This window comes from Pseudorca crassidens, chromosome 7 (assembly GCF_039906515.1).
Source record: "Pseudorca crassidens isolate mPseCra1 chromosome 7, mPseCra1.hap1, whole genome shotgun sequence".
NCBI classification, from domain to species: domain Eukaryota; kingdom Metazoa; phylum Chordata; class Mammalia; order Artiodactyla; family Delphinidae; genus Pseudorca; species Pseudorca crassidens.
In genome coordinates, this window is record NC_090302.1 from 9,515,335 (window position 1) to 9,659,513 (window position 144,179).

Below are 144,179 nucleotides of genomic sequence, written 5' to 3' on the forward strand. Positions count from 1 at the left end.
CTAAGATGACTATCTCACTAGAAATTAACAATTCAAGGAAGGCTAAAATGTCCATATGCTTGGAAACTTTAATAGCTGATACTTACACAGCACTTGCTATATGCAGGCATGTTCTATGGTGGCCTTTACATGAGCTAGTACTCACTTAAATATTACCATTATAGAAATGAAAAAGGTGAAGCACAGACAGGTTAAGTGATTTTCTCAAGGTCAAACAGCCAGTGAGTAGCGCAGGGGAGGGGGATTCAAACCCAGGCAGACAGGCTCCAGGGCCCCTGAACTTTACCAACTGTAACACAGTCCTAAAAGGATTGAAGAAGTGCTTAGAATTAAATGATAATGGAAACAGTGCTTGTCATAACTATGGACACAACTAACAACAACCGTTAGTGAGAAATTTATGGCATCAAATATATTTATTTATCAAGAAATAAGAAAATGAAAATGAACAAGGCAGCGCAAAGAAACAATAAAGATACTAATCAATGAAATAGTTAAAAAAATAGAGATTAACAAAACCAAAATGTGTGTTCTAGAAAAAACTAATTAAAATAGAGAAGTTAGTAATAATAAAAGAGTATTAGGAAGAGCTAGATGTTAACAAATACAAGAACCTATATAAATTACTTAAACATATAGGAAAACATAAAATGCCAAAATTTGTGCAAAAGGAAGCAAACCTGAACAGACACATAAATAAACCTGAACAAATACATATTAAGAAGATTGAACTGGTAGTCAGATATCTTCTCTTTCTACCCCTCCGCCCAACAAAAAACCTAAGCCCAGATGGTTTTAAATGGCTCTACATATGAATTCTCCTAAACTTCTAAGAAACTGATATCTTCTATTTTATTCAAGTTGTTCCAGAAGAAAGAAAAATAGAGAACTTGGCCCAGCTCATTTTGTGAGGTAATATAATCCTGCTTCCAAAATCAGATAGGAACAATGCAAAAAGGAAAATCACAGGCCTATTTCTCTTATAAGCAGATGCAAAAACCCAAACAAAATATTTGCTAACAGAATCCAGCAACTTATTAAAAATAATAATCATATTCAAGGAATACAAAGATAGTTCAGCACTAGAAAAAATTTCCATTTAATTCAACATTAATAGAAGGAGAAAAACAATACATGATAATCTCAAATGATACAGAAAAGACATTTGATAACTTACAATACCTTCTTATGATTAAAAAAAAACTCATAAAACTTGGAGTAGAGGGACTTCCCTGGTGGTGCACTGGTTAAGAATCCGCCTGCCAATGCAGGGGACACAGGTTTGAGCCCTGGTCCAGGAAGATCCCACGTGCCATGGAGCAACTAAGCCCGTGCGCCACAACTACTGAAGCCTGCGTGCCTAGAGCCCATGCTCCACGAGAGAAGCCACCGCAATGAGAAGTCCGTGCACCGCAACAAAAAGTAGCCCCTGCTCGCCGCAACTAGAGAAAGCCCGCGCGCAGCAACGAAGACCCAGCGCAGCCAAAAATAAATAAATAAATAAATTTATTTAAAAAAAAACACTTTGAAGTAGAAAAATATGTACTTAATTTGATAAAGTTTTTACATCCCCAAACAAGTAATATACATAAGAGAAACTTTAGACATAACATCTTTATGTCCTAGAAGAACAAGATGTCCCTAATAACTGATAGCATTTAACATAGTATTAAAAATTCTAATTAATACTATAAGGAACTAAGATTGTGAGGTTTGGAAGGGAAGCCATAAGACTGTCATTATTTGTAGATATAATTACCCATTTAAGGTACCAATAGAATTAACAGACCAATTATTAGAACTAATATGAAAATTCAGTTAAGGTTGCTCAGATACAAGATTTACCTACCAAAAAAAATCAACAGAATTTTCTACACCAGCAATTACCAACTAGAAAATGTAATATAAAAAATGAAATACAAAAAAAGTAATAAGTGTAATATGTAATGAAATCATAAATGTAAGAAAATGTAATATGAAATACATCACAACTGCAACAAAAATTATACAGTATCTGAGAATTAATCCAAGAACCTACAAGACCTCTATGAATTGAACTTTTTTTTAATATGAAAATTTCACTTTTTATTCTATTAATAGATTACCTTCTATGGAGTTACAGTAACAGATTTCCAGATAGTAAACCATTTAATTTCCAAACATTAAACCATCTTTAGAATACATTCTACTTGATCGTTTGTATTATTCTTCTGGTGAAATCGTCAGCTAATATAGTTTTTAGGATTTTTTAATAAGTGAGACTGGTTTGTAGGGTTGATGTGTGTGTGTGTGTGCATGTGTGTGTGTTGCTTTCTTTGACAGGCTTTGGTATCATTGCTATGTTCACTTCATAAAAAGAATTTTGAAGATTTCCTTCTATTTCTATGTTCTAGAAGAGTTAGATAACTGTTCCTTAAATGTTTGGTAGAATTCTTCTGCAGGACTATCTGGTGCTTCTTGAGGGAGCAATTCTTTGACATCTCCACTCTATTAAAATCAGTCTATTAGTATTTCTCTTCTGGGGTAAATTTGGTAATTTGTATAATAATAATAATAAACTGGGTTTCTGGATCCGCCAAGTCAAGGCCTCTAAGTGCAGTGACAGCATCAAGATCACAAGCGCCCAGGAATCATACAGTATGTATTTTTCGTGTCTTCCTTCTTTCTTATGAATTGAACTTTAAATCTTGAATAACTGCCAACTTGGATAGTAAGACTTAACATTATACTCAAGTCAACTTTCCCCAGATTAATTCATAAATTCACTACAATCCCAATCGTAAGTACAATTATATATATACATATGTATATGTGTATATGCGTGTGTATTTGCTTTGAAAACTTGGTAAATCCAGTCCAAAAATTACATGAAGTAATGGAAGGTACATGAAGAACTAGGTCAACTCTAAAAAGAAAAAAAAAGGGGGGAAACAGGGGGGTGACTTTCCTTCCAAATAGTAAGACCTACTATAAAGCCACCATAATAAAATAACTGTAGCGTTGGCACAAGAATAGGTAAGTGTATCAATGGAACTAAATGGAGACCTCAAAGACCTACCTCTGTACAATGGGAAGTTAATAGGGACAAAAGAGGTGGCACTGCACACTAGTGGGAAAAGGATGGATTGTTTTGCACACAGGGCAGTGAAAACCAGCTCAGTCGACTAAGAAAATTACAACTGGGTCCCTGTTTAGACTCACATGCAAAGAGGACTCTAGGTGAATTAAAGATCTCAGTGTGAAAGTTAAAAATCGTAGGGTTAATAGAAACAAATGTAGGAGGATACCTTTGGGGTTAGGGAAAGGCAAGGAGGATTATTTTCCAAAATTTTAAAAGCACAAACCATACTGCACAAATTTGCTGAATTTGATTACATCAAAATTAAGAGGTTGTGTTTAATAAAAAAATATATATAACATGGGCCAATTAAGAGTCAGATGATAGGACTGAGATTTTTTTCAAAGTCTGAAATTGACAAGGGATTAACATCTAGAATCTACAAGGAACTCTGTAAAGCAACAAGAAGAGGACATCAACTCCAATAGAAAAATGGGCAAATGATATGACAGGCAATTTACAGAAAAGGAAACCCCAAAAGCTAATAAGCACATGAAGCGATGCTCAAACTCATTAGTAGTCAAAGAAATGCAAATTAAAACGAGATAGCACTTTACACCTTTAGACTGGCAAAAACTACAAACCTGGGTAATACCAATTAATGGCAGAAATGTGGAAGATAGGACCCCTCACACATGGCTGATGGGAGTGTAAATTGGTAAAGGCTTTTTAGAAAGCAATCCCAAACTACTTACGCAAATTATGCGTGCACACGCATGCCCCCACACACACACACAAGGACCCAAAAAAATTCTAACAGGTGCACAATGGGAAATCTACAAGGATGTTTGCTGCAGGTTCCTTGGAAGAGAGATAATAGCAATCTGGGTTGGCCCTCACTATTATTAGGAAGCAAAGGAGCATATGTACAGATGACAACTTGGACAGATCTTAAAAAACAGTGCCAATTTGAAAAATAAGAGAATGGTAATATGATACAATACCACTTACATAAATTATAAATACCTGCACACACTCTGGTATGCACGCATCTTTCCAAAACCTCCAGTGAACTAGCCACTCTTTGATTGTCTGTATCATGATGTCATTAATGTAACAGATCAATGGGATGTTCTGTGCAATATGGAAGCAGGCTGGATCTCCTTGGACTATCTGATGATAGAGGATGGAAGATTTAATAGAGTCCTGGGGCAAAACTACAAATAACTACGGTTGTTCTGTTTCAGATCCTCTTTTCTGATCAGAATAGAAAGAATGAGTTCACCAAATCAATGGCCACACACCATACACCTGAGGCTTTATTAACCCACTCCAGCAATGATACCACCCCCACCCCCACCGCCCCCCCCCCCAGCAACATGGCAGCTGCAATTAGGGCCACAGTGATTGACAGGTGGAATGAGATTCTTTTGGGAGAGGCTGCCTCAGAGAAGAGAAGGGGGAGCTCCTGTGTTCAACCTGCTGGGAAAGAAGAGAGTACAGATCCTGTAGCCAAGATGTTGGGTGGCTGAGTTGAGGGACTATGCATCTGATGGCTTCTCTTTCCTTTGTGAAGAACTGCCTTTTATATTTATCATTATTGGAGGAGAATAATTACCTATTTCTTGAAGATGCCATTTTTGAAGGCAACCCATATTCCATCTCACCCCAATCAATTGGCCAAGCTCCTGCTGTTGACATGTGGGCACCGCCTGGTATAGCTGGTGCTCAGCCCACATCCATGGGAGGCCCACCACTTTCAGCATCTCCTTCTCCTTGCGATGCTGCATGAACGGGTTCTCTTTGCCCTGGAGTCTTGCTTCCATGAGCTTCTTGAACCCCCCCAACGCCCCCATCCCCCCCAGCCCAAGACAAGCCCTTTGGCAGGGGGCTGGCCTCCCCAGCACTATTCCTCCAAGGATGTGCACATACAGGTAGATACCCACTCAGGATCTTCTCAAGGACAAAAATGTTTATCCATAGACACAGAAAAGCACATCGACCCATTTGAACTCATAATGCGTCCAAATATATACACAGGCACTCACACAGACTTACTTATATACACTCACATACATACACGTTCACATGTAGCACTTGCACCTATACACATGCCCACACGGACATACCCCCTACACACATGCTTAGACTTTCAAGCCCTGCTCTAGGAACACCTATTCTGAGACACACTGGGATACATGCACACATTCAGTACATGCATGTGCCACAAACATACTATTCCGGTATCTATGGTTGCAGAGCAAACTACCCAAAACTTGGTGGCATGACGCAATAACCATTTTACTATGCTCACAGGGGGATGGCTTGTTTCTACTCCACCATGACCAGGGTCTCAGCTGGGAAGAATCCCATGACTGGAAGCATCTTCACTCACATCTCTGACACCTGAACTGGGATGACTTGAATGGCTGGGTGCTCATCAGGTATCTCTCTCTCTGCCTGAGGTTTCATGGCCTCTCCACGTGGTCTCTCCATGTGGCCTCTCTAGTGTGGTGGCCTGGGAATAGTTGGGGTTCTGAAATGGCAGCTCAGGACTCCAAGAGTGAGTGTTCAAGGTGAGCAAGGTGGATGCTGTATGGCCTTTTATGACCCAGCCTTGGAGTCACATAGCATTACCTCCCTCATCCTATTTAGTCAAGGCGGTCACAAGTCCACCCAGATTCATGGGGTGAGGACACAGACCCCCACCTCCCGATGGGAGAAATGTGAAAGAACTTGCAACCATTTTTTAAAATGGTCACACATCTGCACACATAGGAATGCCTGTACACACACACGCACAGATACGCATATGCATATACATATATATACACACAATACATATCTATACATAAACACACACACACACAGGCTTTGTCCTCAGAACCTCTATTCTGAGAGCAGACTTAGATAAACATACATGTGCATACGAGTACACATGTAGTACAGACACATTCACACAAGTACATCCACAGTCATACCTGGCACACCAATGCACACACACACATGCTCACAGCCGCAGGGCCTGCCCCGGAGATGCTCACTCCAACACCTGCTGCCCCACTTGCTTGCCCCCTGCCCCATGTCTGGCTGAGCTGGGGGCCAGGATGGACCGGGGTGGCTTGGCTGGAATGGGGTGGGCCCTCTCTCCTTACCACCCTTCCCTTGTGGCAGGGGCCTGGCAAGAAGGAAAACAAACAACCTTGCGGTGTTTAAATAAGCAAAGTTTTGTGCAAAGCAGAGGTTAATGTACTTTATTGTTCAATGTCATGTTTATAGTGGATTGGTGGAGGAAAAAATGTGATTAATTGCCCCGAAGCCCACGGATCTACAATTATTTGGTTGTTGTGAACAAATAAAAGACTACAGTATTCATCATATTCAAATGAGGCAGCAGAATAAATGATGGCGGGCCGGGTAGGAACAAAACCCAGGCATGTTCCCGCACAATCGGAAGGCGACTGGCGCCTTGTCAACCAGACACAGGGTGGTGGCGGGAGCCGAACCCGTTTGTCTCTGTACCGCCAGCAAGGGCTGGGCTGACCCTGCAGGTGCCGGCGTTAATTCATGTCACACCTCGCACCTCCATCCTTTCTGATATGAAAACCAGGCGCCAATTTCGTAATAGAGACTTGTTTCTGATGAGGCATAGTTTGGGGCGGGGGCACAGATCTTCATTAGAGCCCCTTTCCCGGGTGCGCTCGTTACAGAGCACAGGTACTGGCTAAATGTGTCCGATCATTCATCATGATTTTGCCCTCCACTTTGTCACAGCGTGGGGATTTAAGGAAGATAGATGGTACAAGATGTTGTCTCCTCCACAGACGCTTTCTGCTCTGGTAAGTGTGTCCGATGCAGAATTATTTTGCCACTTTATTATTTCCTAGTGAGTGTTTGTCAGAGCTTCGCCTCTTGGAAGGAGCGAGTTGTTTCCTGTCACTCAGGGATGTCGCGGGAGCTGTGATGCTTGGCTGGGCTCGCCAGCCAGCTGGAACCCAGGCAGGGTCCCCAGGCAGGACTGCGGGGGGTCCTGGGAGTCTGGGCCACAGGGCGAATGTCAAATCCAACAGAAATGGGGAGAGGCCGGCTTTGGGAGAAGGCAGGGCACGGGGGCTTTGGACATGCTGGGTTGGGGGAGTTAAGGGGGCATCTTTTAGGACCTGGACTGGCTGTAGGCCAGCTGGCTGCACAGGGAGCTGTTCAAACCAGTGTCCAAAAGGCTGTAAGAGCTTGGCCTTGAGCTGAGCCAGCTGGAGAGGGTATGGGCAAGGCTGGGGCCCCGTGGGGCTGCTGATGGCCTTAAGGCGGTGTGGCCAAATTCTCGTGCCCATGGCTGGCACCAGATGAGCTTCCGGACCTGATCAGGACGGCCGAGGGAGCATGGGGTGACCAACAGGGACACCGGATGGGTGAAGATGGGGATGAGTTCGGCTTGAAGCCCGAAGTCCAGCCCAGAGCCCTGGGAACTCCTGGGAACATGGGAACATCATTCCAGGCAGCGCTGGGCCCTGGAATCCAAAGGTGACTCTGACCTCGGGGAGAAGGTGGGGTATCCAGGAGTCACCAGCCTGTCCTGTGGTCCTTCCTCATTTGTGTCTGCTCTGCAGGGGTCTCTCCACTGGCCTCATCCTCCAGGGTACCTGCTTCCCACTGCCACAGCTGGCTGAGCCAGTGACACTCAGCTGTCCCAGCCTTTCGGGCACACAGAAGAGAAATCTACTTTCTCTTGGCTTTCCCCCTCAGTCTAGGCTGGCTGGAGTGGTGAATCCAACAGGAATACTCCTTGGAGGTTCAGGGGAAACTTATGGAGACCAGCTCAGGAGGAGCCCAAGCAGAGGTGCCTGTGGCACAGGGAACTAGGAGAGGGCACCTGGCCTTCCTCTGGCTCCAAGATGCCATTGCTGGGGTCCACCTTGCTAACCTGTCCATGCCTCCCTCCTCAACGTCTCTCCAGAGGCAGGGCATGTAGGATAAAGAGCACAGTTTTGTAATCACACAGGCCTGGGTTCGAAGCAGCTGTAATGTTTTTGAGCCTCTGTTTGCCCATCTGTAAAACGGGGACATGAGGTGGCAGACTCCTTGGAAGCTCTTAGCGTTGTAGTTCCTGGCACATCGTAGGCGTTCTGTCAACTCAGGTGTCCCCTCCCTGCCTCCTCTCTCTGGTTCCGGGCCGCTGGGAGTCCCTGATTCACCCCTCCCCCGAATCCCGTGGGCCTGGGTGGCTCTGCGGCGTGGTCTCCGTGGCCCCTGGCATCCAGAAGGGTCTGCATAAGATGGCGCTGCCTTTCTGCCCATGCACAACCCCGCCTTCCCTCCGTGGAAAGCCCAGTAGGGAATCTTAACAGTTCGCAGCAGCTAACTCCCCGGCCCTTCCCCAGCCCTCCTCCAGCCAGGCCCGGGCTGAGCCCTGGGACACAGGCCCCGCCCTTAGGAGTGGGGTGGTGGAAGAGAAGAAATGTGAGCAGACAGTCACTCCAAACACACGTTCAGGGGCTTCCCTGGTGGCGCAGTGGTTGAGAGTCCGCCTGCCGATGCAGGGGGCGCGGGTTCGTGCCCCGGTCCAAGAAGATCCCACATGCCGCGGAGCGGCTGGGCCCGTGCGCCATGGCCGCTGAGCCTGTGCGTCCGGAGCCTGTGCTCCGCAACGGGAGAGGCCACAACAGTGAGAGGCCCGCGTACCGCAAAAAACAAAACAAAAACAAAAAAACAAACACACGTTCACTCTGCGGGTGCAGGTCCCAGGCCCAAAGTCCCAGGTGATGGGTATTCACTTACCGAGCCCCTACGTCCAGCTGGACCCGGTTCTGGTGCTTTTCCCACAGCTGAGCCGGTGAAGCAACACCGGCCGAAAGGCGCCGCTCTCACTCCCACTTCGCAGCTGAGAAAACTGAATCTGCAGACGAACTAAAGCGCTGGAGATCTCGCGGTAAACAGTCGTGGAGGAGGGAGGGATTCGAACAGGAGAAGCTTCTGGTATTTTCACCTCGTCATTCTGGACCAGCTGATTGGCTCACTGACAGAGCAGCCGCGATTGACACCCACCGCATCCAATCAGAATTCAGCACCGTCCCTGCTCAGGATTTTCTGTTCTTGTTTTATTCCTTGTTCCACCCACTTCTGGAGGCCCCTCAAATTCCTCCTGGCTCACCATTCCTGCCAGGGTTTCTGCTTAGAAACCCCCAATACGCGATTATGTGCAGTTTTATGTTTAAGGTATATTTCCCCCTTTTTTAAAACTCAGTTTATTGGGACGTTTTCTTTTATGACTTGTCTCCCATTCATTCATTCACTCATTCATTTGTTCATTGAGCAAAACTAAGGACGCACTATGTGCAGTGAGATCAAATCAGCAGGTGGTGAGAGCCAGTGAGAGGGGTGGCAGGGCCCCAGCCAGAGGCCCTGAAGGCGGAGAGGCTGGCAGAGCCTCCTCTGGATACCTCCACAAGGTATCTTGTGAGGCAGTGGATCTTGGAGGAACCAGGGAAACACCTGGATCGTGGAAGGGTGGGACGGGCACTGTTCACCACCCAGAGGCTCTCCTGCAGAGGAGCAGCGGCTGGGCCCTTCATCCGCCAAGCTCTGCCCTGGGTTGGGCTGCCTCCACTCTCAGCAAGACTGTGGTCACCGCCTCCTCATAGCCTCTGAGCCGCCTCGTCCCTCCCTCTTTCTATTCTGCAGCCAGAACGATTTTCCTTAAGCACAAATCTAAGTTTAGGACAACTTGTTACACAGCAAAAGATAATGGAAACACAAATGTCACCCTCTGCTTCAAAAATTCAGTGGTTCCCCATTGCCCACCTACTTCAAACCTAAACCTTGAACTTGGCATTCAGCGCCTTTCACGATCCAGCACTAACCTACCCAATGCCACCATTCAGGAGGTTGATCTTGGCCTGTCACTTAAATTCTTTCTCTACCTGTGTTTCCTCAGCTGTAAAATGGGGATAATTATAGTACCTAGGTTACATTTTCCAAAGATATCAGCCACAACACATATCCCATCCAACAAGCTCTTTTTATAAGAACTATTGACTCTTCCCAGGGGATGGTAGGAATGATGTTCCCTTCCCTTGAACTTGAGTGTACTTTTATCACTACCTAGATGGATATGGCAAAAGTGATGCTACATGACTCCCAGGGCTAGGTCGTAAAAACACCAACTTCTTCTGTCTTGTTCTCTTGGGATGCTCACTCTCAGAATCTGGCCGCCATGCTGTGAGGAAGCCAAGGAGTCACCAGGAGAGGCCACTGGAGGTGTTCTGGTTGACAGTCAGCACTAAGCAACGAGCCATCCTGAAAGCCACCTGCCCCAGCTGATACCAGGTGGAGCTGAGTTGAGCTGACCCTGCCAAGCCCTAGAGCAAAGTAAATGATAAATGTTATTTTAAGCCACTAAGTTTTAGGACAACTTGTTACACAGCAAAAGATAATGGAAACACCTACCCCTGTAGGGTTGTTGTGGAGTAGATGAGTGTATTAGTTTGCTAGGGCTGCCATAACAAAACACCACGGACTGGGTGGCTTAAACAACAGAATTTGATTCTCCCCCAATTCTTGAGGCTGGAAATCTGAGATCAAGGTGTCAGTAGGGTTGGTTCCTTTTAAAACTTCTCTCGTTGGCTTGTAGATGGCCGTCTCCTCCTCCCCCCTGTGTAGTCCTGGGGTCTTCCTCTGTACGTCTGTGTCCTACTCTACCCTTCTTCTAAGGATACCAGTCATACTAGATTAGGGCCCACCCTAAGGACCTCATTTTATCAATTTAGCCTGTAACAATAAGTCAATACACAGGAAATACTTAGAAAAGGACCTCACACAGAATAAGCACTCAATTAGCGGTAGCTGTGTTGTTATTCCAACTACCATCCCTACAGCCACCACTGTCATCTGTGTGGCCTCAAGTCACACACACTCCTTCCCTCCAGCCCCAGGACTGCCAGGCCTCCTCTTAGGCTGTCTCCTCGGCCTGCTTCACGCAAAGCTGTCGCCCATCTACCCAAATCCTTTCTGTCTAGGCGGCTCAGCTCCTTCACCATCGCTGCCAGAGCCTCCCTGATTTCCCCTCTTTTTCCTTTGAGTTCCTACAGCTGGGGGCTCTGGTTCGCGGTTATCCTGGTCTGCCGTGTCTGAGAAGCCTTGGCGTTTTTGAGCTGTGCCTTTGTTCTGTTTTCTAATACAGAAATAATATATTTTTCCTGATTATAAAAATAAGTTGTGCTCAGTTTATAATGTTCAGACAGTACAGAAAGTTTAAAAAAGTAAGTGAAAATCACCTAGAGTTAATGACAACATTTTGGTTTATAGCTTTCTGGAATTTTTCATATGTGTATAGGTATGTGTGTGAATGTGTGTGTGTGTATTTTTCTTGATTCTAGCATTTAGTTACACAGCTTTTATGGAAAAAACTACTTCATTAAACATATATATTGTCATGCACACACTGATTTCAGAAATGTTAAAATGTGAAAAATACATACATCCTAGAGTCAAGAAAATATGATATAAGCATATACCTATGTTCTTCAAAAATGGGAATCTCTATGAATACTATTTTATGGCCTACTTTAAAAAACATCTGAGCACAAAATTGGGTCATTTGTAGAGACGTGGATGGATCTAGAGACTGTCATACAGAGTGAAGTAAGTCAGAAAGAGAAAAACAAATATCGTATATTAACGCATATATGTGGAACCTAGAAAAATGGTACAGATGAACCGGTTTGCAGGGCAGAAGTTAGACACAGATGTAGAGAACAAACGTATGGACACCAAGGGGGGAAAGCGGCGGGGGGGCGGGTGGGATGAATTGGGAGATTGGGATTGGGATGTATCCACTGATGTGTATAAAATGGATGACTAATAAGAACCTGCTGTATAAATAAAATTCAAAAATTAAAAAAATAAATCTGAACAACAAAGCTTGGCCAGCTCTTCACATCAATTAATTGATACCCATACAATTAGTTTTAATGGCTGCAGAGTATTCCATTAAATGATAATATATTTATTCCTCACCAAAGGGCATGAATTTTTTTTATTATTCTGACACATTTGTAGACCCTTGTTATTATTTGCCTTAAAGACAAATTCCTCCAATCAGCACTTCTGGGCAGGAGAGTTGAAGCTCTTTGCCCAGGACTTGGCTGCCACAAGCCGTGTGCTCCCCAAGGACAGGAACTGCCCCTGAACCACCCGTGGGTCCTCCAGCATGGGGTCTTGTCATAACGGGGCCCTGGGAATAGTCAACATATATCAATTTCCTAGTAATAACAGGTCAGGAGACAGACCTCACATGAATACCCTGCCTGGAATTGATAAGTGATTAACTCAACATTCTGCACCTGAGATTCAAAAAAATAAAAAGCATGGTTTTGGGGGTCAACCATGGTTTCAAACCCCAGCACGGCTACTAAGTGTAACTTCATCTGGGACCCTCAGTGTCCCCATCTGTACAAGGGAGATAATGCCACCTCCTTGAGGGCCTGCGTGGCTGGGTGTCTGCCCTAGCTCTGCACAGCAACTCAGAGGATGGAAAGCCTGTGCATGGCCCTCCCAGGCACTGCTCTCCAAGGGAGCCCACCCCTGGGGAGATCTAGAGCATTAGGTAGGGTAGGGAGGGGTGGTGCCTGAGGGTTCCAGGGCCTCTGAGAACCAGAGTGAGAACATCTGTGCCTCAGTGGGCGCTGGGTTCCATCAGTGAGCTTGGCCCCAAGTGGCACAGCCCACGGGACGCTGCAGTGGGGGTGGGGGGAGGGGTCCTTTGAGTTTCTAAGGAGAAGGTAAGGACTCGCAGCTGCTATCTGGAGACTACTCATTATGTGTCAAGCACCAACTACGTGCTTTATATTCATTTTCTTATTGCGTCCTTTTTGCAAGGTGGAAATTACAGCCCTACTTTACAGAGGACTTGGAGAGTGGCTGGACTAAACTCTCAACTCTGCCCACTTCTCCCACCAGCACCTCTCACCGCCACTCCCTGGCCCGCTGCTCAGTCCTTCTACGACGAGCTAATTGTGACATTCCTCTGCTTCTGAACTTCTTCAGTGAGTGTCTCCCAGGGCCCTTGGGAAAATGTCCAAAGTCCTAAACATGGCATGTCCAGGGTCCTGCATGGGAAGTCTGGTTCCCCAAACCCCTCCAGCTTCACTCACACCACCTGCCTCTTAGTTCTCGGCTCTAAGTGCTTGGTTTTCACAATATACAAGCTCTCTCCTACCTCAGGGGCTTTGTACAGCTCTTCCACTGCCTTTAGCTACTTAATATGCTCATCCTTTCAAGTTCAGCTTAGATTCACCTTCTCAAGGAAGCCTTCCATAACGTTCCCATTCTGTCCTATTTTGTAACACATATGCTTAGCATCTTTCGGGTGGATCATAGGAAATTGCCAATAGTTGACCATTTAGACCGACACTAATGGTAATTTCCTATGGTTCGACCTAATAAATATTTATTGTGTTATCTCTTCAATGTCAAGCTCCGTGGCATTTAGGAAATGCTCACCGTCGATACAGGGCTCACCATTTTATCACCCCAGCATTGTACTTGGACACAGAATAGAACCTCAATAAATTTTGGTAAATGAATGAATAATGAAGCTGCAGGAGGGGACTGAGCCGCAGTCTCTCTGGGAGAGTGTGAGTAACTTAGCATCCAGCCTACACTAGCATGGGGGCTGCCTGCCCACCGCCTGGCACTAGTCACAGGTCTCAGAGACACAGGCCAAGCAAGGGAAGCAGCCCAGGCCCCGCAGTAGCTGGCTCCAGCTGCCACACTATCTGACCCCAGTTCTCCAGGACCATGTCTGGTTTCACTGGGAAGTGGCCAAGATGGCAGTTGGGCTCATCTAGACGAAGAGGCCCAGGTTTGGGGGCAAGACTTCAGTGCTGTGCTTCCCCAGTCCCAGCCCCACCAGCCAGCCTTCCAGCCTTGTGGCCTGTGCACCGTGCCCCTGCAGCCACACGGTGGCAGTGTTGGCACCAACTGGGCTCCAGAGCCACGGGAGCCTCAGCCTGTCTCCTGCAAGATGCCCTTAGAGGCTGAGTCGCCCAAAGGCGGGGTGTGCAGGGTGGGCTGCTACTGTGCGCTTGTGTCAACGTGTCTGGAGGGTCTGGGTACATAGGTACAAACCTGTACTAGTATTCTTGTATGGGGGGCGTTTGTGCCTGTGAGCAGCCATGTTCATTGGGTGTCTTTGAGTCTCTGGCTTTGCACAGGTATCCCTGTGTGTGCATATCTTTGTACCTAACAGGGTGTGTGTCTGACTGTGTATGGTCTCTTTCTGCCTCTATGCACTTCTGTTTCTTAGTGTGTCTGTCTTTGCTTTGTGACTGTTTTGATCTGAGGGCTGTGTGTGTGTGTGTGTGTGTGTGTGTGTGTGTTTCCCTGGGCCTCTGGGCACAACGAGGAGAGAGCCAGCAGTTGAGGTGTGTGTGTGTGTCCGGGTGCCAGGATACACCAAGGTCATGTGCTCCTGGGACTCCGTCTCCCCCTCCTGTGGCCCCATGTCCTGTTTCCTGCATGGACAGCTGCTCTGATTCTGACCCCTCAGACCCTTGGGCACCGCCTTGAAGTGCCCTTCCCCTTCCCCACCCCCCCAACCCCAGCCCTTACAGCTTTCTCTTTGGAGCCTCCGCCACCAAACACCAGCTCCCGGAGGTTCAGATATCCATCCAGATGCACCAGCAGGGCCCAAATCGCCTCCTGACCCCCTTACCCCACTGGAACCAAATCCGGTCTGCCTGCAGCTGGGCAGGATGAGGTCCTGCCACAGCTACCCTCCCTGGGAAGCCACACCTCATCTCTAGGTCCCAGGTGGGTCCTAAAGGAACAGACTTCAGGGTACGGCGGGTCTCCATCCTCAGACGAGAGGCGCCTGGAGACGGGGCTCTGCCTCTCGCTCTGACCTCAGGGTGGACCACGTCGGATTCTCTAGCCCAGCCCTGGAGAGGATCTGGACACCCTGTCTCCTTCTCCGGGCCCCACCTCTTGCCCTGAGCAGGCATTTCGCGCTATGGGTGCCAGCTCCCTCCCAGGCCTCCCTTCCCCCTGCCAGGCAAGGGCCCAGGGTGCCACGTCTGGCCACCCTTCCCCCGTGGTTATTAATAATTGCGTATTAGGCGAGAGGCGACTATTGATTCTGGCGCAGGCGGCTCTGGGTCGGGGTAATTTATGGAAACACTGGCGTCCCTGGTGATAAATAATGAGGTGATCGCAGAGACGGGTCACTAGTGAGTGGCCTCCAGCCCGCTGCCCTGTGCACTAACACACAGGCTCATAAATGGAAGGAGAGAGCGAGAGAGACCCCGAGCTGGCCATAAAGACAAAGGACACGTTGGTGGTGAGAGGCGCCAGGAAGACAGGAGGAGCGGAAGCACAGGGCAGTGGGGGCCATGCAGTGGGGCTGGTGGGAAAGGGCCAGGATTCACAGAGAGAAGGACAGAATGACAGACAAGAACAGGGACACAGACTGAGAGACAAGGCAGAGGAGAGAGAAGGCGGATGTGAGGACACAGAGACAGGCAGGGAGAGAGGGGAAAAGACACACAAAGCCAGAGAGACTGAGAAATGGAGAGAACAGAGCCCGGCAGGGTAGGGACAGCAGCAGGGAGATACAGGGACGGTGACAAAGTGCCACGGCTGCAGTACGAAAAGCCAGCTGTGTTGAGTGCCTCCTACGTGCCGGCTCTGCTCTGGACTCTCGTCGCCTCGTCCTGGCAGCCCCAAGGAGTGATTCAGAGCAGGGGCTCCAGAGCCAGCCGGCCTGGGTTCAAATCCCAGCTCTCCCCCTGGCCTCAGCTGCATGACCCTGGGCAGGTCCCTTCACTCTCAGTGCCCAGTGCCCCCATCTGGAACATGGAGCCAACATGCCTATGCCAATGGTGGTGGAGAAAGGATGAAACAAGTCAACATCTGTGCCCTTGGGGACCAGTGCCTGGCACTAGTGGGCGCTCCAAAAGCATGTTTGTCCTGGCTCCTGTCACTTTCACGCAATTCCGTTTGATTTGATTCTCTTCCATTTTATGGGGTATCTAGTTTACAACGAGTAAATCAGGAAAAATGAGATTCAGTCTGACTGAGAAGCTTTGGCGAGACTTTCTGCAAGACGTAGGGTTTGATTTGGGCCTTGAGGTGGAATTAGAAGGCAAAGTATTCCAGGTGACAGTTTATGTAAAAACATCACAAATTTCAAGGTTGAAAGGACCCTTGATGGCCTAGAGCACCCTCTGACACGTGCATTCCCTCCAGAATATCTCCCTCAGTGTCACCACCCAGCTTTAACTTGGCTACCTCCAGGAACGGGGGACTCATTACCATCCCTGGGGAACTCTGAGAAGGTCCTTCTTCAAAATCAGCCTGCATGTGCTGCCCCCACTCTGCCTACCCCCTCGCCCACCCCAGTTCAGCTCCCCAGAGGTTTGTAGTCAGCAACTGGGAGCTATTCCCAGCACCCCACCCCACCCCACTTTCTGATCATCAGGTGCCAGCACTTTCAGCTACTCCAAATACTCCTCCTGGGCCGGCCAGCCAGTCCCCTCCTGGTGCCGGCTGCACTCCTGGGCGCTCCAGCCCAGCAGGCCTCTGGGGGCTGAGCCAAGCTCTGTGCTCAGCAGGACAGAGTGGTCTGGAATTTACCCTTGATGACAGTGTTCCGACCCTGCTCTGAGGTTTCTTGGAGAGGCGCCAGGGGCTGCCTCTCCTCTTCCACTTTCTCTGTGATTTGTCCCATGTGATACAAAGTGTGAAAAACCCTAAGCTACAGGCTGTTGAGGGTGCCGCCCCAACGGGAAGCAGTTAGAGCAGCGGGTGCTAATGCAGTGTGTCCTGCGTTTATGTCCTGGTCCTGCCACCCTGTGACCAGATGACCTTGCTAGGCCCTTTGAATTGCCGGAGCCCCAGTTTCCTCCAGTGTCACAGAGCCTGTGTATAAGAGATTTAATACCAGAGAAAAGCCCCGTTAGTGATCACTACTGTTATTATCATCCTCCCTCCCCCCCCCCGCCTCCACGCACAGTGCGTAGGCTGGGACTCTCTCCTTTAAGTCATTTCCAAATATAAGTGCTCCCATGGGATCCTGGCACATGCATCTTGACATGGCTTTGCCCTGGTTCTGGAGCCGGCATAGCTCTCTTCCCCCAGCAAAGCCACCTCTACCTTCACGCACAAGGGACTGAGACCACAGCTGAACAGGACTGAGCCCTGGGGCACGCCGCCAGAGACACCCTGTGTGGACATAGCCTGCCATATTGGCAGTCATTCACTTGGTTCTTGTCCATCCCATGTTTCCCCATCTCTTCTACAAGTATGTCCCAAGAGACCTCATCACCCACCTTCTAGGAATCTAGATGCATTCTCTCAGCCTCCCTTCTCTAACCTACTGGACCAGCTATCCTATAGACAAGAACGTGGGCCAATCAGATGTGGCCATTTCTTAGCAAACCCATCACTCTCCTGGGTTTACACACTTCCTCCTCTTAGGTCCTCACAGATCATCCCTTTATATTCCATTCTAGAATCTTAACTGAGACGTTGAAACTCATACGAAACTACTATTAATGGAATGAACTTATTTACAAAAAAGAAACAGACTCACAGACTTCAAAAACAAACTTATGGTTACCAAAGGGGAAACGTGGCGGGGAAGGATAAACAAGGAGGTTGGGATTAACATATACACACTGCTATATATGAAATAGATAATCATACAAAGACCAACTGTATAGCACAGGGAACTCTACTCAATATTCTATAATAACCTATATGGGAAAAGAATCTGAAAAAGAATAGATATATGTATATGTAAAACTGAACCACTTTGCTGTACACCTGAAACTAACACAACATTGTTAATCAACTATACCCCAATATAAAATAAAAATTAAATTAAAAATTTATATTCTTATCCACTGCACTGGTGGTGCAGTGGATAGGAATCCGCCTACCAATGCAGGGGACACGGGCTCGAGCCCTGGTCCAGGAAGATCCCACATGCTCCGGAGCAACAAAGCCCGTGCACCACAACTGCTGAGCCTGCGCTCTAGAGCCCATGAGCCACAACTACCGAGCCCAGGCGCCACAACTACTGAAGCCTGTGCACCTACAGCCCGTGCTCCGCACCAAGAGAAGCCACCGCAATGAGAAGCCCACGCACCGCAATGAAGAAGACTAGCCCCTGCTCACCGCAGATAGAGAAAGCCCGCGCACGGCAACGAGGACCCGAAGCAGCCAAAAAAGAAAAATGTTTTAAAAAAGAAAATAGCAGCTAGTTAATTAATTGTTGCTGTTTTCCCATTGTATAGATGAGGAAGCGCAGAAAGGTTAAACAACCCATTCCAAGAAATGCACTTTATTGGTCTGTACTCTTCTAATTCCACCTTCTTCTGCCTTAAAAAAATTATACTCATGGGACACAGCTGAAGATGGGTGACCAGGCCTGTGTGTGTGTGTGTGTGTGTGTGTGTGTGTGTGTGTGTGTGCGCGCGCGCGCGCGCACGCACGTGCACGGGCGCTCGGAGTGGGTGCAGAAGGAACTATCTTTAGAATAAAGGGTCAGGACCAGCTGTTGGGTGGGGAGGGCATTGAATGTCAAGTTACCGAGCCTGAGTTTTATTTAGTGGGCAATGGAGAGCCATGGAAGCCGTCTGTGGTTACACCTGAGTGGTTGGCAGATTAATCTCACGGTGGATGTAAGATGAATGAGGCTGGGACAGAGCAGACGCAGGAAGACCTGGGAAGGGTCTGGGGAAATAGGCCAAGTGACAGAGAGGAGAGGTCAATGCCAGGGCAGTGAGAGCAGGTGGAAAGGAGAGGAAAGATTTGAGAGCCAGGTCAGAGGCAGGACTGGCTGAATTTCAGCTGTGTGGATGGGGTTGGGGGGCGGGAGAGGGAGAAGTCACACGATCTGATCCCATCGATGGAGGGGTGATGCTGCCCAGCATAAGGAGAAAGCAGTTTGATTGAGACTAAAGGCCAAGGGGCAGGTGGGAAGTTCAATGCTGACCCTGTGGAGTTGAAGGGCCTGGGAGACGTCATGTCCGGGGGGCCCTTGGAGACGGGGTCTGATGCTCAGGGGAGTGGTCTGGGCTAGAAATATGGCGGAGAAGGGCTGGTGGTCCGAGCTGCTGGAGGGAATGAGATGCCGGCAGAACCTGTGCCCGCTCGGCATCCCCGGTGCCCTGTGCCTCCCCCACAAGACTGGGGAGCTCTTCAGGGCAGAGATCCTCGTCTCCACCCAGCCCAGAGCCCTGGAGCTCAGCACAGCCTGGCATCAGGTGGCGAGGCACGGAGGATGCAGCAATGGAGCTGAGGAGTCAGAGGGGCCAGAGAAGGGAGAGCTGCAGCCAGTGGTGCAGTTGGGGTGGGACACCCTAGACTGGTACCCAGTGGGCATCCATTGGAGCCTTGGGGTGGGTGGTGGGTGGGTGGAAGGGATGCACCAGAATACTGTGGTTGCAAGGGGAAGTGACGGGAGCAGACATTGATTAAGCTCCCACTGTGTAACTGTATCTCAGAATGTTCCCTCAACAACCCTGCGAGTTGTTGGAGACTGTGGACACAGTCTACGACTCTACGTTTATAGATGGGGGGTTTGAGTCCAGAACTTGGCTGAGAGAAAGGGATGGACACAGCTGGGCCCCTACCCCGGGCCTCAGTTCCACAGGTTCCTTGCCCTTTCTGCTCCTGGATGAGCCTTCTTGGTCCCCCACACTGCCCCCCCCTACCCTTCCTGCACAGAGAGCTCCTCTCCCGGCCTGTCCCTTGTCTTCTCCGGACCAGCGACAGCGAGGAAACAGCCCTAAGGTCATGTGGCTGGTGGCTGAGGTAGGTTTCACCAGGTCCGGCTGACCCTGGGGTGCCCTACGCCTACAGTCCCTTCTACCTGGAAGGGCTCGCCATGCTCATCCCCAGGGATGCAGGAGGACTTAGAGACAAGGTCTCTCCTGCGAAGCCTTCCCAGCCTCGCTCCTCCGAGCAGCTCGGCCCTTTATGCATCACTTTTTCCTGCACCGGTCACTCCCAAAGAAACCGGTTTGTTTAGGGGTCTGTCTCCCCCATCCCGTTCCCCGGGGGACCCTCAGGGCAGGAACAGGGTCCCACCAATCTCCGTGTCCCAGCGCGCAGGGCCCGGCTGGGGGAGGAACCCTGTGGACGCGTGCTGAAACAATGAACAAACGAGAGACGGACGGGTCCCCTCTAGGCCCTCTGGGGGGCGCGGGCTGAGCTCCTGCCGCCGGGTCCGCCCCCAGCTCCCCAGTCCCCGCCGCAGGCCCGGGAGAGGCGGCGCTTTGTTCCCAACCTCCAACCACAGGGAGAATAAAAGTTTGTGAAATATTAGTTTAATAAGACATGCGACTACTATTAAGGATCCGAGTGGTCCTTATTTATTATTAATGCGGCCGCGTGATTTAGGGGCGAGCTGTCTGCCGAGGCTCCAGCGTGGCCGCCTCTCCCCATCACGGATTCCCCTCCTTCTCGTGCCCCCCACCCCCGTGCTCCCCACTCTAGCCTTTACGCGCCTCCCCCCTCCCCAGCCCACACTGCGCAGGCGCATCCTCCGGCCCATGCAGGGGAGGGGGAGGGCTGAGACCACCGCCCTTCAGCCCCGTCTGGACTCCGAAGTCACCTTCGATTCTCTTTAATGGTAGGGGGAAGGTCCCAAGATGCCCAAGTCCAGCGTGCAGAGGCCTGTCTGCAGCTTTGTGGACAGCCATGCGGGATGGGGTAGGGGTAGGGGTAGGGGGTGGGGGTGGGTGTTGCTCTTTTACTGCATCCCTTCTTTCTGTCTTCCTCCCCTCTTCTCGTTCCCAGGTCGGGGACCTCTGAGGGTAGAGCAGTTGGACAGATTGGGAGGAGGCTGGGTTCTAGCTCTTCCTCCTGCCCCACCTTGCTGTGTGACCTTAGGCGGGTCCCTTGCCTTCTCTGGGTCTTGGGGATCCCTCTAAATCTGGAGGTTGGAATGAATATTCTGAAAGTTTCCCAGCTTTTGGGAGGAAGAGGTGATTACATACAGTGCACAGATCTTAAGTACAGTCCTTGTATACTGTACAATCCTTGAATATTGATAAATGTATATACCCATGAAATCACCACCTGCATGAAGATACAAAACACTTTCATTACCCGGGAAAATTTTTAAAATTTTCTGGCTCCTTTGCAGCCAGCTCCCTCCCTCTACTTTCAAAGGTAACCAATGCTCTGATTTCTTTTGCCACAAATTAGTTTTATTTCTTCTTGAACTTCGTATCAGTGGAATCCTATAGTATGGACTCTTGCGGTTTGTATCGGTAGTTTGTGCATTTTTATTGCTGAATAATACTCTGTTGTATGACTGGCTGTACCCTAGTTTGCGTCTCCATCTGTTCATCATTGGGGTTGTTTCCAGTGGCTTATATGAATAATAGCCTCTTTGAACATTTGTACACAAATCTTTTTGCAGAAATACATTTTAATTTCTCTTGAGTAAATACTTAGGAGCGAAATTGCTAAGTAGAATGATACGTGTATGTTTACCTTTTTAAGTAACTGTCAAACTGTTTTCCTAAGGTTATACTATTGTACACTCTCTCCAGCAAGGTTAGAGTTTTTGGTTGCTCCACATCCTTGCCACCTCTTGATATTGTCAGTCTTTCTAATTTTCACCATTCTGTTGGGTGTAGTAGCATCTCATTGTCATTTTAATTTGCATTTCCTTATGACTAATGCTATTATTGATCACATTTTCATGTGATTATTGGCCATTTATATATTTTCTTTTGTGAAGTGTTTAAATATTTTACTCAATTTTATTTAGTTTTTTATTATTATTGATTTGTAGGACACTTATATATTAAGGATACAAGTCCTCTGCTAGACATATGTATTGTTAATATTTTCTCCCAATCTGCTTTGACTTTTCATTTTCTTATCAGCGTCTCTTGATACATTTTTAACTTTGATAATATCCAATTTATCAACTTTTTCTTTTACAGTTCATGCTTTTTGTGTCTTCTCTAATAAATCTTTGCCTACCCTAAAGTTGTAAATGTATTTTCCCTATATTTTCTTTATAGTTGTAAGCTTTTATGATCTATCTTGAATTAATCTTTGTGTGTGATATGAGGTAGGGGTTGAGGGTTTTTTCCCTATACATTTGTCCAGTTGTTTCAGTGCTATGTGTTGAAAAGACTTTTCCTATTCACACTGAATAGCCTTGCTGCCTTTGTCAAAAAAAAAAAAAAATCAGGGCTTCCCTGGTGGCGCAGTGGTTGAGAGTCCGCCTGCCGATGCAGGGGACACGGGTTCGTGCCCCGGTCCAGGAAGATCCCACATGCCGTGGAGCGGCTGGGCCCGTGAGCCATGGCCACTGAGCCTGCGCGTCCGGAACCTGTGCTACGCAACGGGAGAGACCACAACAGTGAGAGGCCCGCGTACCACAAAAAAAAAAAAAAATCAATTGACTCTATAGGCGTGGGTCTGTTCCTGGACTCTGGTTCTACGGATCCATTTAATCTATCCTTTGCCAGCTCTCAGTGTCTTGATTACTAAACCTTCATAGTTAGTTTTAAAATCAGGTATAATAAATCCTCCCACTTGTCTTCCTTTTACAAGATTGTTTGGACTATTGTAGTTCCTTTGCTTTTCCGTAAATATTTTCGAATGCATTTGTCAGTTTCTAGTAGAAAGCCTGCTGGGATTTTGATTGGGATCTGAGTTTTTCTGTAAGTCACTTTGGAAAGGGTCTCAGGAGGCCACCTGGCCCCCCACTCCTGGCTTCTGTGTCCTACCCGGCTCGTTCAGCCCAAGCTCCAGGTGTGGCGTTCTGAAAGTCCCCGCCCCTGAGCAGTCACCCTCAGCTGCTCTCTTTGCCAGCCTCATTTTCTGAATGATTAGCATTCCACACAAGACCTTGCCTTTTATTGGAAACCCAGCCCAGAGGGTGAAGGCTGGGGTGTCCAAGGGCCCAGAACCCCAAACCCGGCCTGGTGCCTGGACTTGGAGCCCAGAGCCTGAAGCTTAGAGCCCACGCTGGCTCTGGGAGTAAAGAAACAAGAGTCATTGCCTAGTCCATGGGGGCAGCTCCGGATGAAATTGAAACCCAGTATGTCATTAAGATACTTAAAGTTAAAATGTTATTATGTCTGGGATTTGCTTCAAAATATTTGAAGGGGAGCGAAGAATGGTAACGTAGATGAAACAAAACTGGTCATGAGTCGATAACTGTTGAAACTGGGTGATCAGTACAGTGTGTTCATCATACTTCGCAATTTTGAATGTTTGCCACTTTTTATGGTAAAAATTTAAAAAATACACCCTCTCCAGTGAGGCAGCCCCTCCCCCATGGTTTTCCCCACACCAGGGCCTGGACCCTGCTGCTCTCTGGCTAATGACAGCCCCTCTGCCATCTGCAGCGTCCCCAGTGGCTGCCCCACTCCTGTACGGCCTGAGCATCGTGGCGCAGACGCTGGCCCGGTGGGAGCGTGACCTGGCTGTGCAGTTGGCCGTATCTGGGCCTCTCCTGATGTGGTGCTGGCAGGTGGGTTTCCACGTCCCCTCAAATGAGTTTTAAGATGATTGAACTACAACAGCTGCCACCCACAACCCAAAGCAGGGCCCCAGGCCAGCCCGAAGCGGTGACAGCCAGGGAGGCTGGGCAGCGTGAGCAGGGAGGCATGTCGGGGGCGGTGTTAGCGACGTGGGCAGGGACGGGCGTGGGGAGCAGATCGCGCAGGGCTTTCCAGGCCGGGGCCTGACTCTGAGGTGGGGCCCCTGGAGAAGGGCATGGAGCCAAGAAGGGACATTTTCTGGTCTTTGTTTTGAAAGGACGCCTCTGGCTGCTGAGTGAACTGTCTGGAGGAGCCCGATGGAAGCAGACAGACAGGTTAGGAAGCCACTGCAGTAATCCAGGTAGAGATGCTGTGCGCTCGCCCCAGGATGGAGGCCGTGAAGGTGGTCAAAAGTGGTCTGGTTCGGGGTATATTTTGAAAGTATTGCCGGCAAGTTTCCTCGTGGATTGCATGTGGGTGGAGAGAAAGAGGGAGGCGTCAGGAATGAGTCCAAGGGTTTCAGCCTGAGCAACTGGTACAGTGAAGTTGCCATGTATCACACGGGGAGACGGGGGAAGAGCGGGTTCGGGGCGGCCAAGTCAGGACCGTGGTTGAGGATGTTAGTTTTGCGGTGCCTGATATGCAATCACGTAGAGCTGATGGTCGGATACGTGAGCCCGGAGTGCAGGGAGAGGTCAGGACTGGGCTGCCTTCTGGGCATCATGCATACGGTGGGATTTAAAGCTCTAAGGCCAGAAGGTCACTTGGAGAATGAGTGTCCCTAGAGAAGGTATCTGAGTCCTGAGCCTGGACCACGCAAATGTTTTAGGATGAGAAGACGGGGAATCAGCAAAGGAGACCTAGGAGGAGTGGCCGGAGAGAAGAACCAAGAGCATCTTGGAAGCCAAGTGAAGAGAGTCAGATGCTGGCAAGAGCGTCTGAGAGGATGGAGAACTGGCTTTGGACTGGGCAACGTGGCGGTCCCTTTGTCAAGGCCACCTTGACAAAGCTGCTTTGGGGACATGGCGGAGTGAAAGCCCAGTAAGAGTGGGTCCAAGAGAGAACGTTGGACTCCTCGCCCACTCCCTCAGTACTTAGTCCAACTTTTAACTATGTCCTCAAGCCTCCTGCTTCCTCACCCCTCCACTCACTCCAGGAATCCATCCTGTCTCCCTCGCATCAGATCCCCACAGCTTCCATCTATCAAACCCGCACGATCTCTTGCCCTTACCTGCTCCTCCCTGTATCCCTCCTGCGAGGGCGGTGCCTGCACCTGTGACCCGGACCCTATTCCATCTCGCCTTCTCGAGGCCTCATTCCACGAACATCCCTCCTTTCCTAGTGTCCCCATCCACCCTCTCTGCTCACTGGCGTGTCCCAGCACTAAACATTACGCTCCAGTCTGTACTATCTTAAAAATGTTTCCCTTGAGCATATTTCTCTTTCCATCAAAGTTCTCAACTTCCTTTCTCTGTCAGTTTTCTTAAAATAGTCTACATAAGATACCCTTGTGGGCTCACCTCCTGGTCAGGGGTACGTGTGGGGTGCAGCAGGGGGTGCAGATGCTGCCCCTGAGTTCATTCTCACACAGGGGCACCTTTTAAGCCTTGAGATGCATAGACAAGGTGCCAAAGGGTGATGCCCACCTCAGTGGGGTCTGCTCCCCCAATTGTGGATCCTGGCACCCTGCTGTGTCTTTCGCCCACTGCAATCTGACTGTGATTTCCACTGCCACATGAAGACATCTAGAAAGCTGCCTCCTTGTTTCCCTTGTACCCCCTCAAGGAATGGCCAGAGATGGGGGGTGGGCCACTGCAGCAAAGAGAGAAGGCTGGACAAGATGAGGGGGGTGGCAGTGTTTACTTAGGATGCCCCGACAGAGACCAGAAGCCCACCACAGTTACAGCCAAAGCCTGGAGTCTGGCTAGAGTAAGTTGAAAAAAGGCCCGGGTCAAGGTTAGAGGTTCAGAAATAAGGCTGTCAGAGGGACAAAGGAGGTGGAGGCCTTTTATGTGGTACATGGATGAGGCTGAACGTCCAGGTTTAACTGAAGCACGTGCAGGACTGACAGTTTGTACCAAAGAAAGAAGCTGAGTGTCAGCCTTGGGCCACGTTCAGGGATTCAGAGCCAAGCCCTGAACCTGAGCCCCAGTGTCCCCGTCCCCAAATGCGCCACAGAGGAATCAGCTAGAGTTGCAAGTCCAGCGCCCTAGCCCCCAGCCCTCACTGCCCACAGCCACCAATTCGGGGCCTCCTTCCCCTGCTCGGGCTTCTCCCCTTCCTTGGACATTATCCCTGCACCCCCGGCTCCTCGGTCGGAGAGGGGAGCTGAATATTCAGTATCTGGGGAGACAATAAAAATCCCAGGAAGAACCTGGCTAAGGCAATTACCTCTGCATAAATGCATATATTATTCATCCGTGGCTTTGAATATATAAATAATACTGATACAATTTGCATGCGTTAAAAGGAGATGTAATTACCCACTGATGCCTGTGAGCGCCTGGTACCCACCAGCCACATCCGGAGCCGGCTGCCCCGCCCCCAGAACCCACCTTTGCCCTTTCTGGAAGGCAGAATATATCACACATGGGTTTTCTGCACTAGTAAGGAAGCCAATCTTTGATGTCCTTGGGCTTTGGTCAGAGTGTGCTTTTTTAATGATCCCGCGGTCTGCTGTGGCTACCCAACTCTATTCTTAAAACTCTGGGCAATTTTAATATTATTATTATAGTTGTTACTTTTTAAAATCACATTTTTTTGGTGCACAAATAATGCACGTTCCTTGTGTAAAGTTTGGAAAATTCAGAAAAGAAAGACTCAGCCTATCTGCTGCTCAGACATCAGCATAGCCCATATTTGTCTTATTTTCTGCCCGTCTTATTTTTCTATGCACAGATAATCTTTATTTTTACAAACTTAGGATCATATTATATATAATGTTTTGTAACCTGCTTTTATCTTTTGCAATATGTCATGAGCAGATGAAGAAATACAAAAGGCTAATAAATATGAAAAAACGCTCAACCTCAGTAGTAATTAAGGAAAATACAAATGACAATAACAGCGAGATATAAATGTTCACCTATCGCATTGTTAAAGAAAGGTGTAAAATGACAATACCCACCGCTGGTGTACGCACGTTGAAACCGGCTTTCCCAGACAATTGTTGCTGGGAGGAGGGTAAATTGGAATACGTTTTGGCAGGCTAATTTAGCAATATGCTTAAAAATATGCGTGCCTCTCGGCCTCTGAAAATCTAGTTTTTAGAATTTAAATAATCACACAGATGCGAGAAGATATAACCATGTGAACTGTAGTGTTTTATCATAACAAAAAATTAGAAACAACTTTAATAGTCCAGTATTGGGAATTAGTGTAATAAGTTATGGTCTGTCTATATGGCAAAATCCCACACAACCAGCCAATTACAGTGAGAGAAAACACACACACACACACACACACACACACACACTCACACACACACACACTCACACACACACACACACAGAGAGAGAGATGGACAAATACCCTATACAATCAAGGGTAAAGATTTGTTCCCAAAATATTATGTTGGGACTTCTGGCTAAATGTGGGAGGTTGAAAACAAATGTTTTTATTTCTACTTCCTCCTGAAACCCCACTAAAATAAAAGGCATGAAAATGACATAAACCGCGAGGACAAAGTAAATGTAAGAGAAGATGAGAGATGTCGGTACGCTTTTGGGAAATGGAGTGAGGATGAGGAATTAGAAAAGGTGGAAAAGATGAACATCATGAGTCAGCAGAGAGGATGCCAACAAAGAGCTCCCCAAAGCACAGCACAGCACCCCCAGAAAGATGCAGTGACTAGGGCTATCAGCCTTCAAGGAAGACAGAGCTGAGGTGCAGGGCTGAAGCAGGAGGGTCTGTTCAGGCACTCATTCAACAAATGCTGGGGGTTTGGTATACTAGATTTCCACTTTCATGGAGCCTGCATTCTGGTTGGGGAGATAGATAGACCATGAATCAGCGAAACGGGATATTAGACAGTGAAAAGAGCTCAGGAAAAAAAAAATGAGGGAGAGAAAATGATGGGACTATTACATGGGGAGGGGTGCAATTTTAGAGAGAGTGACCAGGAGACCACCCTGAGAAGGTTACGTGTGAGTAAAGACTTGTAGGAAGAAAGGGAGTGAGTCATTCAGAAAGCTGAGGAAAGAATGCTTCCATCAGAGGGAATAGCAAGTGCAAAGGCCCTGAGGCTGGACTGTGTCGGGTGGATTTGGTTGAGAGTCTGTAGAAGGAGCGGTTAGATCTCCCACCCCCTTCCTGGCCTATTTTTCCAACCCACACAGCAAGTATCCCTCCCCTACCCAGGAGGAGACAAGATGTTTGTTGTATGGACAAACCAGAAAAGCTCAGACCCAGGGACCCTGGCCAAGAGGAAGGTGAGAGAGAGGCCCTATGCTGAAAGTGGAACGAAACCAAAGCCTGCATGCTAAATGGTGAGCCTCCATCCCTACCCAGCCCCTCGTGCCACTTGCCTCCAAAGTCTCCAGCAGCCAGGAGTCTATGCCCAGGAGGAGACATGGAGGATTTTTGAGCTTGTTTTTGTTTTCCTTCATTTGTTTTGTTTTTGAGAAATGTAAGGTCCTAGAGAAAAGACTTATGGATACTAACATTTGGGAATCCCCAGTGAAATGGCCACAGCCCCAGCTGCTCACCGCCTGGTGAAGCCCACCGGTCGGCAGACCCCACTTACGCACACAGGGCTTCTAAATTGCTTTTTCAATCCCTACCCTTAAATATGAAAGAAAATGAAAAAGCTCACCACACATCGCCTTCTGGTATTTAATATGGTGTGGACAGTCCTCAAGGTGCAATACAGAGGCTCAAACCAACAGAAGCAAAGGGACCAGAGACAATGGAGGGAGCAGAAGAAAACCTGAAAAGCAATAATTAAATGCCTCAGAGGGATGAGAGAAGATACTGCAACCAGGAACTGCATGCTACATAGAGAAAAAAGGAAAAGACAGACTTCTGCCATACGTGCTAAAAGAAATTTAAAAATTAAATAGATGAATTCAGACATAAAATGGAAGAAATTTCCCAGGTAGGTGCTCATTTCCTCAAAGGAGCAGAAATGAAAAAAAGAGGGGGAAAAGATTAAAAACTTAGAGGATCAATTGAGGAAATTTAACATCTCACTAACAGGGGTTCCAAAAAAGGAAAACAGAGCACACAGCAGGGAGGAAATTACCAAGAAAACAATAGAGGAGCTTACAAACTGAAAGGTCCACTAAAGATGGAGAGCAGTGAATGAAAAAGCCCTACCGCCAGACCCATCCTTGTGAAATTTTAGAGCATTAAACCCCCCAAAATCAATCCAGAAACCAACCACACACAAAGAATGGCATCAAAGTTCTCAACAGTAACAGTGAAACCAGAAGACAACAGAGGAAATGTCATCATAGTTCTGAGGGGAAATGATTTTTAATCCAGAAGTCTATATGCAGTCCAAATAGTAACCAGTTGGGAGAGGAATAAAACGTGTTCAGAAAAGTAAAGTCTTCCCATACACAATTTTCAGGATATTACCGAAGGATGGACTTTATGAAACAGCAGAAGTAAAGAAGGAAGGAGGAAGCCTCAGTGTCTAGGACACAAGAGACGCTTGAGAGCAGCTGTTCCAACAGAGAATGGGCAGTACACCTGAAGTATCTGGCCATGTGAAAAAGAATATTCAAAAGGTCTTCTTTTGAATAGTGATAGAGACATAAAAGTCAGTGAATTTTAACAATCCAAAGTGAACTTTAACAACCATCTGCTGGTTCTTCTTAGTCTTAGCTGGACTCACTGAATTGTCTCTGGTCAGCTGTGGGTTGGGTAGGCAGCTCTGCGGATCAGGGCTATAGGCTGATCTTGGATGGCCTCAGCTGGGGTGACTGGGTTTTGCCTCATGTGGTCTCTCAGCCTCTAGCAGACAGGCCCCTGTTTGTTCATACGACAGCTGGACAGGGTTCTGAGAGAGAGTGGGAGCTGCTAGGCCTCTTGAGCTACTGGAACACCATTGCTTCTGCTGCATTCTGTTGACCAAAGCAAGTCAAAAGGCCCAGCCCAGACTCAAGGGGTGGAAAACAGACTTGTCCTCTTGATAGGAGTTTCTGCAAAGTCACATTGCAATGAGCATAGGCGCTGGAAAGTGGAAAAAACTGGGGCCATAATCAATCTTCCTCACTCTCTCATCCCTGAAAAAACCCTGCTTTGAATCGCGAGTCAACACAACACTAATCTACCCTCTGCCTCTGATTGTTGCTGCAATCTACTGATGCTGAGTCACTCCTCATTTCTCATTGATCGTAGCTCCAGGCTTACCGTGACTCTCTTCAGCATTACTTATGTCTTATTCTTGGTGGTGTCCATATGCCCAAAGATAATCCTTCTAACGTCTGGGCTCTCTGTGTCCAAGTTCTTTTCCTCCTGTGATCGCCTCCACCCTACCTCAGCCACTCTACCCTACGGTCATACTCCAGACTTTTCATTACCAGTAGCCCATCTGTAATTTCCATTTCATGAACCTCACTCCCTGAACATCAATTCTGACTCTGCAGCACATTCCTTCTAGTGCCTCATCTCCAACTACCCATTGACCCCAGAGAGACTACCAATCATTGCTAAACCCAGTGCCTGTCCTGCTTCCAATCAGCTCGATGTAACTGGAGAAAAACACACCACGATGACCACTGCTCTTACTTTACAATTATGAGTTGCAATGGTCCTTGATGTGGCCCAGCAATTGTACTATATTTCCCCCAGTCCATTCCTTTTCCCACCTCCTAGAACCTTTCAAACCTTCTCCAATTTCCACATCCCTCTAACACCTCATCTGCCATCCTCTCTCTCTCAGAACACACCATCACATCTATCCACCCCCCAGAATACGTACCCATCTACCCTCTGGCTTCCTTGCCATCACTCTAAATCAACTCTCCAACCCTCCACTTGAGCCTTAGACTCTACCCTTCTTGCTACTGAAGGGAATTGCCCAGTAATTCTCCCCCCTCTCTCCTACATCACCAAATTTCCCTCCCAGTCGATCATTCCCATCATCCCATGAACATGCTGACATTTCTCCCATCTTACAAAAAACTACTATTGATTCCATCCCCCACCCCAGCTACTGCCCTATTTCTCAACTCCCTTTTGCGGCAAAGTGCCCAAAAGTGTTGTCTATACCCACTTTCTCTGCTTTTCCCCTTCCAGTCTCTCCTAAACCCACCATTCCTTGGAAACCACTCACATACAAGCCATCAGTGACCTCCATGCTGCTAATTCTGGGGATCAGTTCTCGGTCCTCACTTTCCCTGGCCTCTCAGCAGTGTTCAGCACAGTTGTTCATCCCCTTGGAAACATGTTCTTCACTTGGCTCCAGGACAGCACACTCTCCTGGTTTTCCTCCCACTTCACAGCTGCTCACTGCTTTACTAAGACGTCTGCCTAACTGCTTTGTGCTTCCAGGCTTGTTCCCCCATCCTTTCTACTTTCACATCCAGAATGATCTTCCCAAAGCCCAAATCTCACTCCTGTCGATCTCAGTGAGTGCAAACCTTCTTCAACCAGTGCATGGTACAAATATTATCACCTTAGTTTTGTACCATCACAGGAAAAAGGTTAGGAAGAACTGAGCTGGAAATTTTCTTGAAGTATTTTTTTCAGGATGAGCCTAGGGGTATAGACTTGCCGGGTCTTTTCCTATCTGTGAAAGCACGTCAGCTTCTTTCATGCTGGAAAACACAGGTGTAAAATCCTTTGCCACAAAATCTTTTCTTCATAACTCTGCAGGCTTTGCTTCATTGTTCTGTCTTCAGCATTTTGGACCAGTCTGAGCAAGGCTAATTTTGGTTCCTCAGAGACAACTTTTTTATCTGCCAATATCCCTATGGGGTTTTATTCTTATAATAAAAAACATGGAACATGTCTACGTGTATTATCTCTAAAAACTAATTTGTGTGTTTTCATCTGTGAGTTTACCAATTTCTTCATTTTTGAAAAGTTTTCTTCCATTATATCTTTAATATTACTTCTGGTTCATTTTCTTCTCACTTATTCAAGAATATCAATTAATTCAGCAATACCTATTAAGTAATTATTGAGTATTGTTTAATGAGGTCTCTCTTCTCTGTCATTTCTATCAATCATTTTAAAAAAACTGTTTTCCTTTCCCTGGCTTTCAGAAAAGCTCCTCAGGTTTTCCTCTACAACACAGATTCCATTTTCTTCAGTGTTGTTTTTTTTTTAAATCACTATTTCTAACGTTGATATTAACTATGTGATTTTATTTTTATTTCCTTTTACAATATTTCTAGATCTGATGCTACTCTACTTTTATTTCTGCTAACCTCATTGTTAGATTCCTTCTCAACTCCATCCTTGGTCTTATCTTCTGTTTTTGTAATGTTCATGTTTTTCCTCACTTTTTTTTTTTTTTTTGAGAGAGCAAAACAAATACTTTGTAAAATTTACTTTTGCTTCGTATGGTAAAGTTTCTCTTAAAATGGGTGCTTCCCGTACAGACGCCACATGTCACAGTGCAGAGCCCTTTTATAACCCAGTGCAGCCCCCACTTTCCTTGGTTACTCAAGTTTACTGTTGACTTTACCGTGAACAAACAAGCTGGAGGAAGCTCCTTGCTTCCTGGCAGATCTCACACAGGAAGGCTGGTGCCTGGGAACGGGGATCATTCTGATGGATTCTTCTTTCTTAATTTCATTATCTAGTGTGGATGTTGTGACTTGAGAAGGACTCTCCTGGTGGAGCTGCCAGGTCATGAGGAGTACAGTGTATTCCTGGGTACTCTGAACCTCTGTAGTTCCTTCCTTGCAGGAAATAATTAATGAACAACTACAATCCCCAGAATGCACCTCTTCTCTCCTCTCCCTCTGTTCTGTTTCCTCAAGAGCCTCTCAACCCCACATCGGTAGCACCCAGCAGCACTTCACTGCTGGGAAACGTACTTTAGGGAGGTCTTAATTTTGGAGATGGGAGAATGATACAGGGGAAGGGGAGGATTCCTTGTATTGGCTACTGGAAATCTTGCCCGTGGGCTGGCAGATTTTTGAACAGGAGCCCTGGTCCCAAGCACTGTTGAAAGTTGCCTTTCTATTCTGTGTCAGATTTGGGATGGTAGGTGACTATAAGGCCTATCCAGAAAGTCCTCTGGCTTATGTTACAAACCGATAGAGTTTCTGTTATGCTTTAGGTACTCTTAAATCCATCTCATCATTTTATCCAGAACAATATGTTAGGTAAGTACTACTATTACCCTATTTTACAGACAGGAACAGTGAAACTCAGAGAGGTTATAAAAATGTTTCCAAGGTCACCCACCTAGTGAGTGACATCTGGGATTCAAGGGTAGGTACATAAAACAAAACGCCCATTCCTTCTCTAAGTTTCTCTTTCCCTCTCTTTGAATATAAGTGAAATCCACATAACATAAAACCAACCACTTAAAAGTACACAGTTCAGTGGCATTTAGTACATTCACAGTGCTGTACAACCACCAACTTTATCTAGTTCCCAAACATGTCATCACCCCAGAATAAAACCCCAAGTCCATTAAGCAGTCCCTCCGATTTCCCCCTGCCCATGCTCTTAATCACCCCCTCTCAGCCATGCTGGCAACTCCATCTTTGCTGGTGGCCCTGCTGCCATCGGGGTGAAGGCAGGAGGAACCCTGTCTCCACTGCCTGCCTCAGGCCCTTCTCTGATGCTCCCCAGCAGCCTTGCCCAGGCCGGTCACCTCACCAGTGGGGGGAAGAAGCCCTGCCCCGGCTCAGTCCTGCTTCCTGCGTGAGCCCTGTAGCTTGGAGCCCTTCCCTGCTGCCCTGTCCTGCTAGTTGCCTGCCTCAGTTTCCTACCCAGACCAACACTGCCCTTTCATGCAAGGAGTCTTGCCTAAGCAGATTCCAGGCTCTCTGCCCTTACTGCCACCTCCAGGTTAAAATGAGGAGTTGGAGGCTCCCTCAGGCCACACAGCTTGGAGCACAGAGGCCACTTTTCCCAGTCCTGGTCCCGCAGCCCAGCATCTAACCTCCCTTCTTGACCTGTGGTCCTGTGGTCCTGCACAGCCCCCCTCGGGGGTTCCACTGTGCGAGGGGACAGCTCTCAGCCCTGTGATATCCTCCTGTTACCCAGAGCTCCTCAGCATCAGTGGCTGCGGGTGGGCCCTGAGCCTTCTGCTGGGGCTCAGCACAAGTCCATCTACTTGACCATACACAAGGGGCCGCAATCCATGTGTCCCTTTAGAACCCTTTGCCTCCACAGAGAGAGGCTTCTGGAGCCGAATCATCTTCAGTCTGACCTTGCTGCAGCCAGACAGAAACGCTGTGTGACAACTCCCAGATGGGTCTCCTGCTCATGTCTGGATTTAATCCACATTAATGGCCACACAGCAGCCTGAAATCAACGATGAGGAGACCAGAGGACCTCTCCCACTTGCAGGCTTGATGACAGCATGGCTGACGGGGGTCTCTTTGCCCTTCCCTTCCCGGCTGAGGCAGCCAGGTCCGGCTTGTGTAGGGTCTGTGTCAACAAGGTCGCAGGTTGGGAGAGGAATGCCTGCCAGGATTTCTTTTTTTTTAATTTATTTATTTTATCTATTTATTTGGTTGCACCAGGTCTTAGTTGTGGCAGTCAGGCTCCCTAGTTGTGGCTCGAGGGCTCCTTAGCTGCGGCACATGGGCTCCTTAGATGTAGCATGTGAACTCTTAGTTGCGGCATGCATGTGAGATCTAGTTCCCTGACCAGGGATTGAACCCGGGCCCCCTGCATTGGAAGCATGGAGTCTTAACCACTGTGCCACCAGGGAAGTCCCATCTGCCCAGGATTTCTGATGCTTGGCGCTTAGTGACAGTTATCAGCATTACTGTGAATGCCCCATGCAGTAGGCAAGGCCCAGTCGGTGGCTAAGGGTGGGGCTTGGGCTCAGCCAGGTGTCTTCAGCTGTGTCACCTCGTGTGCCTTTCCTGATGCCTCTCCGTTCCCTCTGTGGAATGTCCGTGCTTTTCAGAGTTGTGAAGGCAAAACTGAGACGATGTGTGTGAGACATCTGGCAGAGTGCCTGGCTCATAATCAACTCAGTAAGTGCCAACTGCATCTATTTAGGGTGAGCTGGCCTTGGAGGCATTATTTATCATTATTATTGATTGTAGAACTCTATACACGCTGTCTGTGGGACTTCAGGGTATGAAAGTCCGCATACACACATCTGCAGGTTTATGTACCCATAGTGCACACTCACATCTACATCCACTTGCCCTCTCTCCCTCCCTAGGTCACCAGCCTATCACTGAGCATCTCCTTAGGGCTAGAGGTGTACTAGGGGAGATGCTGCCTGGGTCTAACGAGGTCAGTATGTCTCTGTGTACCTGTGTCTCAGGGTGTGTGAGAATGGGTATATGGCTGGGAGTGCATGTCTGCAGTGATGTCTCCATGTGTCTTTGTTTCTGTGCATGAGTGTGTCCATGTGTCTTTGAGTCTGCTTGGGCTGCCATAACAAAATTCCATGGGCTGAATGGATTAAACAGCAGACATTTATTTTCTCACAATTCTAGAGGCTAGAAGTCCGTGATTGAGGTGCTAGCAAATTTGGTTTCTGGTGAGAACACTCTTCCTGGCTTGTAGACGGCCACCTTCTCACTGTGTCCTCACGTGGCCTTTCCTCTGTGCATGCAGAGAGAGAGAGAGAGATCTGGTGTCTTCCTTTTCTTATAAGGGCACCAGTCCTATAAGATCAGGACCCCATCCTTATGACCTCATTTGACCTTAATTACCTCCCTAAAGGTGTTATGTCCAAATGTAGCTACATTGGGGGTTCAGACTTTAACATATGAATTTGAGGGGGGACACAATTCAGTCCATAGCAATGTGGGACTGGTTGTGTGTGTGTGTGTGTGTGTGTGTGTGTTTGCCTATGTGAATGTATATGCGTCTGTCCTGGGTTAATGCCCATGTGTCTGTCTGCACATGTGTTTGTGTCTCTTCATGCAGCCGTGGGGGGCAGTGGGGATGGTGAGGAGCCACACCTGCCAATCACCCCCTCCCACCTGAGGCCAGGGCGCCAACGGAATCAAGCGTGGGCTCCTCTCTGCCGATCAAGATCTATAAATAAAGTTGTCTCCCTGGCATGTTCCACACCACACGCAGCTCTTTAATAAAATTGGCTGAGATTTGTGGATAAGCCTGAAGCAAAGTCAATGCTTGGTGTCAATCCCACGCTAAGAGGGGCCTTCAGGGGTCAAGCTGCTTCCTGTATATGATTCCATATCAAAGATATGTCAGCCGGGTGCTAACTAGCTCCCTGAATGCAGGGAAAGACCAAGCCCTGACCAGGTTCACGCTGGTGTCCTCGGGCTGGGTTGCCAGTTGGTAAATGGGGAGCGGGTGAGGGGACACAGCCAGAGCTGGCTTCTGCATGGAACTCAGCTACTCCTCATGGGCTTTGGGACTAAGTCCATCTTTCCTGTCTGAGCTGCAGGAAGCGGGGCAGGCGGCAGCTTCTCCCCAGCTACTCCTCAACACCTCCATCTTCCCCGTCTGGAAGGGGCATGTTTTGAGGGTGCAGTCAGTGTCTTCCCAGATTGTTGCTACTCCCCAGAGGCTGCAAGGAGCCTCTGCCCTAAGCCCCATGCACAGTCTTCTGAGGTCGTGTAGGGGTCACCTGGCTGCCCCAAGCTCCCAGGTTGATGGCTGGAGGAACCGGGTGTGCAGAGTCCCGGGGGGTTCTGTCCACTCCAGGCCACTCGGGAAGGAAGGACATCTAACAGGCATGCTGGCCACACTCGGTGAGGCAGAAAGAGGGGAAATCAAAAGAAGTTTGGTTTAATTAAGTATCAGAGAAGATTTATGCAACTTCCTCTCCTTGTCATAAATATTAATGAAGGCAGCCAGCAGCCGGCTCCTGAAGCATCCGCAACCCACCAGCCGGCTGGGGAGAGCGGAGGGGGATGGGGCTGGAGGTGAAGAGGTCAGCAGCTGCCCCTCCACACACACACACACACACACACACACACACACACACACACGTGCACTCGGTGGGTCTAGCAGCTCTTCCCTGGGGCAGATGGTGGGGTGAGTCCCTTTGCAAGTGTTTGGCCACTTGGCCAGTAGGTCCAGGAAAGGGAGACAGCCCCTTCTTACTCCCTGGTCAGGCTGGAGTTTGGGGCAGGGCTCCCCTCAGCAGCCTTGCCCTTGCCCCTCTTGGGACCAGGTCAGCTCTGGCCTGAGGGGAGGCGTGAGTGTGACAGCGAGTGACGGGTGGGAGTGTTTGAGGGACCAAGAAGCAGCACGCCAGGGTCACGGGTCTGGGAGTGGAGTGGGGGTTAAGTGTGTGAGCCTGAAAGGGAGAGAGTAAGAAGGGGAAATGAGGATTCCCATGAAGGAGCTGCATTAGGATGGAAAATGGGGCACAGGACACAGTGAGGCAGGAAGGGAGGGGACCAAGCCAGCTGTGAGAGTGAGCAAAGTCCCACAGAGGGCAACTGCTAGTCAGGGCTCTGCAGAGAAACAGAAGCAACAGAGGCTGATTTTAAGGAATTGGCTCCCAGGATTCTGGAGGCTGACAAGGGCTGCTGTCAGGACTGGACGCTCCGGGAGCCCGTGTGCTGGGAGTGGTAAAGGAAGCTGAGGGGCTGGGGGCCCCGGCAGGTCTGCTCAGCTTGGCCCTGTCCCTGTGTGGGGTCAGGGTGGCATGGAGATCGAGAAGGAGGCCGAGGGGAACAAGAACTAGGCTCCCCTCTACTCGCTGGACAGGTGTGACAGAGCACCCACTTCGTACCAGGCACGAGTTCTGAGCCCCTTTGTGGCTGTGCTCTGTGCGCTCTGCAACACGGCCTTGGGAACCCACAACACCTCGCCAACAGAACTGCTACTGTTCTCCCTGCTACAGGTAAAGGGGGGAGGCCCAGAAGGGTTTCCAAACGTGCCCAAGAAGTGAGTAAGGGCTGGGACCAGAACCCAGGCCTGCCGGCTCTAGCAATGGAAGCAGCTGTTCCCTGGGGATGTGTGTGTCTCGTATGTGTCTCTCTAGCTTCTGTTGGTGGGAACTGGGAAGATGGGGCTTCTAGACTCCCTCCCCTGACTGCAGGGAGCTGGGGTTGGAAGATGGAATTCAAGACACAGCCACCAATCCATCCTTCCATCCCCATCCCCACCTCCAGGCCAGACCAATTATCTCCACTTCTGTCACCCCCCAAGGTCAGTCACGTCCAGACTAAAGCCTCCCCCATGGATGCCAAAGTCCCCGGAGATCGACAACAATCGCTCATAAACTTCTGAGGGCTCCCCAAATGCTAAGTACATGAAATGCATCCTCTCACATAATTCCCAGAATAAGTCTGAAAGGGAGATGATAACATCCCCATTCATTGATAAGAAAGTCAAGGCTTAGAGAGAGATGTTATATGACTTGCCCAGGGTCACACAGACATAAACGATGGATCAGATTAGCACTTTGGAGTCCGTGATGCCAAATCCCTTCAGTTAAGTCCTAGACTGAGGAATGGTGCCAGCTCAGCATCAGTGCCATCTGGGAACTTGGTAGAAATGCAAATGCTCACGTCCTTCTCCAGACCTCCTGCATCAGAACTCTGGGGGTGATTTTGGGACCCACTCAAGTTTGAGAACAATTGACCCAGGTTAAGCTAAGCCATCTTCTGGGCAAGGCTATCCAGGCCCCAGAGCTGGCAGGAGGGCTGTCGTCTCGGGGTCCTGAGCCGACAGGGAGGGCAGGGAAAGAGCAGAGCTGCACCGTCCACCAGATGGTGTCTTCTCCTAAGGTTTATTTACCCACATGCCCGCCCCCCTACAAGTCCCACCCAACTTTCTGCTCTATCCACATCCCTGTCTCTTTTTCTAGAAGGAAATGTCCTTGTCTCCCATCTTTCCTCCTTATCAACAGTCAGAGACAAAGGTAGCCTCGTTTCTGAGTCCTCTAGACCCATGCTTCACCCTGGGCTTGGGCCACCCACTCACAGCTCCCTCCGATTCCCCTGGTCAGTGGGCCTCACGTGCAGGCCCCATTCTGGTGAGTAGCCTCCTGCAGGTCAGCCCCAGAGCCAGCGGGGATCCAGGACTCGTTATACAGCAGCTCTGAACCGCAGACCATTCCCCCTTCCTGCCCCCGAGCCTCCTCCCGGCATCAAACATGAGCCAGCCTCTAGCAATACAGGGGGAAGGCAGCCTGAGGCACCCCTCGGCACCTCTGTGTATCAGTTAGCTATGCTATGTGACAAATCACCCCAAATCTTAGTCACTTAAAATACCACCATTTACCGTTGCATCGTCATCTACAGGTGGCCCAGGCTTGGCTGATCTAGGCTGGCTTCCTTCCCACATCTCCAATCAGAAGTGTGCAGGTTGGCTGGGGGGCTGAGGCAGCCTTGGACATGTCTGCTGCAGCTGCTGTCAACTGCTGTCAGTGGTGATGGGGAACTGGTACGGCACAGGTTCCCCTGCATTCTACTGGCTAAAGCAAGTCACAGTCCAGCCTGGATTCAATGAGCAGGCAAGTAGAGCCACCTCCTAATGCAAGGAGCTGCCAGGCCACACGCCAAAGGGTGTGGATACACTGAGAGGTGAAGGATAGAATTGGAGGCACTTTTGCAATCTCACTAAATCTCACCCTCTAAACTTCCAAACTTTCCAGACCCTGCTTTGGCCCTGCTTTACCCATCAGGTGTCATTCCAACAGAAAGTGACCAGGCCCCCAACATTTGGCCACATCACTGTATTGGAAGCTCCCGTGGTCCCGTCCCCCTCTCCCTTCCACCCTCACCCCCATTATCATTCCCCATTACTGCTCCCCCTCAGTGGACTCAGAGCTGCCATGACAACCATGGGGGAGGGGGAGGGGATTGATAAATACATGTCAAGGTCCAGTGCTGGGCGCGGCTAGGACACAGAGGTCAATATCTCCTTCCTGTAGCCCCTACCTACAGTGTTTGGGCAACCCTCCAAGGAATCACAACTTCTGTGCCAGAGTCACTTGGTATTTGGAGCAGGGGTAGGCAAGAGACCCATGCCAAGCCACCTGCTGAATGTGCCCTGGTACTGTCAGCCAGGGGTGGAGGGGACAGCCACTGCCCTGCCCCACCTGAGACACTGTGCGGTGGGCACCTGACCCCAGGCCTTCCTCGTGTGCCAGTGGTTGAAAAGCTTTTGCAAAGCGAAGGAAACTATAAACAAAACAAAAAGAAAAACTACGGAATGGGAGAAAATAGTTGCAAATGATGCAACTGACAAGGGATTAATTTCCAAAATAAACAAACAGCTCGATATCAAAAAAATCAAACAACCCAATCAAAATTAGACATTTCTCCAAAGAAGACATACAGATACCCAATAGGCATATGAAAAAATGCTCGACATTGCTAAATATTAGAGAAATGCAAATCAAAACTACAGTGAGGTGTCACCTCACAGTGGTCACAATGGCCATCAAAAGTCTACAAATAATAAATGCTGCAGAGGGTGTGGAGAAAAGGGAACCCTCCTACACAGTTCGTGGGAATGTAAATTGGTGCAGCCACTATGGAGAACACTATGGAGAGTCCATAACAAACTAAATTAGAATTACCATGTGATCCAGCAATCCCACTCCTGGGCAGATACCTGGAAAAGGTGAAAAGTCTAATTCAAAAAGATACATGCACCTCAATGTTCATAGCAGCATTATTTACAATTGCCAAGATATGGAAGCAACCTAAGTGTCCATCAACAAATGAATGCATAAAGAATATGTGGTACATATATACAACGGAATACTACTCAGGCATAAAAAAGAATGAAATATTGCCATTTGCAGCAACATAGATTGACCTAGACATGATCATATTGAGTGAAGTAAGTCAGACAGCAAATGACCAATATTATATGATATCACTTATAGTGGAATCTAAAAAATAATACAAATGAATTTACTTACAAAACAGAAAGAGACTCACAGACATAAAAAACAAACTTATGGTTACCAAAGGGGAAAGGGTGGGGGAGGGATAAATTAGGAGTATGGGATTAACAAATACACTGGTATATATAAAAAAGATAAACAACAAGGATTTACTGTATATCACAGGAAACTACTGATATATTCAATATTTTGTCTAACATAATGGAAAAGAATCTGAAAAAAAGACATATATAACTAAATTAGTTTGCTGTACACCTGAAACTAACACAATATTGTAAATCAACTACACTTGAAGAAAGAAGAAAAAAGAAGTAGCTTGGTTTAGCTGTGTTTCTCCTTTTGGGAATATTTTTGGGGTGGGGGAAGGGAGAGAAGCCACAGATAAACATGAACATTTTTCCTCATGTACCTATTACATACTTAAAGATTTTCAGGGAAAAAAAGTTTTAATTTAATTGGTAAGTCATGAAGTAATTTCTAAAACATTGCTTTTATATTAAACATATGTATGTGTGTGTTTAAACAGAGAGACAGATGAAATAGAATGCAAAACGTGAGCGACTTTTTAGAAACAAATAGTCAATATTCCCTTGCTTGCAATAGGCCACTGGAGGCTGTGCTCCCAGACCTTTTGGAAATATTCTCTATTCTTTTGTGCTTGAGGGCCACTTGGGTAGAAATGTTTGATCCATACACCTAGTGTTTCATTAGAGCCAAGCAAGGTCAAGTTCCCGTTCACCTCTCTGAACCTCACTGTTCTCACCTATTGAATGAAGTACTTCAATTTCAACTCAAGCCATAAGATTATAAGGTGACTTTATGATGGGGCTGTGTTCCATTCATCTCTGTATCCTTTGTGCCTATTACGGTGCCTGGACAATAGTAGATGCTCTATCAATAACTGTTGAATAAAACTATGTTAAAGGGCTTCCCTGGTGGCTCAGTGGTTAAGAATCCGCCTGCCAATGCAGGGGACACGGGTTCAAGCCCTGGTCCAGGAAGATCCCACGTGCTGTGGAGCAACTAAGCCACAACTTAGTTTGGCTTAGTGCACCACAACTACTGAGCCTAAACTCTAGAGTCCGCAAGCCACAACTACTGAAGCCTGCGCACCTAGAGCCTGTGCTCTGCAACAAGAGAAGCCACCGCAATGAGAAGCCTGCGCACCAAAACGAAGAGTAGCCCCTGCTCGCCGCAACTAGAGAAAGCCCACGTGCAGCAACAAAGACCCAAGTCAGCCAAAAATAAATAAATAAGTTTACTTTAAGTTGAAATTTGGCTAGTAGTTCTGTAGAATAAACTCCTAAAAGTTAAGTTTCTAGGTCAAAGGGTATGTACTTTTTTTAAAAAAACGAATTATTTCTTAGAGCAGTTATAAAATGGAGAGGAAGGTACAGAGATTTCCCACATACCCCTGCCCTCACACATGTGTAGCCTGCCCCATTATCAACCTTCTCCACCAGAGTGGTCCATTTGTTACCACTGATGAACCTACGCTGATACATTACAATCACCCAAACTCCATGGTTTACATTAGGGTTCAATCTTGGTGTTGTACATTCTGTGGGTTTGGACAAATGTATAATGACATGTGTCCACTGTTATAGTATCATACAGAGTATGCCCTAGAATTCCTCTGCACTCTGCCCATTTATCCATCCCCCAACTCCTACCCCTGGCAACCACTGATCTTTTTACAGTCTCTATAAATTTTGCCTTTTCCACATGTCGTATAGTTGGAATCATACAGATGTGGCTTTTTAGATTGGCCTCTTTCACTTAGTCACATGCATTTAATATTCCTTCAAGTCTTTGCATGGCTTGATACCTCATTTCTTTTTATTACTGAATAGTACTCCATTGTCTGGATATACCACAGTTTATTTAGCCATTCACCTGCTGAAGGACATCATAGTTGCTTCCATGTTTTGGCAATTATGATTAAAGCTGCTGTAAACATCCATGTGCAGGTTTTTGTGTGGACATAAAGTTTCAGCTCCTTTGAGTAAATACTGAGGAGTGTGATTGCTGGATCGTATGGTAAGAGTACGTTTATTTTTATAAGAAACCACCAAACTGTCTTACAAAGTGGCTGTAGCATTTTGCATTCCTACCAGCAATGAATGAGAGTTCCTGTTGCTCCAGATCACTGCCAGCATTTGGTGTTGTCAGTGTCCCAGATTTTGGCCATTCTAATAGGTGTATGGTGGTATTTCACTGTTTTTAATTTGTATTTCCCTGACAATGTATGAGCAGGTATGTACATTTTTAACTTTGACAGATTTTGCCAAATTACTTCCCATAGATATTTTATTCATTTACATGTTTTCTTGCACCTGTGTCAACACTGTATGCTATTAAGATTTTGATGTTAGACAATCCGAAACATGAAAAAGGGTATTTTGCCATAGATTCTATTTCTGTTATTATGAATAGGATTGAGTATCTTTTCATTTGTTTAAGAGGCATTTGAATTTGTCTTTTTAGAAAACTGCCTCTTAAAGCCTTTTGCCCTTAGCTCTTCTAGTTAGTTGTTGGGTTTTTTAAATTTTATTTTTAGGCTTTCTTTATACTGAAAATTAGTCATTTATCGATCAATATGTTACAAATACTTCTAGTATGTTATTTGTCTTCCCACACTATTTTTTCCTTGTACATTGAAATTTTTTTCTTTATTTTAACCTAATAATCTCTTGTATGGCTTCTGGGTTTTGTGTATTGTTTAGAAAGCTCTCTTAAGATAAGACTATTCTTTTGAAGTCACTTTTCATAATAACTTTTATATTTTTCAATTTTTTATATTTAAACGTTTGAGATGTGTGGAATTTATTTTGATGTAAGGAGTAAGGTAGGGATCCAAGCTAACTTTTTTCCAGATGGTTGCCCAGTTGTCTCAATGCCATTTATTAAATACTCGTTTTCCCTCTTTGATAAGAAATGCTGCCTTTATCATACGTTAAAGTCTCATTTCTTACAGGATAAATTGCTGGACTCTACTTGATTAATCAGCCAGTTTTTCTGTTCTTGCCCCATGGCCAGTTGCCACCATGTCCTAACGACAAGCAAAAAAGCTGAACATACTGAAAAATCAACAACTTTCCTTGGATCTGTAAGTGGGTGAGGATACAGGGGAAACCACTGCCCCTAAGATTAGAGGGAGAGAGAGGTGGATGTAGGGAGCCACAGCTTACCAGAGCAGAGATCCACGTGGAAGCCACTGCAGGAACCAGTGCCGAGGAGGAAATCCTGGACTGTAATTGATGAATTGCTGGAGACTCCATGTGGACAAGTCTTAGGGACGAAACCTCCAGGGGGACCCAGTCATGGGGGACCCCCACAGTTCTGTAGACTCCACAAGGTCGACCAGGTTCTCACAGTCAAGAACAGGGACGAATCCCCTCTTCCTTCTGGCAGGGGAAAGAGAAGAGGAACCATTTTGAAACACGCCGGAGTTCTCTGATCTTCTTAACAAGGCCTGCCCTTCCTCAGGAGCAAGTAGTTAACCAGAGCCTAACTGGTCCAGTGGAAGGGAAATACCCAATTCCAGCCCACTCCAGCTACTCTGTCTCACCTAAGCAGGAGAAAGAAATTGAGAAACACTCATGAAACTCACAAACCAGAAGCACAGGCTCAGTAAAAGACTGAGACCTGATGGTAGGACTAAAGAACACTTCCCCTCCCCCAACTCCTCACCACCACATCACTAAAGGTCTATTTACAGCAGTTTCTTTTACCCAGTACATGATGTCTGGCTATCAAGAAAAAAAAAATCACCAGGCATACTAAAAGACCAAAAACACAGTTTGAAGAGACAGAGTGAACATCAGAACCAGACATTACAAGAAGGTTGAGATGGTCAGACCAGCAATTTAAAACAACTCTGATTAATATGCTCAGGGCTCTAATGGATAAACTCAACAGCATTCAATAACAGACAGGCAACGTAAGCAGAGAGATGAAAATTCTAACAAAGAACCAAAAAGAAATGCTAGAGATCAAAAACACTATAACTGAAATAAAGAATACCTTTGATGGGCTTATAAGTAGAGCAGACGCAGCTGAGGAAAGAATCTCTGAGCTTGAGGATATATAAATAGAAACCTCTGAAACTGAAAAGCAAAGAGAACAAAGATTGAAAAAAAGCAGAAGAGAATATCCAAGGAATGTGGGATGACTACAAGAGGTATAACGTACACACAATGGGAATACCAGACAGAAAAGAAAGAGAGAAAGGACCAGAAGAAATATTTGAAATAATAATGACTAAGACTTTCCTTAATGTCAGGCACCAAACCACAGATCCAGGAAGCTCAGAGAACACCAAGTGTGATAAATGCCAAAAAGACTATATGTAGGCATACCACTTTCAAACTACGGAGAATCAAAGATAAAAAGAAAGCCTGACAAAGACACATATTAATAAAACAAAACAAAAATTAAATTCAAAGAAAAAATATTAAAAGCAGCAAGGGCAAAACAAAAAGTAACATACAAAGGAATCCCCATAAGGTTATCAGCTGATTTTTCAGTAGAAACTCTGCAGACCAGAAGGGAGTGGCAGGATATACTTAAAGTGATGAAAGAGAAAAACCTACAACCACGATGACTCTACCCAGCAAGGATCTCATTCAGATTCGATGGAGAAATCAAAAGCTTTTCAGACAAGCAAAATCTAAGAGAATTCAGCACCACCAAAACCAGCTTTACAACAAATGCTAAAGAAACTTCTCTAGGCGGGAAACACAAGAGAAGAAAAAGACCCACAAAAACAAACCCAAAACAATTAAGAAAATGGTAACAGGAACATACATACTGATAATAACCTTGTAAATGGATTAAATGCCCCAACCATAAAAACACAGACTGGCTGAATGGATACAAAAACAAGACCCATATATATGCTGTCTAAAAGAGACCCACTTCAGACTGAGGGATACATACAGACTGAAAGTGAAGGGTTGAAAAAAGATATTCCATGCAAATGGAAATCAAAAGAAAGCTGGAGTAGCAATACTCACATCAGATAAAATAGACTTTAAAATAAAGACTGTAACAAGAGATAAGGAGAGACACTACATAATGATCCAAGGATCAATCCAAGAAGAAGATATAACAATTATAAATGTTTATGCACCCAATGTAGGAGCACCTCAGTATATAAGGCAAATACTAACAACCATGAAAGGAGAAATTGACAGTAACACAGGACTTTAACACCCCACTTACACCAATGGACAGATCATCCAAACAGAAAATAAATAAGGAAACACAAGCTTTAAATGACACAATAGACCAGATAGATTTAATTGATATTTATAGAACATTCCACCCAAAAGTGGCAGAATACACTTTCTTCTCAAGTGCACATGGAACATTCTCCAGTATAGATCACATCTTGGGTCACAAATCAAGCCTCGGAAAACTTAAGAAAATTGAAATCATATCAAGCATCTTTTCTGACCACAACACTATGGGACTGGAAATCAATTACAGGAAAAAAACTGTAAAAAACACAAATACATGGAAGTTAAACAGTGTGCTACTAAATAACCAAGAGATCACTGAAGAAATCAAAGAAGAAATTAAAACATACATAGAAACAAATGACAATGAAAACAGGATGATCCAAAACCTATGTTATGCAGCAAAAGCAGTTCTAAGAGGGAAGTTTATAGCAATTCCATCTCACCACAAGAAACAAGAAAAATCTCAAATAAGCAAACTAACCCTACACTTAAAACAACTACAGAAAGAAGAAGAAAGAAACCCCAAAGTCAGTAGAAGGAAAGAGATCATAAATATCAGAGCAAAAATAAATGAAATAAAAACGAAGAAAACAATAGCAAAGATCAATATAACTAAAAACTGGTTCTTTGAGAAGATAAACAAAACTGATAAACACTTAGCCAGATTCATCAAGAAAAGAAGGGAGAGGACGCAAATCAATAAAATTAGAAATGAAAAAGGAGAGATCACAACTGACACCGCAAAATACAAAGGATTATAAGAGACTACTACAAGCAACTATATGCTAATAAAATGGACAACCACAAAGAAATGGACAAATTCTTGGAAAGGTACAATTTTCCAAGACTGAACCAGGAAGAATTAGAAAATATTAATAGACCTATCACAAGTAATGAAATTGAAACCATAATTAAAAATCTTCCAACAAACAAAAGTCCAGGACCAGATGGCTTCACAGGCAAATTGAATCAACCATTTAAAGAAGAGCTAACACTGATCCTTCTCAAACTCTTCCAAAAAATTGTAGTGGGAGAAACACTCCCAAATTCATTCTATGAAGCCACCATCACCCCGATACCAAAATCAGAAAAAGATATCACAGAAAAAGAAAATTATAGACCAGTATCACTGATGAACATAGATGCAAAAATCCTGAACTAAATTCTAGCATCCAACAACACATTAAAAGGATCATACACCATGATCAAGTGGGATTTATCCCAGGGATGCAAGGATTCTTCAATATACACAAATCAATCAATGTGATGCACCACATTAACAAATTAAAGAAGAAAAATCATATGATTATCTCAATAGATGCAGAAAAAGCTTTTGACAAAATTCAACACTAATTTATGATAAAAACTCTCCAGAAAATGGGCATAGAGGGAACCTACCTCAATATAATAAAGACTGTATATGACAAACCCACAGCAAGCATCATACTCAATGGTGAAAAACTGAAAGCATTTTCACTAAGATCAGGAAAAAGACAAGGATGTCTGCTCTCATCACTCTTATTCAACATAATTTTAGAAGCCCTAGCCACAGCAATCAGAGAAGAAAAGGAAATAAAAGGAATACAAATTGGAAAAGAAGAAGGAAAACTGTCACTGTTTGCTGCTAACATGATGCTATACATAGAAAATCCTAAAGATGCCACCAGAAAACTCCTAGAAACTAATCAATGAATTTGGTAAGGTTGCAGGATACAAAATTAATGCACAGAAATCTCTGCCCTTCCTATACACTAATGATGAAATATCTGAAACAGAAATTAAGAAAACACTCCCATTTACCACTGAAACAAACAAACAAAAATACCTAGGAATAAACCTGCCTAAGGAGGTGAAAAACTTGTACTCAGAAAACTATAAAACACTGATGAAAGAAATCAAAGATGACACAAAGATGACACAAACAAACAGGTATACCATGTTCTTGGATTGGATGAATCAATATTGTGAAAATGACTATACTACCCAAAGCAATCTGCAGATTTAATGCAATCCCTATCAAACTACCAATAGCATTCTTCACAAAATCGGAACAATAAATTTTACAATTCATATGGAAACACAAAAGACCCCGAATAGCCAAAGCAATCTTGAGAAAGAAAAATGGGGTTGGAGGAATCAGGCTCCCCGACTTCAAACTATAGCACAAAGCTACAATAATCAAGACAGTATGGTACTGGCACAAAAAGAGAAATATAGATCAATGGTACGGGACAGAATGCTCAGAGATAAACCCACACACATATGGGCACGTAATTTATGACAAAGGAGGCATACAATGGAGAAAAGACAGCCTCTTCAATAAGTGGTGCTGGGAAAACTGGACAGCTACATGTAAAAGAATGAAATTAGAACATTCCCTAACACCATACACAAAAATAAACTCCAAATGGATTAAAGACCTAAATGTAAGACCAGACACTATAAAACCCTTAGAGGAAAACATAGGCAGAACACTCTATGACATAAACCACAGCAAGATCTTTTTTGACTCACTTCCTAGAGTAATGGAAATAAAAACAAAAATAAACAAATGGGACTTATAAACTTAAAAGCTTCTGCACAGCAAAGGAAACCATAAACAAGACAAAAAGTTAACCCTCAGAATGGGAGAAAACTATTTGCAAATGAAACAATAGACGAAGGATTAATCTCCAAAATATACGAACAACCCATGGAGCTCAATATAGAAAAAACAAACAATCCAATTAAAAAATGGGCAGAAGACCTAAATAGACATTTCCCCAAGGAAGACATACAGATGGGCAAGAAGCACATGAAAAGTTGCTCAACATCACTAATTATTAGAGAAATGCAAATCAAAACTACAATGAGGTATCACCTCATGCCAGTCAGCATGGCCATCAACAAAAAATCTAGAAACAGTAAATGCTGGAAAGGGTGTGGTGGAAAGGGAACCCTCCTGCACTGTTGGTGGGAATGTAAACTGATACAATCACTATGGAAAACAGTACGGAGGTTCCTTAAAAACTAAAAATAGAATGACCATATGACCCAGCAATCCCACTACTGGGCATATACCCTGAGAAAACCATAATTCAAAAAGAGTCATGTACCACAATGTTCTTTGCAGCACTATTTACAATAACCAAGACATGGAACCAACCTAAATGTCCATCGACAGATGAATGGATAAAGAAGATGTGGCACATATATACAATGGAATATTACTCAGCCATAAAAAGAAACGAAATTGAGTTATTTGTAGTGAGGTGGATGGACCTAGAGTCTGTCGTACAGAGAGAAGTAAGTCAGAAAGAGAAAAATAAATACCGTATGCTAATGCACATACATGGAATCTAAAAAAAAAAAAAAATGGTACTGATGAACCTAGTTGCAGGGCAGGAATAAAGATGTAGACATAGAGAATGGACTTGAGGACACAGGGTGGGAGGGGGAAGCTGGGACGAAGTGAGAGTAGCATCGACATATATACACTATGGAATGTAAAATAGTTGGCTGGTGGGAAGCAGCAGCATAGCACAGGGAGATCAGCTCGGTGCTTTGCAATGACCTAGAGGGCTGGGATAGGGAGGATGGAAGGGAGGCTCAAGAGGGAGGGAATATGGAGACATATCTATGCATATGGCTGATTCACTTTGGTGTATAACAGAAACTAACACAGTATTGTGAAGCAATTATACTCTAACAAAGATCTATTAAAAAAAAAAAAGCCTGAAAGAAGCCAGAGGGAGAAAACACCTTACAAAAATAATTATATCCAATTTCTCTCAGAAATCATGCCAGCAAGAAGAGAAAGCTGTGAAATATTTAAAGTGTTAAGAGAAAAAATAATCACCAATATAGAATTACATACCCTTTGAAATTGTCCTTTAAAAGTGAAGGAGAAATAGTGGGGTTTTTTTTTGTTTTTTGGATATATACCGTATATACCCAGGAATGGAAATGCTGGGTCATATGGCAGTTCTAGTTTTAGATTTTTGAGAAACCTCCATACTGTTTTCCACAGTGGCGGCACCAATTCACATTCCCACCAACAGTGTATGAGGGAGGCTTCCCTTTTCTCCACATCCTCGCCAACATTTGTTACTTGTATTCTTTTTGATGATAGTCATTCTGGCAGGTGTGAGGTGATATCTATTGTGGTTTTGATTTGCAGACTCACAGATATAGAGAACAAACTAGTGGTTACCAGTGGGGTGAGGGGAAGGAGAAGGGGCAACACAGGGGTAAGGGATTAAGAGGTACAAACTACTAGGTATAAAATAAGCTACAAGGATATATTGTACAACACAGGAAATATAGCCAATATTTTATAATAACTATAAATGGAGTATAACCTTTAAAAATTGTGAATCACTATACTGTATACATGTAACTTATATAATATTGTACAGCAACTATACTTCAATTAAAAAATTGTTTTTAAAGTGAAGGAGAAATAAAGAATTTCTCAGACAACCAAAAATTGAGGGAATTTGTTGCCAGTGACCTGCCTTGCAAGAAAGGTTAAAAGAAGTTCTTTAGCAAGAAGGAAAATAATATAAGCTGGAAAAGGTGGGAAGTAGCACATCAGCCAGCTATTGTCTCAATAATCTTATGTAACAAACCACCCCCAAACTACATGGTTTAAAACAACAATCATCCATTCTTGCTTACATGTCTGTAGGTCACCTGGGCATCAAGTGATCTCATCTTGGCTTGGATGAGCTTGGGTCCAAGCTGCAACTAGGGCCCAGGTGTGTTCCCTGTGTCTCTCATCTTTTGGACCAGCAGACTAACTGGGGTGTGTTTTTGTCATGGCAATGTCAGAATCATGTGAGGCAAGCACACTGCACAGCACATTTCACGCTTCTGCTCTTAAAACACCCACTCACATTCCATTGGCCAAAGCAAGTCAAATGGCTGAACCCAATGCCAAAGAGCAAGAACTAAATTCTGCCCACGACAAGGACACGTCTAACAGTACCACAGATGAGTAAAGATTTGGGTCCAAAATTCAATCTAATTCAAGTTACCTTACCTATTTCATTTTATAGAGCTAGTGAAACCTGAAGCCAACACTGAAGATGAATCTAGTTATGAATTTAGACGTGAAAAATCCTTTAAAATTAGTAAATTAAAACCAGCAATGATATCCCTAAAATCATCTTTCACAACCAAGTCTGATTTATCCCAGAATTTCAAAGATTACTTGTATGTAAGGAACCCAATAACATAATGCACTCTATCAGAAGGAACAATTAAAGAAAAGAGAGAGATAACCTCAATCAATGCAGAAAAGACAATAAAATTTGACACTCATTACTAATTTATATAAACTCTTTAAAAATCAGGAATAGGAGAATATTCATTGACTTGAAGAATACTTATTTTAAAACAATAGAATTGTATTTATGGGGACACAATAGATGTCCTATAAAATTAAGAGCAACATAAGCATTTTTATTCAGTATCTTTCTGCTCCAGGCAATAAAATATGTAAACAGAGATAAGAGGTCTAACTATTAGAAAGGAGAAGATGAAATCATCATTATTTACAGATGATACAATTATATACCTAGAAAACAAAAAAGCATCAACTGAAAAGCTCTTAGGATAAATGAGCAGTCAAATACAAGATAAATATTTGAAAATCAATTTCTCCCATATGCTAGCAATAACCAGTTATAAGATATAATAGAAAATTCTATTTACAATAGCAGTAAAAGCATAAAGTATTTAGCAGTAACCATAAAAAGAATTATACAGAAAGTATATGTGAAGAACGCTACGAACTTTTATTCACAGATACAGAGCATTGGAGAAACAGAAAGTTATACCATGCCCAAGAATGGGAAGGTGAAATGTTGTGAAGATATGAATTCTTCCCAAATTACTATATGGGTTTAATACAGTTCCATTCAAAAGACAAAATGGGTTCGACCAACTTGAGAAGTAATTCTAGAGTTCATCAGAAAGAATAAAATTTTGAGTATAGATAGGATATTTTGGAAAAAGTGAGGTAATGAAGGGGCCCTAGCCCCATCCAATAACAAAACTTATTGCACAGTAATAATTTAAAAAGTGTCACTGTTACTGTATTTGACAGACACCTCAAATGAACATGATAAACAACTCGGAAACAGACTTTAATTATAAGAACTTACATATAAGATGTTGCATTAACATATAAGTCCCATTAACATGTAAGTTGCATTTGGCTGCATATAAGAGAAACCTGACTCTTGGTGTTTAACTGCTGCCTGAGAGCATTGTTTCTCTTATGAAACAAGCTGGCCAGAGGTGGACAGGTCAAGGATGATGCACCTACATCAGGAGTAGAGTTTCTTCCTTCTTCCCCTGCCCTGCCTGGCGTGATCTTGTACCCTGAGGTTGTAAAAATGGCCGCTCCACCTTGAGATATCCCATCCACATTACAGACAGAGTAAAGAAGGAAGAAAGGAAAGGAGGGAGGGAAGGGGGGCGAAGGGAAGGAGGGAAGGAGAGAAGAAAGAAGGAAGGAACAATACCTATATCAGTATCTGTACCGAGAAACAGAATTCCCCCTAGAAGTTTCCAGCAGACATCCACTTATATCCCATTGACAAATAGAGTCATGCTGTTGCCCTGAACTGTGAGGGAAGCTGAGAGAAATACTTTTAAAAAATAGGTGGGCACAATACTTTCCCAAATAAAATTAAGATTCTGTTGATAAGAAATGTTGTGTTGCTATTTACAATTGCCAAGACATGTAAGCAACCTAAGCGTCCATCGATAGGTGAATGGATAAAGAAGATGTGGTACATACATACAATGGAATATTACTCAGTCATAAAAAAGAACAAAACAATGCCCTTTGCGGCAACACGGATGGAACTAGAGATTATCATATTAAGCAAAGTAAGTCAGAAAGAGAAAGACAAATATCACATGGTATCACTTATATGTGGAATCTAAAATACGACACAAATGAACTTATCTATGAAACAGAAAAAAACTCACAGACGTAGAGAACAGACCTGTGGTTGCCAAAGGGGAGAGCCGTGGGAGAGGGTTGGACTGGGAATTTTGGATTGGTATATGCAAACTATTATATATGTGCTAGATAAACAACAAGGTTCTACTTGTACAGCACAGGGAACTATATTCAATATCCTGTGATAAACCATAATGGAAAACACTATGAAAAAGTATATCTATCTATCTATATATATCTGAATCACTTTGCTGTACAGCAGAAATTAACACAACATTGTAAATCCACTAGACTTCAGTAAAATTTAAAAAAAAAATATTGTGTTGTAGATAAGCAGCAATGTCTGCCACAGAAAACATCCAGATGGTTGTGAGATGGAAGGATAGGAAGGAACAAGTATTTGGCTAATGAGGTTAGAGAAATTGTCTAATATGTTTTCATTAAAAAAAAAAAGAATACTCCACTTAAATGTTTATCTTATACCAAATACCAATATAATGTCCATGATTTATAGAATTAAAAGTCCAGTAGGAAAACTAGAATATATATGCAAATAAAGAGCATACTTAACCTCACTGAAAGGACTTTCCAAGCATAAGCAAAGGAATAAGTATCAAAGGAACATATTGATAAATTTCACTAGAGTCAAATAATTCAATTCTATAAGTTAAAAATCCCATTGACAAAATTAAAAGGCAAACAACAAACTAAGGAAAGAATCAGAAAGGCTTACTATCCTTATGATATGTTATGATATGGATTCATTAGGGGAAAATTAAGACCCCCAATAAAAAAAACTGGACCTGAGCCCATAATTCATGAATGACGAGACACTTCATAAGATCACAGGAAACAACGTGCTATTTTGAATAAACTGGTAACAATTCTGAAGTACCCCAGTCATTTATTTTTTTCTAGCAAAAATATAATCACACTTGTAGAACACTAGGAAAATGCAGAATAGTATGAAGAGGAAAACAAAAATCACTAAGCTTTAACAACTGAGAGGTGATAGCTTTTTGGTACGTGTCATTACACAGTTCTTTTTCCCTCACAAATACCTCTTCATTAGTTCACTTTTCTCTATTGTCTTGTCTTGTGTTTATCTTTCTTTTTCTGATTGCCTCACAGGTCACTATACTTTTGTCAGTTATTCCCCTAGTTACTGCTCCCCTCAAAATTAGCCTTCCACAGGGGAGGCTGGATATTGGGTAGGCAAGAGCCATGTTGTCCACAGGAAGCACCACGTGGCTCCAACCTGACTGTGAAGGAGGGTATAGAAATATAGAGACGCCCATGACATTGATATGCGCTTACTGCCACTATGCCGTAAGTATGTTGAAATCTAGCACTTTACTGTTTTAATTTTATAGTTTCCATTCATTATGAATGGGAAATGGTAAAAGTAAAACCCTGGAGAGTTTCACTCCTACTGGACTTGCCCATACACAGGTAATAATGATAAATTTGGTACAAAAATCAACGTCCTAAGCACTGGAAAGTGAATAAACGGCTGGCTAATTGTCCCAATGCCACTTGTTGAATCATTTTTGAACTATTTGGGTCCATTTTTAGACTCTAGTCTCTTCTATTATTTTGTGTGTCTCTTTATGCATTGACCCCAAACTGCTTTAAGACTGTAGCTTTAAAATGCATTTTTAATGTAAGGTAGGACAAATGTATCAGTTATATACTGGTGTATAATAAACAACCCAGAAACTAATGGCTTCAAACAAACACCAACTTATTTCTTCACGACTATTAAAATTAACAGGCATATTTTGCTGAATAGATTCTGAAATTAATCAATATCTTTACCCTACTCCCAAACAATACAAGGAACTTAAAATACTAACTCAGATAACCCCTCCTGACTCACATGTTACTTTTATCCAGCATTTTCTTCTATCCTTTTGTAATCCTCCCACATCTGATATTATTCTTTCTATTGTTTTATATAATAAATGTTTATTTAGATATACCCATATGTTCACCATTTCCTTTGCTCATACTTCCTACCTACATCTCAAACTTTTCTCTTACAGTCATTTTTCTTCTTTTTGGAATACTTTTTTTTTTTTTTTTTTTGCGGTACGCGGGCCTCTCACTGTTGTGGCCTCTCCCGTTGCGGAGCACAGGCTCTGGATGCGCAGGCTCAGCGGCCATGGCTCACGGGCCCAGCCGCTCCGCGGCATGTGGGATCTTCCCGGACCGGGGCACGAACCCGTGTCCCCTGCATCGGCAGGTGGACTCTCAACCACTGCGCCACCAGGGAAGCCCACAGGTAATGTCTTTTAAGGTAGATAATACAAAATACCTATAGAGGTTTATTGTTTTGCTTTTAACAGTAGATTTACCTGCCTCTATATTTGGCTTAAGCCCAAAGAGTCTTTCATAGTGACTAGAGGGATTGTCTCAGGATTAAAAACTGGCATTAAAGACTCATACAGACAATCAGGTGTTGACTCAACTAAGTCACAGTGTCTATGGAATTTAAGATGTGAATTGCATTGGCATTGAGACTAAGTTAATAGGAGAGAGTTCTCTTAACCTGCACAGTTGTTCTCTTCTCTCTAAAACATTTCCTCTCACACCTCCAACTGCTAAATGTATTTCTAGAATTCCAGGACTAATTGTCAAGAATGTACAATTTACTCTTGCTTCACCTTTTTATATGCATAAACCATCATGCTAACTTTGACCAGTACACAACCTCCTTTTATATCATCAATTTATTCATGAATTCATTAAACATTTACTGAGCAAAGGCAGTGCCGGGCAATGTTCTAGACACCGGGGCTGTGGTGACAACCACCACAGACCCTGCCCCTGCCCTCGTGGAATTTACGATCTCACAGGAAAAAGAGAACTTGACCGTGTTACTGCAATTTTTGGTAGGTGCTTGGCAGTCAAAGTCCCGGGCGCTGGGGTTGGGGGGCAGGTCAAGGAAGGCCTCCTTAAGAATATAACATTTATGCTGAAACTTAAGGATGGGCAGGAGCTGACCAAGCTGGGTTATGTGTATGAAGGTTATTGCAAGGAGAAACAAGAACTCGGTGGTGTGTGTGTGTGTGTGTGTGTGTGTGTGTGTGTAGGTGGATGTTAAATGGAGTCCCGGTTTCCTCGCTGCAAGCCCTCTGTATTAAAATGTTTTTTAAAATGAAAAACATCTTCTTAAGGGAGAAGACTAGGAAGGAAGGAAAGGAAAGGAGAGAGTGAAGGGTGAAGGGAGGTAGGAAGACAGAAAGAGGAAGGAGGGAAGGAAAGAAGGAAGGAAGAAGAGCAAGAGAGAGAGAGAGAGGGAAAAAGAAGGGTAAATGCCAACAACACCCTCCCTTCCTTAGTGTTCTTGCCATCAGTTTTTTTTTTTTTTTTTTTTTTTGCGGTACGCGGGCCTCTCACTGTTGTGGCCTCTCCCGTTGCGGAGCACAGGCTCCGGACGCGCAGGCTCAGCGGCCACGGCTCACGGGCGCAGCTCACGGGCGCAGCCGCTCCGCAGCATGTGGTATCCTCCCGGACCGGGGCACGAACCCGTGTCCCCTGCATCGGCAGGCGGACTCTCAACCACTGCGCCACCAGGGAAGCCCTTGCCATCAGATTTAACTGTGTGCCTTTGGCCAGGGGACCAGACTTCTCCGAGCCTCAATTTTCCTCTCAAAATATCGGAGCAGCTCATGTTACACCCTGCAGGGCTGTCATGAGCATGCAACATGAGCGAGTCTGTGAAAGCATCTTGTAGCTGAGGCTGGATCACCTCCACGTGCAGGAGTGTTTTTATTTTATGGCTGTTTACATTGTTAACCCGATGTCCATGAAGAACTACTTGGGAACTACAGCCAGAGAGTTGGTGATCTAAGGCTCCCAGAGGCCAAAAATCCCGGGATCTGGGCCCAGCTGAGGGAGACACCCTGCCCAGGGCCCCCTGTCCCCCCCACCCCACCCACGGCATTTGTGGGCTTTCCTCCGCTCCTGTATATGAATGAGGTGACCTTTCAGCTGCCCTTTGTCTTGGAAAAAAATTAATTCTCATTTGCATTACCTCATCTAAATGTCACCCACCGATATTTTGTTAGACATTAGCAGCACTGGCAGGGAGGGCCGCGGGGTAATTGTGTTCTGCCTGGTGCTGGGATTTACATAATTTCAGACAGCAATTAAAGAATCCTGGGGAATTTTTTTTCTCTCCTCCAACCTCTCCTACAAAGAAAGTGTTCGTTTACATTAAGCACTCAGCTCCTCGCTGTTCATTTGCATAAAATTAAAGGTTTTTGTGTTCCCGAACAGCAGGGTAACATTTAAAATTCCGTTTTAGAAAGCTCACCTTACAATAATAAAATGTTAATATCATTTCATAGGCAATGCAAGGTTGCCAGATGCCTTTCACTTCCAACTTGGATCCATTGCTAACTGCTTTTCCCTCCCTTTCTCTCTCTCCTCCTCTCTTAGGCTTTGTCCATCCTTATCCTTCCCCCAAGTCTTCTCCTCGGCCTGACCCGACCTCCCTATCTTTTCGATCTCTCCCTTTTCTCTTTCCCCCTTGTTCATTTTCTAAATGGAGTCCAAATGTCCTCAACGCTCACCAGCCCAAAGCCATGAAACAAAGTCAAGTTTCCCCATCATCTCGTGAATAATAACTCTAAGCTCAGCTGCCAGGTCCCCAAGAGGTCCTGTTTCTACATTGACCTCCTAGTCACCACCCACCCAGTTCCACATCCCATACGTCCCCTAGTCCCCGAAGCCAGAGTCAGTTCTGGTTACTCTCGCCTCCTCCGGGAAGCCCATGTGCTGCCCCGGTCACCATGGATGTCCGCATGCCTCATGAATGGTCACTCCTCACCATCGCCGCAGCACCCAGATGTGGCCCGGGCCCCAAGTCCACTCATTCTTTCTCCATGGCAAATGGCATTGAGGTGGTTGTGTGAGAAGATGCTGTCAGCAAGGACCCCTGCCCAGAACCCCTCTCCCCTCTCACTGCCCAGTCCTGGGGCTGAATCTAGGCTACCAGACAGGCTCCCTGACCCTGTTCCCAGGAAAAGCCTCCCCTCAGGTCCTGTTGGCTTTGTCTGCCACCTGGACCCCTTCAGTCCACCCCAGTCCATCAGACATAGTTTAAGAACCTCAAAATTCCAAGGGGAGAGATAAGAGGTATCCCTGATTCTTCTTTCCTGTGAGTATCCAGGAACAGTGTCAATTTTGTTTACTTGGAGGGACAATGTCTTCATCTCCTTCGCCAGTTGTCTAACCCCAGCTGGTATTGGTTGTCAGGTGTAGGCATAAGGCATAGACAAAGGGTCTTGGCCAGAAATATGAACAGAGAACCAGTTTTCTCACATGAAGAAGAGATTACCAGCTGGAGGGAGGAGAGAAGAGAGAGGGACAGAGGCCTATGGGCCAGAGTGGAAGGGGATGGGCTTCATCAATAGTGGAAAGAAAAAGGGAGCCCAGCAAGGCAGCTGTGTGGGGTAAGGTGAGGTTTCTCATACTCTAGGCACCATCCAGAAGGAGGCAAGGGTGGGAGTGAAAACCATGGGATTTTCCTTTTCCTTTCACATAGCCCATGGATTGAGAGGTCAGGATCAGGAATGACCCAGACATACAGAAAAAAGCAAAGAAAGAAAGAAAAAAGACAGTTTTGTTTATTGAATACTACCATTTTAGAACTGATATATGCACAACAAATAGATAAGCTTTTAATGTGAAAGAGGCTCTAAGGGATAAGGAGGCATTGAGTGGTGGTGGGTTCATTCATCCCAGCAGAGGGATAAGCATGTGAAAGGTTCTGAGGAGGGAAGAAGTGTAGTTTGCTGAAGGTTGGGCAAATTGAGCACAGAAAGCAAAGGAAGAGGCATGCAAAAAACCAAGAAAGTAGGGCCCATACACAGGGAGAAAAAGCAATTAACAGAAACTGTCCCTGTGGAAACCCAGACATTGGACTTACTACACAAAGAATTCCAATCAGCTATTTTAGATATGGCCAAACGAGCTCAAGGAAACCATGTCCAAAGAACTAAAGGAAATCATGAGAATATCTTACCAAATGGAAAATACCAGTGAAGACACAAAAAGGAATCAAATAGAAATTCTGGAGTTGAAAAGTATTATAACTGAAATGAAAAACTCAGTACAGGGGATCAATAGCAGATCTGAGCAGGCAAAAGCAAGAATAAGCAAATTTGAAGATAGGTCAATTGAGATTATTCATTCTGAGGAAAAGAAAGAAAAGAGAATGAAGATAAATGACAAGAGCCTAGGAGATGTGTGAGACACCATCAAGAATACCCACATATGCATGAAGGAGTCCAGAAGGAGAGGAGAGAGACATAAGGGCAGAAAAAGTATTTGAAGAAATAATGGCTAAAAACTTCCTCAATCTATTGAAAAACATGAATCTACACATCCAAGAAATCACAAAACTTCAATTTGGATAAATCCAAAGAGATCCACACATGCATATATATATATATATACACACACACACACACATATACACACAATGGAATACTACTCAGCCATAAAAAAGAACGAAATAATGCCATTTGCAGCAACATGGTTGGAATTAGACATTATCGTACTAACTAACTACTAACTACTAACTATCATACATACTAACTGAACTAGACATTATCATACTAACTGAAGTTCCCTATTGTATAGCATAGGGAACTATATTCAATATCCTGTGATAAACCATAATGGAAAAGAATATTAAAAAAGAATATATATATATATATCTGAATCACTTTGCTGTACAGCAGAAATTAACACAACACTGTAAATCAACTACACTTAAAAAAACCAACAACGAAGAGATCCACACAGAGACACAAAATCAAACTGTAGAAAGACAAAGACAAAGGGATAATCCTGAGAGCAGCAAGAGAGAAGTGACTACTCACATACACAGGATCCTCAATAACATTAACAGTCATTTCTCATTAGAAACCATGGAAGTCAGAAGGCAGTGGGATGAAGTATTTAAAGTTCTGAGGAAACAAATATCAGCCAAGAGTTCTATATTCAGCAAAACTACGCTTCAAACCTGAAGGAGAAGTTAAGAACATCAAGGCCGTCCAATGGGTGAGAGAATGATTCCTCCAACAAATGGTATTGGGACAACAGCAAAAGAATGAAATTAGGCCCTTAATTCACACTACACAGGCATACCTCATTTCATTGCACTTTGCTTTATTGGGCTTCACAGATATTGGGCTTTTTACAAATTGAGGGTTTGTGGCAAGCCTGCACCAATCAAGTCTACTGGCACCATCTTTTTCCACAGCATTTGTACACTTCGTGTCTCTGTGTCACATCTTGGTGATTCTTGCAATATTTCAAACTTTTTCATTATTATTGTATGTTATGGTGATCAATGATGAGTGATCTTTGATGTTACTGTTGCAAAAAGATTATGATTTGCTGAAGGCTCAGATGATAATATTTTTTAGCTACAAAGTATTTCAAGTTATGGTATGCACATTGTTTTTTTAGACACAATGCTATTAACACACTTAATAGACTGTAAGTATAGTGTAAATATAACTTTTACATGCACTGGAAAACCATAAAATTCATATGACTTGCTTTACTGTGATATTTGCTTCATTATTGTGGTCTGCAATATCTTTGAGGTATGCCTGTATATGAAAATTAACTGAAAATACGTTAAAGATCTAAATGTAATAGCTAAAGCGACAAAAGTCTTAGAAGAAAATATTGATGTAAATCATCAAGACTTCATGGATTAGGCAATGGTTTCTTAAATATGACACAAAAGCACACACAAAAGAAAAAATAGATAACCTGGACCTCACCAAAATTAAAAATTTTTGTGCATCAAAGGACATTATCAAGAAAGTGAAAAGAAAACCCACAGAATGGGGGAAAATATTTACACATCATATATCTGAAAGAGGTTTAGTGTCCAGAATACATAAAGAACTCTCATAATTCAACAAACAAAAAGATGAAAATCCAATTAAAAAATAGGCAAAGGACTTGAAGAGATATTTCTCCAAAAAAGATAAACAAATGGCCAATAAGCCCAGGAAAAGATACTCAACATCATTAATCACTGGGGAGATGAAAATCAAAACTCCAGTGAGGGGTTCCCAGGTGGTGCAGTGGTTGGGAATCCCCCTGCCAATGCAGGGAACACGGGTTCGAGCCCTGGTCTGGGAAGATCCCACATGCCAAGGAGCTACTGGGCCCGTGCGCCACAACTACTGAGCCTGCGCTCTAGAGCCCATGCTCCACAACAAGAGAGGCCACCTCAATGAGAAACCCACTCGCCGCAACTAGAGAAAGCCCACTCGCAGTAACGAAGACCCACCGCAGCCAAAAATAAAAAATATATATAAATAAATAATTTAAAAAAAAAACAAACTCCAGTGAGATACCACTTCACACTCACTGGGATGGCTATAATGATATTTTTTTTTAACAGAAAATAACAAGTGCTGGCAAGGACGTGGAGTAAGTAGAACTCTATTACATTGCCAGTGGGAATGAAAAATGGTAGAGCCACTGTGGAAAAAAGTTTGTCAGTTCTTAAAAAAATTAAGCATAGAGTTACCATGTGACCCAGCAGTTCCACTTTTAGATGTGAGCCAAAGAGAACTGAAAACGTATGTTCACACACAAATGTATACACAAATGTTCACGGTAGCAATATTCATAATGGCCAAAGGTAAAAACAACCAAATATCCATCAACTGACATTCAGATAAACAAATTGTGGTGCATCCATACAACAGAATGTTATCCAGCCAGAAAAAGGAACGCAGGGCTTCCCTGGTGGCGCAGTGGTTGGGAGCCCGCCTGCCGATGCAGGGGACGCGGGTTCGTGCCCCGGTCTGGGAGGATCCCACGTGCCGCAGAGCGGCTGGGCCCGTGAGCCATGGCTGCTGAGCCTGCGCGTCCGGAGCCTGTGCTCCGCAGCGGGAGAGGCCACAACAGTGAGAGGCCCGCGTACCGCAAAAAAAAATAAAAATAAAAAAAAAGGAATGGAATACTGATACATGCTACAACTGGGATGAACCTTGAAAACATTATGCTATGTGTAAGAACCCAGAACCAAAAAACCACGTATTGTATGATTCCATTTATATGAAATGTTCAGAAAAGAAAATCCATATAGACAGTAAACAGAATAGTGGTTGCCAGGATCTGGGGAGAGGGAGAATAGGGAGTGACTGCTTAATGGATACAGGGTTTCTTTTGGAGGTGATGAAACTGTTCTGGAACTAGATAGAGGGGATGGTTCTACAACATGGTGAATATACTTAAAACCCCTTTAAAATGGTTTAAACCATTTAGAGAAACAGAGAGCACAATGATAATAAGGGAAATGAGGCAAAATAAGAATGGGTAAATCAGAGCAAAAGGTATATAGGTATTCTTTGTATTATTCTTGCAATTTTTCTATAAATATGAAATTATGTATATATTTTTAAATAAATTTATTTATTTATTTTTGGCTGCGTTGGGTCTTTGCTGCTGCGCGCAGGCTTTCTCTAGTTACAGCGAGCGGGGGCTACTGTTCGTTGCGGTGCTCGGGCTTCTCATTGTGTTGGCTTGTCTCTGTTGTGGAGCACAGGCTCTAGGCGTGCAGGCTTCAGTAGTTGTGGCACACAGGCTCAGTAGTTGTGGCGCGTGGGCTTAGTTGCTCTGCGGCATGTGGGATATTCCGGACCAGGGCTCGAACCCTGCATTGGCAGGCAGATTCTTAACCACTGCACCACCAGGGAAGTCCAAAATTATATTTTAAAATAAAGGGTTGAAGTGATAAACAAATGTACAACTAAATAAATGAAATGACCATCAGGAGGGGTCTGGGGCCTGGGAGAAATATGTGGCTCTGTGTATCTGGGCAGAAAGAAATCAGAATGAAATGCAGAAGAGAGAATGGGGTGAGTGAGGCAGGAGACCCTGGTGAGCCTGGGCCCAGTTACTACCCTGTGAAATGGGTACAGTAGTACAAACATCCCAGAGTTTGTGAGAGGATTCAGTGAGATACAGCAGATGCAGTGCTAGACCTGGGGCCCGGCAAGTGGTCAAGAGCTCAATAAATAAAGATAGTCATTATCACAGTTACGTAATTCTTATACAGCATTTAGACATGTCCAGCACTATTCTGAGCATTTTACAAGTACCAGTTCATTTAACCATCATCAAAAAACCTCATGAGGAAGGAACTACTATTATAAACATTCCCATTTTATGTTGAGGAAACATAGACACAGAGAAATTAACAACTTGTCCAAGGTTGCAGAGCTTGTAAGTGGTAGGACCAGGATTTGAGTCCAGCCAGTATGGTTCAAGAGGCGTTTATACAATGTACTGATGCTTCCCTAAATGACTGTACAGGCTTGAGGGTTATTATAGCTTTATAGTCAGAACTACGTTCGGCTAGCCACCCAAACTCCTCAAATCTTCAATTTCACAGTCCCATGCTATAGTCTCTGAGCTCTCATGTCTCTGTTCAGGGGGGACAAGAGTACTGAGCAGGGAAACTGAAGCAGAGGGCATCTCATGGTGATGGAGCCTAGATGGGCTGAAGGCTGAGACCCTGCTGGGAATGTGCAGGCCAGCGCATCTCACCAGATGCACTGGGAGCTTGAAGGGTGATCATTGTTGCCCAGACTGGTTAGGGTAAGATAAGGGGTGGGGAAAGGCAGGATAGTGCTATGGCTGGCCTGGGTGGGCTGCACTAGCTGGGTGCGATGGTCTGAACGTATGTGTCCCTGCAAAATTCATATGTTGAAACCTAGCCCCCAAGGTGATGGCATTAGGAGGTGGAGCCTTTGGGAGGTGATTAGGTCATGAGGATAGTGCCCTCATGAATGGGATTAGTGCCCTTATATCAATAAAAGCAGCCCAAGAAATTCCCCTTGCTTCTTCTACCATGTGAGAACCCGTGGAGGGGCTGGCAGTCTACAGCCCGGAAGAGGGCCTTCTGCAGAGCCCGACCATGCCGGCACCCTGACCTTGGACTTCAGCCTCTAGAACTGTCTGCTGTTTACGAGCCACCCAGTCTATACTGTTCTGTCAGAGCTGCCGGAAGGGACGAAGACAGTGGGCTAGCCTGAGTCGGGCTGGGCTGGCTAAGCTGGTGGGCTGGGAGGTCAAGGGCTGACACAACCTGAACACAACAGTCACCGTTTTTTGAGCATTTACTCAATTCCCAGATCCACATTAAGAGCTTTGGCCGCATCGTCTCATTTAATCTCTCAACAGCCCTTTGGGGAGGCATTATGATGCCCATCTTACAACTGAGAAAGCTGAGGCTCAGGCTGATTACCTGGCTCGCCCAGAGTCCCCAGGTGCACAATAGGCCAACTGGGACGGACTCAGGCTCCTTCCTGCTCCCCTGCCCAGGCCAGCACAGAGCCAACACATGGCTGGCTAATCCACTAACCACGAGCTGATGGAGTGTTTGACGGGAGGTTACTCAGGGCATCAGATCTCCTGGCCTCAGCCCAGGGCTCTCCTCTGGAAGTCCCCATGGAGGTTGGCAAGGCCTGAGGCTGACACAAAGGCCAGGGAACCCTGCAGAAACTGCCCCTTCGCCCTGGCATGGCTGCAGAATGGCGAGGCGGGGGTGGGGTGGGGGGACTTCTCCGCCCCTCGGTGGAGGGCGGCAGCCTCGCTTCTGCTCTCACCTAGCTAACGCTGGGGCTGGCTGGGGCCTGCCCCTGATCAGCTGCCTGTGCACCTGCTCTTGGTGGCCCCTCACACCTTCTGGCTCAGAGCAAACGGTCCCCTCATTAGCCTATTAAGTGCTCCTTTTAGCCACATGGTTCTGGGGAGCAAGTGTGCATGTGGAATGCACAGGGGTTTATTACGTTTGCAGCAATAAGTCTTAGGTAGACAAAAGAGGCGAGCAGCCCAGGGAAGGGACTTGAAGGCCCAGGGAGGGCTGTCAGCAGCCCGGCCCGCCCAGCCCCTTCCCGGCCCCGGCAAGCCTGCCTCCTACCCACGGCTAAGCTCTCGCCCAGGGACATTGCCTTTGCACGAAGACCTTTCCCGTTCTCTCTCCTAGATGTCCCTGCCTTTGCTGGCCTCTGCCAAACACTGCCCCCGAGGCCCCAGCCCTGAGGGGTCAGTCATGCTAGCCGAGGCCAAGGTCCAGGGCCGTGCACCCCCAGCAAGGGCATAATGGTGCTGCTCCAGGGGCAGCATTCAGCCTGCAGAGCGCTGGGCACCCCCAGGCCCTACTTCCCATCACATCAGCCGATTCTCAGACTTGAAACCTGCCTGTGAGGCCCACTGACATGTGTGCGGGGTCAGGCTCACATCTTTCAAGCAAGACACTTTGTCTTCCTCCAAACACAGCCCAGGCAACAGCGCCGCAAACCTGGTTTTCACTGGTCCTCAGTCAGGTAGCCTCCACCGACCCCTCAGTGATCCTCACCCAGAAGCCACAGAATCCTTCCCTCCTCTCTTCCATCAAGACCCCAAAACCAAGGGACTGGATGTCACATTCACTGATGGTCGAGTTTCACAAAAGCCTCTCCAAAATTGCCTCCTAGACCACCTGAAAGAGAGCTCCCCAGGGCCAAAGCTGGACGAATCTGAGCAACAAAATGAAGTAGTATTGGATTATAACCCAAAGTGTACAGTAAATATCCATGAGCCCATTCTGATATAAATAAATGATTGAATTAATAAATAAATGGGGGAGCAGAGACAAATCTCCCGTAGAGAAGAATTCCAAACAATTTTTGTAGATACCCCGCCCTCAAGGAGGTGGAGCAAAACTCTCCCCTCCTTAGGTGTGGGCTGTGCAGAGTGACTTTCTTCCCAAGGTGACAGTGTGGGAAGGGGGAAGAAGGGTAACTGCAATGGAGAAACCTGACAGTCGCCCCCCAGCCAGGTGACCAAGGTCAACATCAACATTGATCAGTCATGTTGACAGTATGTGCCCTCGATAGGATGTGATGCAAAAATGGCGCTTGACCTCCAAGCTCTTCCTCTCCAAAACCCATAAGCCCAGTCTAACCATGAGGAAAACACCCGACAAATCCCGAGAGGGACGTTCTGCACAATACCTGAGCAGCACTTCTCCAGACTGTCACGGTCATCAGAACCAAGGAAAATCCGAGAAACTGTCAAAGCCGAAAGAAACCTAAAGAGACCCAACAACTAAATGTAATGTGGGATCCTGGAACAGGCAAAAGGGCATCATGTACAAACCAAGAAGTCTGAACGAAGCATGGACTTCAGTTAGTAATTATGGATCAATATTGGTTCGTTAATTGTGACAAATATACCATATTAATGTAGGATGCTGATAATAGGGGGAACTGGGTATGCGGTATGTGGGAACTCTCAGTACTCTCTCCTCAATTTTTCTGTGAATCTAAGACTATTCTAAATAAAACATTTACTAGAAACATGATTGGAGGCCTCTGGGCCCTCTGTGAGCTGGTTCCTCTCCCGCCTCCACCCCTGCTTCTCAGCTCCATTGAAAGCGCTCATAACTCCCCACCGACACCTTCCTTGCCAGTCCGTGGAGCCCTTCTGTTCACCTTCATGATCTTCTGTGTTTGGCTCTGCTCCCAGCTCGTGCCTTTCTGACTTCCCTCCTCTAGATTCGGCCATGTCACGGACTGCTCCCGGGCCGCTTACTACTATTATGGCCATCACTCCTGTGCATCCTTTTCTGGCCTCCACGCCGCACCTGTCCCATAGTCCTCCAGGGATACCTCCCGGCCCCTCTTCTCCCACATTCTCCCTGGTGAGTCAGGTGACTAAGGTCAGCATCAACAGTGATCAGTCATTGGAGGCTGGGGTCCTAGGTGTGCCTCTCCAGCAGACATGGCTTCAGGGCGACTCAGAGCTGTGTGTCCTTCTACTTCTTCTGGGCATCTCCATGTGCAGGTCAGCTGTGCATCTCATCAACTGTTCCAAACTTATGTGTTCACCTTCCCCTAAGCCCTTGTCCCTCTTCCTCCGCCTCAGTGAGTGGCATCACCAACTGCCTGGAGGCATGAGGCTGAATCCTGTAGGTGGCCCTGGGCCCTTTCCACCCTTCATCTGTGACACCCCATCTGCTCCTGGATCCTTGGAAGCTAGCTCCCCAGTGCTGGCTTCAGGTGCTTTATCTACCTCTGTGTCACCACCCTGATGTTGCCACTTCCATCATCTGCCTGGGTGTCTGCTCCAGCCTCCCCACTGTCTCCTTGACCTGACCTTCTTCCATTCAAACCATTCTCTACACAGCAGCCAGGGTGGTGATTGTAAACTGCCCACCTGACCCCGTGGCCACCTGCCTGCAATGCTAGCGGATCTCAAACGCCTCAATTTGGCACTGTTGCTTTCTCCTTTCTCTCCATCCTCACCTCCTACCTCTACCTTAACACCATCTCCACTCCTGCACAACTGACCCACTCATCACTGGCCCACACTGTGCCCCTGGTCTGGAACACCCTTCGCTCCCTTGTTCTCTGGCTAATGACTGACAATCCTTCAGAACTCAGGGTGGGGATGGGGCAGCTTTGCCGGGAAACTTCTCTTACCTGCTGGCTGGCCTGGTGCCTCCTCTGTCCCCAGAACGCCATGTACTTCCCCTGCTAGAGAACCTACCCCACTAAGCAGATATCATCTGCTCACAGCCAGCGACCACCTCTCCCTCATTCCCTCCCAGCCCGCGAGCACCTCCAAGGCAAAGACGGTATCCCATGAATCACTTTACCTCCAGGGCTCGCTGGAGATGCTCAGTAAAAGTTATGATAACAGCGAACATTTATGAAGCACCTACTATGCACCAGACACAATGCCAAGCACTTGACATGCATTTTCTCATATTTATCTTTCACAATGACGAATGAGGGTAGGTGCTTTTATTATTGCTCTTTATCAAAGAGGAAACTGAGATACAGATGACACACAGCTTAGGGTCACACAGCTAAAGTCACAGAGCTGAACTGGGAATCAAATAACCACACTGTTAGTTTGTTTCCTTTCTCTTCTACCCGCAGCAATTAAGTGACCCACGCCAACAGGTAGTATCCATAACATTGTTTTATGTGTTCACAGCATTCCATCAGATTGATGCAACGTAATTTGCTTAACTGATCCTGTTATTAGTATATGTCCAATTGTCTGAGTCTATTTTTTCAAATAGTTAACCAATTATCCCAGCACTATTTTAAAATAATTCATGTTTTTTTCTTCTAATTCAAAAATGCCATCTTTAGCATATAATAAATAGTCATATATACTTGAGTTATTCTCCTACGTTGGCTCATTTATTTGTGCTAATTCGTACAGTTGTGAATGGTTATACCTTTACAATACATTTTCATTCATGCACTCAGTCACTTACTTATTCAACAAATATGTATCGAGTAGTTCTGTGGACCACGTGCTGTTCTAGAAGCAATAGTGGACAATTGTGGAAGCAGTGGGCAACATTACCCCCACGGTACTTGCATTTTAATACCTGACCTTGGAAGTGGTTCCCACCTCCATCAATTTTATTTACTAAGTTGTTCTTAGGCATTCTTGCTTATTTATAACTCCCAGTGAACTGATGCTGGCAAGTAATAAAATACATTTGGGGTTTAACTGGCACTGAATTAAACGTATGGATTAATCTTAATGGAATTGACAATTTTTAATCTTCTTTTCCATGAACACAGCAGGAGTTTCCATACAGTCAATTCTTATTTTTATGTTAAGTTTAGTCTCACACATTTATTGCTAAGTTTGTTGCTAAGTATTTTATATTTTTGTCGCCATTGTGAATGTCATCTTTTTTCCATCATATATTCTAGATGATTAATGCTGCTACATAGGAAAGGTATTGATTTTTTGAATATTTCTTTTAAGTCAGCATCTTACTGAATTCCCTGATTAATTGTAATGGCTTTTAGTTGATCTTTTGGATTTCCTAGGTAAATAAGCATATAATACATGAAAAATATAATAATTTCTCTCCCTTCTTTCTTGCAGTTTTACCGTTCGTTTGTTTTTCTTTTATTTTCTTTCGTATGGACGAGTGTAAGATTTCCAACGTGAGCTAGTAAATGTTTAACAACCAGCTGTCCACGGAAAATAACACTGTGATTTGTACCATTTGCCAATTTCCATGGTGTAAATATTCCCACCATGGGCAATTTCAAGCTACCAATGTGATGTCATTGGACATGTCGGGAAGGGATGCACACCTCCCTTGAGGCCATGATGAATTCCTGGCCTCCAATCACAGACGGTTGCACATCAATTCTTCCCTGTTTCCCTGGCCAGAACTCTCTGAGTCTCCACTCTTGCCAACCTTCTCCACTTTCCTCAAACTGCTCACTCACCTCATCACCCTCCCCTCCCCCTTACCTGGTGATGTATCAGCTTCTCCCCATTGAATCTACTCGCTGATCTCCATCAGCATCTGTCATTGCCTCCTTCCCTCCTGGATGACGGAGGGGCCCGAGGTTTCCTCCTACAGAAACTCATCCCACGCCAGTACCGGTGCTCTAGCCCCTGGCCGCTTCCATCTCTGAGGGTCCAGCCCACTGATTACCCCATTCCTTCCCCCTCAACTAGAGCTTTTTCATCAACATTTAAACATGCTCAAGTCTCCCTAATCCTAAAAGACAAGCAAACGCCTTCAACACCTCTGTATCTCTCTTCTGTACTTCACGGACAATATTCCCCAGAGAACTGTCTGCTCTGCTCTCTCTTTTCTCCCACTGATTTCTTGACCACTGGCTTCTTCTCCCGCCTCTCTACAGAAACAACCCCCATCAGCGTCACCAATGATGCTACTGCTGTTAAATCCAATACATGCCTCTTTGCCCTCATCTTCCTGACATCGTGGCAGCTTTTGACTCCACTCACGGCTCCCTCCCCTGTGAAACGGTGCTGCTGTGGGTGGTGATTTCGCACTCCTGGATTTCTTCCCATCTCTCACACCACTGGGCTCTTTTGCTGGTTCTTTTTCCAGCCCTCTGGACATCCCTCAGGATCCCGCCTGGTCTCCCTTCCCCATTGACCTACACTTCGTCTTCCTTAACATCCATCTCCACCTCTATGCTCTGGACTCCAAGCCCAGGCCAGATACTTGAAAATGGCACTTGGTGGGCCTCTGGGGAGAAATAATTGTGATAATAATGGTGGCACGGTCACTGGGACGGTCAGCCAAAGTCTAAAACAATGAGATTATGGTTCTGGAACAAGAGCAGGGCCCCCGCCACCCACAGCCTTCACCCTAAGACTGCGGGTTGGTGGAAAGAGTTTCTCTGGGGTGTGATCCAAAGATGACACTCCACTGTTCTCTGACTCATCACCCGGGAACTGACCCCATTTCACTGCTGCCCGCAGGCCACATTTTAGGGTCCTGATGGGAGAAGCCTCTTGCCGCCACATCAGTGACAGCAGTCGAGAGAGGAACGACATGGTGGAGAAGCTGCAGGATCAGCGCTGGGGGCAGCAGGGGCCTCAGCAAACCATGCAATGGCAGCTATGCCCTGGGCCTGCTCTCACACCCCAAACTGGCTCCCTGAGGACACTGCTGTGGGCAAGGTGGACCCTGTGCTCAAACTCCCTCCTGGGCAAGCTCTGATAAGGGTCGTGTTGGAGAATGGGGAGTCCCAGCATTTCCACTGGGTTAAGAGCTCAGAGAAAAAAAAGGATTTCATTTTCTGTTGTAATTGACATCCCTCATTGTTAACTGATGTCCTTGAGTAAGTTAGCTAACCTCTGGGAAGCTCCATTTTCTAACCTGTGAAACGGGAATACGAATCTGAGTACCTTACCGGTTGTTATTAGGAGTCAGTGACACTGTGGGGACAGAGGCTCCCTGCACAGTGCCTGACAGGCTGAAAGAACTCAGTACATGGCAGCAGGTTCTTAGCATCATTATTGGTTGCCTGGAGAAGCCAGAGAAAAGGGGTCTCGAGAAGAGACAGACAGAGAAGCCTGCAAGTGTGTGCAAGTTTGTGGACCCGATGAAAGCTGCCCCCTTGTCTATGACTGGGGGAGGGAGGGTCCCCGTACTCACGAGTGGGGTTGAAGCGCTCCCTCCCCGGCAGTGTGGGAACTCTGTGCCCCCTTTCCTCTGTCACCAAGGCCTATATTAAGAACGTTAAATGTCAGTGCAGACACTTTAACTGCTAATGTGAGGGTGAAAGGCAGGTGGAGCGCAGGTGTGTTGGAGGGAAGAGAGCAGTGAGGAGGCAGAAGAAAGCAAGGAAGAGGCAGAGCAGGGTTGGGCGGGGGGAGAGAGAAAAGCAAGATTAGATTAATTCGGATTTGCAGCGGGAGGCAGCAGGAAGCTGGGGGAATGGGAGGACCAGTCACCGGGACATTCGTGAACAGTCCAAGAAAGCTGCGCGGTCTGGGGGCAGCCTGACTCCCCAAGGGTGAGGAAGACTGCTGCAAGGCCTGGCTTCAACCCCCTGCAAAGATCTCCACCTGAAGCATGGATGGGGCTGGGGAAGGAGCCTCCCGGAAAGCAGACAGTCTCTGACGTTGGCTGTCAAAGCAAGCGCTGTTGCTAAGGGAACCGCCTGGGAAGAGCCTCTTGTGGAGGTGAAGTCAGCCCACCTCCAGCAGCCACGGGCTTTGGGAGGGGCCCAGTGATTCATCCAGTCTCCCCAGTCAGGCTTTGGTCCCTGGAGGAAAGAGACCCGGCCTCCGCTGACCATGCCCAGGTCAGGGTACTCAGTAGCAGGACGGGGCCATGTTGATGACTATTACCAACAGTAATGACCAGAGAAATGTCCCTCAGATAAAGGATCCCTGGAGCAAAAGAGCTTGGAAGGAAACAGGGGAAGAGAAACGCTGCCTTCCAAGGGTCCTCTGGTGCCAAAGGGGTTCCAGAACCCCAGGCCATAACCCTACAGGAAGACATGTGTGATGCCACAAGGGTTAAAGTGACCCATAGGGTTATCAATTAAATCGGGATGAGCATTTCAGCTAAACGGGGGAGGAGGGTAGCGCAAAAGTGTGCACAGACCCTTTGAGGCCTGGGCTTGGAACCAGCACGGGATCTCTTCCATCACATTCCACTGCACAAGTCACAAGGCCAGGCCAGACTCGAGGGGTGGAGACTGGACCCTACACTCTGGGACACAGGGAGGCATGAAGAATTGGGGCCATTTTTGCCACCAATCTACCGTGGTGGCAATTAAGAACATGGGTTGGACTCAAATTCTCACTCACCACCACTCGCTGGGTGATCCTGGGCAAGTTACTTTCCTTCTCTTACTCTCTATTTCTTCACCCCCCAAAACTGCTCAAAGCAAATTACTCCTCCCCCAAGAGTTTAGTGACAATTCAGAGACATCATTCATTAGAATTGCCTGGCATGGTGCCTGGGACCTAGGGGGCGCCAGCAAGTGTGACTCCCTCCCTTTACTCCAGGAGACTGGGGACTTCATTGACCCGGGCAGTGCACGAGGATCTGATTGCTTCCCGCTGTGCAAGAAACGGCTGGGAGCCCAGCTTGGGGTCCGTTCCACCTCTACGCCCTCCCCACCCTTCATCTTGCCCCCTCTGGAGCCCTCCTGCTGAGAACTGAAAGCACCCGGGGTCTTAAGGATAGTTAAGTAGCAAACTGTGTGTTCATAATAAAATTTGCCTGCTTCTCACAGGCATCCAATTTGCTTACCATCCAAAGAGAAGAACTGGGTGCCTGCTTCCGAAATTGTTCTAATCTCTGCCACAGAATGCTTCTGGCAGGGTTTTTCAACTGGAAAATAGGAAATGAGTTAGAAACAATGGAGGAACGTGAATAATCTCACTTAAGATGTTTGATCTTGAGATGAGATGAAGTTGAAATCGATTTCCCAGTTCACAGCCAGACAACAGCGGGTGGGAGGGGAGAGGGCTGGGGGTGGCAGGTCGCCCAGGCCTGGCTGGGCCCCAGATCTGGCCAAGACATCCACCTGGCATCCACCTGGCCTCGTGGTCCTTGCATAACGCTGGCAAACTATATTCTGGGTGCGAGACAACCTCCACCCCATAACCTGAAAAGTAGGCATGAAGAAAGCCTTTGGTTTCTCCATGTACCCGTATCTTATGTTACAGAATGAACAGACACATCTATTTAGCAGACGTTTGCTGTGTACCTACTATGTGTCCTGGCTTGTCCTAGTCACCAGACGTCCAGACTTGAATGAAACCCGTTCCCTGTCCTCAAGGAACTCGTGAGAGTTGGCTGGGACCAGGAGGGAGAGTTAGGAGCTAACGTTGATGGAGGCCTGGACCAAAGATGCTGCCTTTATAAACCTACTACATCCTCACAGAACTTGTGAATTGGGGATTCTTATGCCCTCCTTCCAGATGGGAATATGGGCTCAGAGATGAATGACTCTTCCAAGGATGGGATTCAGATGTGCCTGTGGGCTCTGTGCCCTTTGCCAGGGGAAATATTCCACCCAGGCAGGTGGCCTGGGCAGGGGCGGGGCAGTGGGGTACAAAAGGCGGGGCTCAGGGAATGGTGAGGAGGGGTGGGCAGTCGGGACCCTCGGGAGGCAGATTCTGGGCAGCAAAGAGGACACACTGGCCCTGGTCCCACTCAATGTGGAGAAGCAGCCCTGCCCTTCGGCCAGGGAAGAGACACACCCTCAAAACCAAGTGAGGCAGGGTACCTACAGGTACCTACACCCTAATCATCAGGCAGACACACTCACACGTCACCCAAACATGTAGACCTAGACTGACACGCACATTTATACATACACAGACACAACGCACACAACCTAGATGCGTGTGCCAGCACCCACGCTCACATGTGCCCTAAGACACTGAAAACTCCGCGGGGACAGGGACCACGTGGGGCTTGCTCACCACTCTGTCCCCAGTACTCTGTCCTGGCTCATAGCGGGACCCTATAGATAATGATGAAGTTGACCGCAATTCCCACGCACGTGCACATAGACAGACACACGTACACGTGATCTGTGCGCATGGCAGCTGAGGCAGGCAGAGGGGTGGGTAAGTTGCTGCAGCCCCTAATGGGCTTGGACCTTTGCTGGTGGAAACTGGAGGGCAGGCTGGGTCTTGGGGGGGCTCGTGCCTCTCTGTCACTGCTTCTCCTGCCTGGCTAGGCTTAGGGACCCAAGCCGTCCAAAGGTCTCTGCCCAGCCTCCCTGCTCTCAAGGCTCCATGGGGTGACCCAGCCCCCAACACCCCATAACAGCTTCACCCAGGCCTGGCCTCTCAGGGTCCTGGGTTGGGGGTTGAATGCATTATTGATTTCCCCAAGAAGGGAAAGTGCTGCAGCCATGGGTCCAGGTAGCTTATTTTGTACGTCGATGACATTCAGGTACTAGTGAAAAATTATACCAATTATTAAATCAGCCATTATTACTTCAAAGTGCAATCAGTTGTCACAGCGGAGAGAGCTTGCACGGCGCATTATTAGTCGGGCTGTGTGCACAGGGAAAGTGCTGAGAGGGGAGACTTTAACCAAAGGGCAAATGCATGAAATTTACTTAGAAATAGCGATTTATCACCCCTGGGTTTCCTACTGCTCAAATGCAGGCAGACACTTCGCTGGCAGGAGACAGGCTCCGCGGCAGCCCCTGCCTCCTGCGGCCCCCGCCCTGACAGGAAATGAAAAATTGAGAAGTCGTTGTAACAGCTTAAAGATGCATTATCCTTTTTGATGTGCAATTTGAGCTTCATATCTAAAGGCAGATGAAATCACCGGCACCCACGCCAGGCAGAGCGGAGAGAACCACCTTTCTGAGTTCCCGGAGGGGGAGGGTGGGGTGAGGCCCCCCCGCCGCCCCACAGCCTGGTCCCCACCAGCCCCGCCGCCTCTCCACGCCCAGGAGACGGGGGCAGGGACGGGTGCGGGGGTGGGGCGTGGCCAGGACCGGTCAAGGAGGAGAGATCTCAGGCTGGGGTGGGAGGGGGAGACAGAAGAAAGAAATGTAGAGCAAAGAGAGGAGAACGGAAGGAGACAGAGAAACGGAGAGAAAGAGGGAGAAAGGGACACGGGAGGGAGGAAGGGAAAGAGAGGAAGAAATAAAGAGAAATAAAAGATGAGGGGAGGCGAGAGCCGAAGACCCAGAGAGAAGAGAGATGGGCAAACAGAAACAAGCAACAGAAAGCAAGTGTGAGCAAAGGCCACTCACTGTACGGGAAGGGGGTATGTGTGTGAGACTATGGCCGCTGGCGAGGCAGGACCACGCCAAGGGCTCCCCGTCTCCAGTCCAGGCACATGCAGGAGGAAGTAGAAACCTTTTTTGATTTTTATGGTTACTGTGAATCCATCCTCCATTAGCACACAGGGCAGTGAAGCCCCAGAAAGACCCCCATCACCACCATTTGCCAAGCACCCCCCATTTACAGCATCGTGCCTGGCATGGCCCCCCTCACCTCCCGACACACCCAGGTTAAGGATCACCTACAGCTGAGGGTCGACTAAAGCCCCCACCTGAGCTGCCAGTGGAGACTCTCGCCTCCATGGCTGTGTGACCTTGAGCAAGTGACGGCATCTCTCTGAGCCGCTTTCCTTATTTGGCAGACAGGCTCACAGAGTTGTGAGGAGAGCCGAGATCCTGTGTGGGCACTGCACCTGAAAGAATGAGCCCGTCCTGGGCTCCTAGGGCTCTGGCCAACCTCAGAGGGCTTGGTCACAGGGCAGCCACAGCACGTTGGGGCCCCAAGACGGACCCCTGTGCTTCCATTCACCAAGAAGTCTTCAGACTACCTGACACACTGCTCCATGACCTTAAAAGCGACCTCCTTATTTGAGAATATTGGATGGCAGGGCAGAGCTCACAGGAAAGCATCTACAGGATGATACATCCAAGCCCCCGCTGCGTGCACACACTTAAAAAGGTGCCTGCAAATCTCCCAGAGACGCATAGGGCGTAGCAGAGAACACTAGGTCTGGGTCTGACAGATCTGGGTGACATCGTCCACCTGAACATAAGCTCCCCGAGGGCAGAGATTTCTGTTCATCTTGCCCGTCACGCTAGTACTTGTTGAATGGATAAATCATTTGCCATTCAAGCTGAGTGACCTTGGCAATGTACTTCATCTCTCTGACCCTGCGCTTTATGCTAGCAAGAGAGTTCCTGTTTCAGGGACCAGATAAGGCAGGTGTGATCATCTGATGAGAAAGAAAGGAGAGTGGCTATTTTTATTATTATCAGTTAGAAGAAAGAAAGGAAAGAAGGATTTATGTTAAGTGCAGTTATCTCTAGGTGATGGGATTGAGGAAGATTTTTGTTTTCCTCTTGTTCTTTTTGGTATTTGTCAAGCCCAATACCAGAAAAAAAGCAACAAATTTGCTTTAAAATAAATAAGAAAAAATTGCATCCTAAAATTCTCAGAGAGGTTGGGTGCGTGACCATTGAGCCTGGGGGCTCCCCCCTCCTCAGTTTGCGTCCCAGGGGCTCAAGGCTGTCCTTAGGTTCAGGGATACATGTGGAGCCCCAGAGGCCCTGACCCCATCTCGGTGGTGGAGGGTGTCCCTGGCATGTGTACAAATTAGATCCACCTGTTCCGGCCAAGCAGGCTCCCAAAGCGTCTGAAGCCAAGTTCAAGGCCGTTTCTAGGTACACTGACACCAACGTGGGGCAGAATGGCACGGGTTCTTTTGCTGCCTTCCCCGGAGCTGGAAAAACAGACATTGCGAAAACAGACAGGCCTCACCCAAGACCACCTTGCCTTTACTGCACCCACCTTCCTGGCTCTTCCAATCCCCACCAACTCTTATAGCAGACCCATGAGTATCACCCCCATTTTAAAGGTGAGAAAGACGAGGTCCAGAGGGGGGATGAGATTTGCTCCAAGTGCCTGCCCGACCCCAGGCCTGTGCCCTTTCCGTGACACCATCTCCTGCTAACGGACGGCGGAGAGAATGCAGAACTAATCAACTCCTCTATTGATTCCACCTCCTCCAACGAGGAGATCGATCCTCCCATTAGAAAGGGGCGGGCGGACGGTGTTAGAGGGAACTGGGGGTCCAGCTCAGCGAGGCAGCTGGCAGCACTGTGAACACTGCCCTGAGCTCAGGCTGCCAAAGCTCTGGACCAGCAGACTACAGAGCACCTCGGAGGTGCCTGATGCCTGGCCGGGGAGAAGGTGGGCTCTGCGATCCACTGCAGTCATGACGGGCCACAGCGCCCTGGCCTAGTTCATCTGTCAGTCCATCCGTCCATCCATCCTTCTATCCATCCTTTCACCTCTTTAGTCCCCTAAATTTTTATGAGTTCCTCCTCCCTGCCAAGCGCCGTGCAAAAAGCAAGTGTTCCCAAGGGGTCTCAGCACACCCACAGGCCAATCGAGGATGGGGGACAGGTTGCAATGTATCCTGTTCATGTCTTTATCAGTGAACTGGCTGTCCTTCAGGGCACTGGCAGATCACTGAACCGACGAGCTAATCCCCAGGCCACAGAGCAGACCAGTCCTGGGAGTTGGTCCTTTTCCTGTCAGAAGGCTCGTTAGGCTTTATTGTTTTTCCTCCCTTAGAATGGAAACGTGACAAGGGCAGGGACCGTGGCTGTATTCCTCACCATTTTTCCTCCAGCACTTGACATGGTGTCTTGCACGTGGCTGGGGCTCAGTAACTAGTTGTGGGAATGGATGGATGGATGATGGATGGATGGATGGATGACTGACATGTCTGTAGCTCAGAGAGGCTCCTAGTCTCACATCTGAAAGAGTTTAGAAGTTTATCTCTTCTGTACAGTTATTTCTGCTGCATGGAGGCCCCCATTTCTTTTTTTTAATAAAGAAGAAATTTTTAAATTTATTTTTTAAATTTTTATCGGCATATAGTTGCTTTAAAATATTCCGTTAGTTTCTGCTGTACAGCAAAGTGAATCAGTTATATATATACATATACCAACTCTTTCTAGATTCTTTTCCTGGATATTCCATTTTGATCTGCTCACCTCGGGTGATGGGAACTCACTACCTAGCCAGGCAGCCCATTCCATGGCTGGATGGCTCTCACTGGTGAGTCCCTGCTTCCCTAGGGAGGTGCCCACCATGAAGTTTAATCCTTCATGAAATAAGTTAGATAATACAGCTAAAGGCAGTTACTTATCCACAGATAATGTGTCCTACAGCCTGTTCTCCTCATTACATGGAGCCTCTCTGCATCTGGGTGGTTCTGAGCCCACTCAGAATTATCAAGATATTTCTCATAGTGGGACTCCCTGAGCAGGAATCACTCTGGGAACACTCTGGGTAAATTCCCACTACTGCAGGAATGACCCGCTTCCTTTATTCTAGACTCTATACATCTATTAATACAACCTGACATCAGAGGTCAAATGATCTAACATATGTGGAGGTGCTCCGTAATGTGTCTGCCACCATGTTATGCAAGATTGTACTGGAGGTTTCAAGATTCGCTCAGACACATTCAGAGCCAACCGAGATTCAAAGCCCAAACAAGCATGGGACGTTCATGCTGCAGAAACAACTGCTGATAAAATAAACGCGATAGTGCAGAGGCGCCCAGCTCAGTGCCTGGCACGTATTAGGGAGCGCCCTTCTCAGGGTGTGTCACACTTCAGGCACGTACTGGATTTGAGCTCCACTTAAACACCCAGATCTTTATCTCATGAACTGGATCAGACTCACCCTTGCGCTGCCCTCCTGGTGCTGTTAATGACCCTCTCGTTTACAGACCCCCTCCTGCGCGCTCAGAATCCAGCTTGGTGCCTTACCAACATGATCTCTTGCTAAATTTCATCTCAGCATCGGGAGCGTTTCACTCCTTTTATTCACCAGCGTTTACTGGGACCCACCGTGTGCCCGGCCATGAGCTAAGGATGGGAAGACAACGGTGAGCCGACGGCCTCGGCTCCGCCCCCACAAAGCGCGCAGCTCAGCTGAAATTGGCAGGGGGAGGAGCTGGAAGTCTTCGCTGGGCTGTGTCCAGGCTAGTTCTTCGCCCAGAGATGGGGAGGGGCTCTTGTCCCCGAGTGAGGAGAGTGAGGCACCTAAGTTAAGGAGGTGTTCATTCTCGGGGGCATGCAGGTGCACCATCAGCACTGAGGAGTGAGTGCCCTCTTAAATTCTGCACCTTCGGCACCACTAGCCTCACCCTAGTCCCAGCCCAGGGCTGGGGATGCCGCCCACGGAAGGAGGAATTGGCTCTCCTGGGGACGGCCTGGCGGCAGGGGCCAAGCCCTGGCAGGCGTGCTCAGCTGGCTGCAGCAGGGAGGTGGAGATGAGGTCAGGGGTAGAGAGGCAGCTGGGCAGGCAGCGGGGTGGAGAGGGGGACAAAGCGCTTATCTTTCAAACAGACACAAGTCGCTCAGTCATTCAGCAGCAAAAACTACTATTACTCGTAATCATGCAGGACCAGATGTGCCTTCCCTGGAGGGAGCGAGTTCTCATGGGCTCCCTGGCACTGGGGCATCTCAGAGATCCTCCCCCCACCTCCCAGCCCACCCTCTCCCCATCCTGTCAGTGGTGGCAGAGGGAGGCCCAGAGCAGGCAAAGGCTAGGAGGTGGGAGAGGGAAGGGGCAGCCTGACTCCTAGGGCTCAGGAGATGGCCCCAGAAGGCCCCTGGGGCCAGGGGAGGGGGCTCCCAATTACAACCTCAATCAGGGCTTGGAAGGCTGCAGCGAGAAATGAGAGCCTGAGCGCTGGAGCAGGCCGTCGCCTCTGGCACACGGAAAACTCCAGATCTATAACTTCCTGGAACATAATTAGCTGCTAACTTCAAAGATGCATTGGGGTTTGTGTAATAGGCACCGGGGCACTCAAGAACTGCAGGAACTGGGAGAAAAATGGGGCCATCTGGCTTGGAAATGGAACGAGACAAAGGGCTTTCAATTCAGGGCTTCCTTCAACAGAGACCTGAGGAGAAGAATAATCATTATAACTCCCTTTCAGGGAGTGTTTACTGGGTGCCAAGCGCTCTGCTAAGCGCTTCACCTCCAGCTCTCTGAGTGATCACACAGCTCCACGACAGAGGCTTTATTATCAGAAATGACAATGACCATCCAGAGGTCACAGACACACACAGCTGCGCATCTTCAGAGTCCCAACTCCTATGCACTGTCTCTACTGCGTGGTCACTGCTCCAGAACCTCCGGGTCCTCAGGTCACTCGCACCTTCCCAAGAGAGGGCGGGTCTAGGGAGCTAATGCTTGAACACAGCCTCCTGCCTCTTCCCCCAGACACTGCTCTAGCCCATTCTAATGGAGGGTGGCAACCAGACAGAGACTCTGAAAGCAGAGACAGGATCCGACCTGGTTCCTCTGGGGCCTCCATCACAGGGGATATATTAGCAAGGGTAAGTCACACTCACTGCTGTAACAAGCATCTCAGCGGCTTCACACAGTACAGGTGTATTTCCTATTTCCCACTTGGGTAAAGCGATCAAGACCACTGGCATGGGAGGGCTACGTGCTGCCCCACACCGTCATTCAGTGAGCCAGGAACCTTGCATCTGGGGCTCTGCTGTCCCCTAGGGCCTCAAAGTTCTCTGTGGGATCTTCTACACCTGGCAGCAGATGGAGGAGGAACACAGAAGGCTGTGCAGATTAGCCCTGGAAGAACCTCACTTCCAGGCGTACCTACCTCGCTTCCAGCCACATTTGGCCAGACTCAGTTACCTGGCCGTGTCTGCTTGCAAGGGAGACTGGGAATGTGGAGGAAAGGGAAGTGGCTCTTGTTAAGTGCCACAAGCAGTGAAGCCGATCCCATCCAACCACCCATCCATTCATTTATCCATTGAAAATGTAATGAAATCTGCAGTCTGATGCATACTGTGTAGTCTTTTGGACAGAGAAGTGAATGAAACAGACCATGACATTGTCCCTGTAGAGTTTAGAACCCAGAGGGAAAGAGAAGCATAAAGTCACAGTAACGACATACGTTTATTCTCAGTAAAATTGTAATAAGTGCTACTAAGAAGCACAGGGGGCCATGGCAGCATTTGACACTTGGGGCGTTAGAAAGACTGAGGAATCCAGGAGGACTTCCCCGAAGAAGTGACTTTTACACTGAGTTCTGAAGGATGAGTAGGAGTTAGTTGAATGGGTTGCATGAGAGTTTTCTAGGCAAAGAAAATGGCACATGTGAAGGCTCTGAGACGCTTTGTTCCTGCTCATGGTGGGGATCATTGCTTTCCCAGGCCTGCCTAGGTGTGATGCTATAGGAGGTTCCTCCCCAGAACCCCAGGGAGGGCTCTCCCTGCAGCCTCCATACCTCACTCCTCCTGGACACTGCTCCCACTCCATAGGCTTGCCCCTCTGAGGTCACCATTGGACAGGATGCTACCCTGGACCAGCTCCATTCTCGACTCCATCCAGACTGCAAGCCTGTGGAGCTGGGATTCAGGCCACTCTTGGTAGTTGGATCTCAGGTCAGCCATAGCCTTCAACCCTGAAGATTTAAACAGATCTCCTAAGGAACTGGGTCCTGCTGACCTGCCTTGGGCCAAGGCCTGACCACAGTACCACCTGGCTAGTGCCCCTCACCCCACATCACACCAGCATGGTTGGGATGGGGGATTCTTGACCAAAACCTCCACAACCTTTGGGGCCCAGAGGGCTGTCTATGCCACTAATGGAAATAACTCCATCTCCCTAGAATGTGGTGCATTGACTATAACCACCTGGATGAGCCCTTTGGAGTGGGGGTGATCAGCAAAAAGAAGGTCGTGCTAATTTTGCCTTCTAAAGAGGCTGGGCGCTGCTAACCAGAGGGCCCTCGGCTCTTTCGAGCACAGGGTGAGTGTGAAAATAACAAGGCCGGAGAGAGAAACTGGGCGAGCTGAACTATGCTATGTCCTAGAGGGCAGAGAAGCCTGAAGTTCGCGGTGAGGTGGAATTGACTGAGAGAACGACACCAAGCTGGCCGCTGGGAGAAGGAAGAAGAACAGGGATCCCCCAGCAGGGGACTTCCCTGGTGGCGCAGTGCTTAAGAATCTGCCTGCCAATGCAGCGGACACGGGTCCGAGCCCTGGTCCGGGAAGATCTCACATGCCGCAGAGCAACTAAGCCCGTGCACCGCAACTACCGAGCCTGTGCTCTAGAGCCCTCGAGACACAACTACTGAGCCCGTGCACCTAGAGTCCGTGCTCTGCAACAAGAGAAGCCACCACAATTGGAAGCCCACGCGCTGCAACGAAAAGTAGACCCTGCTCACCGCAACTAGAGAAAGCGCGTGCACAGCAACGAATTCCCAATGCAGCCATAAATAAATAAATTTTTAAAAAATTTTTAAGAAAAATAAAATAAAATCTCCATAATAGGGGTTAGCTTTAAAAAAAAAAAAAGGATTCCGCCAGTGAGGAACCACTGAGGAGGGGCTTGGGGTTCACCACGGAGAATACGGTGTATCATCCTCCTCCACAGTCCCGAAAGATGGACAGTAAACATTATTGACTAGTGCTTTTATCTGGGGGCTCACGGAGGAGGTGAATTCAGCAACGAGGTCGGCATGGGGCACAAAGCAGAGACGCAGCATGTGTCCACAGGGGCTCAGAATGAAGGGATGGCCACACCTGGGCTGCCGGCTTGATGGGCAGTCCCTTCAATGCAGTACCTGATTGGCTCCCGTGACTTGAACGGCAGGCATCTTCTCAGTGGGTTTAGGTTGGCAAATGTGGTAGGCGTGCCAGTGCCTCACCCGCATGCCCGCGGCATTCACGCTAGTGCTGAAGCAAGTGGTTACCACCTGGCAAGGTGTGCCTTCCCAGGTCCCCTGCAAGTCAACAGGGTGCCATGCGGCCGGTGGAAAAGCACAGATCTGCCCAATTCCCATCTCCCTTTCTGCGCCTGCATCCTGAGGTCTGGACTTCTCTGCAAAGGAACATCTGTTCTGCAGAGCAGCCGAGACACCCCTCCCTGCTCCCCACAGAGGAAGTGGTTCTAAGTTAGCTTTCTCATAAACGGTTCTCAGATGGAAGAAAAGCAGCTGTCGCTGAAGCCACGTCAATCTGAGCGGTAAAAGGTTTGGGCAAAAACATATTTTATTGTTCTTGCTGTCAGAAACATAAAGATTTAAGGGGCATGTGACTCAGTAATTGCTGTGGACTTTTTTTCCCCTTGACAATAAATATAAAACTTAAAACTGTATTAAAATCATTTGACAATTTTTATGCTCAAAGAGCCCAGAATGAATAATGGGGTTTTTTTTTGCATCTAAAATGCACTCTCTCGTCAACCTATAAAACTGTCAGAAATAAATTCATCAAAAGCAGATTATATAATTAAAAGTCGCTATTTGTGTCTCTGCCCGGTTGGGATTGGATTTGTTTGTCTCTCTCTCTTTCTCACCCTCCTTTTTAAATTTTTAATTTTTTTAAAGTTCTAGATGATGGCAAACTCAGGCTGGGCTACTCTGAGGGAGACGATAAAATCAGGGCTTCCCGCAACAAAGCCCAATTTCCTGCTGCACGCAGTCCCTCCAAATCCTATCTCATCAGGTATATGACTTCTCCCAACCAGTGCAGTTTTGGGGTGAGTATGAGAGGGAACATCCCACACTGGGATGTTTCTTGACAGGGAAACACAGAAGAGAGGTGTGGCAGAGGTTTCTAGAGTGCACTCTTCTATTTTGTCCTTTTACACACCCTGGAGGATTCCACCCCCTAGCCCCCTGCAGTCGGCGGGCCTGTGACATCACTTGTTCTGCCCAGAGGGTTGTGAGCATAAGGGGGTGTGTGTTACTTCAGGGCTGAAGCATTTAAGTGCTGGTTTTCTGCCGCACTTTCCTGCCCTCCACAGTGACCGCAGATGCGTGTCCCCCAAATGAGCAGCTACAGGAGGCTAGAGCCTCGGGCAGCCTGGATCACAAGTCAATGCACGGAGGACAGTGCCCTGGAGAGTCGCCTAGACCAACAACAAGCTTTGTGGGTAAAGCCACTGACTTGGAGGTCTGTCTGTTTTCTCAGCATAACCAAGCCTACCCTCACTGTTTTAAAATGTAGGTTTATTATTATTCAGGTAAGGTGAGGCCAACAGATCAGGAGACGATTGCTGCTAAAAAGACAGTCTGTTATATTCACAGATCCCAAGAGGAGGCGGTGCATCACACCATGAGGGGCCACACAGGAAAGCACCAGCGTCGGTCAGGAGGTAGAAGGAGCAAGTAGAAATGTGGACCCAAGTCTTCATTGGCTTCCACGAGAAGAAGAAAGGGCAAGGCAGGGTAAGCAGGTTTAAGACAGGCTGGCTTGACTATTCCAGCAGGCCCTGAGGCCTAGGGGTTCTCCCTATGTCTGGTACCTGCCCTGGGGTGATTAGGGCAGGCAGATGGTGGTCCAGAGGATCAGAGCCCCATAAAGGAGGCAGCTAGGGTGTGGGCTCTGGATTGGTTGGTTTGCATTTGAAAGGCGTGCTCCCTGGCAAGTCACTGACTGCCTCTAGGAATTAGCTAACCCTGGGAGGGGGGCAGTCCCTCCAGAGCCAGCAAGGCCCCAAGATGTCAAAGCATCAGGATATAGAAAATAACAGCCATGGTTAATACACTGACTAATACAGGGGATTATTGTGATGTTCTAGCAGGGAAAGGACTAAATGCTAACTCTGATGGGCACAGCGTGGGCAGAGGTGTGAAGGAGGGGGAGGCATAAGGTGGCGAAGAGAGCAGAATGATGGAGCTTAGGGTCCCGGTGGAAAACAAGGCAGGGTGTAGCGGCGGGGACCTGAGGGTGGAGGCCTGGAGGCCAAGATCCGGCTTTGTTCTTCCTCTGAGAGGCTATGGGACAGCAACTCCAGACTGTGTCCCCGAGGGAGGAACCCAGAAGGAAGAAGAAATTAGCAGGAGGCTGATTTCCCGGAGAAGCACAGAGTTCTCTTCTCCAAGCTGGTGTCTGCTCACCCTGGGCCACCCCCACCCCCGTGTTAGGCCAGAGTATGGAAACCTCCCAAAATGAGACAAGCTGTCCAGATGGACCTCATGGCTTCCAGAGCTCCAGGACTCACTGACCTCTGGGAGTCCCCCAAGCCAGCACCCAGTCAGGCCCCATGCAGCTACTTTCCTGTCCTTGGGTGCTAACTCTGGGGTCTCCCCAAATTCCTCTACCTAGTGGCCTTAGTTGGGGTAAGGAGACTAAGCAGGCCAGACGTGGGAGTATGGAGGGATGAAAAAGGAGGGGAGATTCAGGGATGGGAAGATGAGGAGAAAGAACAAAGGGAGAGCTGGGGAGGAGGGAAGTGCTTAGTAAGAAATATTCTTTGAGATCCACGCACCCCAACGTTCATGGCAGCATGATTTACAATAGCCGAGACATATATATACGTATATATATATATATACGTATATATATATATATATATACACACAATGGAATACTACTCAGCCATAAAAAAGAATGAAATAATGCCATTTGCAGCAACATGGATGGATCTAGATATTATCATACTAAGTGAAGTAAGTCAAAGAAAGACAAATACCATATGCTATCACTTATATGTGGAATCTAAAAAAATGATACAAATGAACTTATTTACAAAACAGAAATACACTCACAGACATAACAAACATATGGTCACCAAAGGGGAAAGGGGAGGAGGGATAAATTAGCAGTTTGGGATTAGCAGATACAAACTACTATATATAAAAGAGATAAATAATGAGGTCTTACTGTATAGCACAGGGACTATCTTCAATATCTTGTAATAACCTATAATGGAAAATAATTATATATATGAATAACTGAATCACTTTGCTGTATACCAGAAACTAACACAACATTGTAAATCAACTATATTTCAATTTAAAAAAGAAATACACTTCGAGCCTTTGCTGTGTTCGCATGGAACAGAGAATCTTAACCCCATTTCACAGATGAGAAAATTGAGGATCAGAGAAGCTCAGCAAGTGGCAGCAGCCTGTCCAACACAATACAACCATCCTAGTCTATCTGGGTCCAAAGTGTGAGCTTGGAAAGCAAAATATCTAGGGCTTCTCAGGGTGAGTGGAATGTTTTCCCTCAACTCAGTCAGAGAAGTAGGGACATGGGGATTTACTCTCAACTTGGGGCAGAAGAGACAGTTGACTGGAGGGGACACTTTCTGACTCCAGAAGGTCCCCAGGCTGTGCTGCCTTCCCCTTGAAGGATGGGAGGTTTCTGTAAGCCTTTCTTACCATGTTAAAGATGAATCCTTCCATTTTTATTTTGCCAAGAGAGGTTTTTCTATAAAATGGATGCTGAATGTTATCAAATGCCTTTTTATCATCCTTGGTTTTTCCCTTTTGGCCTATTAATATGATGAATTATATTAATAGAGTTCCTAAAATAGAACTGTCCTTGCTTTCCAATAATATACCCTACCTGGTCATTGTGGAATATTCATTTTATATATTGCTAGATTCAATTTGCTAATATTTCATTTAAGATGTTTGCATCTATGTTTGTAAATGAGATTAGCCTGCAGCCTTCTTCTTTGTGCTATCTTTTGTCGGGTTTATTTAGCTTTGTAAATGAGTTGGAAGGGCTTCTCGTTCTGGGAATACTGTGGACCAGATATCCCCCAAAGCTTCCTGCCATAAACACCTAGAAATGCTCAGTACAATGTAACAAACAGTTGAGCTTACAGAAACATGGAGGACTTTTCCAGTAGCAAGAAATAAAGTGGGAACTGAAAACCAGAGAGGTAAGCACAGGAGCTGTCACAGCAGGTGGCCAGGGAGAGGGGCGAGAGGAGGTGATGCTCACATGGGGACAGGAGACAAGGCTTTGGGTCTGAGTTGGGAGAGAAGTTTGGACCTACCAACCGCAGGGGCTGTGCTCCCAGGGAAGGGTGAACTTGAAAAAGAAAATCTGCGCTCTGGAACAGGCAGGGGAAAGAGGGAATAAAGAGAATGAGACAAATATCATTCAAGGAGAGAATGACTGAGATTAAAAATACTCAAAAGTCACTAATAAGCACATGAAAAGATGCTCAACATCACTGATCATTAGAGAAATGCAAATCAAAATCACATTGTGACACCAACTCACACCTATTAAGATGGCTTACTAGCAAAACAAACAAACAAAAAAAACAAGCATTGGCAAGGATGTGATAAAACTGGAACCCTGTGCCCCGTCAATGGGAATGTAAAATAGTGCAGCCATTATGGAAAACAGTATGGCAATTCCTCAAAAAATTAAAAACAGAATTACCACATGATCCAGCTATCCCACTTCTGGGTATACATCCAAAATAACTAAAAACGGGATCTCAAAGAGATATTTGCATACCCCCTGCTTACTGCAGCATTATTCACAATAGCCAAGAGGTGGAAGCAATCCAAATGTTCATTGACAGATAAAATGAATGAACAAAATGTGGCAAATATATACAATGGAATACTATTCAGCTTTAAAAAGGAAGGAAATTCTGACACATGCCACAACATGGATGAGCTCTGAGGATATTATGCTAAGTGAAATAAGCCAGACACAAAAAGACAAATATTGTATGATTCCACTTATATAAGATGCCTAAAGTCGTCGAATTCACAGAGAAAAAGTAGATTCTCCGCCTTCAGAAAAGTGGAGTATAACTCCTCATTCCTTAAAATGTGGGCTGAACATAGTGAATTTGTTCACATAACGAATCTCTTCCAAAGAGCAGATGAAATATGGAGATGGAGAAAAAGAGTAACTTTACACAGGAGAAACTTGACGAATGCTACCTCAGCCAGGTGATCAAGATTAACACCAATGGGGATAAGTCACGTTGATACCCTTGATGAGATGCAAAGCAAAAAGGGCTCATTAAGTCTGTGATTTTCTCCTCCAAATCCATAACCTGAGTCTAATCATGAAAAACAAACCAAGAAAACAAACACCAGACAAATCCCAGTTGGATTTTCTACAAAATAACTGCCCAGTACTCCTTAAAATTGTCACTGAAACCAAGGAAATTCTGAGAAACTGCCACAGCCAAGAGGAACCTAAGGAGACATAAATGGAATATGGTAACTTGAATGAGATTCTGGGATAAAGAATTCTGGGTAAAATCTAAGGCAATATGAATACAATATATACTTCAGGTAATAACAATGTACTGATATTGGTTCATTCACTGTAACAAACAAATCATACTAACATAAGGTGTTAAAAATAGGGAGAATTGAGTGTGAGGCATATAAGAACCTCTGTTCTATCGTCACAACTTTTCTGTAAATTTAAAACTATTCTAAAATTAAAAGTTTATTTTTGGGCTTCCCTGGTGGCGCAGTGGTTGAGAGTCCGCCTGCCGATGCAGGGGACACGGGTTCGTGCCCCGGTCCGGGAAGATCCCACATGCCGCGGAGTGGCCGGGCCCGTGAGCCATGGCCGCTGAGCCTGCGCGTCCAGAGCCTGTGCTCCGCAACGGGAGAGGCCACAACGGTGAGAGGCCCGCGTACCGCAAAAACAAACAAACAAACAAACAAAGTTTATTTTTAAAAAAATGTACAGGTAACCACTCTAAGACTAGAAATAGAATGTAGAAAGAAGAAAATGAGTATAAATTCAACCAATCCAAAAGATAAGAAAATAAGCAAATAAAATTATGGTAAAAATAAAAGTGCAAAATAATTGTACTAGAACTAAATACGGACCAATTGGCAGCTTATAATAAATGTAAATGGACTAAACTGTATCCAGTTAAAAATCAGATTTTCAGATTGAATTTTAAAAATCAAAGTCTAGTAATTTGTGGACAAAAAATTGAAAGTATAGAGATAGAATAATTATATCAACTAAATATTAAATAAATGTTGGGGTAGCTATATTAATATCAGGGGAAAAAAACTAGACTCTAAGACAGAAAACACCATTAGGTATAAAGAATATCAACAGTACATAATGATAATGGACCACCTCACCTTATATATAATAATTGTGTTATATATGCACCTAACACCATGGTCACATAAAATATATAAAGCAAATATGTAATAGATTATTTTTTAATTGAAAAAACCCACTATATCATAATGGAAAATGTTAAACAGACTCAGTAATTTATAGATGAAGCAGACAAAAATTTTGTAAGGGACTAGGTCATTTGAATAAGACAATTAACTTGCTTGATATAATGAACAAACATAGAACCTGGCAACAAACAATTATAGAAAAACTATTTTTTCAAGCACATAATAGATGTTTGCAGAAATGACAGATACCAGGCCATAAAGCAAAATCTCAACAAATTCCAGAGAGTTGCTAGCATACAAATCATATTTTCTGACCACAATGCAATTAAATTAAAACTAATAAGAAGATTAGCAATGACACTCCATGTCACAGCACAGTTGTAAATAACTTATGGAACAAAGAAAGAACTGGATATTTCAAATAGTACATATCAAAACTTCTGGGATGCAGCTAAAGTAGTACTTGGAGGGCCAGGTTTAGATTTATATTAGGCGAGAAGAGAGAATGAAACTTAATAAACTAAGCACACACCTTAAGAAATTAGATAAAGAATAACAGAGTAAACTAAAGAAAGAAAAATGAAGGAGATAATAATGAGCAGAAAATAATTAAATTTAAAACCGAGCAACAATAAAATCATAAAATTAAAAACTAGTTAAGAAAAAGAGAAGGCACAAATAAGTGATATTAAAAATTAAAGAAAAGAAACACAGAGAAAATAGTAATTCTAAAAATCATGTTTTGAACAAATTTATGCCAATAAAATTTAAAGCCTAGTCACAGATAGCCAATTTCCAAGAAAATATAACTTATCAAAATTGTCCTAAGAAGAATTAGAAACTCTAAAGAGACCTATAATCATTAAAGAATTGAATCATTAATGTAAAATCTACCACTCTTCCATCCAAAAAGCCCACCAGGCCCAGATGGTAATAGTCAACTTCTACCAAACATTCAATGAACAGATAATCAAAGTTGTATTAGTCAGGGTTCACCAGAGAAACAGAAACAATAGGAAATATGTATATGTGTGCGTATGTTGGCAAGCTGAGATTCAGGAGAGGTGATGGTGTAATTCTAATCCAAATGCTGGCAGGCTTGAGACCTGGAAAGAGGTAATGTTTAAGTCTGAGACCAAAGGCGGGAAAAAAACAATATCCCAGTTAAAGGCAGTCAGGCAAAAGCAGCTCCCTCTTACTTGAAGAAAGGTAAGCCTTTTTGTTCTATTCAGGCCTTCAGCTGATTGGATGAGGCCCACCTGCATCAGGGAGAGCAATCTGGTTTATTCAGTCTACCAGTTCAAATGTTAATCTCATCCAAAATACCCCCCACAGATACACCTAGAATAATGCTTGACCACACCATGGCCCAGTCAAGTTGACACATAAAATTAACAATCAATTGAAGGAGAAAAACCATATGATCATCTCAATAGACGCAGAGAAAGCTTTCGACAAAATTCAACACCCATTTATGATAAAAACCCTGAAGAAAGTAGGCATAGAGGGAACTTTCCTCAACAAAATAAAGGCCATATATGACAAACCCACAGCCAACATCATCCTCAATGGTGAAAAACTGAAAGCATTTCCACTAAGATCAGGAAGAAGACAAGGTTGCCCACTCTCACCACTCCTATTCAACATAGTTTTGGAAGTTTTAGCCACAGAAATCAGAGAAGAAAAGGAAATAAAAGGAATCCAAATTGGAAAAGAAGAAGTAAAGCTGTCACTGTTGGCAGATGACATGATACTATAAATACAGAATCCTAAAGATGCTACCAGAAAACTACTAGAGCTAATCAATGAATGTGGTAAAGTAGCAGGATACAAAATTAATGCACAGAAATCCCTGGCATTCCTATACACTAATGATGAAAAATCTGAAAGAGAAATTAAGGGAACACTCCCATTTACCACTGCAACAAAAAGAATAAAATACCTAGGAATAAACCTACCTAAGGAGACAAAAGACCTGTATGCAGAAAACTATAAGACACTGATGAAAGAAATTAAAGATGATACAAATAGATGGAGAGATATACCACGTTCTTGGATTGGAAGAATCAACATTGTGAAAATGACTCTACTACCCAAAGCAATCTACAGATTCAATGCAATCCCTATCAAACTACCACTGGCATTTTTCACAGAACTAGAACAAAAAATTTCCCAATTTGTATGGAAACACAAAAGACCCTGAAGAGCCAAAGCAATCTTGAGAACGAAAAACGGAGCTGCAGGAATCAGGCTCCCTGACTTCAGACTATACTACAAAGCTACAGTAATCAAGACAGTATGGTCCTGGCACAAAAACAGAAAGAAAGATCAATGGAACAGGATAGAAAGCCCAGAGATAAACCCACGCACATACGGTCACCTTATCTTTGATAAAGGAGGCAGGAATGTACAGTGGAGAAAGGACAGCCTCTTCAATAAGTGGTGCTGGGAAAACTGGACAGGTACATGTAAAAGTATGACATTAGATCATTCCCTAACACCATACACAAAAATAAGCTCAAAATGGATTAAAGACCTAAATTTAAGGCCAGAAACTATCAAACTCTTAGAGGAAAATATAGGCAGAACACTCTATGACATAAATCACAGCAAGATCCTTTTTGACCCACCTCCTAGAGAAATGGAAATAAAAACAAAAATAAACAAATGGGACCTAATGTAACTTCAAAGCTTTTGCACAGCAAAGGAAACCATAAACAAGACGAAAAGACAACCCTCAGAATGGGAGAAAGTATTTGCAAATGAAGCAACTGACAAAGGATTAATCTCCAAAATTTACAAGCAGCTCATGCAGCTCAATAACAAAAAAACCAAACAATCCAATCCAAAAATGGGCAGAAGACTTAAATAGACATTTCTCCAAAGAAGATATACAGACTGTCAACAAACACATGAAAGAATGCTCAACATCATTAATCATTAGAGAAATGCAAATCAAAACTACAATGAGATATCATCTCACACCAGTCAGAATGGCCATCATCAAAAAATCTACAAACAATAAATGCTGGAGAGGGTGTGGAGAAAAGGGAACACTCTTGCACTGCTGGTGGGAATGTGAACTGGTACAGCCACTATGGAGAACAGTATGGAGGTTCCTTAAAAAACTACAAATAGAACTACCATATGACCCAGCAATCCCACTACTGGGCATATACCCTGAGAAAACCAAAATTCAAAAAGAGTCATGTCCCAAAATGTTCATTGCAGCTCTATTTACAATAGCCAGGAGATGGAAACAACCTAAGTGTCCATCATCGGATGAATGGATAAAGAAGATGTGGCACATATATACAATGGAATATTACTCAGCCATAAAAAGAAGCGAAATTGAGCTATTTGTAATGAGGTGGATGGACCTAGAGTCTGTCATACAGAGTGAAGTAAGTCAGAAAGAGAAAGACAAATACCGTATGCTAACACATGGAATTTAAGGGAAAAAATGTCATGAAGAACCTAGGGGTAAGACAGGAATAAAGACACAGACCCTCTAGAGAATGGACTTGAGGATATGGGGACGGGGAAGGGAAAGCTGTGACAAAGCGAGAGAGTGGCATGGACATATATACACTACCTAACGTAAAATAGATAGCTAGTGGGAAGCAGCCGCATAGCACAGGGAGATCAGCTCGGTGCTTTGTGACCACCTAGAGGGATGGGATAGGGAGGGTGGGAGGGAGGGAGATGCAAGAGGGAAGAGATATGGGAACATATGTATATGTATAACTGATTCACTCTGTTATAAAGCAGAAACTAACACACCATTGTAAAGCAATTATACTCCAATAAAGATGAAAAAAAAATTAACAATCACACTAGTCTTAAACAAACTACTCAAAGAACAGAAGAGATACTGTTTTCCAACTCTTTCAAGGAGGCTGGCAATGTCTTAATAAAAAACAAACAAAAAATGGTAGTATGATAAAAGAAAAGAGGACTTTATCTCATGAACATAGAAGCAAAAATCCCAAATGAAATATTAAGACAAAATCCAGCACTGTATAAAAAATGACAAAGTTGGATTTAAACTTTAATTTACGATGAGAAAATCTATGTAATTTACTACGTTAACAAATGAACAGAGAAAAACCATAAAGTGATTTTAATATATCTATAAAAAAGCATTTGATAAAGTTCAATACCATTCATGAGGGGAAATACTCTTTACAAAAAAGGAATAGAGAAGATATAGAGGGGGTACCAAAAACCTATGGCAAACACTCTACTTAATGGTGAAATGTTAGAAGCATTTCCTTCAAAATCAGGTATGGGGCAAAGATAACCTTTATCACAATTTTATTTAACAATGTATTAGAAGTTATGGATCACACAAGACAAGAAACAAAATAAAGATTGAAAGAAAAAAAATTGTAGGTGATATGATTATCTACATTAAAAATATCCAATAGAGTCTATACACAAACTATATAGAAGTATATAGAAGGATTAAGCAAAATTGCTTAATACAAGATTAATGTACTAAAGTGATCTTAAATATATTTTATATATTTATATATATTTTATATATTTTATTGCTATGCTCCATTAACAATTCAAAATTTTTTATCATTTTAAGAAACATATAGTAAACATATAGTAAAACATATAGAAACATATAGTAAAAACATGATTAAAAAAAAAACCTTAACCCTTTTTATATGCACAATTCAGTATGCTGAGTATATTCACATTGTTGTGCAAAAGATCTCCAGAACTTTTCCATCATGCAAAACTGAAACTCTGTATCCATTAAACAACAACTTCTCATTTACCCCTTCCCCTCCAGGCCCTGGCAACTACCATTCTACTTTGTGTCTCTATGAATTTGAGTACTCTAGGTACCTTATATAAGTTGAATTATATGGTATTTGTCTTTTTGTGACTGGCTTATTTCATTTAGCATAATGTCCTCAAGGCTCATCCATGTTGTGGCATGTGTCAGAATTTCCTTCCTTTTTATGGTTGAATAGTATTCCACTGTATGTATTTGCCACACTTTGTTTATCACTCACATGTCAATAGACATTTAGGTTGCTTCCACCTCTTGGCTATTGTCAATAATGTTGTTATGAACAAGGGTGCAAATATCTCTTCAAGATCCTGTTTTCAATTCTTTTGGATATACACCCAGAAGTGGGATTGCTGGATCATATGGTAATTCTGTTTTTAATTTTTTGAGGAACTGCCATACTGTTTTACATAACGGCCGCACTATTTTACATTCCTAACCAACGGGGCACAAGGGTTCCAATTTTATCACATCCTTGCCCATGCTTGTTCTTTTCTGGGCTTTTTTTTTTTTTCCTGTCAATTTGAGAAGTAAAATACTGAGAGTGGTTTGATGAAGTCTCCTACTAGGGCTGTGTTTATCAGTTTAACTTCACACATCCCTACCAGAGATGGCTCCTTTAACTTGTACTAACATACTGTATTCTAGAGTTTGTTTTCTCATCTATTGTCCTGCCTATCTCTTCAGGTACCAGAATAGCTTTGTTTTAGTTGTGGGGGACTTTAACTGATATAGGGTTACTACCCCCTCATTATTCTTACTTTTGTTTTTCATGTGAATTTTAAAATCAGCTTGTCTAGTTTTTCTTTTTTAAACCACACTGACATTTTAATTAGGCTTGCCTTAAATTTATAAATTAACTTGGGGAGGGCTTCCCTGGTGGCACAGTGGATAAGAATCTGCCTGCCAATGCAGGGGACACGGGTTCAAGCCCTGGTCCGGGAAGATCCCACATGCCTCGGAGCAACTAAGCCCGTGTGCCACAACTACTGAGCCTGAGCTCTAGAGCCCGCAAGCCACAACTACTGGGCCCACATGCCACAACTACTGAAGCCTGTGCACCTAGAGCCCACGCTCCGCAACAAAGAGAAGCCACTGCAATGAGAAGCCCGCACACCGCAACGAAGAGTAGCCCCCGCTCGCCGCAACTAGAGAAAGGCTGCGCGCAGCAACAAAGACCCAACACAACCAAAAATAAATAAATTTATAAATTAACTTGGGGAGAAATTACTTTTTTTATGATGCTCTGTCTTCCTATCCAAGAACACTATATATTTTTTCCACTAGTTCAAGTCTTCTTTAGGTCCTTCAGAAGTGTTTTCTCACAGGTTGTATAAATTTCTTGATAAATTTATTGCTGAATTTTTTTCTGCTGTTATAAATGAGGACTTTTTTCCATTATATCTTCTAACTTGTTTTTATATATAAAAAGTTAACTTTCACATATCAAATTGCACCCCACTACCTTGTTGAATTCTCCTGCTGTTTATAGTAGTTTTAAATTTGATTCCCTTGTGTTTTCTGGATAGACAAACATATCATCTGCAAATAGTGTTTGACTTCCATGTCCCATTTCTTGAAATCCCTTTAATCTCTTTCTATTGGCTGGTACCTTTAGCTCAACATTTAATAACAGTATGACGGCAGATATTTTTGTCTTGCTCCTGATTTTAGCGGGGATATTTCAGTGTTTCCTCATTAAGCTTGATGCTGACTTTTGTGCCAAGACAGATGTTCTTTATCATGTTAAGGAAGAATCTACCCATCCCTTTTTCATGAAGTATTTCTATCAAAAATGAATGCCGAGGGCTTCCCTGGTGGCGCAGTGGTTGAGAGTCCGCCTGCCGATGCAGAAGACACAGGTTCGTGCCCCGGTCCGGGAAGATCCCACATGCCACGGAGTGGCTGGGCCCGTGAGCCACGGCCGCTGAGCCTGCGCGTCCGGGGCCTGTGCTCCGCAACGGGAGAAGCCACAACAGTGAGAGGCCCGCATACCGCAAAAAAAAAAAAAAAAAAATGAATGCCGAGTCTTTTCAAATGCCTTTTGGTGTCTATGAAGACGTTAACATAAGTTTTCTCCTTTCTAACATTTGGGTATTAATGTTCTACTTGCTTTATTAAAATAATTAGAAAAAAATCCCCTTTTTAAAAAGTCTGAAACAGTCTAAATAATATTGGACTTATCTGCTCATTAGAGGTTTGGAAGAATTTCTCTGCAAGACCATCTGGGCCTGGTACTTTTTAAGGAGATAACTCCTTACCTACTTTAACAATTTCTATATGAAAATGTTTAGATTTTCTATCTCTTCCTGAATTGGGTTTGGTCATTTATATTTTGGTAAAAAGTTATCAAATTCATCCAGGTTTTTAAGTGTATTTACATAAAGTTGAACAAAGCAGTTTCATGACTCTTTACTGTCCTCTCTCTCTCTGTGGTTATTTTTCCTTTATCGTTTCTCCTTTTGTGTATTCAGGCCTTCTTGCCCTTTATCTCAATTAGATTTATCTTGTGGTTTATCTGTTTTACTGGTTTCCTCATAAAATGACTTCTATTTTTCTTCTTATTAACTCATAATTTCTCCTTTTATCTTTCCAAGTTTCCTGCTCTTTTCCTAACTTCTTAGATCAGATGTTTAATTTTCTCATTTTCATCTTTCTTGTTTATTGATATCAATATTCAAGGCTTCTCCTCTGAGTATTACTATAACCATTTCCCACAGATTGTGTTTTGTAGTTTATTTTCTTTGTTTTCTAGGTTTTCTGCAGTGTCTGCTTATACCCTCTTTGACCCAAGTGCTAGTTAATAGGGAATTTAAAAAATTTCTAGGTGGTAGAGAATTACTGAGTTTGTTTTTTTTTCTCATTTTATCTTTAATTTCCAGTTTTAGTGCATTGGGGTAGAAGTTCTCCAATAACCATTCTCTTCTTTTTTGTAATAACAAAACCCTAACATTTAGCCAGGCACATAGCTTCTCAGAATAAAAACTACATTTCCCAGCCACGCTTGCAGCTAGGAGCAGTCATGTAACTAAGTTCTGGCCAATGGGATGGGAATAGTATTATGTGCAGAACCTCTGGGTGGTGATTTTAAAAGGGGGAGGGGAAGTGTGCCCGGCTTTTATTATTATTACTTGATTCTGCTGCTTGTAACAAGGATCCTTGCAGATGAAGTTAACACCCTAAGAATGGCAGAGCAACAAGACAGAAGTCTATGTTCTACTACTTCAGAGCACTGGGAAACCTCACAGGGCAGTCCCCATGCAAAGCTTGAATCACGTACTTTTGTACCGAAACAGAAATATTTCACACTGTTCTGCCATTGTTACTTTGGCACTCTGTACACACTGCCAAATCTATTCTACAGCTAATACAGTTGGAAACATTTTTCTCCTGCCTGTATATTTATAGGATTTTTCCCCTTTAATCCTTGAAATTCGATTATTTCACCTGGCTATAGGTCACTTTTCATTAGCTGTACCTAATGTTCAAAGGGCAGGTTTGTTTCATTATTCCTTTGATTATCGCTCATTTTATTCTATTTGTAGGGCCTTTCTTCAAGGTGTCTTTCCACTAATCACGTCCATTCCTTTATTCCTTTATTCTGAATTATGGAAAGGTTTTTTTTGAGGCCCATCTTTTAAACCATGGGTTCTGTTTTACTGCAGTGTTCAATCTGCTACTTCCTTCCTCCATTGCCTTTATAAATGCAGCAATTGCACTTTTTAGCTGAAAACAATCTTTTCTAGTCTCGGAGTGTACTTTTTTCAGCTATACAATGGCCCTTTGAATCTCCTTGGGCGTACAAATTGGAGATTTTCTAAAGACTTCTGCTGATTCTGGCAGGAAGTTTATCTCAGAGGGAAACATCTGCATTGATCCTTTCCTTGTCTTTTCACATGGCCAGTGGTCTTCCTTTGGTCATCCTCACAGTGAGCGTTTCTCACTGTGAGAAAGAAACCCCGTGCTAATCTTCCCGTCCCAGATGAGGAAACATTTGGGTTTGCTGAAGGTTTAGTTTGCTACGTCTGGGTTTCATTCTCTGAGGGGAGTAAGAAAGGTAAGATACTAATGCACGTACATCATGGGAACATCTGTGCTCTGCCAGTGAGCCTCAGCTCTGAAGCTGGGCATGCAGCTCCAAGTTGCTTGGGTGCTGCCCTCTGTCTCTATCGGGCATGGCCGTCCACACCAGGACCCAGCAGTGGTTGCAACTCACTCTTCCCAGCCGGCCTCCGGAGAAAGCTGCAAGCTGGCACCTTGGTTCGCTGCACGAGGCACTCACAGAAACTGCTCCCACCTACTGCCCCCAGCCGCCTCATCTTCAGGCTCTGCCTCCCTGCGCTTAGGTGAGTTATGGGGTTCTGATAGGGATCCCTTACATGTAGGGAGGCCACCTAGCCTGGGAGTTAAGACCATGGGCTCAGGAGTTAGATGGGCATGGCTTCAAGTCCCAGTTTGGCCACTTATTAGCTGTGCAACTATGAACAAGGGACAGACTCTCGGGGTCTCAGTTCCCTCTTGTACAAAATGAGGTCAGTGATAGCACCTCATCCCTGTGCTCTGATGACGATTCACCATGTGTGTGACTTTCTCGGCCCAGGGTCTGGCGCACAGTAGGTGCACCATCACTGGAAACTCTAATTACTCCCGAGAGGACTTCTTCCCACACAGTGTGTCCCACAAATGTGTGAGAGCCCTTTCCCCAGGCAGGTTCCTCCAGTATTGGTAGAAATTCTTCCCGTTTCTAATGCATCAGTGTCACTCTCCTTCGTGTGCCCGGTGGTACCTGTTCTCTGTGCTCCCCTATTTTTACATCCCTATATAAATAAGTATCCCTACATAGTAATTTCAAAAGGAACGGGAGGAGGGGAGGAAGCAGTTAAACAAAAAGTCTCGGTTCGCCATCTGATTCCAATCTTTCTGAGCCACAGGACTTGGCTTCTCAACTACCTTGTGCCATGGGCTCCTCTGGTTTTGTTTTTTTTAAATATCTTATTTATTTATTTGGTGGCACTGGGTCTTAGTTGTGGCAGGTGGGCTCCTTAGTTGCGGCTCGTGGGCTCCTCAGTTGTGGCATGCAAACTCTTAGTTGTGGCATGCATGTGGGATCTAGTTCCCTGACCAGGGATCAAACCCAGGCCCCCTGCATTGGGAGCATGGAGTCTTAACCACTGCGCCACCAGGGAAGTCCCACTCCTCAGGTTTGAGACCACACAGCTTAGGGGAGAAAGTCACCCTCCTGCCGCCCTGGCCCTATGGTACCCCACCAGCTGGGCCATCCCTGCCCTCCTTCCTTCCATCCCAGCCAAGTCAAGGACTAGAGAGGATTCCCAGTCAGTCTTTAGGATTTTGCTTCACAGACCAGGAAGATATTTTGGACAGAGGCTAAGCAAAGAGGTGATGGGCAAAGACTTAACTCACTACCTTCTTTGTGTGGGCAGCAATGAGAAAAAGCATAAAGGTAAGAGGCACAGGGGCATAGAGAGATTAGACCCACAGCAAATCACCCAGAAGAAAAACAGCAAATAACAATCAACTACCAGGATTTGTTGAGTGCACACCATGGGCTAAGCACATACATTCCAACCACTTATTCTCAGTCCTGTGAAATAGGACTTTTATTATACCCATTTTACAGATGAAAGACCTGAGACTCAGAGAGGAGAAGTACCTCGTCTGGGGTCACACAAACAGCAAGTGGCTGATCTGGGGCTTTCCCCTGCATTTGTTGGATTCCCAAGTCCATGCATGGAACCACTGCTCCTGACCAACTCATTCTAATCACAGAACTTTAGCCAAATCTGTCTCACATTTGCCCCAATCTCCTGTGGGGCACTGAGAGGCTCAGCAAGCCACCCCAGACCTCCAGCACTGCCAGCACCTCTAGCCCCTTCCCTTTCTCCCTGCAACCATATCTGGAATTCAGGGGGTGGCCAGACCAGGACCACCTACACACTCTTTGGGCTATTCTGCTCCAGCCACAGCTGCAAGGGGTAACACTTCCCAGAGTTGGAGCATATACCGGTGGGTTTTCCAATAACATCTGACTTGGCTTTTAATTATTGGGAAGTGATCGTTGATTTACACAGCACTATTTATCCAGCAAATTGCTAATTAATGCACTGAAAAATGCTAAGTGGTGTCAAATATTTGCTTTTTATTTGCAGTACCAAAATATTTTTATTTTCCGTGAGGAGCAGAATCGATGCAAAGGTACTGAAATGTTTAAACAGGGTACGTAAAGTTTAAGCAGAATATTAAACAGGGAGGAAAGCTGGGCTTCATGGCTGGGGCTCTGGGGTGTTCTGTAGACTGGGGGATGTTCAGAGATAGTCCCGAGAGCAGTGAACCCCAAATCTCTTCTCAGAATGTGCCCTTGACATGCAAAGGGCACCAGCTAGCCACAGACAAGGACATCTGAGTGACCAGGATCATCCTCACTAATCCCCCCTCCCCACTTCTTCTCAGCATCATGGTCACCTCCATCACGTCTCTCTGCTGCCATCACCACCACCACTCTGTCCATCTCTGTCCATTCATTCCTTATATTTTACATATTGAATACGTGCTATGTGCTGGACACTATTCTGTTGCTGGGGAGATAAGTCCCTCTGCTCATGGAGCTTGAACTGGATTTCGACACCCATTAGGCAAGAAAATAAATAAATGAATAAAAAATTTTCAGAGGGCGATAAGTGCTACAAGAAATAAATCTAGGGAATCAATAAGGAGTTGTTACTTTAGATTGGTTGGTCAGGGTAGGTCTTTGTTGGGAGAAAAAAAGGCATTTTAACTAAAAGAGCTAAACCAACCCTATAAAGATATGGGGACAGAACTTTCCAGGAGCATGAACAGAAAATGCAAAGGCCCTGAGACAGAAAGGGACCTGGGGCAGGAGAACCAACATGCGTGGAGCAGAGTGGCTGGGAGCAAGGTAAGAGGTGACATTGGCAGGCCGGTGATGCCCCACTGCCCCACTGCCCGCCCAGGAGTGAAGGAGTTGGGGTTTTATTCTAATCTCAATGGAAAGCCACCAGGGAGCCCTGAGGGAAGAGTGATGGGCTCTGGTGTACTTGTCAGAGCTCATTCTGACTGTAGAGTGGAGAACTAGTCGGGGCCAAGCGTGGAAGCAGCACGACCCTGGCAGCTGTGATTCCTCAAGCAGGATCCAGGTGAGAAACAGGGAGCTCAGAGCAGGGTGGGCACGTGGAGATGGAGAGAAGGCGGAGTCAGGGTGGGGGTGGGGTGGGGCCTACAGTCTCGCGATGGGATGGGATATGAGGATGCTTGGTGCCCGGAAGGAGGAGTCACGGCCTCACCATCCCCCCTACACCTCCTTCACAGCCGTTTTATCATCCGAAACCACAGCAGCTACAGTTTACTAAGGATTTACACGGGGATACTTACTTTATGAACTGGTCTGTCTCCAAATGATCAACAACGCCATGAGGGAGGTATTATTAGGCCTCGTGTGATTTACCTGGCCTTGCCAATCCCCTGAAAAGACTGAACGTGGAGGCGGAAATGACCGCTAGTCACTCATTTAATCAAGAGCACGTGTTAGGTGCCTACAGGGCGGGATCTGCTGGCCCCGCCTCCCTGCTTCCCCCCAACCCTTCAATCAGGAACACCACCACCTGAACAGGAACAGAGCGCTAACACCTTTGTTCCGCCTCCGTGAGGTCGGCGTTATTACCCCATTTTACAGATGAGTAAATGACCTCCCTGCATTTAACTTTGTCCAACCCATTATTCACCAACGAGAACGGTCCTTCCGAAGCACGGGTCTGACTTCGTCCTGCCCCTGCCCCACCTCCCACAGCTCCCCCTTCTCCCAGTGCCCAGAGCCTGCCCTACACGAACTCCAGGACCTTGCGTGGAACCTTCTTCTTCCCTCCATCCCACCTCGCCCCGCTGCTCCTTCTTCTGGCCAGCTCCCAGCCCGCCTCAGGTCTCGGCTCCAAGTGCCTTCCCCAGGGGGTCCACCTCACCGCAGACACCAGTTTGATACAGCCCTTCTTTGTGACACTCGTGGGCACTTGTAAGTACCCAGCTGCGTTGTGCTGAGTGATGATACGCGTAAGCCCTGGGAGGGCTGGGAAGGCTCCTGTCTGCCACCCTTCCCTCCACCTTCACTGTGAGGGAGCTTTGGGGGGTGGGGGGGAGAGCTCTGCCAGGCCACACACCTGCATTGTGGCTTCCCTTCCTTCATCTGTTAGCCCATTGTGCCCCCAGACCCCGGACCAGTTACAGTACCCGCTCCCAAACCAGGCTCTAGGGCTAAGGGGGAAGAACTGGGGCATTCTGGAGTTCTGATCTTTGGCCTGGTGGGTGCCACATGTCTGCTAAAGCCTGGATGCTGAAGATCATTAAATGCCACACGACAGTTAACGTCTTGGGAGGGGTCTCCAAGACCAAGGGCAGAGGTAGGAAGTAACAAGTTCTCCTGCTGATGGGCCCTCTCTCCTTCTTCCTTTATCAGGGAGGAGTGGAAAGTCACTGTGGTTTTGGGGGTGGTTGTCTAAGATGGTGATAAAAGACTCTCTCCATTACGCCATACCCTTGGACCAATAACATGAACAAAATGTGGTATCATCACACAGTGGAATAGTACACAGCCATGAAAAATGAACTGCCAGTACACACTGCCCTATGGATCAAGCCTACAGACAATGTAATGCCATAGAAGCCAGACGCAAAAGAGTACAGGGTGTGTATGATTCCATTTATGCGAAGTTCAAGAACAGGCAAGATGAACCTAATTTATGTGGAAACCAGGCAAGGTGGGCTACAAGCCAGAGGGAAACTTCTGGGTGCCAGAGATGCTCTTCATCTTTATGGGTGGTGACATGAGTGCTCACTGTGCACTTAAGACTGTGCACTTTTCTACAAGTTTTACTCAATTAAAAAAAAATTATTTGGGGGGCTTCCCTGGTGGTGCAGCGGTTAAGAATCCACCTGCCAATGCAGGGGACATGGGTTCAAACCCTGGTCTGGGAAGATCCCACATGCCGCGGAGCAACTAAGCCCATGTGCCACAACTACTGAGCCTGTGTGCCACAACTACTGAAGCCCACGTGCCTAGAGACCGTGCTCCGCAACAAGAGAAGCCACCACAATGAGAAGCCCACGCACCACAACGAAGAGTAGCCCCCGCTCGATGCAACTAGAGAAAACCCGCGCAGCAAAATAAATAAACAAAATAAATAAGAAGACCCAATGCAGCCAAAATAAATAAATAAATAAATTTAAAAAAAAATACAATCGTGCCAGCAAAACCAATAGAAAGAATTCACTTAAAAAAAAAAACCAAAAAACTGTTTTTAAATTTAGGGTGAGTTGACATAGCCCTTGACTCCAGCCTGAGGGATACCAAACTGAAATAAAGCGGGAACTCATAGAACTTAAAGAATTAGTGAGAACATTTATCAGCAGCTCCTCATAAGAGATCATACCTAGGAGATTACATTGTCTTGAATGGTTTTCTAAACTCTTTATATTAAAGTCAGAGGAGCAATAGTAGATAAAGGGATTATGTGTTCATACATATTTAAGATTTTATAATATTTAATCATCTAAAAACAATTTATGGATGTTTTACTCGATTTTTATTTGCTGAAAAAAATATTAAAACAAAAAGGAAAAGCATCTCCCTGAGCGTGTTATTACCCTCATGGTTCTTGCTCCCGTGCAAATATTTCACTTAGTCATCATATCTATACACAATTTTTATTGTATGTGTGTATCTTATATTTTATATCATTTATTATGTGGTCTCTTTAAAATCAGTCTTCCCAAGATCTAATAAGTACCCAAATCCATTCTCTGCTAGATTTTTTCAGTATTTGGTCTTTTTCTGAATTTAATTTTTTATGCAGGTAGAGTCGTATAAGGTATATCTAAATTACAAGCTATTTTTTCAAGTTGCTAATCAGTTTTTTCAGCAGCATTTACTAAATAATTCGTCACCCACTCATTGCTTTGGAGTGATTTCTTTATCGTAGCTATTTTTTACGTGTGATCTCATCTATTTCCAGGTGTTCTATTCTAATCCATTAAAATCTATTTCTTTTTTTCCATCAGTATTCTCACTGTTCTAATTATTGCTACTTTATGTTTTAATATTCAGTAAGGCTCTACATCAGTGTTCTCCTTTTTCAGAATATTCTTTGATATTCTGACCAATGTTTTTTCCAGATGAATTTTAGAATCATTTTATCAAGTTCCTTTTGCAGGATTGTTTGGTATGGCATTAAATCTGCAAATTAACATGGAGGTGGTTTGACATTTTTACAGTATTTGGTCTTCCCATGCAGAAACACAGTATGCGTCTTCATTTATTCTGGCCTTCTTTTATTTCACCAATAAAATTTTGTAGTTTTCTTTATATAGGTCACACGCATTTCTCATTAAGTTTATTCCTAAGTATTTTTCCATTGCTTCTGGGAATGGCATCTCCTTTTTTCATTACAGTTTCTTGGCAGACTGTGGCTGGTACACAGGAGAGCACTGATTGGGGTAAACAGATCTTGTCTCTGGCCACTTTAGCAAATGGTTATTTGCTTATATACATTTGAGTTGCTTCCTTTGGATTTCTAGCCCCAAGTCACATTGACAGTGAATACTGTTTGTCACGTAGATGGGGCTTCAGCCTGGCATCTGAATAGGCCTGGGGGAGCCGGCCGCAGCCTGGCCACTGAGCCACAGCCTCACCCCCGGCTGGGACTAGAACCAGCTCTGAACCCCAAGCCCTTGTGGAAGGCCCTGACACCCTCCCATTCATCCTTCTCCTCCATCTGGTGGCGCTCTATCCCAGTTCTCCCAAGGGTCTCCTCTCAACTCTAATGGACTCCCCACGGGCCCAAGGTGCGGCCACCATATTAATCAAAGCCATAGCTACCGGATGTGTCCAGCCCCTTGGTCAAGCCTTCCATAATGTCTTTATTTTCTTAATTCCTGAAGGGTATATATGATTAACCAGAGAGGTTAAAGGGCTTTCTGAGATCACACAGCTATTAAGTGGCAGATCTGGGGTTCAAACCTGCGCTCCTTCTACTCTGCCGTATTGCTCCCCTCTGCAGTGCCCCACACACTCACCCAGTAGACAGGCCCTTGAGGATTAATGCCTTGCCAGCCTGGACTCCCCAGAATTCACCAGACCATGCTGGGCACTGCAATGTGAATGCCAGGAGCCCAACCCGCTCTATGACTTCAACCTGGTCTCACTTGCTCCAGAATCAGGCCCAAGTCTCTTGGGTTATAAGAGTTTGATGACCTCGTGGCAACTTTCCCTATTAAAGAATGTGGTCATTACAGGCACGCAAGTCCCAGGATCATTTGAGCTAATGTTACCTGAATATTTATCGTATCAAAGGGCAATTTTGATAGTAGTCGTAGTGGCAACAGTAGCAGCTAACATTTACTTGGCTCTCACCATGGATCAGACACTATTTAGTATATTATGTACATGATCTCATTTATCTTCAGCAGGACGCTGTGAGTTAGAAACTTTGGTATCCATTTTACAGATGAGAAAACTGATGCTCAGAGAGATAAAGTTACTTGTCCAAGAACACTCTACTTATAAAGGGCAGTGCCAGAATTTGAAACTTGAGAGCTTGCTCAGAAGTCTCATTTTGTTCCAATGCTTTATTTCTGCACCTGGAACTTCCCATATTGTTCAGACAAATGGTGTTATAAGCAGTGATCCCCCCAAGCTGCTCCACAAACTGGTGTGTCTTCAGCACGAGCAGAGGGGCTTTATACAATGCAGAGGCCCAGGCCCCATCACACTGAGGAATCAGGCAACCCCAGAGCCTGTGTTTTTTGCAAGACCCTCACTGGATCTGTTGGCCAGCCAGGTTTGAGAATGACTGTCCCAAGAAGCCCTCCTTTGCCATCTAATGATGTGGACGTTGGTTTATTTTGTAATGAATCTTAATAGTAATAAATATTATTACAAAAGAAGCAAATGGGGCTTCCCTGGTGGCGCAGTGGTTGGGAGTCCGCCTGCCGATGCAGGGGACACGGGTTCGTGCCCCGGTCCGGGAAGATCCCACATGCCGCGGAGCAGCTGGACCCGTGAGCCATGGCCGCTGAGCCTGCGCATCTGGAGCCTGTGCTCCACAACGGGAGAGGCCACAGTGGTAAGAGGCCCACGTAGCGCAAAAAAAAAAAAAAAAAAAAAAAAAAGAGCAGCAAATGATTCAGCCATAATCGCTGAAGTATTTGTTTGGCAAATGGAGAGGAATTTCCAAACGAAGTTGCCAAAATCACAGTCACTGCTTGGAAAGCAGTAAATATATGTATGGTATAAAGAGTCAGGACAAACTATAAGAAAAACATCACATGCTAATAGATTTCATGAAGAACAGGCACCAAGTCCAAGAATCTGAACAGGTCACTCGCCCAGAAGGCAAAGCCATTAGTAAATCAGAGCGCGGGAAAATACTCCACTGCATATATGAGTTTTTTAAAGATTAAATAGTGAGACGCCCTTTAAAGTCTGCTAGATTATAAAATAACATTTTAAATATCACCGAAGAACTAAAACGCATGGGCTTTGGAATGAGCCCTACCTGGGTTTGATCCTGACCTCCAAACCCCCACCCCCCAGCCCCCTCACTTCTGTCCTTGCTGCTGCCGCTCTGGTTGCCATTCCTGGTGCTCCCTTCAAAACAGGACTCCTCAACCTGGGTGGGAAATTGACTCTGCTGTAGCTGAAATCTAGCCTTTTCTTCCATTAGAAATGTAGCGTTACCAATACTCATGACTGTGTCACTGACGGAAATCACAGGTGTTTTCATATCACATCACAGTTGCTGCCAATTTCTCAGAATATCCTTTACACGTATCGCCGCCTTGAAATCGGGACAGTAATTAGACCTGCCACCAGAACCTGCTATTTAATGTGTTAATAAAGAAGCAGGCATATTGCTGTACCACACGTTTTTATATTTTCATAATTATATTTTAATAAATTGGTTTCTTTTGTAATTCTGTATATATGATTTCATGCCTTTAAAAACAATTGTCCTGGGAAGGGACCCACCGGCTTCCCCAGACTGCTAAAGGTGTCCATGGCATATAAAGGGTTAAGAGCCCCTGCCTTAGGACCTCTGCAGTGGCTTCCATCATTCTCTCCGTTTTGCAGATGAGAAAACCAAAACTTGGAGAGGTTAAGTCACTTGTCCAAGGGCGCCCGACTAGTGAATGAAGAAGCAGCAATTTGAGCTTGGCATTCCCAGGAGCCAGTGCCTAACCCTTGTACCACCCACTTCCTCTGCATCCTTGTTCTGGGGGCTGAGAACACAGATATGGCTCTGGCGTGGCCCCTGCACCCCAGGAGGGCCCAAAGCATTGGGCAGACAGATCCCCCTGTAATTCTAACCCAGGATGGTAAGCCTTTTCCCTTATAGGCTCCAGGAGATGCCCTGATCTGATTCCTCTTTGGGGAATGGGGTACCCAGAGTGAGCCAAAGCTGGGTGGGGTGGACCCGAGGACTCAGTTGGGGTGTCCTGACTTTGGTGACTGACAGTGGGTGGAGCTGGGGACGAGTCCCTGAAAGCAGGCCCAAGAGAAGGCCCCAACTGTCCAGTCAGAAAAGGCAAGGCTGTGTCCAGGCCTGAGGGCAGAGGGACCAGGGAGAGAATGGGGGTGACAAGCTCCTAGCCCAGTGCCTTCAAGCCATTCCATACAGCTGTTAGAGATTCAGGACACATTCACTGATGGGCTGAATGAGTGAGTAAATGAACAGATGAACAGGTTCGGCCTGCACCAAGCAAAGGCTGGATTAGCCAGGGGTGTCCTGTGGGAGCAGAGCGACAGCCTCCCTCCCAGCCAGTCATGACACCTTTTTTGTGTCCCTTGGGGCAGGGCCTGGCCCCACTCACCCCTGCAGAAAAGCTGCTTCTCTTGCCCTCAGAAAGCCTGACCCCTGGAGACTTTCCCTGGGGGGACCGGAAACCAGAACTGGAGGAGACAAGCCACTCAGGTTGGGGTGACAGGGTGAGGAAAGAAATGTGAGCCCCTTTGCACCCCAAGAACTGACTACTTGCCTCCCCAAGAGAACATTCCTTATATGCAAGCCACTCCTAGGTTCTGAGCTCCAGACTGCCCCATGACCCCATTATTCATTCATTCATTCATTCATTCCACAAATGTTGGTAAAGAGCTTACTTCATGCCAAAGCGTTCTAGCACTGGGGATACAGCAGTGAACAAAAGAGACGTGGTCTCCATTCTCATAGGTTTTGGGGGGATCTGGGCGACAGGGCGGGAGCAGTCAAAAGATAAGTGAACAAATGAAAGAAGAGAGTTTTTTAGATGGCGGTAAGTTCTGAGAAGCCAGTTCACTCAGGGTGGTGAGATCCCGTGATCCCTGCACTATTGTTCACTTCTCTATTAGAAGGTACACAGTTCTGCAAGACATTTAAATCACACCTGAGGCTATTTCTCCCAAAGTTTGCAGGGGTTAATCGCATTAAATTCCTCACCTTTCAGTAATGCAAACAACCATTCTCTGCCTGGATAATCTTAGCAGAGAAGGAAACTAAAAACGATATCCAGGTCAGACCCAAAAAAGGAAAGACCTTGAATTGCACTGTTCTTAAAAGCACTTAAAAGGGATTGAATTAGAACTGAGACAAAAAAAAAAAAATTGGCCCCTGAATCCAACTCCCGCTGACACCGAGTTAGAAAAATAGCTGAAGGAAAAGGATGTAGCATGTCAATCAAGTTATGATCATTTTATTTTTAAAAAATGAGAAGCCTTTTGTTTTAAGAGGAGCAGGCTGGTAATTTGGAGGTGCGGGGGCAGCGTCAGAGTGAAAAGCTTTCACATTTCCAGACAGAAAGGGTTTGGCTGCTAATAGAGAAGTGGAGGGTTGCATAATGAGATCCAACGCTGTTGAGGTTCCCCTTCCCAAAGAGAAGAGGGGATCTCAGCTGTCTGGCTGATTGATAGAAATCCAGGTAGGGCACACCGAAACAGGTACGTACACTCTCTCCTTTGTTGGTAATCAGAGTGAGCTGAGTGGGACTCCATCCTTTCTTTCTTATTCCTATGTACCAATGTGGGAGGCTCAGATGAAACGTGCCGCATTACACCAGCACCAATAAGTCACACCATCTACGTTGTGACACACCGAGTATTACTAATTGTCAATCACAAACCACAAGTCTTGTCAAGACGTTCCCTTCTCGATGGGCTGGTTCAAACCTGAAGTGATTTTTAATCAAGTGTTAATAACACAGCATCTGTCAGTGGACGGTGGGTATCAGGCAATCGGAAAAGTGCACCTATGACACGGCAAATTTTAATGTTTTCATTTTCCATTCTTCCCAATTATCGGTGGGATTTCTGTCAGCCTGAAAAGCACGCTGACATTATTGCAGGCGAACTTCACCGTGAAGAGGGGGAAGGCACTTGTGGGGGCTCCCGTGGCAGGGTGTCCCGCCCTGCCCTGCAGGAGAGGGTCTCCGCACCCTTCAGGAAACCCAAGGGGGCCTGTGCTGGCCCCGGGGGAGAGGGAGGCTCTGGGTCTGGGGCAGTGGAGCCCCCACTATTGCAAGCACACCTGGATATCAGGAACGGTGGTGCTTCCTCCCATCACGGGGATAGAAGCGGTCTGAGGAAGGCAGCTAGGTGGAGCCCCCCATAGACCCACACCGACAGGGCACATACACACTCCACCGCCTCATCGGGGAGCCTGAAACTCCAGTGCCCGGGCATGGACTGGATCACCATGCTCAGACATGAACAAGAACTGACCAGAGCTCTGATTTGCTTTTCCTTTTTCCCAGGTTTCCTAAGACATGTGCTGGGGACTGTGATTCCACTGAACACTGAAGGAAAGGGCAAGGGAATAGGGGAGAGTGTGTGAGGCACCTTATGCCTCACCAAGGTGGGCGTGACCCTGCTCCTTCGCTCCTTAAGTCCTGTCTGGGACGCTCTGTGTGCTCGTAGCAGAGGTCTGAGGATTTCCTGTTCTTTGTGCTGGCTTGTGACTTCCTTCCTTTCATGCTCTAGAGCTCGGAGCCAGAAGGGACATTGGTGGATGTCAAATCCATTTCCTACCCACTGCCTGGAATTCTGACATTTAGCTATGCAACTTCTTCTTGCATGCCCCCAGCAATGGGACACTCATTACTCAGCAGAGAGCCCACTCCACTGTTACTCAGCTTTGGTTATTAGGACCTTGGCTGTAACTTCCTCCCAACTCCGAGTGGTCCATGTGTGGACAGTGCTTTTGTCCCCTAGATGAGCTGACTTGCTGTCCTGTGATGGGTTTGGGAGGTAACTCGTGGGCCTGGAGCTGTTGCTGAGTCAGCCTGCTGGACATGCCCGTCCAGCAGGGCTCCATCCCTCCCACCCACACTGGATTTCTCCCCAGCATCTTGTCCATTTGAAGCTTCCTCCATGCCTGGCCTCCACGGTGCCACAGGTAACTGGCGCTGGCTGAGTCTTCTCAGTCTCCATTTCTGCCCATCTCTTTAATGTCAGAGTTCTTCCAGGCCTGGCTCACTTCTCTCCTGACATCACATACATTCTGGGCAATGGTATCCACTCCCGCGACCTCTCTGTTTTTTAACATTCACAAGTTGAAGGCCTAGCCCAGAGTTTTCCTCTGATCACCAGGACATTGCCACCTGGACACCCCATAGGCACCTAAAATTCGATTTCAATAGAACTCCTTTGGGGGGCATCCCAGCTTGGTGAAAAACACTGCCATTGTATCCCCCATCCCCACATCAGGGAACTGTGAGACATCCTGGAGTCTTCCCTCTCCCCCACCCCCATGCCCAGACTGGCCAGTGCTCCATCCCTGTTGCCTTCCTAGCTTCACCCCTCACCATTCCCATGGCCCTGCCTCAGCTCGGGGCTCAGGGCTATTCTCCTGGGTCAAAAGAGTCCCCATCTCCTGCCATTTCCCTCCGGCCCATCCTCTACCCAGATGGCTGGAGTCATCTTTCCAAAACCCAGCTCAATACACTTCCAGGGGCCCCTCATGCCTGTAGGATAGAGTTCAAACTCCTGAGCAGGTGAGGATAGTAAAGGCCACTCCACAGGGCTGGGGAAAGTAAATAAGGCGATGGACGTGCAGAGGATGGAGGGCACTGGACAGGCACCAGTTTCCTTCCTTGACCATCCAGGGCGACAGTTCTTCCATGCTGAAGACAATGCATTTGTTTTCCTATTTTGCCAATAGATGGTAAGAACTTGTCATCTCTGTGTGTCCTGATCCAGCCCAGCACAAATCTTAAGGTCTGACCCCACAGGTCCTCTCGACCAGGACTGGGTAAACCTTGTCCTTCAATCTGTGGCATTTCTGAATCATTTCAGCTTTTGCCTTCTTTCCCCAAAGTCTGGGGAATCTGAGGCCAATGGAACTTTCCAGCCTCATTTTATTAAACAACAAAACAATCTATTAGTTATCTATTATTGTGTATCAAGAGACTCTAAAAATTAGTGACTTAAAACAATAAACATTTGTTATCCCTCCGTTTCTGAGGGTCAGGAATCCGGGCACGGCTCAGCTGGGTGTTTGTGGCTCAGGGTCGGGCTGCCGTCTGGGGCTGCGGTCAGCTGGAGGCGCTCGTGTAGTTGCTTCGCTCGTGTAGCTCCTTGCCCCTGGGCCTCTCCATATGCTGCCTAAATGTCCATGTGACATGGCAGCTGGCTTCTCCCAGCGTGAGAGATGAGAGAGAGAGACACCTAGACGGAAGTCACAGTCTTTCAGAACTTACTCTTGGAAGTGACAAACCATCATTTCCACCATCACCTATTGGTCACAAAGACTGGTATCATGTGGGTGGGCACTACCCAGCACAGTGAATAACAGGAGAGAGAGAGAGGTCACTGGGGGCCACCTTGGAGGCTGGGTACCATATCCAGCTTGATCCCCAAATCTGCTTCAAGTGATGCTCGACTATTTGCAAAATTCAGATAAATATAGCCTGGAGAGAAAGGCATTTGCACCACTCAGAAAATAAGGCCAAAGGAGGGAGAAACTCACAGAACCGGGAGGCCAGAAATCCAGATGAGAATGTGTCCAACTCAGTGCGCAGCCCAGGGCAAGTCACAGCTTCTGCCAGGCCTCAGTGGTCCTAAGTTGGACAATGGGGGTGAACTAGATGATGCTGTGTTCCCCTGTGTCTGAGCTCTGGGATGGTGCTTCCCAAGGCCTTAAATGTGCTCTGGGTGTTGGCAACATCATTAGAAGAAACTCTCCCACAGGGAACCACTTTGCAGGGATCAGAACTACCCAGTCTGGCCTGCTGGTCGTCCTCTATCACTTTGTTTTGGAGCCCCTAGGACTACACGTTTCACATCTCTTTCCCACACATGACCTGCTGAGCAGGGGCTGGAGAGGTGAACAAAGGGTCCTGGGGCTTGGGGAGGAGACTAGAAAGTCATTCCTGCTTGTCTGCCCGACCCCTCCCAGTTAGGTCTGCCAAGTCCTTTGAGAGGATCTGCCCCTCTGAACCGTGGCCTGAATAGCACAGGGGTCCCCAGAAGCGGGTGTAGAGAAAGCCCTACCGTCACAACCCCGCCTGCTTGTCTGCTGGGTCAGATCATGTTGCTGAGTATTGGTCTTGGCTGCCCAACTGCAGCTGCCTCTCTGTGCTCCAACCCTCACCCTGCAAGTCCTCCCCTAACGCCAGACACAGACAGACAAACAAAGAGCTCCACTTTAGGGAGAGCCCATTGTCCCTCCACAGGCTCTGGCCACCCCAGCTGGTTTCCTGCACACACAGACACACAAGTCCATGAGCACAAGTGGACACAGACACACACATGCAGGACACACTCCTGCCTATCCACCCCCAGACCCACAGGGGGACCCCATGCTCCAGGAAGGCCTGTGGGTGGGTGAGAGGTAAATTCAAGCTTAGTGGTCCACCAAAGGAGACATACTTTAAACTAAGAGGGGAAAAAATAAAAGAATTTTTAATAAAAGTAAATAAATAAGCCACCATGGGGAAAATCAGAGCTTGGTTGGACCTGTTACACTAGTCTTATACTTTAGTATTGTTTTTATTTTAAATCTTACATGCACCCTCCCTCCACCCTTTTTGGTCCTCAGGGCCTCTATATGTCCTAATCAGGTCTGGAGTGCGGGGTGAAGGGGGGCAATACCTCACCCCACTGTGGGGCCCCAGCCTGCTGCCCTCCCCATCCTCAAATCCCACACTGCCCCGGCTCAGCCAGGGGGACTCTAGCTGCAGAATGGTTTCATGCTGCGCTCCCAGGGTTCCTCCCTCCGCAGTGGTCACCTGATCTAACGGCGTAGCTGCCACCTCTGAAGAGAGTGCAAGTGGACTTATTTTATTATATTGCAATTTTACCACCTGACCTTGGAGGTGACCCATTATTACTTACTAAGTCAGACCCAGATACCCCATCCTTCTGCTTATTTGAATGAACCCTATTGGCCTTGAGTCTGTTGGTTGAGTTGGGAGAAGGGGATTCCTTAAAGCACAGAACCCTTCCAGGCATAGATGGAGATGACCTCACCTGGTTGGGATGGGCGCCAAACTAAGTACCCCAGTTATGTTCTCAAGGTCCTCTAAGTCCATTACCATCATCACTGGGGTTGTCCTTCCTTTAATGCGCTGGCCTTCTGAAGTCCCACCCTTCCCTCTAGTTCCCGTAGCAGAGCTGAGCCAGGCATCTCTAAAGAGACTTGGAGGCATAATGACTAAGAAATAAGTACAGGTGGCAAAGAGCCGGAAAAGAACAATGTTTCTGAAGATTAGCTTTCTGGTCCTAAACTAAACTCATCAGCCGCTCAAGGCCCTTCCTCTCGCTGCCTGTCCCCCAGGGCCAGCTCCATCTGCTGCATACCATACCCTCCAGAACAAGTCCCTACACGCTGAGCATTCAACTTCTCAGGCCCAGTGAGGTCTCTGTCCTCTGTTCTGATCCAAGGTCCCGGACAGCCATCAGCCCTCCCTTGTCACGTCACCGGCTCCACCCTGCTTGTGCTGGCTCTGAGGTTTTGCTCAGGCAAGTGACTCCCACGTTCAAGGAAGCTGTACCGGTTGGGTCTTTTTGGTTAAAATTCTGTAACAGAAACATACTGAAATGTGGGCTGAAGTAGGAAAAGGAGATAGAGTTTTAGGATGGGATATCTCACAGAACGCAAGGGTGTCCAGGAGGATCTGGAACTGGGCTTTCTCTGCCTCCTATCCCTGCTTCTTCATTCTCCCTCCCTGTATAGCAGCCTTGCCCCTTCTCCAGGCCACAGGGGAGAAGATGGCTGCCCCACTGTTCTTGAGTTCCACACTGTAGATCCAGTTATCCTCCACCACTATCTGACCTTCCCTTAGTCCAATTCCAGATTCACAGAGGGCAGACTCTGACCTGCTGAGCTGTGGTCCAATCGGTTTTGGCCAGAGGGTGGGCCCAAGTAGCATCAATATAGCTCTGGGGACCCAACCTTGTGCCTCAGGGAGCAGGTGTCCAAGAAGAGTGACCACTGTGATCTGAGCAAAAGATTCTGCTGACATTACCCCAGCCAGCACAGAGCCCAGGACACCACACTGTTGCCACCCCCATGAACATCCCACACTTACAGCGAGAGAAATACACTTAAGGTAATAAGAAGACTATTCTTTTGTGAGCTCTGATCACGTTGCCACCTTGAGACACAGGGCAACCATCTCTACCATTATCTAGAGGATGGAAGGAGGGCGCTTCAATAGATATCATCACAAAAGTCCAAGCTGGAGAAAACCTTAAAAAGTTATACGGATAGTGCCAGAAAATTGTGACTTGCCCAAGGTCACAGAATGAGAAAGTGACTAAGGTAGGACTAGGGCTTGTCTTTGCCTCTCCTTCTAGTACTCTGTCCACTATGAGATGAGCTACCCCATCAAGAAGGATTCTCTGTGAAAGCAGTGAGCCCGTCAGAGGCCGCCAAGGATCACTGGAGGCAAAATAATAGTCGTGCATCTCTGGTGATGGAAACATGTAAGGACATTTTCATGGGCTGTTGAAGGAATTTAGCAGGGAAAAGGGGTGTACCTGAGCCTTGATTCCAGGATGAGCCCTGTCTTGCCCCTGTGAGCCATGCAGTAAAAAGACCTATTGTACACACACACACACACACACACACACACGCACGCACAGCCTCTCTCTCTCTCTCTCTCACACACACACACACACACACACACACGCACAGCCTCTCTCTCTCTCTCTCTCTCTCTCTCTCTCACACACACACACACACACACACACACACACACACACACACACCAGTTAATCTGGTCTATAAGCCCACTAAAGTTCAAAGCACCCTATGGATACTCCAGTTGGAATAGAAAACTTAGCGTTCTCCTCTGAAATAAAAACCCATGAAAAAGTGACCATGACTCTCTGTATTCAGAGAAATCAGTCTGGCTCCCAAGAGTCAGTAATTTCCAAAGCAACATAGACCATGAAAATAGACCTAAACCCTCAGAACCCTCCCAGGCTTTCTCCGTGAAGGCCGCGTGCTGGGAGCTGTCCACAGTGCTGACCAGGCTGGCACTCTCCCTAAACAACCCCCTGCGCCTCTCACCACCTGCCCGGAAATTTGCCCTGTGAACTCGACCAGAGGAGTCTTGGCTCAGCAGTAACACTCCAGGGTGTTGAATGGTGTAGAACAATGAGCACAGGATGCCCCTAGTCACCCACGACCAGGCTCTAGGCCAACAGGACCCTCTCACCCCTGACTCCTTCCAGGGTTCCTCCCAGAACAATCCCCAACCTCACCAGAACAATGTCATGAATTTTTCCTCCCTGATGAACTTCAAAGTCTTTTAATGACTCTTCATAAAGGAACAGTGGGGCCAAAAGTTGAGCAAAGGAGATGATTAAAGTACCTTATTAAAAGCAGCCTTGTAGAATTCTCCACATGAAAGCAAGCACCATTATGAGGGCTTATCCTTATAAATGACGCTTCGCTTTTGCGAACATGCTGAAACCTGATTAGAGTGACAAGCACTGACTGATACTGCAAACCTGTTAATAACATGAAAATTAGAAGAGGCTCATGCAAAGAAGGGAGATTAATTTAGCCGGAGTACATCTCGCGCAAATTGCAAAGTTGTGAATATGTTCTCAGATAATGAGCCTTCCCAGTCATCAGCTCACTTGTCATTTTCTGTAATTAATGTTAAGGAAGACGCCTTCCTGATGGTTCGTATTACTCATATACCAAGAAAATTTCTTCAGAGAAATAATTTACATTTATTATCATCGGTCTGTTTGTGTGGTTTATTTCGTGCCGGAGTAATTTATTGCAGGACCGTTTGCCATGCCTTGATTAGTCGCTCGTCAGGACGGGATGTAATTTTTTTTGCTTGATGGCGAGGTCTAAAACTTGACAGTGGTGTAACACTTCTTCTCGTCTCCGGGTGGGTTTTTTCACTTAAATAAACTTTGGGGCTGAGTGCCCCAGGCTGTCTTCCCACCGGCTGAGGCCTCAGCACACATCTTGCCTGCCTGCTTCTGGAAACAGCAGGGGATTCAACACTGGGACCCTCCAGAATGTTCTAGGGCACCTGCCTCATCTATGGCCCTGGTTAGAGCTTAAATCCAAGAGCTAATTTCACCGTTTTTCATCCTACTCCTTTTCAGCATGAAGAGAGGTTTGCTCTCTGCTCTCAACTCCACACTCGCCCTTCTATTTCTCTTCTCCCTCAGGCTACATTCTATTGGAGATTTCTCTGCAATTGCTTTTTTTCCCCATACCTGGTTGTATATTTCTTTCAAATGGCTGAATGTAAGAGGAAATACTGCAGACAAAGTTTTGTTTCCAAGGCCAGGCAAATCTTTAATTCCACCTTGAATTTCATTCCCTGGCAACATAGCACCAAGGAATATGTCTAGCAAACTCAGCTACTCCACCCCGATCCCTTTTTCAGGTCCCACAAGACCCAGAATGCTCAGGAGGAGAGGATCAGAAAAGAGATCCTTATAGAACAGATCTGAGTTCATCTCAGCATGACACCTTGAGCCACCTTTTGCTCCAGACTCACCCTCTATGCATTCTGAGCCCTCGCAGAGCAAGGACGTTGGAGACACGGCTACCTGGGATAAATCCTTCTCTGTTCTCTCTGTCTGGCTTTCATTGAGCTTAAACAAAATGGCCCTCATGGGTGCTCAGGGTGTACATCTAATGTGCTGAGCTCTTGGGATGCATTAGCTCATTGGATCTTTACAACCACTGGATGAAGGTATTATTGAGACTGTTCTACAAGTGGAGAAACTGGGGTTCAGAGAGGTCGAGCAATTTGCTTAAGGGCTCGAGGCTATCGCAAAGAACATCATCATCACACTAACCTTGACTGTGTGCTGAAGTGTCTTATAGAGAGTTATGGTAGTCATTCCCATTTCACCTATGAGAAAATCGAGACTCAGAGAGTTTAACTCACTTGCCCAAGGTCTTCTAGCCAGGAAGTAGTGGAACTGGGTCTGATCCAAAACTCATAGTCATGCCCACTCCACCTCACTGCCTCTCCACAAACACAGCCCTCTCGATGTGATCTTTTCTTCCCTTCCCCCAATCGCCTCATTTCCTTCCCCAGGTCCAAACTTGAGAAGCATCCTGCCAATCTCCCCAGCAGGGGTGGCCAGGCCGTGAAATGCACAAACAGAGGCAGTTAGCGTGAGTTACTGACCCCTGCACTGCAAATGAGGCAAACGATACAGATCAGGGTTTGCAGACAGAGATAATGATTTTTTTTTATTGGACGTCTTCATCCCAAACCAGTGGCGTGGCGCTGGGTCGACCAGCAGCGCACCGCCGGTGTCGGTTAATGATAATCTATATTTATAAAACGATAGTCCATCAAAGCGGGATGAATATTTTAGAAGCCGCGGACAAATCAAATTGTCTTTGTCAAATGGGTGCGTGCTCTGGCACTGAGCGTGTTTTATGGCTCTTTCTGGGGTGAGAAGTAAAGTGCTCTTCTCGCTGGCTGGAGTACAGGCTGCCTCTCTCATTGTGGCTGGGAGATGAGGGCTGTGTTTCTACTATTTGAAAAAACCCAATGAGCTGTGGAGATTGACATTAGTGCCAGAGAACTGTACTTTGTTTGATGAAGTTAACAAATAAGGAATGAAACGACATACGTGGTGTCTTTGTGGGAAAGAGTCCATTTATACTCGGAGAAAGAAATTAGTTCCTTTGGAAGTCTGAATAGGGAGGGAGGGAAGGAGACAGGAGACAGGCTAAAGGCCCTGGACTTCAGAGAGGAGATGGAGCAGGTGGCAGGGCCGGGGGAGGTCAAGAGGAAGAGGAGAAAGGAGGCTTGTGCTGGGGGCTGCACATCACCTCCAGGGCAAACAGAGATACTGGGGCAGGACCCCAATCGCCCGAGTCAAGAACTCCCGCTCTGTCACAAAACCAGCTGGGCAAGTCACCTCACCTTTCTGAGCTTCAGTTTCCCCATCTGCCCAATGGGGAGAATAATAGCTCCTCCTCAAGCCATTAAATGAATGGCCCGGCCTGAGAAAAACCCCCTCCCATTCGCCAGCACACAGTTGCCTAAATGAATGTGAGTTCCCTTCCTCTGCCCATAAAGTGGGGCCCAACCTGCAGGAACCCAGACACCCGCCTCCACCTACTCAAGACAATATTTACAAAAGTAATAGATACCATTTACTGAGGGTTTCTCATGTGCCAGGTGCTGCGCTAAGCACTTTACACACATTTAATTTTCTGAAGACTCTGCATCAGCTCGGTCCAATAAAATATAATGTGAGCCACATACATAATTTTTTAAGTAAAAGTAGGGAAAATTAACTTGAATGATATTTAACCCAAATAATACAAAATATTGCTTCAGTATGTAATCAATAGTTAAAGGACTGATGAGATAGTTCACATTCTTTTCTTCACACAAATGTGTGCATTTTATGCTTATAGCACCTCTTGATTCGGGCTCACCACATTTCACGTGTCAACAGCCTCCCATGAGTGGTGACTACTGAATCTGACAGCACAGAGATAGAGTTTCCATCGTTATCAAAAAGTTCTATTGGAGAGCGCCGCTCTAGAAGAGATACACAATTATGATCCCCATCTTCAGTTGAGGAAAGAAACTCAGCCATGCCCAAGGTCACACAGCTGGTAAGTGGCAGAGCCAGGAAGTTGAGTCTGTCACCAGAGCCCAGGCTCTGCTTAGCTACACCATCTCCAGAAACGCTGGCCTCTGTCTGCCTCCCTCAGGGTTCCGCGTGCTGGCCAGCTGACCTCTGACCTCAACTGCTTAGGACATCCTAACACTCAGGACGCCTGGAGACAGAGCAGGAAATGTATGTATCTCGATCATTTATTGCTACATATCAAGCCACCCAAAACTTAGTGGCTTAAACCAGCCACCGCTTCATTTCTCATGATTCTGTGGGTCAGGAATTAGGGCAGGAGTACAGCCCATCCCTGCCCCACACGGTGTTGCTCAGGGTGGTGTGACGGGGGCAGGAAGGTCCAAGATGGTCTCACTCACACAGCCGGCGCCTTGGCTGGCCGTCCCAAATGTCTGGGGGCTGGCTGGGGGCTGGCTAGGACAGCTGGGCCGCTCTCCTCACACTGTGGGCTGGGGCCTCAGTTTTAATTCCATGTGGTGGTTCATCCCCCAGCAGGATGGCCTGCACTTATTTCCATGGCAGCTGGTTCTTCTCTGAGAGTCTGTGGATGCTGTGAGGCCTCTTCCCTTCTGACATATTCTACTGGTCAAATCAAATCAGGCAGCCCAGCTTCAAGGGATGGAGAACCAGATTCCATCTCTTGCTGGGATGAGGGCACGTGCATGCAGGGTTGGGAGGAATTGCCGATGGCCATCTTTGCAGGCAAACTCTCACAGTGTGCTTCTGGGCCGTGGGCACAGGAGCTGAATTTGGGGCACCTTGGCCCAGCCTCACCCCTGTGAACCCTCTGAGTGCCATGCCCTGTGTGGAACAATTTCCTGACATGTTGAGTGGAGAAGCATTCTTGGAGGAAAAGAGCCATAAACACCCAAAGAAAAGGTTGGGGTGGGGATGTGGAGGATGCGGTGGTTTGCTAAGCTCCTCCCCCGGGGACGCCAGAGGTGAGCAGGAGTCTGGGGACCACCTCAGAGAAGGAAAAGAGGAACCGCACACAGAAGGTTCTAGAGGATTCTGGAAACTTAATGTCTCCACAAAGATAAACAATAAAATCTTCAGCATCAAAACAGTCTAGAAGTTTCTTTTGGGAGCAGTTAAGAAAGGGACAGATGGAGGTAAGACAACCCAGTTCTGGAAGAGAGAGTATAGGTTTGAAAGTAGAAAGCAAAGCAAGGATTGGGGTCCGTGAGAAGAAAGTTGAGGGTGCCTAGAAACTGGATCTTGGCCTGGGAAGTGGACCCCAGGACACAGCCATTAGAATGTCCATTATGTACCCTGGTCTTAAGAGCAAAACATTCTTTTTTTTTTTAACATCTTTTTGGAGTATAATTGCTTTACAATGGTGGGTTAGTTTCTGCTGTATAACAAAGTGAATCAGCTATATGTACACATATATCCCCATATCCCCTCCCTCTTGTGTCTCCCTCCCACGCTCCCTATGCCACCCTTCTAGGTGGTCACAAAGCACCGAGCTGATCTCCCTGTGCTATGCGGCTGTTTCCCACTGGCTATTTTACATTTGTAGTGTATATATGTCAATGCAAATGATAAGTGAGAGCATCCACCTCTCACTTCGTCCCTGCTTACCCTTCCCCCTCCCCGTGTCCTCAAGTCCATTCTCAATAAAGACGTCTGCGTCTTTATTCCTGTCCTACCCCTAGTTTCATCAGAACCATTTTTTTTTAGATTCCATATATATGTGTTAGCATACGGTATTTTTTTTTCTCTTTCTGACTTACGTCACTCTGTATGACAGATTCTAGGTCCATCCACCTCACTACAAATAACTCAATTTCATTTCTTTTTATGGCTGAGTATATATGTGTCACATCTTCTTTATCCATTCATCTGTCGATGGACACTTAGGTTGCTTCCATCTCCTGGCTATTGTAAATACTGCTGCAATGAACATTGTGGTACATGATTCTTTTTGAATTACGATTCTCTCAGGGTATATGCCCAGTAGTGGGATTGCTGGGTCATACGGTAGTTCTATTTGTAGTTTTTTAAGGAACTTCCATACTGTTCTCCATAGTGGCTGTACCAATTCACATTCCCACCATCAGTGCAAGAGGGTTCCCTTTTCTCCACACCTTCTCCAGCATTTATTGTTTTTAGATTTTTTGTTGATGGCCATTCTGACCGGTGCGAGATGATACCTCATTGCACTTTTGATTTGCATTTCTCTAATGATTAGTGATGTTGAGCATCCTTTCATGTGTTTGTTGGCAATCCGTATATCTTCTTTGGAGAAATGTCTGTTTAGGTCTTCTGCACATTTTTGGATTGGGTTGTTTGTTTTTTTGATATTGAGCTGCATGAGCTGCTTGTATATTTTGGAGATTAATCCTTTGTCAGTTGCTTCATTTGCAAATATTTTCTCCCATTCTGAGGGTTGTTCTTTTGTCTTGTTTATGGTTTCCTTTGCTGTGCAAAAGTTTTTAAGTTTCATTAGGTCTCATTTGTTTATTTTTGTTTTTATTTCCATCTCTCTAGGAGGTGGGTCAATAAGGATCTTGCTGTGATTTATGTCATAGAGTGTTCTGCCTATGCTTTCCTCTAAGGGTTTTATAGTGTCTGGACTTACATTTAGGCCTTTAATCCATTTTGAGTTTATTTTTATGTATGGTGTTAGGGAGTGTTCTAATTTCATTCTTTTACATGTAGCTGTCCAGTTTTCCCAGCACCACTTATTGAAGAGGCTGTCTTTTCTCCATTGTAAATTCTTGCCTCTGTTATCAAAGATAAGGTGACTATATGTGCTTGACTTTATCTCTGGGCTTTCTATCCTCTTCCATTGATCTATATGTCTGTTTTTGTGCCAGTACCATACTGTCTTGATTACTGTAGCTTTGTAGTATAGTCTGAAGTCAGGGAGTCTGATTCCTCCAGCTCTGTTTTTCTTTCTCAAGATTGCTTTGGCTATTCAGGGTCTTTTGTGCTTCTATACACATTGTGAAATTTTTTGTTTCACAATTTAGTTCTGTGAAAAATGCCATTGGTAGTTTGATAGGGATTGCATTGAATCTGTAGATTGCTTTGGGTAGTATAGTCATTTTCACAATGTTGATTCTTCCAATCCAGGAACATGGTATATCTCTCCATCTGTTTGTATCATCTTTGATTTCTTTCATCAGTGTCTTAGAGTTTTCTGCATACAGGTCTTTTGTCTCCCTAGGTAGGTTTGTTCCTAGGTTTTTTATTCTTTTTGTTACAGTGGTAAATGGGAGTGTCTCCATAATTTCTCTTTCAGATTTTTCATCATTAGTGTATAGGAATGCAAGAGATTTCGGTGCATTAATTTTGTATCCTGCAACTTTACCAAATTCATTGATTAGCTCTAGTAGTTTTCTGGTGGCATTTTTAGGATTCTCTATGTATAGTATCATGTCATCTGCAAACAGTGACAGTTTTACTTCCTCTTTTCCAATTTGGATTCCTTTTATTTCTTTTCCTTCTCTGATTGCCATGGCTAGGACTTCCAAAACTCTGTTGAATAATAGTGGTGAGAGTGGACATCCTTGTCATGTTCCTGATCTTAGAGGAAATGTTTTCAGTTTTTCACCATTGAGAATGCTGTTTGCTGTGGGTTTGTCGTATATGGCCTTTATTGTTTTGAGGTAGGTTCCCACTATGCTCACTTTCTGGAGAGTTTTTATCATAAATGGGTGTTGAATTTTATCAAAAGCTTTTTCTGCATCTATTGAGATGATCATATGGTTTTTATCATTCAGTTTGTTAATATGGTGTATCACATTGATTGATATGTGTATACTGAAGAATCCTTGCATTCCTGGGATAAACCCCACTTGATCATGGTGTATGATCGTTTTAATGTGTTGTTGGAGTCTGTGTGCTAGTATGTTGTTGAGGATTTTTGCAGCTATGTTCATCAGTGATATTGGCCTGTAGTTTTCTTTTTTGGGGACATCTTTGTCTGGTTTTGGTATCAGGGTGATGGTGGCCTCGTAGAACGACTTTGGGAGTGTTCCTCCCTCTGCTATATACTGAAAGAGTTTGAGAAGGAGAGGTGTTAGCTCTTCTCTAAATGTTTGATAGAATTTGCCTGTGAAGCCATCTGGTCCTGGGCTTTTGTTTGTTGGAAGATTTTTTTTTTTTTTTTTTGGGGGATACGCGGGCCTCTCACTGCTGTGGCCCCTCCCGTTGCGGAGCACAGGCTCCAGACGCGCAGGCTCAGCGGCCATGGCTCACGGGCCCAGCCGCTCCGCGGCATGTGGGATCTTCCCGGACTGGGGCACGAACCTGCGTCCCCTGCATCGGCAGGCGGACTCTCAACCACTGCGCCACCAGGGAAGCCCCTGTTTGTTGGAAGATTTTTAATCACAGTTTCAATTTCAGTGCTTGTGATTGGTCTGTTTATATTTTCTATTTCTTCCTGCTTCAGTCTCAGAAGGTTGTGCTCTTCTAAGAATTTGTCCATTTCTTCCTGGTTATCCATTTTATTGGCATATAGTTGCTTGCAGTAATCTCTCATGATCCTTTGTATTTCTGCAGTGTCAGTTGTTAGTTCTCCTTTTTCATTTCTAATTCTGTTGATTTGAATCTTCTCCCTTTTTCTCTTGATGAGTCTGGCAAATGGTTTATCAATTTTTTTATCTTCTCCAAGAACCAGCTTTTAGTTTTATTGATCTTTGCTAATGTTTCCTTCATTTCTTCTTCATTTATTTCTGATCTGATCTTTATGATTTCTTACCTTCTGCTGACTTATGGTTTTTTTGTTCTTCTTTCTCTAATTCCTTTAGGTGTAAGTTTAGGTTGCTTATTTGAGATTTTTCTTGCTTCTTGAGGTAGGATTGTATTGCTATAACCTTCCCTCTTAGAATTGCTTTTGCTGCATCCCATAGGTTTTGGGTCTTCGTGTTTTCATTGTCATTTGTTTCCAGGTATTTTTTGATTTCCTCTTTGACTTCTTCAGTGATCTTTTGGTTATTTAGTAACATATTGTTTAGCCTCCATGTGTTTGTATTTTTTTACAGTTTATTTTTCCTGTAATTGATATCTAGTCTCACAGCACTGTGGTCAGAAAAGATACTTGATATGATTCCAAATTTTTAAAATTTACCAGGGCTTGATTTGTGACCCAAGTTATGATCTATCCTGGAGAATGTTCCATGAGCACTTGAGAAGAAAGTCTATTCTGTTGTTTTTAGATGGAATGTCCTATAAATATCAGTTAAGTCCATCTTGTTTAACGTGTTATTTAAAGCTTGTGCTTCTTTATTTATTTTCATTTTGGATGATCTGTCCGTTGGTGAAAGTGGGGTGTTAACATCCCCCACTACTATTGTGTTACTGTCGATTTCCCCTCTTATGGCTGTTAGCATTTGCCTTATTTATTGAGGTGCTCCTATGCTGGGTGCATAAATATTTACAATTGTTATAACTTCTTGGATTGATCCCTTGATCATTATGTAGTGTCCTTCTTTGTCTCTTGTAATAGACTTTATTTTAAAGTCTATTCTTTCTGATATGAGAATTGCTGCTCCAGCTTTCATTTTGGTTTCCATTTGCATGGCATATCTTTTTCCATCCCCTCACTTTCAGCTTGTATATGTCCCTAGGTCTGAAGTGGGTCTCTTGTAGACAACATATATATGGGTCTTGTTTTTGTATCCATTCAGCCAGTCTATGTCTTTTGGTTGGAACATTTAATCCATTCACGTTTAAGGTAATTATCAATATGTATGTTCCTGTGACCCTTTTCTTAATTGTTTGGGGTTTGTTTTTGTAGGTCCTTTTCTTCTCTTGTGTTTCCCACTTAGAGAAGTTCCTTTAGCATTTGTTGTAGAGCTGGTTTGGTGGTGCTGAATTCTCTTAGCTTTTGCTTGTCTGTAAAGGTTTTAATTTCTCCTTCAAATCTGAATGAGATCATTGCTGGGTAGAGTAATCTTGGTTGCAGGTTTTTCTCCTTTCATCACTTTAAGTATGTCCTGCCACTCCCTTCTGGCTTGCAGAGTTTCCTCTGAAAGATCAGCTGTTAACCTTATGGGGATTCCCTTGTATGTTATTTGTCACTTTTCCCTTGCTGCTTTTAATATTTTTTCTTTGTATTTAATTTTTGATAATCTGATTACTATGTGTCTTGGAGTGTTTCTCCTTGCATTTATCCTGTATGGGACTCTCTGCATTTCCTGGACTTGATTGACTATTCCTTTCCCATATTAGGGAAGTTTTCAACTATAATCTCTTCAAATATTTTCTCAGACCCTTTCTTTTTCTCTTCTTCTTCTGGGACCCCTATAATTTGAATGTTTGTTCATTTAATGTTGTCCCAGAGGTCTCTAAGACTGTCCTCAGTTCTTTTCATTCTTTTTTCTTTATTCTGCTCTGTGGTGATTATTTCCACTATTTTATTTTCCAGGTCACTTATCTGTTCTTCTGCCTCAGTTATTCTGCTGTTGATTCCTTCTAGAGAATTTTTTATTTCATTTATTGTTTTGTTCATAATTGTTTGTTTGCTCTTTAGTTCTTCTAGGTCCTTGCTAAATGTTTCTTGTATTTTCTCCATTCTATTCCAAAATTTTGGACCATCTTTTACTATAATTACTCTGAATTCTTTTTCAGGTAGACTGCCTATTTCCTCTTCATTTGTTTGGTCTGGTGGGCTTTTACCTTGCTCCTTCATCTGCTGTGTGCTTCTCTGTCTTCTCATTTTGCTTAACTTATTGTGTTTGGTGTCTCCTTTTCGCAGGCTGCAGGTTCGTAGTTCCCGTTGTTTTTGGTGTCTGCCCCCAGTGGCTAAGGTTGGTTCAATGGTTTGTGTAGGCTTCCTGGTGGAGGGGACTGGTGCCTGTGTTCTGTTGGATGTGGCTGGATCTTGTCTTTCTGGTGGGCAAGACCAAGTCCTGTGGTGTGTTTCGGGGTGTCTGTGACCTTATTATGATTTTAGGCAGCCTCTCTGCTAATGGGCGGGGTTGTGTTCCTTGTCTTGCTAGTTGTTTGGCATGGGGCATCCAGCACTGGACCTTGCTGGCCGTTGGGTGGAGCTGGGTCTTAGCGCTGAGACAGCGATCTCTAGGACAGCTCTCGCCGATTGATATTACGTGGGTCCGGGAGGTCTCTGGTGGTCCAGTGTCCTGAACTTGGCTCTCCCACCTCATAGGCTCAGGCCTGACACCCTGCTGGAGCACCAAGACCCTGTCAGCCACATGGCTATTTTATAGCTATAAAGATGTGAATCCATTGAGAATATTAACCAAATGAGTTTTATTCCCTCCATTTAGTCATGTTTCTAGGTGGTGTTTCTGCCATTATAATTTCTCCAAACTCTGGAACTCCACACTCCAGAGGCCCTCCTTTGGACGTCAAGGGCAAAACGTTCTTAATTAATACTTAAACTTTCCTTTGTTTTCTCCATTTAAGATGTGGTTAAACATAATAATTTCCTTTAAAATCATGCCATCTCTGAAAATGATTGCTTTCTGAGCCCAGCACTGTCCACTTCTAGAATGATAAGACTGGGGTTGAGAAAACAGATGCACAGAGGCACCTTCCAAAAACAGAAGCAACCTGTGTCCAGATCATGTTCTGAACCTTAAGGCCTGGGAGGCTGGGTGATGAGGGAGACCTCAGCCTAGGCCTGTAGCTTCCAGCCGTTGGGCAGAGTCCTGGACCTAATGGAGGACCACCTTCTCTCCTCTAGCTCCACTTTCACGCTCCTGGCTGCTTCCTTTTACTGAGGTGCCTGGCTCCTGTAGGAGTCACCTTTCAACCATTTTCATCCACTGCTGACCATAGCCATTTAGGCTGTGGGGTTTCTGGGCCCACAGACCCCCTGAAGACTCCTGGTTCTTACCAGTTGCCCCCATCTGGATTCCAGCCTAGCTGCATTTCCTGACTCCTAACTTCCCCACCTCCCAGGGCCTAGGCAGTGGTCCTGTGCCTCCCATGGCTGACCACATTCACCACCCACCACCCACTACCTTTTGGCTGAGAAGTCTCCCCCTCCACAACACACACCAATGGGAATCCAAGCTGCTTGCTCCATGCCTGGGGCAGAATGGTCTAGTGGTTATGAGTATGGCTGTTGATATAAATAGACCTGGGTTCAAATCCCAGCTTATCTTTTTAGTAAGGATAGATAGTATTAAGGATAAAGTGCACAGCCAGTGCTCAGCAAGGTGCCTGGCAAAGAGTAAGTACTCAGTAAATTTAGCCATTGTTACAGGAGCCCCTCATTCTTGATTCAATAAGAACTGCTTGGAAGTTTAGGAAATTTATTAGCAAGTATCTCAGCAGGGCAGTGTCCACCTGGGTGGGTGGTCAGTAAAGGAAAGAATAAATAAAGATCCTTGGAAATGTATGAAGTCTTTTCACAAGAAATGTGGAAGTCAGGTTGGGGTGGCCTAGGTATCCTGAATGTGGCCTGCTAGGTTGAGAGAGAGAGGACCAGGAGTTACTGATTTGTTTTGTTTAAAACTTTAAAAAAAAATTTTAACTCAAGTTCATTACAGAAAATTCCACATCTCTATTTTGATCATAGAAAATGTTACTGTACAAAACTATACTAAAGTAAACAATATAATCATGCCCAGCTTCAACAGTTCTCAACTCATGGACAGTCTTATTTCATCTATAACTCCCACTCCTGACTCCTAGCTAAGTTTGAATCAAACACCAGACATATTACCAACTCATTTGTTCTTTCAGTTGTATTTCTACAAGATTTTTTTAATGACCAAATACCATTATCACACCTAAACAATTAATAATAATTTTTTACTATGTAAAATCTAATCAGGGTTTATATTCACCAAATTGCCTTATACATTTTTCATACAGTTTGTCTGAATTAAAAACTAATAAAGTCTGTATTTTTGAACTGATGGACATGTCTCTCTGGTTGCTTTTAATCTATAGCTTCTGCTCCATTCTTTCGTTTCCTTTTAATGTTTCAATGAAGAAACCAGATCATTTGTCCTGTAGAACAGTGGTCCCCAACCTTTTTGGTACCAGGGACTGGTTTCATGGAAGACAATTTCTCCACGGACCAGGGTGGGAGGGGAATGGTTTGGGGATGATTCAAGCGCATTACATTTATTGTGCAATTTATTTCTATTATTATTACATTGTAATATATAATGAAATAATTATACAACTCATCATAATGCAGAAACGGTGGGAGCCCTGAGCTTGTTTCCACTTGGCCACTCACTGGTAGGGTTTTGATATGAGTTCGCAAGCAACTAATTTATTATGGTCTCTATGCAGTCAAACCTATCTGCTAATGATAATCTGTATTTGCAGCCACTCCCCAGCGCTAGCATCACTGCCTCAGCTCCACCTCAGATCATCAGACGGTAGATTCTCGTAAGGAGTACGCAACATAGATCCCTCACGTGCGCAGTTCACAGTAGGGTTTGTGCTCTTATGAGAATCTAATGCCGCCGCTGATCTGACAGGAGGTGGAGCTCAGGCAGTAATGCGAGTGATGAGGAGTAGCTGTAAAGACAGATGAAGTTTGCTCACTCGCCCGCCACTCACCTCCTGCTGTGTGGCCCAGTTCCTAACAGGCCAGGGACCGGTATGGGTCCATGGCCCTGGGGTTGGGGACCCCTGCTGTAGAATATCCCACTAATCTGATTTTGCTAATTGCACCCCCACAGTGTCCTGCAGCATGTTCCGCCATCGCCTATATTTCCTATAAGTTGGTATTTGGTAGAGGCTTGATCAGATTTGATTTTATTTTTTGGCAGCACTGCTTCATAAGAGGTGTTGCTACTCCCATCGAGAGATACATCTATGCCTGGTCATCTTTTCATTCTTTTGGAGGTGTTTTCAGCTATTGCAGTTCATTGCCTAGATCCATTATTTTATTAGAAGTTACAAAATAGTGACATTCTAATTCATCACTCACTCCTTCTTCACTTATTACCTGGATAGTTTCTATAAAGAGAAATTTCCCTTCCTCGATGAACTGGTTACCTGAGGAAATGCTCATATGTTAACGGCAAGATGAATACTTGATTCCTCCCCTTTATTTACCAGTTTTCAAAATAATGCTAACATCCTCCAAAGATGACCTATCAGAGTTGGGGTTTTTTTTAATGTCGTTATGAACTGATGGATTTAAACATATTTGATGTGTTTCAGCCCACTGCAGCTATTATCTTTGTGTTCAAACTGACCCATTAATGGTCATGGGAGCCTTTTCCTGGTTTGCTTCTGAGTCCTTTTGAATAATCTTAGGAGTGTTTGATATTCTTTTGCTTTCTGGAAAGACAAAATACTCCAGGCTCATCTCGTACATTTCTTACCCTAGACCTGGAATCCACCATTTATATAATAAATCCTGGTTTCTTTTGGGGGAAGTTGGCATTTAGAGACCATACTCTGAGTACTAGGGATGTTCATAGCTACTGAGTTGTTCACCATTTTTAGTGCTTTTCAGTGGGCAGAGATAGGCAATAAGTTTTTTAAATTTCTAGATAAAATGCATCCTGAATTTTATCACATCTAATTCAAATTCAGGACTGCAGGTTTTTAACTTCATAGAACTTGCATCTGTTTTCCTTTCTCCCACACAAAAACTCCTAGTCCTCAAAAGACACCAACATAGTCACTCCCTCTTGTGAGAGCACTGGAATCACAACTAACTGCTGAACAATCATCGACAGGAAGACACTGGAAATCACCAAAAAAGATACCCCTCATCCAAAGACAAAGGAAAAGCCACAGTGAGACGGTACAAGGGGCGCAATCACAATAAAATCAAATCCCATAACTGCTGGGTGAGTGACTCACAAAGTGGAGAACACATATACCACAGAAGTCCACCCACTGGAATGAAGGTTCTGAGCCCCAAGCCAGGCTTCCCAACCTCGGGGTCCAGCAATGGGAGGAGGAATTCCTAGAGGATCAGACTTTGAAGGCTAGTGGGATTTGATTCCAGGATTTCAACAGGACTGGAGGAAACAGAGACTCCACCCTTGCAGGGCACACACAAAGCAGTGTGTGCATTGGGACCCAGGAGAAGGAGCAGCGACGCCATAGGAGACTGAACCAGCCCTACCTGCTAGTGTTCGAGGGTCTCCTGCAGAGGCGGGGGGGGGGGTGGCTGTGTCTCACCATGAGGACAAGGACACTGGCAGCAGAAGTTCTGGGAAGTACTCCTTGGCATGAGCCCTCCCAGAGTCAGCCATTAGCCCCACTAAAGAGCCCAGGTAGGCTCCAGTGTTGGGTTGCCTCAGGCCAAAAAACCAACAGGGAGGGAACCCAGCCCCACCCATCAGCAGACAAGTGGATTAAAGTTTTACTGAGCTCTGTCCACCAGAGCAACACCCAGTTCTACCCACCACCAGTCCCTCCCATCAGGAAACTTGCACAAGCCTCTTAGATACTCTCATCCACCAGAGGGCAGACAGCAGAAACAAGAAGAACTACAATCCTGTAGCCTGTGGAACAAAAACCACATTCACAGAAAGACAGACAAGATGAAAAGGCAGAGGGCTGTGTACCAGATGAAGGAACAAGATAAAACCCCACAAAAACAACTAAATGAAGTGGAGATAGGCAACCTTCCAGAAAAAGAATTCAGAATAATGATAGTGAAGATGATCCAGGACCTCGGAAAAAGAAAGGAGGCAAAGATCGAGAAGATGCAAGAAATATTTAACAAAGACCTAGAAGAATTAAAGAACAAACAAACAGAGATGAACAACAGAATAACAAATGAAAACTACACTAGAAGGAATCAATAGCGGAATAACTGAGGCAGAAGAACGGATAAGTGACCTGGAAGACAGAATGGTGGAATTCACTGCTGTGGAACAGAATAAAGAAAAAAGAATGAAAAGAAATGAAGACAACCTAAGAGACCTCTGGGACAACATTAAACGCAACAATCCCAGAAGGAGAAGAGAGAGAGAAAGGACCCGAGAAAATATTTGAAGAGATTATAGTCAAAAACTTCCCTAACATGGGAAACGAAATAGCCACCCAAGTCCAGGAAGCTCAGAGAGTCCCATACAGGATAAACCTAAGGAGAAATATGCCAAGACACATAGTAATCAAATTGGCAAAAATTAAGACAAAGAAAAATTATTGAAAGCAGCAAGGGAAAAAGGACAAAAAACATACAAGGGAACTCCCATAAGGCTAACAGCTGATTTCTCAGCAGAAACTCTACAAGCCAGAAGGGAGTGGCATGACATATTTAAAGTGATGAAAGGGAATAACCTACAACCAAGATTATTCTACCCGGCAAGGAACTCATTCAGATTCAATGGAGAAACCAAAAGCTTTATAGACAAGCAAAAGCTAAGAGAATTCAGCACCACCAAACCAGCTGTACAACAAATGCTAAAGGAACTTCTCTAAGTGGGAAACACAAGAGAAGCAAAGGACCTACAAAAACAAACCCAAAACAATTAAGAAAATGATCATAGGAACATACATACTGATAATTCCCTTAAACGTGAATGGATTAAATGCTCCAACCAAAAGACACAGGCTCACTGAATGGACAGATACAAAAATAAGACCCATATATATGCTGTCTACAAGAGACCCACTTCGGACCTAGGGACACATACAGACTGAAAGTGAGGGGATGGAAAAAGATATTCCATGCAAATGGAAATTGAAAGAAAGCTGGAGTAGCAATACTCACATGAGATAAAACAGACTTTAAGATAAAGAATGTTACAAGAGACAAGGAAGGGCACTACATAATGATCAAGGGATCAATCCAAGAAGGAGATATAACAATTATAAATACATATGCACCCAACATAGGAGCACCTCAGCACATAAGGCAACTGCTAACAGCTATAAAAGAGGAAATCGACAGTAACACAATAATAGTGGGCGACTTTAACACCTCACTTACACCAATGGACAGATCATCCAAACAGAAAATTAATAAGGAAACACAAGCTTTAAGTGACATAATAGAGCAGATAGATTTAATTGATATTTATAGGACATTCCATCCAAAAACAGCAGATTACACTTTCTTCTCAAGTGCACATGGAACATTCTCCAGGGTAGATTACATCTTGGGTCACAAATCAAGCCTCAGTAAATTTAAGAAAATTGAAATCATATCAAGCATCTTTTCTGACCACAATGCTGTGATATTAGAAATGAATTACAGGGGAAAAGAATGTAAAACACACAAACACATGGGGGCGAAACAATACATTACTAAACAACCAAGAGATCACTGAAGAAAACAAAGAGGACATCAAAAAATACCTAGAGACAAATGACAATGAAAACACAATGATCCAAAACCTATGGGATGCAGCAAAAGCAGTTCTAAAAGGGAAGTTTATAGCAATACAAGCCTACCTCAAGAAACAAGAAAAATCTGAAATAAACAATCTAACCTTACACCTAAAGGACTAGAGAAAGAAGAACAAACAAAACCCAAAGTTAGCAGAAGGAAAGAAATCATAAAGATCAGAGCAGAAATAAATGAAATAGAAACAAAGAAAACAATAGGGCTTCCCTGGTGGTGCAGTGGTTGAGAATCTGCCTGCCAATTCAGGGGACACGGGTTCGAGCCCTGGTCTGGGAAGATCCCACATGCCGTGGAGCAACTGGGCCCGTGTGCCACAATTACTGAGCCTGCGCATCTGGAGCCTGTGCTCCGCAACAAGAGAGGCTGTGATAGTGAGAGGCCCGCGCACCGCGATGAAGAGTGGCCCCCGCTTGCCACAACTAGAGAAAGCCCTCGCACAGAAACGAAGACTCAACACAGCCATAAATAAATAAAGCAAACTGTCAACAAGTAAAAATAAGTAAACAGTATTACATTAAAAAAAAGAAAACAATAGCAAAATCAATAAAACTAAAAGCTGGCTCTTTGCGAAGGTAAACAAAATTGATAAACCATTAGCCAGACTCATCAAGAAAAAGGAGAGGACTCAAATCAATAAAATTAGAAATGAAAAAGGAGAAGTTACAACAGACACCGCAGAAATACAAAGCATCCCAAGAGACTACTACAAGCAACTCTATGCCAGTAAAATGGATAACCTGGAAGAAATGGACAAATTCTTAGAAAGGTATAACCTTCCAAGACTGAACCACGAAGAAATAGAAAATATGACAGACCAATCACAAGTAATGAAATCGAAACTGTGGTTAAAAATCTTCCAACAAACAGAAGTCCAGGAGCAGATGGCTTCACAGGTGAATTCTATCAAACATTTAGAGAAGAGTTAACATCCATCCTTCTCAAACTCTTCCAAAACATTGTAGAGGAAGGAACACTCCCAAACTCACTCTATGAGACCACCATCACCCTGAAACCAAAACCAGACAAAGATACTACAAAAATAGAAAATTACAGACCAATATCACTGACGAATAAAGATGCAAAAATCCTCAACAAAATACTAGCAAACAGAATCCAACAACACATTAAAAGGATCATACACCATGATCAAGTGGGATTTATCCCAGGGATGCTAAGATTCTTCAATATACGCAAATCAATCAATGTGATACACCATATTAACAAATTAAAGAATAAAAACCTATAATCATCTCAATAGATGCAGAAAAAGCTTTTGACAAGATTCAACACCGATTTATGATAAAAACTCTCCAGAAAGTGGGCATAGAGGGAAACTACCTCAACATAATAAAGGCCATATATGACAAACCCACAGCCAACATCATTCTCAATGGGGAAAAACTGCAAGCATTTCCTCTAAGATCAGGAAGAAGACAAGGATGTCCACTCTCACCACTATTATTCAACAGAGTTTTGGAAGTCCTAGCCATGGCAATCAGAGAAGAAAAAGAAATAAAAGGAATCCAAATTGGAAAAGAAGAAGTAAAACTGTCACTGTTTGCAGATGACATGATACTGTACATAGAGAATCCTAAAGATGCCACCAAAAAACTACTAGAGCTAATCAATGAATTTGGTAAAGTAGCAGGATACAAAATTAATGCACAGAAATCTCTTGCATTCCCATACACTAAGGATGAAAAATCTGAAAGAGAAATTAAGGAAACATTCTCATTACCACTGCAACAAAAAGAATAAAATACCTAGGAATAAACCTACCTAAGGAGACAAAAGATCTGTACTCAGAAAACTATAGGACACTGATGAAAGAAATTAAAGATGATACCAACAGATGGAGAGATATACCATGTTCTTGGATTGGAAGAATCAATATTGTGAAAATGACTATACTACCCAAAGTAACCTACAGATTCAATGCAACCCCTATCAAATTACCAATCACATTTTTTAAAGAGCTAGAACAAAAAAATCTTAAAATTTGTATGGAGACACAAAAGACCTGAATAGCCAAAGCAGTTTTGAGGGAAAAAATGGAACTGGAGGAATCAGACTCCCTGACCTCAGACTATACTACAAAGCTACAGTAATCAAGACAATATGGTACTGGCACAAAAACAGAAATATAGATCAATGGAACAGGATAGGAAGACCAGAGATAAACCCCCACACCTATGGTCAACTAATCTATGACAAAGGAGGCAAGGATATACAATGGAGAAAAGACAGTCTCTTCAATAAGTGGTGCTGAGAAAACTGGACAGCTACATGTAAAAGAATGAAATTAGAACAGTCCCTAACACCATACACAAAAATAAACTCAAAATGGATTCGAGACCTAAATGTAAGACCAGACACTATAAAACTCTTAGAGGAAAACAAAGGAAGAACACTCTTTGACATAAATCACAGCAAGGTCTTTTTTGATCCACCTGCTACAGTAATGGAAATAAAAACAAAAATAAACAAATGGGACAAAATGAAACTTAAAAGCTTTTGCACAGCAAAGGAAACTACAAACAAGATGAAAAGATAACCCTCAAAATGGGAGAAAATATTTGCAAATGACTCAACAGACAAATGATTAATCTCCAAAATATATAAACAGCTCATGCAGCTCAATATTAAAAAAACAAACAACCCAATCCTAAAATGGGCAGAAGATCTAATTAGACATTTCTCCAAAGAAGACATACAGATGGCAATGAAGCACATGAAAAGCTGCTCAACATCACTAATTATTAGAGAAATGCAAATCAAAACTACAATGAGGTATCACCTCACACCAGTTAGAATGGGCATCATCAGAAAATCTTCAAACAACAAATGCTGGAGAGGGTGTGGAGAAAAGGGAACCCTGTTGCACTGTTGGTGGGAATGTAAATTGATACAGCCACTATGGAGAACAGTATGGAGGTTCCTTAAAAAACTAAAAATAGAATTAACATATGACCCAGCAATCCCACTACTGGGCATATAGCCAGAGAAAACCATAATTCAAAAAGACACGTGCACCCCAATGTTCATTGCAGCACTATTTACAATAGCCAGGTCATGGAAGCAACCTAAGTGTCCATCAACAGACAAACGGATAAAGAAGATGTGGTACATATATACAATGGAATATTACTCAGTCATAAAAAGGAAGGAAATTGGGTCATTTATAGAGATGTGGATGAATCTAGAGACTGTCGTACAGAGTGAAGTATGTCAGAAAGAGTAAAACAAATATCGTATATTAACACATATATGTGGAACCTAGAAAAATGGTACAGATGAACTGGTTTGCAGGGCAGAAATTGAGACACAGATGTAGAGAACAAACGTATGGACACGAAGGGGGGAAAGTGGCGGGGGTGGTGGTGGTGGTGTGATGAATTGGGAAATTGGGATTGACATGTATACACTAATATGTATAAAATGGATAACTAATAAGAACCTGTTGTATAATAAAATTCAAAAAAAAAAGACACCAACATAATTTTCCATTTGCTTTATTTAACTATATGCACACAACAGCCTCAGAATGACACGACTAACTCTTCACCAACAATGTGATTAAAGTCACCTGAGATAGCTTCTCTTTCTGTGATTCTGCTACCAACTGGACATGTATGTAGGTTCACTTTGGCAAGTCATTTCAGCTCCTAGAGCCTCACTTTCCTCATCTATGAAATGGGGATAAAAGAAACTCCCTGGCAGAATTGGTGAGAGAGTCAAGAGATGTCCCAAACATCCCAGGTGCCACCAGTATGAGGACAGATTGGCACTAAACGCTCACCGGCCATTGCAGGATCCCCCAACACACACACACACACACACACACAAGTGCTCACTGCAGTGTGTAACAGAGAACACACGTGCGGTGCTTCCTGTGTGCCAGCCACTCAAGGAGCACTTTAAAAATGTTAACTAATTTAATTCCCACAGCAGCCCCATGAGGCAGGTACTCTTAACACCCCCATTTTGCAGAAGAGGAAACAAAGGGCAGAATTAAGAAATAATTTGTCTAAGGCCACAAAGCTAGGAGATGGTGGAGCCAGGAACAGAATTGGGCAGGCTGGTTCCAAAGCCCGTGGTCCTGACCACTAGGCTTGCCTGCCTCACAGCGAGCCGCACCCCCCCCCGCCCGGGGTCTCCCACAAGTGCGAGAGCCAGTCCTCTGGGGGCTTCTACCTCCTCATCTCCCCTGAACAAGGGAGAAGGTCCACCGCAGGCCTCCTCCACTGCCCACCTGTCCAAGACCTCTGGCGCGAGGTCCCCGCTCTAGGACTCAGCACCTTTTGCTGTGGCAGCTGCCAGAACCCTCAGGAGGCAGGCACTGCCCGGGGGTCCCTGGTAGCGACAGGGAGGATGGGATGCTGCCTCCCATGTGGTGGGTGCTCCATCAGTGGAAGTCACATTCTTGTTTCTGAAATCCCCAAAAGAGGCTAGTGAGGGCCAGAGCTGGGATTGGAACCCTAAAGCATCTGGCCTGCAAGCTCAGGCCCTGACCCAGCCTGGGGTGAAGAGAGGAGGCTTTCCCTTCCACCACAGCACTGGGTGATGTGGTCCCTTGTCCCCAAAATGCTGTCACCAAGTCCTTCCCTCGCTGAACGTACGTGCCATTCTACCATCAAGCGGTGGAGTCCATCCCCCACCCCCTTTGAATCTGGGTTGGTCTGTGACAGCTTTGACCGATGGAGTCTGGCAGAAGTGATGCCTGGCCAGGTCCAGGCCTAGACTTAAGAGAAAGGGCAGTTTATGATGCAGTGCTCACTCTGGGAAGGCAGTGCCCTTCGGGAAGTTCAACTATATACCCCGAGACAGCCACGTGCTGAGGAAGCCCAAGGAGAGAGCAAGCCATGCCGGCCCAGATCCCTGTCCTCCAACCCAGCTCAGGGCCCGGACATGTGAGTAAAGCAACCGCCTGGGCATTTCAGCCCTCACAGATGCCACGCAGAGACAGTGTGAGGCCTCAGACACACGGTCCCAGCCGAGCCGTTCCAGCATCACCAGCCCCAGACATAGGGACCAGAGGAGGAGGGCCACGTCCTCGGTGCCCTGCCTGACCCGCTGGTGTGTGTCTGAGTTCCCGACCCAGAGAATCATGAACATGATAAAATGGTTGTTTTACACCCCTATGTTTTGAGGTCATTGGTTACGTAGCACCAGGTGACTAGAACGGGGGAACGCAGCCTGACCAGCCATGCAGCTGGAGGGCTGGGAGCACTGGGAAGCAGCCCCTGAGAGGTTGGAGACCCGGGCCCTGGTGCTGGCAGGAAGCTGAAGCGGTTGGGGAGGGAGGGCCACCCCAAGCGTGTGGTTCCATCGCCACTGGGTTTCACTCCAGCACCCCTGCCAAGGACTGTCTCCCCAGGGAGTGGCCAAGAGGAGGGGTCAAGCTCCAACGTGAAGAGCTTGTTCAAAGTGTCAGCCCCCCTTCTCAGGCTTCTCCAGGGGAGGTCTCCACTTGGTGGCTTCTACTCTCCTGAGGACAGAATTGAGAAGGCCTGCCAGCTAAGGGGGCCCAATGGAACCCCCATCACCGTGGTGTGGGTGGACCCTGAGCCCACTTCCCTAGGGTTCCGCAGACAAACGCCCAACGCCTCAGACCCTGAGGAGGCCCCTCCTACACAACCAGGCTTCCTCGGAGCCCCAGCAGGGGCCTCACGCATCCTGCTCCAAGCACACGGGACCCCTCTCCCTGCCATGTGAGATTCCCCCAGAAAGAGACAGCGATGGAAAGAACCAGAGATGGAGAGAGAATATGACCCAGACAAACGCAGAGGCAGAGACAGACACAGAGATACAGAGAGACACAAAGAGAGAGACAGAGAGAGAGAGAGGGACAGAAATAGAAAAACACTAGAGAGTCAGTGAAAGACAGAGACAGAAGTGCAGAGGAAGAAGGGAAAGAGAGAGACAGAAAGAGAAGGAGACAGAGACAGAGATAGACAGGCAGAAACAGCAAAACACATGAGAGAGGTGATGAAAGCAGTGAGATAAAACTGCAGAGAGATGAGAGACAAGAACAGCAGAGGCTAAGGGGCGGGGACGCTCCATCTCCCCAGACACTGGATTTAGCCCCCTGCCCTGCTCTTGGTTGTTTATGTCCACCCACCCCAACCCCCCATCTCAGCTCCCCAGCTGTCCCAGCACCCGCCGCACTGCCCAGATGCCGCCCCCCTCCCTGGGAGGACCAGGCAGGGCCCCAAGCCTCCGAGTGTGCACTCCTGTTACCCAACAATCTCCAAGCCCCTCAAACCCAGAAAAGCCACCGCTCCCAGGACACTGTAGCAAGCTGTCACTACCTCTGGCTGCCTCTGTCCACAAGGCGAGTGCCAGGGCAGGGACCGGCCCCACCTGTCACCCAATCCTCCCTCTGTGGCTCTGGGGAAAGTTTCCCTGCGGCACGGCAGCTGAGGGTGGGGAGAGTCAGAGCCACAGCAAGGGGCAGCAAGGCGTTCAGGCCTGGGGTCTGGAGGGCCCAGAAAGCCACTTCCTAGGGAGGGTCTCCCCCCCTCCCTCCCCTCCACTTCCCCTCCCCCTCCCTCCAGTGGATGGAGGTGTAAAACCAGGAAGGTCCCCGAGCAGGCTCCATAACTCAGCCCGCCAGCGGAGACCGATATTTAAATCACAGCTTACTTTGCTTTGTGTGAGGGAATTTATTAGCCTACCACATCAATGTTTTATTCATTAGGCCGTATAAATAATGCATGCCTGTTTCCATGGAGACTTAACCCTTCCACTCCCAGAACCTGGGCCTGCCCTGGCCTCCCCACCTTTGTGTTATCCCACCACTCCCCTGGTTCTGAATCTGCACAACCCTACTAAGACCACCAACAAAACACAATCCTAATCAATATTATTATCATTATTATCCATCACTTACTAAGCCCTCTGGAAGCCAGACACTGTGCGCAACTCTTTCCCCCCATGGTGTCATGGTCACACGTACTGCCATCTCCCCTGTGCTACAGTTGAGAAGACTGAAGCTCAGGATGGAGGAGACACATGTCCAGGGTCGCACAGAGCCAGGTGTGGAGCCAGGATTCATAGCAGGTGTGATCGACACTGAAGCCCAGCTGTCTGGACACTTGTCTCCTCTTCTCTGCCTGGCCCAGGGTCCCCCAGATCGTGCAAGGAGGCCGCTTAGAGGCACCTTCCAGGCAGGAATTCTCCTCCGCTCAACCTTGCTCTGTCACATTGCTCTCCATCTGCGGGCCACAGAATCCCAGCCCCCCCAGGCTGGGATTATGGGGACCAGCCAGACCAACCCCTGGGAACCAACATGTAAACTGGGGCCCAGGATGGCACAGGACTCACCCAAGGTCATGCAGCAAATCCCAGCAGAGCCAGCCCTTGAACCCCGGTTCCCTCCTCAAGCCCCGAGCTGCCTCTTTGGACCTCCCGAGGTCCACAGGTGACAGTGCTCCCCTCACTGTACTGATGGAGATTCTGAGGCATTGAGGTTAAGCGCCTGGTACAGGGTCACTAGCAAATTGGCAAGGAGGCCACACTGGGCGGTCCGGACAGTCCCCTGGTTCCTCCCGGTCACATCTCGCTGCTCTGCCTCTGCCACCTCAGCTACTCGTTAGGCAGCTTCCACTGGTGCCTGTGTGACCCCTCTGTGACAGAAGAGCACGTAGGCCACCACGGTGCCCTGGCCCCCTCCGCTGGCTTTCTCAGACTTGGAAAACAGCAAAATCATACGTGAACCCAGAGCTGCTTGTGCAAAAACAGCCTGACCCACTGGTGTCTGAAAATTAGACCCTTCAGTGCTGCCCTCCTGGCTTTTCTCCAGCCCAGATGTGGGCCTACGTCCTCCCCAACCCACCGAAGATGACACAGAGCCTGGGAATTGGGCCGCAACTGTGAGAAGCCCTGACCCCTTCACCTCACCGCCCCTCCAGCAGCCCTAGGAGGGGTGCCTGCTTTGCATTCCTTCCAGGTGAGGAACTTAAGGCTCAGAGAGGTGGAGAAATCTGCCCAGGCCACACAGCTGGCAAATGGCAAAACCCTGGAGCTGAGCCCAGGTTGTAGCGTCTGTCTGTCCTCCTTGCCCAGCCCTGACCACTGCCATGGTGACTCCCAGGGCACCATGTGGGCTATCGGTGGGCAGTAAAGCCCACTGCGTTTTTAGTGGGGAAGTTGTCTTCCTTTTAACTGTCTTCAGACCTTCTGCTCGGGTCCACAAGTAAGTCTGTCTGGCGCTGGCTTGTGGAACGCCACTCCGTCACCACAAATCGCTCTTTTAAGCAGAGATTGCAGGGCCCAGCCTGGGAGCCCTCTGCAGGCTGCATGAACTGGCTGGAAGTTAATAACCCTGTTGCATTTTCATTATATTTATTTTTATAGTTGCCTCCACTTATAGCAAGTAATGCTGGTTTCCCACTTAATAACAGCAGTGATAATAATATAGCAAAGACATAGATAGCACTTGCAACGGGTCTGGTATTGTTCTGAGCTTTGCATATTTTAACTCGTCTAATCCTCAGAAAACCCTGTGGGGTACAATCATGACCATCCCTGATGAAGAGATGAGGAAGCTGAGGCACAGAGTGGTTAGGACTGTCCCCAAGTCACACAGCTCGTAAGTGTCCAGGGCTAGACTTGGAATCCTTTATAACCAGAGTGTCTCCCACAGTGAGGTAAATTTTCCTCTTAAAATAAATTATTGTAAAAGAAAAAGGTCAATTTGTGATATGTACTAAGAAAATAATCATACAGGGAGTACATGAATGTACCAAAAATCGTAAAGGTGTTTATGAACTCTGCACAGCCTGGGTGTCCACAGGATGTCATCCCCCATAAGCTCCACCCCCTGGGCTTAGAGCCAATGAGAACAAGGCCTGGCTTGGGACGGACCATTCCTTCCAAAGGCGGGGCCCTGGAGTGTCCCACTATCCTGAGTTGAATCCGAAGAGGTGTTGGGGGGAGAGCGTTATCTCAGGGACTTCTTACAGCTGCCCACACTTCCCTGCATGCCCCTCCATCCCCGCGTAAGCACACTGGCAGCTCTGGGGTTCTCCAGGGTGGGGCTTCGGGTGTGAAGTCACCCACAGTGCTCCTCTGCTCTACCCTGGTCAGGTTTTTGTCCCTGCCAAGGGGCTGCCCCGATGCCAATAAGGTTGCAAGCCCTCCTGGCACCAAAGGACCCCTGTGTCCCCTGCAGCCCTCAATGAGCAGACGCTATGCAAGGTTCGTGCAGATTCAAGGGGAAAGCAACCCCTGCTCTGCTGTCCCTTTCAACTTCAGGGACTTTATAAGTTTAGCCCCACGCAGTCGCTGAGCCAACCCTGGTCAGGTTAGGAAGCAGATCCAGGGACTCAAAGAATCAGAGGTACTTTATCACCATCTGTAATATCACCAATGGCCCAAGTCACCAGCATCCCTGGTGAAAATGGTCCTTCAGCTCCTGCCTGGACACCATCTCTCCATGGCTCAGATGTGAGTTCATGGGGCCTGGAGATGACAGATATATTCTTGTCTCTCACCCTCAACCTGTTTACACCAACCTCCTCCTTTCCCTCAAGGCCACTGATATAGGCCCTGGTGCTTCAGACACACCCAGGAGCACCCAACCCCCAACACACACTCACCTACCATTTGCCAACAGGCTCTGTTCTAGACACAACTCCTGGGGACAAAATGGCACTATCCCCATTTTACAGAGGAGAAAATTCATCAGACAGGGCCAAGAACTTGCCCCAGGTCACGCAGTGTCAAAGCGGGGTGAAGCTCAGACGCAGTCCAGACCTGACTCCATTGTACTGTTTACGGTCAAGGAGGATGGGAGCCACCCTGAAGCCTGGGTTCCAGGATTGGTGGTGCAAAGCCATGCTCTTCTCTCAGGTGTGTGGGAATCAATCCTCAAGCCCTTCGAGGCAGCAGAATCCAGGGCCTCCCAGGGCCCTGTGCGATGGTTAAACCCCTGCAAATCGAATCTTCTTGCTGCACACACACGCCTGCAGCTCTCCCTTCCCCTCCCAGCAGGCTCTATCAGCCACTGCGATTTCCCACCAGCTCAATTCTAGTCTCTGGCCCAAGTCCTCCGCCCCTTTACTGAGTCGGGATAACCAGGCCGCATGGGACCCAATGACCGCACAGCCCCCCAGGAAGGGTCACAGTCCCACCTCTCAGTCCCACTGTGCAACCCCTGCTCTGCTGTCCCTTTCAACTTCAGGGACTTTACAAGTTCGGCCCCATGCAGTCTCTGAACCAACCCTGGTCAGGTTAGGAAGCAGATCCGGGGACTCAAAGGATCAGAGGTACTTTATCGCCATATGTGAGGTCTCCGTGGGAGGGGGCACCCTGAAGCCTTCCCTTCCCTGCTGAGTCAGCCCTGTTGCTATGGCAGGTCCCCATCTGCCTTGCCCCGCCCAGCACTCCAGCTTTCTGCCGAGCATGGCCCCCCTTCTGATCCCCGCGCAGCCAGAGCTCTGGCTTCTTATTAGATCCCCTGCAGATGCTCAATAAACATTCGTTGACGTGAAAGGAAGGGAAGAGGGTTAAGGAGGATTGAGCACCAGTCCCTGGCTTAGTGCTTCCTCCCTCCTGGGACAGTGACCCGGGCCCAAAGCTAGACAGAGTCCCCATCACCTGGGACAACCCTGTTGGTGGGTCCCTGGTCACACCCTCAGGCTCACCGGACTGTCACCTGACAGCTCCCTTAGACCCTTGTCACCTGCCTGAAGATTCCCATTGATGGACACAGCCCCATCTCAAATAACCTCTGTTCTCTCCTCACCCTAGAATACTTGGCCCAATCTTCCCTTCCCCACTTTCCTTGTTCTTTCTTAATCCCTTAGGTCTCTGCTTAAATTCCCTGATCCTGCAATCAAAATCTGGCCTCCCTATTAGGTATTCTATTAGATACACACACGCGCACGCATGCGCACATCAGTTATCACTGTTTAGCAGTGGTTACTGCAGTGGTGGTTTGATTGATGTCTTCTTCCACGAGGTCATCCCCTGCGCCAGTTGCAATCCTTGGCACACAGTAGGCCTAATATCTGATGAATGAATGAGTGGGGAGCTGCCCAGGAGACCTCAGTCCCAGGAACAGTCTAATTATCGTACCCTAAAGTCATTCCAGGAAACACCACCAGGAATACTCAGGCCAAGGTCTTAGATGAGGTCATCACCTCTGTATAATGACTTTTCCAAGCCAGAAGGGGCAGCTTCGTCCCAGCCCTGGGGCTGACAATTCCGACTATTCCTCCCGTGATGGGACTCACATCCCAGGGCTGAAATGGTTCTTGGGGTAATGGTCACTCCCTCTCATTCGTAACCCAGCCCCTGCTTCCCAAGGTGCAAGGTTACCCTTTTGTACTTGCCCCCCAAGTCCTTTCCTCCCTCTGACCACAGTGCCTGGTCCTCAGTTGGACATTGTCAGGGTCTCAGGGACGCTCTTAGACAGTGCTGTGGGTCAAATCGTGACCCTCAAAAAGGTATGATGAAGTGTTAACACCACTTAACACGAGTAGTACTTGTGAGCGTGACCTTATTTGAAACTAGAGACTTTGCAGATATAATCAAGTTAAGATGGGGCCATACTGGATTCGGGTGGACCGTTAATCCAATTTCACTGGTGCCCTCATGAAAAGAGGAGAGACAAATGCCATGTAATGACGGAGGCAGACTGGAGTGATGCAGCTATAAGACAAAGGGTATCAAGGACTGCCAGAGACCCACAGAAGCAGAAAGAGGCAAGGAAGGATTCTTCCCGAGAACCTCCAGCGGTGGGGACCCTACTGACACCTTGATTTCAGACTTCTAGCCTCCAGAACTGAGAGAAGAAATTTTGTTGTTTTAAGCCACGAAGTTTGCGGTACTTGATACGGCAGCTCCAGGAAATTGATGCAAGAAACTGTGGGTCAGGCGCCAGAAGCCAATGTGGAGAGAGGACCTGTGCTTTGCCGGGAGCCAGGTGTGCAAGCCCCTCCCATCAGAGAATGGCGGGGATGCTATCGTGTCTGAAATGGGAGGATAACGTAGCTGCCCAGAGGCCATCTGGGTGCAGGGCCGCTCAGGAAGCTGGTCCTCACAGGGCATCAGGAATGGGCTGTGGCCAGCTCATCTCTCCAGAGACCACGCCATCCAGAAGGGACACGAGCTTCTCCCCGCCAAAGCCTCTTTGCTCAGCATCTCACGGAAGACTTCAGCCCTTGAGCCAAGCTACCAGCCACATAGAGCAGAGAAGCCGACAAGAGGTGTGTTTCTGGGAACGGAAGGGGTGCAACTTAAGCTCTGGACCAAAGGATTGATTCCAGTAACATTAGCTGCATGTGCTGAGCGCTGGCTCCGTAGCAGTCCCTCCTCCCGTGGAGGTGTCTCATCACCCCCACTTTATCCCTGGGCAAACAGGCCCAGAAGAAATGGGTTCAAGCTCCCCTAGCTGGTGACGACAGAACCAGAATTCAAGTCTAGGCCTTT